The sequence below is a fragment of the Anguilla rostrata genome, chromosome 5 (assembly GCF_018555375.3).
Source record: "Anguilla rostrata isolate EN2019 chromosome 5, ASM1855537v3, whole genome shotgun sequence".
Lineage (NCBI taxonomy): Eukaryota > Metazoa > Chordata > Actinopteri > Anguilliformes > Anguillidae > Anguilla > Anguilla rostrata.
This window is the reverse complement of record NC_057937.1, coordinates 61,578,166-61,680,360: the sequence shown is the minus strand read 5'-3', so window position 1 is coordinate 61,680,360 and position 102,195 is coordinate 61,578,166. Positions and strand designations below refer to the sequence as shown.

The 102,195-nt window shown below is 46.6% G+C and overlaps 4 protein-coding genes across 12 annotated transcripts in view; 3 read left to right on the top strand and 1 right to left on the bottom strand.

Moving 5' to 3' along the window:
* The window catches only part of LOC135255860 (protein AF-9-like), a 53,347-nt gene extending 40,704 nt beyond the window's left edge, over positions 1–12,643 (bottom strand). Inside the window, exons 1-3 of one of the 2 annotated variants that reach the window (XM_064337593.1) lie at positions 11,970–12,643; positions 1,312–1,503; positions 524–704 (exon numbers count right to left, since the gene is read on the bottom strand). In XM_064337593.1, the coding sequence (XP_064193663.1) occupies positions 524–704; positions 1,312–1,323 (193 nt within the window). In that variant the 5' untranslated portion in view covers positions 1,324–1,503; positions 11,970–12,643. Of the gene's footprint in view, positions 1–523; positions 705–1,311; positions 1,504–1,901; positions 1,968–11,969 lie in introns of those variants that run through there. The other variant, XM_064337592.1, reaches the window with a different exon arrangement.
* Positions 12,644–23,026: 10,383 nt separating this feature from the next.
* Positions 23,027–81,356, top strand: LOC135255859 (sodium/potassium/calcium exchanger 2-like). 8 transcript variants are annotated; one of them, XM_064337584.1, is made up of 13 exons: positions 23,027–23,513; positions 26,356–27,741; positions 31,477–31,530; positions 52,410–52,445; positions 53,942–54,050; positions 58,590–58,613; positions 65,407–65,457; positions 69,651–69,746; positions 70,941–71,017; positions 77,340–77,474; positions 79,476–79,565; positions 80,240–80,406; positions 81,053–81,356. In XM_064337584.1, exons 2-13 carry the CDS (start codon positions 26,809–26,811, stop codon positions 81,300–81,302), a joined length of 2,022 nt encoding a protein of 673 aa, XP_064193654.1. In that variant the 5' UTR covers positions 23,027–23,513; positions 26,356–26,808; the 3' UTR covers positions 81,303–81,356. The 8 variants fall into 8 exon arrangements, with proteins under 8 accessions (XP_064193654.1, XP_064193653.1, XP_064193655.1 ...); XM_064337583.1 differs by having other exon boundaries at positions 26,353–27,741; XM_064337585.1 differs by having other exon boundaries at positions 23,028–23,513; positions 26,353–27,741; positions 58,599–58,613.
* Positions 81,357–91,411: 10,055 nt separating this feature from the next.
* Positions 91,412–94,348, top strand: ostc (oligosaccharyltransferase complex subunit). Its single transcript, XM_064337582.1, has 4 exons — positions 91,412–91,652; positions 92,121–92,214; positions 92,773–92,970; positions 93,966–94,348. The coding sequence occupies exons 1-4, from the start codon at positions 91,514–91,516 to the stop codon at positions 93,982–93,984; spliced, it is 450 nt and encodes a 149-aa protein (XP_064193652.1). The 5' UTR covers positions 91,412–91,513; the 3' UTR covers positions 93,985–94,348.
* Positions 94,349–96,956: 2,608 nt separating this feature from the next.
* LOC135255857 (cilia- and flagella- associated protein 210-like) lies at positions 96,957–100,540 on the top strand. The gene has a single exon (XM_064337581.1). It carries the CDS (start codon positions 98,349–98,351, stop codon positions 99,702–99,704), a length of 1,356 nt encoding a protein of 451 aa, XP_064193651.1. The 5' UTR covers positions 96,957–98,348; the 3' UTR covers positions 99,705–100,540.
* Positions 100,541–102,195: the final 1,655 nt, after the last annotated feature.

Sequence of the window (102,195 nt, the reverse complement as noted above, 5' to 3'; positions counted from 1 at the left end):
ACAACTGATCCCTCGAGCACAGCACGCGCACAAATGTATTGGTTGCCCTATTCAGCTGAAAGCAGACAATCCACACAGTTCAATAATCAATAGACGCGACAATACAAGTAAGCATCGGGGTCCACTGTTACTAGCCTACCTATCCGTGAATACACAACGCTTTGGCACTGAATTCATGCCTGTAAACGAACGGATCAGTTCTTGAAAAGTTGTCGGCTGTCCACGAAAAAAACGCACAATACGGACTAGCAACTGATAGCAGTCTATTGTTTTATTTTATGGGAAAAATGGGAAGTACTTAGTAATAATCAGAATTCCTTTCTATTCATCAACGCTATCGAGAATCGTAAAAAGTGCCACTATTTTGCAAATCCAAGGGGTTGGCTAATCTAGGAAGCGTTCAAATCTGCTCGCACAAAATTACAGCCCAGCAATAGTTCAGCGATAAACAATTTACAAGACAACCAACCAGCCAGCCACAAATGACAACAACAACAAAAAAAACTTAAAATGTGTTTCTTACCTCTTTTTGGTCTTGGGAAGCTCTCGTGCAGATGAAAAACAACTTTCTCCACAAAGTGCTGGATGTTGCTGTGTTCCGGACCCCTGACGAACACCATCCAATCGTGCGTAAAACCTTCCACTGTCGGTTTCTTTCTGACCTGGGCACGGTGACCAAGCTCTAGTTTCACCTGAACCGCGCCCTATTATATCAAAAAAATGAAATGAATAAAATAAAATTACATTTCGGCTAACTACGGCCAACGTTATTATTATTAAGCGTGCGAATTTGTGTTAATATATTTACATTTGCACTGGTCTAATACATGCGCGTTACTCCAGGTTATCGCAAGGCAAATTAACCAATTAGTGGTAATCTTTTTTAATTGTCCGTTGATTAAAAGTCCGTTGATTATGTCTATCGCCGTCAAGTACGCGATGATACGTAGCCCTGATCACCGATGTTGTCATGGTTATTATAACGGAGCATTCAGCTGTCATTTCTAACGAATAAGAATGTCCATTTCTGAAACTACGAACACGGCATGTGCTTTTATTTGGCGACTGTGATATTTCAAACCGACGGTCCATCTTTAATAGTTCTGAGGACCGCAGACAACGTTTTTGCACGGCATGGGAAACTCAGAACTACACGTACCTGTCGGACCGAGCTGCCGAACAAGTTGAACTGTATTTGCATGGAGAAATACGGCTAGAATTCGCCGCGCGGACGGGCAGCGTTATCACATCCGTAAAGCGTAAAAAAACTAAGACGCAATAACGTCAGCTCTAACAGCAGTGTCTACTCACCGAGCTGGTCATTCTTGGGGCCGTGCGTTAAAGCAGTTTCATGGAAAATGTGGCGTAAAAGGGGACGATTGAAGAGCGCACGGCGTCGATGGCGGACATTGTCTCCTAATTGCACTCGGCGAGAGTTTCAGAGTGAGGAAAGACGTACGACGCATGCGCTGTTTCGGCGCACCGGGCGGATAGTAGCAGGGGCTGCACAGAGGAAAAAAGGTGAACAAATGAGCCGGAGCGCAATTATACCGGCGGGGCGGGCAACGTCCTGCGACATCCAGACCCACCAAGGAGGCTTTAAACTTCTCCTACTAATCAAGACACCACAACTTCACATTTTACGAGACAACATGGAATCGTGGAAAGATGCGAAAACGGAATAACACGTGACAGGATTAGAAAATCACTGCAAAATGTGGCTTCTTTGATCTCTGAACAGGAATTGTTAAACAATACATCACTTTTTATACGCACAGTATTCTGCCTTAAACTCCCAGATTTTACGAAGAACTCAAGTGACATAACAGTAGGAGAAAACGGTACTACATCTATTTTTTCTTGACAGACAAAATGTCACAAACTAAAATTAAGACGAGTACCTGTCTTTCAGCAAACACCATAGCAAGGTTCCTTCCACCAACGTAACCCCCTATGTTTGAAGTAACGCTTTTAAAAAAAGCGTTACTTCAAATTTGCTCGTATAGTTCATAGGTCACAACACACAGCCTCGTTTCAAATTCTACTCAACAATGCAAAGTCCAAAAAGAACGTAATAATGGTGACAAATGGCTTATTTTGCTAATCTGCTCATATCAGTTAAGGTTTGGTGGACTGATAATGGCCTGGGCTTGATTTAATTTCACATTAGGAGAGTACTGAGAAGAGAGGAGTGAGGTGGATGAATGTTCAAGGGAACCCTTAAGAAAATGGAATATACTGTAAATATATCTGGACATCTTGGAAAATATAATTATGCATATATTTCACAGCACTGACATATATTTGCTATAACTTAAAGTGCAAAAATAATGTGCATTGCATATGCGCCTGTGTACTGTGAGGGTTTGCAATGTTTTTTTTAAAAATTCAAAGCGAGGTGGGTGGGGTGGGGGGGTTGTCATGACAATGTAAAAGGTCAAAAGGCACCTGTCTCCCCCAGCTACAGCCATCCGTCAATTATGTCCCGTCACCCCCCCCCCCCCGAAAAATCAAACATGACCGTCCTGTCAGGGCCGGGTGCTCAATCAGATCAAAGGTGTGCTCTTTAAGCGACTGAAGGACTTCGGTTTTCCCCCAGAAGCACAGGTGAGCAGTCTGGCTCTAAGCTCGCTCCGCCTCGCACCTCGGGCACCGAGCGAGCCGTGGCTCCGCCCACCCTGCCTTTCAAGAGCCGACCTTTGACCCCTGGCTTCCCCAGCATCAATTCCACTCATTTCTAGAGCCTCGGGATCGATCTCCCTCAGGTGGACTCTAGGACCTGCCACGGTAAAAATGTCAAAAAATAAATAAATAAAAGTGCAGCTCATCAAGGGGAGTGATCAGAGGAATAATAATAATACATTTATTTTATATAGCGCTTTTCACAGAGTCAAAGACGCTTTACAACACGGAATACAAGCATAATTATAAACAAAAAAAAGACTAAGATACAATAAATGCAAGGTTGGCTTGCATTTTACATTCTGCTTACCCATTATACTGCACTGCTGCCCTTTAAAATAATTCAGCATGAATAGACCTCCTGCTCAATATAGTTTATAGTATAGTCCACAGCTTGTTTGAGGCACTCTCCCCATCCATTTCCACTGCAGTGGCTTGGGCCACGCTCAGCTGACTCTTCTCAACACTGCCCCCCAGTGGTGGAATGAGCTCCCCACTACAGATCAGGACATCGGAGTCACCTTCAGCCCTGAGAGAGTAATTTTTGCTCTAGAGCATGACTGTGGACCCCATTGGACCCAACTGATAACAAACCTTGTTGGAGTTGATTTAAAACACTGAGGGTTTTATCTGATCACTGATCATGTCAGATAACGGTCATCTTGGATTTATTGCTCATCCATGTGTGAACACCTGATTGTGGACACATTAGAATATTCCAGTGTGCTAAGACCCCTTTAATTTTACTGTGTTTCTATTAGTTTTTATATTAAATTGTCTGACCCCTACGTTTCGTGTAGTAACAGCTCTGAATATGCAGACAAAGAATCTAATCTCGTGTAAGTTCTGCATTGTTCTTGCAACCCCCTAATTTTCCCCGACACCCCTGCCCCACAGCGACCACCAGTGTGCGTGTACTCAACCAGGAGGTGTTCGTATGTTACCCGTCATATGAAACGTTACCCTGTCGCGTCTGAGCGCGGACGGGTGATTCAGAGGAGGCGAGTCCCGCGTCAGACTGCCTCTCTGAGAGGTGAAGTAAAAGCCCTCGGTCACGCGCGGCTGATGAGGCGGGCGGGGAGTGTTTTGGTGATGATGAGATTGTTTGTGCCGTCAGCCCTGCAGGCTGTAACACAGAGGCACTGCTCAGTGCCCCCCCCCCACACCCCGTCCCCCCCCCGTCCCCGTCCCTGTCCCCCCAGACCCGCGGCATTCCCATGGTGCACCTGTGTGTGTGTGTGTGCAGGAAGCAGTGCCCGTTTCCTCCTCACCTGTGGGCCGTACCTGAGGCGGGAGTACAGGTGTGGCGGGTCCAGGGGAATATGGGAAACAGGCGCTTGCATCATCAGAGCTCGTTTCTGGATCATTCTAAAGAGAGAAGCGGAGTGAACTCACTGCACCGTGTCTGTGTGTCAGTGCTGATAAACTGGGTGCACACACACACCCATACGCACACACACATACAGCTGAACAGATGGACAGACAGGCAGACAGACACATGCACACAAACGCATGCACGCACACACGTGCGCACACACACACACACACACACACACACACACACAAATAGACATCCACACACAATCTGAACAAGCAAGTGCAGTGAGCTCCAATTGGGGTTTGGCAGCAAAAAGCCGCTTTTTTCTGATGAAGGTTTGACACTGAAAGGCACCTGCTCTTTGTCCGGTGATTATTTTAATTACGCATTAGCCCCAATGAGCCACCGTGCTAAACTAGCGTACCTGACCGTGTCCTGTTTAATTGGGTCTTTCACAGGGCCGAGATAATGTGCTGAATTGTGATTTTCATAGATTGGGTTGTCCACCTACGCTATAAACGGATGCATCTGGCAAGGTCCAAACAAAAATAAACAAATCACTAAAAAAAAACCCTAATTCATAAACAAGGTGTTGGGCGTTCTCGAGCATTTAATTCCATTTGGTGATCGTAATACAGACATTCCGTCCCGAACGGATAATTGGGAGGTAGCGTCCGTGCCAAGGTCACGATCAAGGTGCGTTTAAAAACCGACGGTTCAGACTTTGCGGTACCTGCTCGACCTTCCGGCAGCTTCTCTAGAATGCGTCAGGGCGATCGCCGGGTTTTATGCGCGCGTTCGTTTATTTTTCACGAGCGCGGTTCTGAACTCGCCGCCCGCGACTTCCTGTCTCTCGTAACGCAGGGAGCGTAAACGGCTCCGCAGTCCCAGCATGCATCTGTTCTACCGCAGTGTGATAAAACTCCGACATGCCCACATTCGCCACCGCGGTTCAAACTCCCAAACCAAGGCTGGCCACGGTCAATACGAGCATTGCAGTCACCAAAGTGATTTTGGAGGTGGAATCCTTGGGCTGGTCAGGGCTCTACATTAACATTTTTTTTTCCACAAAGCTGAAAGAAAGCTGAAAGATTTAGGAGCATGCTAACACATCCCAATTAGTAGATGTGCTCCTAAATTATTTTTCCAGTTAGCACACATCAAACCTCAGGAGCCAGTGTTCCCAAAATGGGAGCCCTGTAGAGCCCTGCAGGTACAGGCAGCCATAGTGGAGAAGACTCACCTGACAAGGGGAAAAATCAAACCAAGCCCAGGTGGGGGCTTGGGAAGAGGTTGTGTGGTTTCACCGGGGGGCCAATTACTGATCACCCACTGGTGTTTGTGCACTTAAGGTGTAAAACCATTAACCTTGCATCATACAGTCACTTGTCTGTGGCAACGAATGCAACGACCATGTAACAGTATACACACACTTTCACAGTATTATACAGTGCTGGGTTTTGATTAGGAGTTCAGTTTAGTTGTCAGATGCCCAAACTGGGAGTTTTGATAACCATTAGAGTGAAGAATCAGGATAGGTCAAAGGTTAAGAAAAATGGCAGAATCCTTCAGTTCCACAAACTACAAACCCATGATTCATATTAATTAGTTTGCAGTTTGTGCTGAGATCTAGAGAACAGTAAATATACATTACTAACACAGGGTAAAATACTAATAGTCTAGTTTCTATTTGTCCGTGAGATGACTGCAGAGGTAGCTGAGGATTGTTGCAGTTTCCCTGGGTACTGATAGGTGAACTCCATTACCCATCAGCCCTTGTGCTGAGGGTAGTCATGTACGCTGCTTTTCCTTTCTGTCATACCCCTAATTAAGCAGGAATGATTGAGCCGTGCAGTTAATTTTAATGAAATATTTCCCACATTACAAGCCTGCTTGTCATCTGTTATAAATTCTAAAATTAACAGTCATTATCTTGGTGCTTATTAATTAATGAATGAAATTAAACGCTCAGCATATTTTTTCTTGATATCAGCCTCCGTAATGAATTTAGAGCAGTTGTCACAACTATGTTCAAGTAGGCTAATTGTTCAAATGATTGTTCCCTGGGCCCCATTGGAAAAACAAAGCCTCTTAATAAATAAAGTCTCACTGAATGCATTACCTTTTTTATCTTAGGGGCTAAAGTAAATGAAAATAGACTACAGATAAATAAAACTTCAGCAGATACCTGTTAATGTAAACCAATATTCAGACCAGTATTCAGTTAACTGTTAACAGATCGCTCAAACTGACATCATGAAAAACTCAGCTAAGAGCTGCATGCCCCCCCCCTCCACCCCACCCCACCCCAACAGCAGAGTCCAGATTGTGAGGAATTGTGGGATACATTCTGCTATGTGACCCTATGCAGAGTGAGGCAGTGAGCCTGGGGAGGGACAGAGAGAGAGCTCAGAGCAAGCTGCCCACTGGGACATATTCCCCCACCTTATGGACCATTAGCTGCGCAAATGGCGATGGTTGCTAAGCAACCAAGAGAGACGCAAACAAAAAGTGGGGAAAAAAAAAAACATTCTATGCAAATGGGGCTTCGTAGCAGCTCGTGTGTCCGACTGTGCTGTTCTCGGGCTCCCCGAGAACCTAGCGGGGGCTGGTCGTTTACGGACCCTGCTGGGCAGTTTCCCCGATAAAGCACCGCCACCACGCGGATCATGGACAATGCCCACAGCGCCCCCTAGTGGGCGGGGAGACAAACCCGGACTGGCTGGTTGCCTGCTGAGCCAATAAAGGGGTGACAGCCCTGAGAGCTACTCGTGAAAGGAACGGGGCGACCTGCGCCCTGTGGACGCGAAAAATAAACGTGTCATTCAGGCGAACGTCTGGAGCCGGGCTGGGAGAAAAGGAGAGGGGAAACGGTGTGCTTTTCCTCAGAGTGAGCTCATTCTGTTTACACAATGACCCGCGATTGGTCTTTTTTTGCCTGTTAAATGGAGAACAGGCTCTTGATTGGTTGTTTCCTTTTCACGGGAGGTCCAGGAGTTTGCCCTTTGTAATTGAGCAGACGGGTCTGTGTTTTGATTGGATTAGGTCCAGAACTTTTGTTACATTCAGATCACTGCTGATTGGTTGCTCTCACCCACTGCTCTCTCTCTCTTTTTGGCTTTTGTTGAATTTGTTAAGCTAATTAAGCTTGTGGGACTCGCCTCTTTAGTGCCAATCCAAGGGCGCTGTTCACCAAGGTTAATTCACGGGACGGTTTTTTTTACCGCTCCCCTAAGAGCGCGACCTCTGCCTTTCAGACGCACTCCGGCCCGCCGGACCAGCCAGGAGAGACCCGCGGGCACAGCGGCACGCCTGTTCCCCAAAGCTACGCCCCCATCGCGTTTCACCGACCCTCGCGGCTCAACCCGCCCCGGCGGGGGCAAAGCAGCTCAGCGCCGAAACGCTCGGAGGATCGGTCACGTCACGGCTGGGGGGGCGGGGCCGTGGAGACGCGGCGGCTTTGACAATCAGACCTTTGTGTCCTGTCAGGAGAGCCCCTGCTATTCTATCCCCTCCATTACAGCCCATTTACAGACTCACCTAGCAGACTCCCTTATCCAGGGTGACTTAAACACGGGTTCCATTTGAGTATATTACCATTTACACGGATAAAGAACTGCTGAAGCAATTCAAGGTTAAGTGCTTTGCCCCACCTGGGAATCAAACCTGCAAGCCTCACAAGTCACAAGCCCAGATCTTCTAACCGTTACGCAACGTTACGCAGCCCAGCATTGCATCATGGGAACTGAACCCGCGAGGCTGAAACGTGGAACAATCACAAGCCGTGAGCCGGAAGGTCTCCCAGGAGAAGCTGAGGCTCATCTCATGGTCTGATGGTCCATGATGAGGACGGTCCGCACCTCGTCATGGTGAAGGTGTGGGGATGTCGGGTATCACAAGTAGAGGTGCAAGGCGGTTACACTGCAGAAACAGTCTGAGAGCGAACAGTGGAGGAAAAGGCAGTTAAAAGGTCGGTAGCAGCTCAAAAGCCGCTGGGGGACTGATCTCGTCAGGGGACTGATCCAGTGTGACAGACGGTGCAAGCTCAAGCACATCCCGACAGCAGTATTTATGTGAGGGGTTTAGCCTTCTCTATCACTTAAAGTGGATCTTTTCTTTCCCCATGGCCATTGCCCCCAGATACTGCCAACATCTTCATCCTCATCCAATCAAAACTCAGGCGAACGTCTGACTTAGTCTGGGTCCTGCCAAAATTCGGGATTCACAAGGTCTGCTCCTGTTTTGCAGTTTTGTTGTGCATCATCAGCAAGGATACGGGGAGGCAGTGGGACTTGATGTCCATTCCAAATAAACAGGCTATGGCTTTGCTTCCTTTAGGGATGCTCAGTACAAATCAACTGCTGTTGACAATGAGCTGACTGAACAGACTAACCAACCAACTAACTAACAAAGTAACTAACTAAGGGGATTGTGCTTCAAAAGGGTTTGTGCTTTTCTTGACGCTGCCATTTCAGTGTTGCCGAGTCCAGGCCCAAAGGGTGTGAAGTATTTATGCTGGGTTTATGATCTGATTCAAGTCTGATTTTAATTATATTTGATTTTCAAAATGAATCTGTATTTTTTTTTTTCACAGTTAATTTTCCACAAATCCCATGTTCAAATAAAATAAACATTGTATTGCGGTTTAGTCTCATGGGGTTTCAAAAACCAACCAGCACGTTATGAAATACTGACAACTTTCCATGTGTGCTAAAAAAACATGGGCTTCGCTTGGCTTCACAACCGCAGTATATTAAGTTTGGTGTCACTGGTGGGAGTGCAGCAAATTTCCAAATTGAGGTTCCTTTTCCATAAATATGCCAGTGAGCCAGTGACTATTTTTACAAACACTTTCTTCCATTGCGGGTATTGGACAGTGACATTTCTCTTATTGAACTGTCTGGGAGAGGAGCCAAACGCACGGCCGTGGAGTAGGGAGTTTCCTGGCCAGCGTACGAGGAAATTCAAACGTAACCGAAGGATAGAACAGCTCCCCCCACCTCCCCCCTCCTCCCCCCTCCTCCCCTACTGTCCAGGCTCCCCCTCCTCCCTCATAGTCCAGGCTCCTCGGCCAAAATGGGGAAACTGCGAGCAGAAATCAAAGTCGCCTCTAATGTAGCTCTAGGGAGACATAGCTCAGGAGGCAAGACCGACTGTCTAGCAGTCGGAGGGTTGCCGGTTCAAACCCCGCCCTGGGCGTGTCGAAGTGTCCTTGAGGAAGACACCTAACCCCTAACTGCTCTGGCGAATGAGAGGCATCAATTGTAAAGCGCTTTGGATGAAAGTGCTATATAAATGCAGTCCATTTACCATTTACCATTTACCAATGTGTCCGATTTCTGAGGCTGACGGGACTCCACCCTCCACCCTCCCGCAGCAATGCTGTGAGGGACTGGCCCAGGACGTGGCTAGCCGAGGGATCCCCGAACTCCAGTTCTGGAGGACCGCATGGCCCGCTGGCTTTCGGTGCCCTTCAGCACTTACTTTAAAGTGCTTAATTTAAGTCATCGATTCAATAAAGAGTCCGCACATCTACTTTCCAAGGCTCTAAACTTGGCTGCTGATCGAAAGAAAACCACAAAAGACACTTCAGACCTCCAGGACTAGAGTTTATAACCCCCTGGTCTAGATCAGGTGTGTCCGATCTCATTCAGAAAGGGCTGGTGTGGGTGCAGGTCTTTGTTTCGTCCCAGCAATAAGAGACCCACTTCAAGTAAATAACTAATTAACAGCCGAGAGTCAACCTAGTCCACCAGTTTGGCCACCAGCTTACTCTATCAGCTTAACCAGCTACAACCAGCTTTGACTGCCCACAAACCAGCTTTGACCAGCCACAGACCAGCTTTAACCAGCTTTGACTGCACACAAACCTGCTTTGACCAGGCACAGACCAGCGTTGATCAGGCACAGACCAGCTTTGACCAGCTGAGACCAGCTCTGACCAGCTTTGACTGCACACAAACCAGCTTTGACCAGGCACAGACCAGCCTCGATCAGGCACAGACCAGCTTTGACCAGCTTTTACCAGCTATGACCAGGCACAGACCATCTCAGAATCAGAATCCCAGCTGGTCTTAGCTCTAATTTTCAGCAGGGCAGGGCAGGCTGAGCCCGAGTCAGTCTGTTTCAGCTACGCTACGCGCAATACAGCAGCAATGACCTCTACAGCGATGACACCCCTGACACCAGTCCTTCCTGGCACACGACAGCCCTCAGCAACCCTACACGAGTCTTTAATGTTTAACGAGTCACATGACCCACGAACGAACGACACAGTCCCGCGGCCTCGAATAAATCTGATCAAATGTTTTTTTTCTCTAACGAGCGTTTTCCATTTCAGCCGACGGAAAGGAAAGCCGCGTCACGATACCCGCCCAGCGGGAGCTCTGCGGCTCCGGAACCTTCCGCCTCGCGTCCGCCCGCCGGCTCCATTTCTGCCCAAAATGAACAGCGAGGTGCGGCCATTTTAGAATGCTTTCACCACTTCCCACCCCACCCCCCACCCCCCAGCGGCAAGCGGCTCTCAGGTTCTGTAGAGTAAAAATGTACAAATTATTATTCTGGAGTGTAAAACAAAGACAGAAAAAACAGGGGGGTTTTTAATCATTGCATTACAGGCAGACGCTCTTGTCCAGAGTGACTTTCACAACTTTTTTACGCAGCCCAATTAGCCCGGCCTAATTAATGCGGGCGTGCAGGAGGGAGCAAACACGCTACCAAACACGCTACCAAATTCATGGAAACTTTTGGTCATTTTCTATTTTTAAGCTTCAACACATGTAAATTCAAACAAGAAAAAAAAAAAAATAACACAGCATTTCACTGCAAATGATCAATTACACGGGAGTAGACCAATTTCACAGGAAAAAGCTGATTTCGTGGTCCGTGACACAATCTTCACGGTCGTAAATTTGGTAGGGTCTTACTCACAACCTTCCAATCAACAGCGTGCATGAACCAATCACTGAGCGTCTGTAAATTTCCCTGATCTGAACATACACAGAAATTAGGGAAAACAACAGTCCCTCCCCAAAGCACTAAAATATGATAGCTCAGATACATAGTCCATAGAGCGCTAACACTACCTTAAGTTTCACCTAATTATGACTGTCTCACTCTGCCACCTAGTGGAGAACAGGTGCATATACCCACATAAAGGAGGTGTTGAACCTGGATTATAATATAACTGCAGTTGTTGGCCTACTGCTGCTTTAGTTACTTGAACTATATTTATATATTTTTTGCTTTCAAACACAAACCCCCATATTCCCTCAAACCAACCACTGTCCGGTCCAGCCTCTTATCAGAAATGTCAGTAAACATCTTTAAAATCCTTCATCACACACAAAAAAAAAAAACTGAAACTGAAAACATGCAGCAAACTGAATTAACATATATATTTTTTTAAACCCAGAAACCGAACTGTTCCTAGACAAAGCTCACATCAGCTCCTTGCTACATCAACAGGCGACAAACGCCCGACGCATTTGAGCCATTCCAGAGTAGGCCTAATTGTTAAACCAAGAAAACATTAAGAGTCAAAGTCAGACAGAAAAAACTAAAGAAAGCAGAGAAATGCTGAGAATAAAGATGAATAAATGTTCCTGCTTTTTATTTACTCATTTTATTTAGGCAATATTTTGCAATGAAATAGACATTATTTGTATGAAATCAAATAGGCTATAGCTTACATGAGATAATCTTTGACATGCTTTCTAAGTTCAGTACTGCAAATACAATGCGCAATAGTTTATAAACATTATAAATAGTTTGTAATGGTAGGCCTATAGAAAACGAATTGCTTATGTTGATATCAATTTAAGATATTTGTTTTCTACACCTTTACAATCGCAGGAAGCAAGCAATGCAACCTCAGTGCATCAGCCCGCGGCAGGAAGAGCTATTAGCTAGCTAGCCGTATTATTGACATTTATTTTTCAAATAACACAGGCATCGCTTATGAGCTTACCCCCGGAGTCGGCACAGTTGCAATCCTCGTGTTGAACTGAATCTCCAACGTTTCATCTCTTTCCATTATTCATGAATCAGTTACAAAATCCCGCTCGAATGCCAGCTGGACCAGTTGTCGAACGCCGCTTGCTTGCTAAATGCATTTAGCAACGCTGAGTTCACGTGGGTTGTCGTGAATGCCGCCCAAACCATGTTAGGGTCTTGTTGCAATAAACTAAGCACAGCCGCCATTGCACACGTCTGATCCATTTTCACTCACACACCCGGTAACCTGAATCTTCAGAAATAGACCAGCCACAACAATAAACTCAGTCAGACTCCACCAACTAGGCTAGGCCATGCTCCGTTGCTCCGGCGTTGTTGTAATCAATTGCTTTCGAGATCTGTTACTTGATGTGGCTGGTGTTTGGTGGCCATGACCGTGAGCTTAACTTGAAGTCGGGACAGACTGGGAATGAGACGGAAGTTCGTGTTTGTTTGGTTCTCCTCGTCGACGTTGCTTGTGCGAATGCATGGCCGACCATATCCCGACTTTCTTTGAGTTACAGAGCTCAATGCTACGAGCTCGCACCAGTGAAGTACAACCACTTTTCAAGCAGTAAGAAACAGGCCTCAGGCCTACTTGGACCTTTTCGGTACTGTGTGTAGGCTACTGTTCTTGGGGAAAAATCCGCGAATCGAATCCAACAGTCCATTGGTCGAATCATAGTGCGTTTTAACGTGACGTAATTGCGTAGACACGGTCTGACGTAGTGTGCTTTCAGTTCTTACCAGTTTACGAGTTATTTTTTACAGTCTCTGTTTACGAGTCAGTCTCAGAAAAAATACTGCAGTGGAGGTGAATTTGTACTTTAGGGAACAAATTTCCAGATGTACCCTGAAAGTACAATAAATGTTGATACTATTCAGTAGGCTACTTTCTACAAATAAAAAGGTACAAATTTATGTATGTTTTTTTGAGAAGGTTTCAGTCTTAAAAACTGGGTATAAATGTTTCTGTCTCTGTCTTGAGAAAATCAAACACATTATGTGTAAAATTTCCATATATTTTGAAGTGTTTCAGTATCACAATAATACAGTTAACTCAATATAATTGCAGCATATTGCATTTCGTTTAAGAGTGGAGTACTGCATTGTTGTGTTTGCCCGTGCAACCCTATCATCATCCTCTTTTCAATAAACCACACTTCAGTGGAATATGCCTGGACCTTGAGACCATTGGCAAGACATTCATTTTTTTTTTTTAAATGCTTGTTCCTGAAAACAGCTCCCCGTCCTTTAGTCAGTAACGATGTCTAAAAATAAGCACATGAAAGGAATTCCATATGAAAAGATCCGCACACCCACACATCTCTCAAATCCTACTACTGTGTTATAATGCCAGAGATAATCCAGGGATTTCTTTCCTTTTCCCGATTTCTGATGGCATCATCATCATCATCGTCATCATGTACCACCAGTGATCTCCAGTCCTCCTTCAGGATCTGTGTATACCCCCCCACCACCCCACCCCCCTGCCTCCCCTCCAGTTCTCTTTCCTCCCCACTCCAGGCCTGTGTCCCCGCCCCCTCCCCAGGCCTGTGCCCCCCCTCTCCCCCAGGCCTGTGCCCCCTCTCCGCTCCAGCCTGTGCTCCCCCCTCCCCAGGCCTGTGCCTGTGTTCCACCCCCTCTTCAGGCCTGTGCCTGTCTCCCCCTAATCCCCTCTCCAGGCCTGTGATCCCCCCCTCCCCTCTCCAGGTCTGTACCCCCCCTCTTCCCCTGGCCTGTGCCCAAGCCCATGCCCGTGCCCGACCACGCCGGGGACATGGTACCTGCTGCTGAAAGGAAGCAAAAGATGGCGAGGTAGTGGCACAACCGTGCACTGAACACCAGTTATGCCAAAATCTTGCCTCCTCTTCTCTTCCTATTGGGGGGGTGATGGCCGCCTCCTCTCTGGTGAATCCCAAGGCCTGTCAGGGCTCTGGACTTGCGGGGGGGATGGGGTCAGCTATTGCAGACTAATAGCCAGGCAGGGGTGATTGAAGATAGCGTTTGAGAATTGGGGGGGTGTTGAATTAAATCATTTTTTTCTCTTCAGCCCCCCACCCCCTCTAAGCAACTGCCCTTGCAGCCTATGCCTAGAACCGGCCATGCCAAAGTCCTTGAGTACCTGAGCGGCCTATAAAAGGTAAGAAACGGGGACAACAGGAGTAGGATCACGTAAGCTGGTCACTGGCTGGGAGTCTCTGGCTGGAATTCTATTCAACTTTCGTCCTTAACTGTAACTGTAACTTTAACGATTAAAAGCAAAAAAGCTATCTTTCTCTTCACAAACACTGCGTGCCAAGTTCAGCCAATCAAAACCAGGCTAACTTGCCTAGCTGACTTTGTTAAGAAAAAGTGTAACGTTTGTGTTTACTTGTAAATCAAAGTTAGGGACAATGTGATCGAATGCAGACCTGTATATGTCAGTCTCTGTTGGTGGCGCACGTTGAGTGGTTCCGTGTGCGTCCCTCCGAGGTCCATTTCAAATAGCGAACCGTGCACAGCAAAATTCTCTGCGTTAAATCAACTGTAACAAATTGTGTATGGATCCAATAGAGACCATGTGTGCCCTGCGAGGGTTCAAAGCGCTCCATCGCATTATCCTGAGGTGATTTTGTACTGTTTTGTTTTCTGTAAAAGGCTGCTCTCAAAAAGCAAAACAAAAAAAAACGTAACTCTATTTTATTATGCACTCTCAACAAAATGACTGTCTTGTATTGCTTCAAAGATTGCATCGTTATACAGTTCATTGTGTGCCCTAGAGGAACATCTTAAAATATTATCAATTAAAAAGATAATGCAGGTTATTATTTACACTCGAGTGGAAAAACACACACACTAAACAAGATGGTAGGAAAAATAATGAAAATTTTACTGCTCAATCTCAAAATGCAAAACAAACCCACGACTTGAAGTAAATCAATTTTATCCATTTAGGTAGTCATATAATCATGCTAAGTAGAGAAAAAAACTACACTTCTACAACCCAGTAAAACGAAAGCAACCAAAATGTTTTCAGTAGTGAAATGCTTCGCGGCGATATTATGATGCTCAGTTTAGTTGTGTACATATGTAGCCAAATTTCATTAATTTATCCAATGCGGCATCTACACAAAACACAAAGAAGAACATATTTTTTAAAGATGAAAAAACAGCTACATCATTGATGGTAGTCTAATAATCACACTTTGCCAATTCACATTTATTTTTTAAAGCGATAATATGGGCCAGATTAAGTTTTGACCAATCCCAATATATAGCCTAGGCTACTTCAGATATGGTATACTGCAGTTAAACCACTTGGACGACAGCAATAATAATTTTAAATCACTTTTTGATTGGCCTAATGAGACAAATAACTTCTAAATGTCGCACATACCTGAAGCAAAAACATCCCATGAGATTGAATTAATGAAACTACCGTTTTAACCGGTTCTTGCAGTCCAGTAGGCTATCAATACTAAACCAGGTAGATAGGCCTACTTCATGGCACTACGGTAATAAACGATTGCCTGTCATAATTATCCACGCTGTTTGAGAAGTTTCCAAATAGATAACGCGCCGAATGAAAACAATTTCAGTGCACAAACGTAGTGCATTCGGTGAAATACTGCTATGAAACTGTCGTTTTGTTATGGTTGTACAAGCTATTACCGACATTCTGTAGTCTACATACGGAATGTAGGTAATATAGCCTAGCCTAAAATGCAATTCCAGGTAATGTGTGACAATTTCTCACAAAGCAAACTCTTATTTAAAAAACACACACCCATACGTACCAATGTAAATGACAGCACCATGCTTCATATCGTTTATAACGATTTAAATGCGTCAATCCATCAAACGTCTGTAGCCTAGGTAATCTCATTGGGAAATTTTGCGGCGCGTAGTCAGAACTAAATGTTCTGCCCAAGGTGAATTCTCCCTATATATAATCCCTCGTGTTCGTTTTCGGGAACTTTTGTGCTAGTTGTGAAGTTCCCAAGAAACGCTTCGGGGAATCTTGTGGGTGGTAAAGGTGTGGCCCGGCGTCACTGATGGTCGGACAGTGTTACGCCGCTGGTGTTGAACAGGTAAAGTTTGCGAGTCGACGCGTACGCCAGCTGCTACAGGCCTCTCTGCAGTTCGGGGATATATAGGCCTATTGAATTGGACTTCTTGGAAATTCTTGTCTTGAGGCTGCATGAGGCTGTAAGGACAAAAGAAATTCTACAGAAAGGGGTGTTGTTGATGCGGTCACCATTCTGTCATCTCCTGGAGAACGTGCTAATTATTGAGGGTGTGACGCTTAATTTATTCTCCAGACATCCGATAAATAGAGGATATTTCACACTGAAAATGTGCCATCTCCTGGATTTTTAGCATTGCTTTGTATTGGCTTTCCCGGCAGTCGTCAGTATGTAATTATATCCTCGGTTGGCTGGAAAAGCATTCTCTCGTTTTTCTGATGAGATTATGCCGATTAATTCCAAATGTCTCACCGCCATCTTCAGAATATCTTGTATTGTGATGCTACATAAGGCGATTCCTTGAAGACTACCTTGTCTTTAGTAAGTACTATTGTTTATTTAGATAACATACTGCAGCTCTAGGGCTGAATCATAATTTTAGGATAGTTTACTGTAAAGTGTGTATCCTGTTATTCTATTAATCATGTTATTATAATTGTATCCACACTGATATCTCTTATCCCCTAAGACCTCTGTTTGTATTGCACATCTGTTCTGGGACACCGTAAATTTGCAGCTGATTCCAAAAATGTAAATACGCAGCAAAGACCCAACGTTCTTCTATGGATCTCTTGTGAGTTCCGCCATTTATGTCAAATAAAATGGATGGAACTGCAAACAAACTGCCAACCAAAAGGGAAATCTTGTTACTGTTATTTGCCAGAGCCCCGCATTCTGGTTATTATTTTTAGAAGAAACAACTATTATTATTATTATTATTATTATTACAATTGTTGTTGTTGTTACATATTGATAGGCTACTACCAGTGGGGGAGAATATCAATAAATACTGCCCTGCTCAAAATATAATGGCAGCCCTATTATCTCAGGTCACTGCTGTACCAGTCTACACCCTGCAGGGGGAGCACACGAGCTGAAACTCATGTACTCACCTGCAAACCAGTGACTCATTCACATTGCATAATATTCATGTCAGGTTACACTGAAACCCAACAACATGCGTGTCAGGTTAGGTACACTCCTGCCATTGCCCTTGACCAAGGCGCTGGCCTCAGAACTGGAGTTGGTCCCCGGGCACTGCACTGCAGAGGACAAATTACCCCATAGGGTTCAATAATGTATATCTCAGTGGTTACCAGTCGTGTTCCTGGAGATTTACCATCCTGTAGGTTTTCATTTTAATGTTAAATTTAGCACACCTGACTCTAATAATTAGCAGCTCAATGCAGATCTCCAGCTGTTGAATGAGGTGTGCTTTGTTAGGGTTGGAGTGAAAACCTACGGGACAATAGAACTCCAGGAACAGGGTTGGTTACCACTAGTATCTTATCTTACATTACTATTACATTATCCTAAGTGACTTGACTTAGACTTTTTAAAGGGAAGAATAGTAATTAAATTCCACCAATAGAGGGCACTCTCTCATCTGTATTGTGTATGTGTCTGAATGCTACATACAGAAAACGTGTACATATCCAAAGAAACAACATATTTGTAGCATATCAATCAATATTAATTGGACAAATGTTCAATAAATTTTACACACACAAAAATAACTGAATAATGTGTCATTTGGATCATAATTATAATGGTGATTGTAGTGATTAGTGGTGAATAGACCAGCTACAGCCCATTAATGTGTGATTGCCTAGCATGCCTGATGTCATCGAGTTTCTACAATGACATCCTCCTTGAATTGTATTCATAAGATAAGATATACTTTAATGAACCCTGTGGGGTAATTCGTCCTCTGTATTTAACCCATCCCAGTTACTTAGGGGCAGTGGGCAGCCACAGTGCAGCGCCCGGGGACCAGCTCCAGTCCTGAGGCCAGTGCCTTGGTCAAGGCCAATGGCAGGAGTGTACCTAACCTGACATGCATGCCTTTTTGGCGTGGGAGAAGACCGGAGCACCCGGAGGAAACCCATGTGAGCGCAGAGGGAACATGCACACCCCACACAGGCAGGATCCAGCCGGGAATGGAACCCAGGACCTCCTCCTTTGCGAGGACACATTGTTAAGGCACGCCCCAAGACATGCCTCAAACATCTTAAACGGGCGCTGGAACGATCCGGGGCCGGTTTTCGGGGCAGTAAAAATGTGCAGGCACGTCACCCAACATGCACCTGATTACAGAAACACCCCCCCGATCTGCTGAGATTATAACCTGCTGCTTCAACTAAGCAAATCCCACTGTGATTACAGTGGGATTAGAGCTCATCTTCTTCCTGCAACCTCGTTGGCAGGTAAAACCTTTTTTTCTCTCCTGCTCACTTCCTTCAGTCAAAATGGTGTTCTCCACCTCACATTGCATTTATTTATTTATTTTTTTAATTTTTATTTTTTTAATCGGACCTTCGCGAGGATCCAGGTCTTTCTTGCCTGCAGGAGCCACCTGTGATTCATTCATCTGACGATTTACCCAGACCAGTACCCCGGCCAATGAACAGCCACAGAGGGCCCTGGCCAATCAACAGCCACCGAGGCTGATAATGAGTCGTCACTTGGCTTCACTCCTGTTCTGAGCCCTGTATCATGAAGCAGAACCTCTGAGTTAGCTGGATAGCTGCGCTGATTTAAAAAAAGCCCAATATGAATAAAACTGAGTTGAACTGAGTTACGGAAGAAGACAGAGGAATAATCTGGTCTAAATAATAAAGTAACACTGGCCCATTTTAATTTATCGCAGACCTCACAAGCTTGTAAATATCTGCTTCGTAAAAGCGCCAATTACTGGGAAGCATTTTTAGTGCTTTAGAGGTTTAACTTTTGTTTTTTATTATTATCGGTCTTACATTTATAGCTCGTGCCAGTTGGCAGGAGGTGGGACACACAGGAATATCCTCGAGTTCAGACTCTGGAGGGTATAAAGAGAAGAGAAGCGAGGTTTTGGGTGGTGAATGTATTTCATCTTAATTCATTGGGGAATGTGGTATCTGATGCACCGAAGCTTGCAAAGAATTTACTGAATTTCATTGCCAATTTCATAAAGGCAATTTCCCTTGTACCCTTGAGAAACTCCAAACATGTGGTTTTAATGGACGGATATTTGTTGACTGACCGTTTATGACTTCACAAGTGCAGTTCCCATCCTTTTGGGATTCTGCAGGCTTATTTTGATTGTGCTGATGGCTTGGCCAGGTGTAATAAGTGATGGAGTTTATTTCCATAAGCTGGGTATTGCTAAAAAACAAAAAAAAAAACAATGAACAGGAAAGATTTTTTGTGCACCCTAGTAACCCAGTAATTTAGTCCAATTTGGAAACATTTTTCATTTGAAAGGGAAATGACTAGCTGAAGGCTCTAAAAAGAATGACTCTGTTTGCCTTGTCTGACTCCATGAACTCACCCCGCCCTCTTCCAAAATTTCCCACCCTGCTACCTGCTCTCAAGATTAATCAGCCACAGTACTTAACCCCTTTAAGGTGTAAGTATGTGATTGGACCGTTCTTAACTGAAGATTCTAATGCTGATGTCATAATCACTGCTGGTAACTGAAAGCAGTGGAGTTCTAGAACACTACAACACTGACTTAGAACTTTGAAAAAAACATAAAAAAAAAAAAAAAAACCTTCACTCTTCAAAGGGTTAACAGAAAGAAGGCCCGACGCAAATTAGAACTCCTACATCCCGTTAGAAGGTCAGGCAGGCAGAATCTCTTGATTGCCCAATCGACACGGTGCACTTACAGTCAATCTGTCATTCGTTTCCATCCATTTAGGGTCCACTTACGGTCTACTTACGGTTCAACTGTATGTCTATTTACTGGAGCCCCTGTTCCATTTGCTCATAATGCTGGTTAATGTGTAACATTTAGGGGTCCTTCCAAGCGAACCCACCTCCACATATTCAGCCATGGACGTGCTTCTGAAAACCTGGCCGCACACACTGTACTGCAGCACGCACAAACACGCTAGACAGCTTTGGTAATTGCAGGGGTTGATCTGTTTCAGCAAAAAAAAGGGTGGAATTAAATTTAACTGCGGAAAACGGCTGGCATTTTAGAGAAAATGAAACGTGAAGCAGAATATGAAGATCAGGGCACTTCTGTGGGTGGAAGGCATGTCTTGGTCATCAGGGAAATAAAGCCTAAAGTTTTGCATTAAACCCTTTAAGGTGTAAGATCACAAGTATGTGATTAGAATGTTCTTAACTGAACATTCTAATGCTGATGACCCCAGCTGGCCTATGAAGCGATTCCATTTTTTTTTTTTTTTTTGGGGGGTGCATTGGTTCTTTAGAAAGCAGGTACTCTATGCTCTACTGAACCTAATGTCTGTTGATCTCACTGGTCAAAATTCAAGCCCCTCCCCCTCTTCTGATGAAGCCCCACCCCTTGCCCTAGCAAATCCATTCAACAATACAGCACAGCAACAAAGCAGGGATTTATGTGTTACTCTACAGTTCTGTGTGGGTTAGGATCACTTTTTTTGGGGGGGGGTGGGGGGTGGGGAGGGGGGGGTATCCCGTGACAGGCTGAGGCCTTTGTGCAGGAGACGGCCCCATTGTGGAAATCTGCTGATGTGACAAAGCACATCCACAGAGTCTCTTAGCCTGAACGTGGCACTTAACCCATTACGGTGTGAGATCACAAAATATGTGATCAGAGCGTTCTTAACTGAACATTCCGATGCTGATGTCACAATCACTGCTGGTGATTGAAAGCAGTGGAGTTCTAGAACACTGATTTGAGAAATCCAGAAGAAAAAAAACAACATTCCAAAAAACCTACACTTCAAAGGGTTAATGCAGTTTACCTTCCAACTCACTTTAGATGTGACCCAATCAGAAAGCCATCAGACATCGCCATTAGAGAGGCATCAGTCATGGAGGGTGTGTGTTAACCACCTGACTCAGATACTCCCCATAGATTTGAACTTTACATCAAACATATCGATCTTTGCCTTGTGCTGACAATGTCATACTGCAGACTCTAATCTCCAATCTGACCTGATCTCACCTAATTCTGATCTCGCCTTCCAGTCCGTGTCCAAAGGAGAGTAAAATTAACACCAAACTGCAGGCTTTGTGAAATAGCTATGGTTGAGAATTATGAGATAGCATTTATGTGTAATATTGAACCATATATACAACTTGCATTGTATGCTACTATGTGTGTGTGTGTGTGTGTGGGGTGTGTGATGGGGGGTGGGGGGGACACTGCAATGCTGTTCTATTCTCTTGCTGCCAGCAACGTGTTTTTGAGTGAAGATTGATTTTGAGGTGAACCATATTAGGCTACATTGATTTCAGTGATGTGCAGAACTCTTGTGTTTTGATGAACACATAGCAGAGTCTTGAAATACAAAAACTTGGCACTGTGAGCACTTTATTTCTGCATATTGCAGGAGAAAAAAAAAATAGACTCATTCATTTTACAGTCAAATCCAATGTGTTACACTGACTGTGTGACTTACATAGAGGAATCAAAGCTTCCAGCCTTTCAGAAGAGTCCAACTCATTCTGTCCTTATCAATCAATCTGCTCAATCTTTTACTCACTGTGGTGTCACGTTCCTCCTCCTGCCCTTTCGGCTTCTAAATGAGTTTGCGGGGAAAAATGAAAAAAGAGCGAACACAATATTGTGACAGTGTAACAGCGGCATCTGAACTCAGATTATTTTTTTAACGGTAGACGAACACGTCTGCGCTTTCAAATCTCAACGGCTGAGCTGCTGACTCTCCACATGTCCTCTGGCCCTGGATTGATTTGTTATATTAAACTGGATAACACAAAGAGACCGCATCGTTCGAGGAATATAAGCTATATATATATATATTATTTTTTTTTGCAACAGAATGAACTGCGACGGGCGATTCTGTTGTAATTAATTAGTTTCTTTGTACCTTCTTCGCGGCCCGCATTTGTACCTGCGTGATGAAATCCACTCCAAAAGATGGCACCGCCAGCCAAAACAAAAACGAGCTGCAGTGATTTCCCGCAGACCTGCGAGCAATGGGAAACGTAACCCTCTTGATCGCTTCTTATTCAGGGTAAAGGACAACCCACGCTGGCGTCAGTTTGAAAGGAGGCCTTTGTTGAGGCGTTGCTTGTTTCCTCGTTATTTCCCGCTCAGGGGACCTTCGGATGGGGAGGGAGCAGCCAGTGGAGATACTGACGAGCCCGGGCCTGTCCACCGCGCCGTGTTCCCGATTCCCGCTGGGATGGGAGAGCGGCATTAGTCACAAAGTCAACCTGTCATGCCCCTCCGGAACATCGCTCTCACTTGGCAAAAACTGTTCTGCCAGTTCCTCCAGGTGGCATTGTGACGTCACACATGATAACGGACGTTTGGGCTTAATTATTCAACCCTTCAAAGACTAGATATATATATATATAAATAATGTTTTTCCAAATTCAGTGTTCTAGAACTCAATTGCTTTCAGTTGCCGGTAGTGATTTTTACGTCAGCATTAGAACGTTCAGTTAAGAACATCACACATTTGTGTTTTTACACCTAAAGGTTTAAAATCCACGTAGGCCTACAGTAGCCTACTCCAGGGCTGTCAGCTGCCCAGTCAAAACGGCCTTGTTAAGTGGGTTTGTAAAAATTGCATATATAATTGGATATATATTTTATCAAATGTTATGCGAGAGATGCACGCCTTGATTCATAATTTACGTTATATTTCACATCATCGCTTGATGTTTAATTTATGTATTAACGCACACATACACAGCTTTACCCAACGTTTACATTATAAATATTGAAATGAAACAAACACGGCAGGATCACTTTACGGAATATTCAAGCTATGTCGAAAACTTATTAGCCTATGCCTTGTTCGCTGATGATGCTCACATATCAGGTGTCAGTCTCCAAGATTATTATTTTGATAGCTTGCAATGTCCACCGGATTATTCTTGAGCCACCGCACCTGTCGATCACACCTAACTGTGCAGCCTGCTGTAACCACGGCAACTCCCTTCTATAGATCAACGGTTCACCCAGAATTTGGCTTTCTCTGTGTCTCCGCTGAAACAGTGTAGGGCGTGAACAACAGAGGGATTGAATTTGTAGGTTTGGTCGGTAGTGTGAATATAACGCTCACGCTTCGCGTACGGGACAGACAGACCTACATTTGATACGGATATTGATGCTAGCCTACTTGGGTTTGTGACTGGCTGGATTTTGCCCTCAGCGATAGAGGTAGGGATGAAGGGAGATTGGAAGTCGTTTGCTCACAGTCACTTCGAGCTCCTCCCAGCGTGGCAGGCGCCGTTCAGCAGCATCACATTTGTTCAATGAAAGCGAGAGGGCACGAGAGAAAACAACGGTTTCCACTCTAACCAACTGCCATATCAACGCCACTTTTGCCTTCGCCAAGGTAGGCAATCGCGCCTTTTTTCCGTATGAGTGCTCGTCAATGCTCTAATGTTTTTTTGTTTGTTTTGTTTTTGTTTTTTTCCATGACGGTACATTTAGCGAACAATTTTCCATACAGGTGACTGAATATTTTACTTATAAAACACACCCTTTCGCGAGCGATAATGCAATTTAACAGCATGTTTCTGTGGCAAATCTGCCACATTTAACGCCATGATTGACAACGTTTACACTGCACGTAAATATTCACATATGTAAGTCAAGTTTATGTATTCTTGACGCTCTCCCCAATCTTGATTTTACTTGGTAAAACCAATGGTGAGCAGGCTATATCAGTTTACAAATGTTATTTTAGACACAGCAGACAGAAAAAAATAATTGTTATAAACATATGGCGGTGTTGAAACGTAGCCTAATCAACAACTATAGACAAAGATGATAACAAATCATATATCGAATATCGTTGGCTAATAATGACAATAGCCGATATATATATATTCATAAGATACAAAATGATTGTTCGTTGCGTTTTAAAATGAATGTTACTGAAAACGCCATTATAGGTTAGAACAGGTAAGCATAAATGCTTTTTCAAAAAGCATTATATTAGTGATTTACACAGTAATTTAAAATATAACAATATTATTGCGACCAGAGACTACATAGGCTACATTTTGCTCCCAGAATGGAAAAATGAATGTATTAAATGTCAAGAGTTTGTGGACATTGGTTATTATTGTTTTTACATTTTAGTTTAGCCAACTTGGTCAGATCTAAAGTATTTATGCGAGTGGTGTTTATGCGTTCAGTGCATGGGTAACTTTCTGTGCTTTATTCGTAAATACCCAAGAATGTAGCCTACACATCGCGCACGCTTGTTATAGATCGCATTAGTAATCGCGTTTTTCCACGACGCGTCTGGTAAACCATAATGCATTCTCCGCACGTTACATTTCGATAAAATATGTTTTATGTAAACGCCCTCGTAGCCATCAATATTTTTTCTCTTGTATCCTTGTATCGCAATACATACAACCTCTCCTTAGATTCATTGTTTTTTTTTCCGTCACACGTTGCTGTTTTCAGGTGAAATAGAGACTAACATTAACAGGTGTTCTTTTAAGAGAACAGACACACGGAAGCCGAATTATGCTAGACGAAGTTACTTTGTCAATTTGAGACTGGGGTGGCAAATCATTTTTGCGCCTATAATTCACATTAGGCACGTCAAACAAAGCGTCGGATGTGACCGGTGGGCTATACCGTTTGAATAGGACTGCAAGCATTTGCAATTTGCATAGACTATATGCGTATCTTTAAATCTGAGTTTATTTTTTTAAATGATTGAAGCACGCGCGCGCGCGCGCGCACACACACACAGTATATAATATAGTTTGGGATTTTAAGAAATTACAGCATTCTTTTCGGTAACTTGGTCCATTCCACGAAAGGATACTAGAAGCAGACTAAATATTTCATTTTGCATACTGTGCCCGCGTTTGCGGGTAAGTGTGAACATACAATTAGGTCAGGGGATATTCCGTTGCAGTCGTGGAAACAAGAGGGCGGTTATAGACTAGAGAAGCTAAATATGATGGCCGATTTGCGTTAGGTGGCACTTTCGTTTTATGCTGACGCATGTACGTGTCCTAAGGCAAAAAGAAAAACGCCTTAGGGCTTGAAAACATTAAATGCCTTCAGTCTTTGCAAAGGTCATCACCCTTTGGGAGGTGCGCTCCTGGTGCTAGTGTAGCCACATTGGGCAAATAGCAATGTGAAGCAACGCCGACCTTGTGTTGACACGACGTCTAATGGTATAGCCTACTAGGTTTTTTGTTTTTTTTGTTTTTTTTACACCAGAATTGGGTGTCTCTTAATCTAAACCACCAGATATCCCACGCTACGTCACATTTGTCACCTTTTCACGGCAGTTTTCTTACACGGTGAATTTTCTTAACGCCGTTTTGATAAAACTCAGGCTGTTTGGAAACCAATAGCCCTCATTAGAGTATTTGGTAAGCCCAGACACGGTATGGTAACGTGATGAAATACTATCGGGTAAAGAGAAAAGCCTTACTAGATATTTATTGCCAAAGTCATATTTAATAGTTCAAGAATCCTTAAGGGTGATAATAAAAATATTTCCCCAAAAGATCCTGGCCATAAACCTACTAAAATACAGGCCACTTGTTAGTGTGCATTTTCATCTTACACTCAGAAATCAGCGTCTGAGCTCTAACGAGCAGCTGTTAGCATTGTTCCCTAATGAATGCGCACTATATTTATGCATCTGGGCTTATGCAGTGGGCTACCTCTGAAAACTACACTGTAAAATGTCCAGTGTTAATTCAACTCTTAACAGTGTTAAATCAACCCTTAACAGATTATATTTGGTCCCACATTACAGAGTGGGACCAGATGTTATCTTTTAAGAGTTGAAATAACACTGTTAGAGTTGAATTAACACTGGACATTTATTTTACCGTGTACTGAAGACTCTCTTCTGGCAAAGAGTTGAGTCTCATGTTTCAACTGAGTGGGCCACCATGTTATTACACGTGGAACATTTTCACCATTTTGACTGGTAATGTGCTCCATCACCACAATATTGCTCAGTCTGTCACAAGGACTGCTTTGAAGAGAGCAGTCTGCAAGGGCCCAGAACAGGTGAATGGCCTCGCCAAATTAAGTGCAGGAAAGGACCAGATGTTATGAATGTTAAATGAGTTTGTAATTCTAAAGACGTTGATATTGATTGCGGGTGACTGTGGACTGACCAGTGCCTTGGTCAGGGCTCTTTGTCCGGTTATGCGATGTGGCCTGCTTCCCCTTCTCCTCAGCAGGGGGTAGTATGAGGAAGCCATTTCCTGCACCTGGCCCCTGAACACACCCAGGATCCTCTGACATTTTAAAATGGACAGCAGCAGCACCATGCCTCCTCGCCTGTGGTAAATTCAGAGTCCTTCTCTCTCTCTCTCTCTTTCTCTTTCTCTCTCCCTCTCTCTCTCTCTCACTCTCTCTCTCTCCACTTCTGCCTCTTTCTCTCTGTCTGTATCTCTCGGTCTCTCTCTTTCTATCTGTCCCTGCCTCTCTCCCCATCTCTCTCCCTCTCCATCTCCATCTCCCTGTCACTCTCTCTCTCTTTCTGTCTGTCTTTCTCTCTCCCTCTCTCTCTCTCTCTCTCTCTGTCTGTCTGTCTCTCTCTCTCTGTCTCTCTGTCTGTCCCTGTCCCTCTCTCTCTCTCCCCCCCCCCCCCCCCTGGCGGTTGAAGAGGACAGCCGGCCCGGTGCACACTCATGGGTCTGAAGCTCCGCGCGGCGGACGCGGCGGCCGTCGGCTCCGTGCCGGAAGAGGGCCGCGGCGGCGGGCGGCCTCGGAAGCGGCCCGTCCGCAGGAAGCTGAGGCCGGCGCGGGTGCTGTGCTTCCTCCTCGTCCTCCTCGCCGCCAGCGCCGTTGTCTCCCTCGGCGCCCTGACGTGGGTCGCCGGGGGGGACCCTCCGCCCGGGGACGGGCGCGAGCCGGGACCCGCCCCCGGCCGGTCGCTCCTCTCGGCCGATCGGGACGAGTCGAGCGGCGGCTCCACCGGCGGCCCGCCGACGGCGCTGAGGTGGTCGAGCGGCAGCGGCGGCGGCGGCGGCAACGGCAGCTTCGAGATGCAGGGGGACTACCCGAGCGACCTGTTCAGCCTGGAGGAGCGGCGGAGGGGCGCGGTGGCCCTCCACATGTTCGGCATGCTCTACATGTTCATCGCCCTGGCCATCGTGTGCGACGAGTTCTTCGTCCCCGCGCTCACCGTCATCACCGAGAAGCTGGAGCTGATGGACGACGTGGCGGGCGCCACCTTCATGGCGGCCGGCGGCTCCGCCCCGGAGCTCTTCACCTCCGTCATCGGCGTCTTCATCTCCCACAGCAACGTGGGCATCGGCACCATCGTGGGCTCCGCCGTCTTCAACATCCTCTTCGTCATCGGCATGTGCGCCATCTTCTCCCGCGAGATCCTCAACCTCACCTGGTGGCCGCTCTTCCGAGACGTGTCGTTCTACATCGTGGGCCTGATCCTCCTCATCGTCTTCTTCCTGGACAACAAGATCACGTGCTGGGAGAGCATGGGCCTGCTGCTGTGCTACTCCAGCTACGTCACCTTCATGAAGTTCAACACCAGCATGGAGAGCTTCATTAAGACCCTCCTGAACCGCAACCAGGTGGACGAGGTGGAGGCCATGCCCAAGGTGAGCCCTCCCGGTCTTTTTTATTCGCCCTCTTTTGTTTTTTTTGTGTTTAACCCTCTTCAAGTCTGGCATCGTTGCTCTGACACACTTGCCACCGTGCCCTAAATGAGCATGACTGTCAAAGAAGGTCAACTGAAGATTTTGTGTATCAGGCAGATAACCAAAAATTATTATTATTATTGGGTTGCCTTGTCCTGATTGGCCGAAACATGTCACATGGTCCGGAACCCTTGAATTGGCAGCACAGTTGTCCTTAATGCTGGCTGAGGTAAGGCGCAGCCTGGCTGTGCCCTAAGCCTCAGGATTCTGCTTAGCACACAATGGAAGGCTTCTGCCATGGCCAATCCTGATAGCTGGCACTGGGGGAAGGGATAACAGATTCAGAGCCTATTTTAGACGGCCAGACACGACCTCTTAGCAGCACACACCGCCCTCAGTAGACGAGAGGAAACCAAATACATTAAGGAGTTTTCTGATTCAGTTTTGTTTGGTCCAGGTACTTTAGCAGTGCATCTTCATTTCTAGTAACAAAATCATTCCTTGATTATTAAAGTAACTGGACTGATTGAATGCGCAGACTGTGATTAGCCATTTAGCGACGTTTCCTGTGAACGGTGATGTTAGGCTGAAAACGTTAATGGAAATTAAAGCCAACTACTGGCTTGTAGCTGATTCGCTGGTATGGATAAAAAGCGGAATTTAAGAAAACAATATTTTAAATCACTATCCCCTCCTATTGCCCCTTATATTTCACTACCTGTGCTCTTGTGGCCGGACGGGATGAGCAGAGGGCCCAGTGTTTTTTGGGCAGTTGGGTTTTTTTCCGATTTGTTCCTCCCTGATATCTGAGTCTGGGGAGGAAGTCTCAGGGGGCTCCCCGCTGGCTCGGCGCTGTCTCGCGGTCGGCTGGTCTCGGTCTCGGTCTCCCCGCGGACGAGACGCCCGGCCGACGATGAGGCAGTCCAGCGTGCGCATGGCACCTCTTTCAAACGGCTGCCATGCTTTCACGACGGTGTCTGATTCACAAACGGTGTCTGTTTCCGACTCGTCGACCGAATCACGAAAACACGCGTTGGTCAGCGAGACGGAAACAGAGACACCGTTTCTCAGCGCGGGACCACCTGAGACCTGGACTCAGTCACACCGCAGTGCAGTCTTAAGTGAAGGACTTGAGCACGTTTTTTTTTTTTATCTTAAGCACATCTTTGTGACTTCAGGACTGGCTGAAACCTCTTAATTATCAGTAACAGTGTTAGTAATTTGCAAGGTTAGTACAATAAGTGAAAGATGTGAACCGTATTTTTGTAGACTGGCTTGTGAGTTTGGTGTTAAGTAAAATAGATGCTATTAATAGTACTCAATATAATTATTGTTATTAGTAAGATCTTAATATGACTCATTTTTTTTTAGCGAGTCTTTCTTTTATGTGCAGTTTTGATTCTTGTAAGGCTTATGTGTTGGGTGCTGAGGGTATGTTGGTTGAAAGGCTTGAATTGCTATCCTTGCTACATTAAACCCAGGTTAGATATAAACTGTGAGAATAGTTGAGAACAGCCTGGTGAGTTTAAATTTTTTTTATTTTTTTTTTAAACACGAGCATTTTACAGAGTAAAGCCGACACAACCCTCATCAAAACGACGGTTTACACATCAAATGGCTGTTTCAACAACAAATGAGTTGAGGGTTTGTTCGTTAGATCCCTCTCATAATTAAACTCCGGACTCTCGTAATTAAATTCCGTAATTGACGAGCCCAATCTCTCTGAGGCCGCAGCCGGCAGTAACAGCTGCTGTGAAGCCGCGTAAATTTCCGCGGAATAAAATTACGCGCGAACAAAGCGTTCCGAAAGCGTCTTGCTCGCGGATCACTTTTTGATCTGAAGTGGTCTTAAAGCCACAGCTGCACAAGGCCGCGTGGAAAACACAAGTCGATGTGACGTGTATTGCTCGGTTTACTGTATGTACCTGTGTTGAAACCCTTGGGTAATGTTCCATTACCGCGCTGTCCAATTCACACAATATTAAATTAATTTAATTTTTTTTGGTTTTTTTTTGTTTTGCTTTAACCTTTTTATTTTATTTTACATTTGTTTAAAGAAAATTGCAGCAATGATGTCTGTGTAAAAGATACGATGCAGAATATTTGCAGCTAATTGTCCCAATATCCACCATATTTATTTATTTTCCAATGAGCTTTAATCCCTTATTGGCTGCGAATGGTTTTACAATATTTTGAAAGTCGGTCAACACATCGTCAAAATTTACATAGGAGAATTAACAAAACATAGATGTGTATACATTTCATATGGGGGTATTACAACGTGGAACATTTGACATGAACAAACTTAGTTGCCAGACAACAGTTAGAAAGCTTATACAGTGCAGGTTTTATAGTTTCTTAAATATTATTAATTTATTATGCATTGTGAAGTCTAACCTCCCATAATTCCCTGGGTGCCCACTAATGTGTTGATGCCAACAAATGCCTGGGATTTATTATGAATGTTATGAAATGTATATTGGCAGCAATTGCAATTAAATATAAAACCTCCCATAGTCAGACATTTTATAATCACATTTTAAATGTGGGCTTAAACTTCATTCTCACAAATTAACCTCCTTTTTCTCAGAAGTATGCTTGCTGTATTTACTGTGAACATATTAGTGGGGAAGTCGCAGAAAACTCAGGGAAACGTCGCAAAGGCGTTCATGGTGAAAACCCGGCTTCATTTGGTTGAAAAGTGAAAGTTTTCTTGCCGACTGGGACATAGCCAGGCTATGGTTGTCATAACCTGAGCTATACTGGGGTTAACCCTGTCCGTTTACATCAAAATGTCTGTCAGCCTAGATTTCGGCCCTTACTTGACGTCTAGATTCTGCCTTTCTGCTCACTGGGTTTATACTATATAAAATAATAAACCGCTAAATACTCTTAAAATATAATTTAAAAGAAACAAATAAATATGCTTTGAAGATCAGTATTACCCCCCTAATCGTCATGCGCGAAATCCTTGTCTATCAAAGTTCACTGCTGTATGAAGGGGGCAATTGATCCGTCTTTAAAACACAAGCTGAAATGGCCCTGTGATGCGGTAGTATTTATTTAAAGAATGTGAAATCTGGTTTTTCGTTTTAAAAGAGGCGAATGAGAGAAAAGACACGTCCGATAAAAACACGCCTGAGCTCCAGAATGAGCCGTTTATTTCCGAGTCTCGGAAGCTCTCGTGTTCTTTAGTGGGTTTTTACTTTTTTTTTTTTTAAAAGAGGGAAATACTTGTGTCGGTTCAAGTTAAGATAAATTGAACAGATCCATGTTCTGCTATGAGCAAGGGAATCCCAGGATTTTGGGTAGACGAGGCGATGCCATATTTATTAATACTGTATGGGCCTCCCTCGTGGAAAATCAGGGAAGCACAAATTTCCAGAAAAATGAACTGCATTAAAAACTTCTTTTTCAAAATGTTTATATTTTTCCAAGAAAAATGTAGTAGCTAATTGCATTTTAGTTAAATAATTACTATACACCAGACACAATTACTGTTTTTGAATCTGCATTTTATGTACCCAGCAAACCCAAAACAATCTCATAATGTTGCTAACACTGGCAAAACATTCCAGTAACATTTCGAGAACATTTCGAGTTCTCCGGACACTCGTTTGTGAACAGAATTGGTGTCTTTCTTTTTTTTTTCTTCTCAAAAATTGTCCAACCAATTGTGTTCTTTCTCCTGTACAGTTGGAGTCTTCTGCATTGCTAACCAATGCAAGCTACACCCCCCCCGGAGAGCAGGTGAACTAGCTTGGTGTTCAATGTGCTCATCAGACCATAGCTTTCTGTCACTTTCTTTTATGGACAAACCTCAGGGGCGTGTACTGCACTGGCTTTACCTTGTTTATTGTTTACCTTTTAATGCGGCCTACGGGGGAAAATGGCCGCCCTCATGATCTAGTCAATTAAGAGGAGATCAAACGAGAGTAAATTGAATGTGAGTTTGGAGATATCCCAGCAGGCAGTGCTTTAAAGACTGAACGGACAACCGGTTGTAGCATTATTTATAACAAGCGAATATTGAAACCTAATAAATTTCCAAAAATGGAATCCAGGTATAAACCGAAGCATGGATGCTAAAGTGGATAAGGTGAAGTATATCATTGTCGGCTATCGACAAACACAAAACAAAAATGTTTGATAGATATGTGAAATATGATTCTGAAACGTTCCGTCAGTTTTCCTATAGTGTATCAGCTAGCATAACCCATAAAATGAAGTTGGGCAGGCCAATTACATATAGTTTCAATATGAAAAAGTGGGCTTATTATGTCTTTTGCAGCTCATATCTGTAATGGTTTACAGCTTTTAAACAGTTAAGCAGTTTAAAAAAAAACTTTTAGCATTTTGTTGTTTTGAAGCATTACAAGGTCGTCACAGATATCTGCAGATATTTTCTAATATGCAAATAAACTGACTTGAGAAATGCCAGCCAGATTCACTGGTCAGGATGCCGGTCACGAATAACCCTTGGGGTGTACATTTCTTTTTTTTTGCTTTTTCAACATTTTTTACGTTGTTCATCTGTTTGTGGGTGTGAAAAAGAGAATGATAGCTGGAACGTTTAAAAACACAGTCGATAAACACAGGGTGAGAGTTTTTTTTTTCTTTTTTTTTTGGTCGATTCACAGTTAGAGATTCTCCCAAGGCTTTCGCTTGATAGCGCTGTGTGACAGCATGCTCTGCGGGAGCACTGACAATCGATTCACTTCGCCGTCTTGCTTTCAAAGCCTTGAATTTATGTTCTTCTCTTTTTTTTTTGGTCTGCCTGCCATTTCAGAACTCTGCTTTTTGTTGTTGTTGTTGTTCTTGTTGTTTTTTTTTTTCTTGCTTTGATAGCAACTTCTGCTGAATTTCAAAAAAAAAAAAAAAAAAAATGCGACAGCCATTTACGTATAACGCAGAATTCCATTGTTGGCCACCATTCGGGTGGGTTTAGACAACGTCTGTGCGGCAGATCACACAATAAAGCGTGCTGTCTACAGGTGTGCTCCACAGGCCTTTTTACTGCCAATATTCCAGGGCCTAGAACAACCTAAGATGTCCTCCACATCTCATAGAAAAAGGCTAATTCCTCTCCTCTGTTCTGTCTCGCCAAATTTAAGCTAGGCTCACTTCTGCATTGTTACACAACAATTGGATTTTTCATTAAAATTCCCCACAAGTAAGAAACTGAAACATTTGTTTAGATAAATTACACAAAAATAAGGAAAAGACTGACTGCAGTTTGGCTGAATGGAGACCTTAGTCCAGTGGATCATAGAGCTGAAAGATAATTATACTATTACAGGTGAATGGCAGTCTAGGGGAAACGCACAAGAGGCATTTCACGTATACAGCACGTTTTAGTAATCGAACCTTGGGCCTGGTATAAATTAACCAACATACCCAATGTTTTAATGTGTACAGAGTTTACACACACTAACGCTATTATTGTTTGTGGAAATGTTGTTTTGCTTTCACTGAGAAAACACCAATGCCTGTTATTATCTATAGCTGAGAGTTTGTTTTTGTTTTGTGATTATAGGGGCAGTGAAAGCTTTGATTAAATCTAGACATGTTAAAAAGTACTCGTGACAAAATATCTAATGGGACCAGGCTTTTCTTTTGTAGTTTACTTGTAAAAAAAGATAATCCTGTCCCCAAGTTGACAGGATCTGGTGGTTCAAATCTGGTGGTTTTATCTTCTTATAAAGCATAAAGAGGCGAGAGCAAGTACAACCCCCTGTGTGGCAGTGGATGCGCCATACCGTAGAAACAGAAGCTAACTGCTACCAGCTGGAACCCCATGCAATTTGAATCATGGAGGACCGAAAGTACCATAGATGCATAGACGGTTATCTAGTGCGCCAACACGATCTATGGTTCTGCTATGCACTGTCAAGCTTTTATCAGACAAGTGTCGGAAGGGAGCTATTGCTTCGCTTTGAAGCCGTCTGTCTGGAGATACTTCTAGCATTTCCTGTGACATAACAGGGCTCAGGTGAATCACTGAAAAAGCCCCAAATCTCATTATTGGACCCATACCAAGACATACTGTATGTCACCGATTTCAGATTTAAGACCAATATAAGATCCAGTAACCTCACGCAGTGGCTAAGCTGTTAACAAAGGCTATTTAGCAGGTGCAGCGTTCTCTGTGTGACACATTGTATTTATGGAAGAGGAGGTGTGCTGGCAGCATTGCATATCAGCGCAGTTGTCATTTGACCTCCGGCAGAGTGAGAGCGCTTGATTATTCTGAGGCCGTAATCCCGCTTAATACCCTATTAACTACTCATGAGCTCCAGTGTCAATGATGTAATATGGAGTCTTACGTGTGACACTCCTCTCGCATGAACTCGCACCGCTGACACTTATCTGATGGGGGAGAGAGAGAGAGAGAGGGAGGGAGAGAGGGGGAGGGAGGGAGAGAGGGAGGGAGAGAGAGAGAGGGGAAGAGAGAGAGGGGCGCAGAGAGAGGGAGAGAGAGACAGAGAGAGGAAGAGAGAGAGGGGCGCAGAGAGAGGGAGAAAGAGAGAGGGAGGAAGAGAGAGGGGGGAAGAGATAGGGAGAGAGAGAGAGAGCGAGAGAGATAGATGCCCTCCTTCTCAGACTTGTGTGTGTGTGTGTGTGTTTGTATGGCTGTTTGTGGGGTGTTGTGTATCCGTTTGTGTGTTTATGTCTGTATGTGTGTTGTGCCTGTGTGTTTGTGTCTGTGTGTCTGTATGTGTGTGTGTTCGTGCATGTGTGTGCGTGCGTGCGTGTGTGTACATGCATGTGTGTGTATGCGTGTGTGTGTGAATTTGCATGTGTGCGCACGCATGTGTGTGTGTGTGTGTGCGTGCGTGTGTGTTGGTAAGTACTTCTTGTTGCATTTGCATGTATTTGTACGGCAGACATGGGGTGTGGTGGGTGTGGCGTGAGAGTGTGTGTGGAGGGTGAAAGTAGCATTAGATGGTAGACTGAATGTATGCCTGAGAGACAATGAAACTGTTAACTTTAAAATAATGTGCAGACAGTGAGAGATGGTGAGAGATGGTGAGAGATGGTGTTGCCTACTGAGATCCTGTCAACAGTGTCAACTGATTAGCAGAGGCATCCTGTTTGAATACCTTCATTCAGCACGAACTGTGTGCCCAAGGAGGTGTTTTTTAATCCGCAAGCTTTTTTCTCCCATGGAGAGTATGTTCGTGTCGATCAGATATTTTCAGTTGAACTGCCCCATACCGTAGCGGAGATAAAGAATTAAGTGGATTCATGTGTTCATTTCTGGACCCACGGATGTGTTATGTTAGCTTCAGCCCAAACAACACGCCTCATTATTTTGTGGACCTGTGCAGGTTCACTCCAACCCAATCAATAGCAAACGAAATAGTGAGCAATTAATGAGCAGCCAATCAGATGTCAGCTGGTGACCTATGGGGGGGCAGAATCAGAGGTCACTCCCGGAATGGGAAATCACAGTCCTAAATGCGGTTATCTCTTCCCATTAATCTGCTTAGAGATCTCTAGCTCAGAGGATTACAAGAGCCAAACGAGCCTGCCACTTGCCCTTGCACTGCTGCTGCTGCAACAAAAAAAAACAAAAAAAAAAAACTAATTAAGGGAGAGATTGCCTTTCTTTCATTTCTTTACCTGGTGGTCATGGCTCTTTACAGGTGTGGTTTTACACAGCTTGCTTGTATGATAATAAGGCAGAAGGACTGGAATCGTTGCTCGTATTTGGTGCTGATAAATTATCTGCTCTGGGGAGAAAACACATCTTGATTATTCATGGATTTATTTGTACTGAAATGTGTTTACCCAGGTGGATCACAAAGCTGAAAATAAGAGGCAAGAATAACTATCTTTTTGAAAACGTGTTGTTTTCTTGTGAAAACTCATTCTCAGAAACAACAAGTTGCAGCACATCAGCAAAACCGGACGTACATAAGCTGGCCACACAGGTAGTTTGGGCCAGTAAGAAATCTGATGCACAAGTTAAACCACACTACTTATCACTTTGAAAAGCAGTTTTAAAAAAACGTTTTTTAAAAGTTCTAAATCAGTGTTCTAGAACTCTAGAACTGTTTTCCAGTAGTGATTCTTACATGAGAAACAGAATGTTCAGTTAAGAACATTCTAGAATGTTAGACTGTTCAGTTTAGAACATTCTAGAATGTTAGAATGGTCAGTTAAGGACATTCTAGAATATTAGATGGTTCTGTTCAGAACATTCTAGAATGTTAGAATGTTCTGTTAAGAACCTTCTAATCACATATTTGTGATCTCATGCTTTAAAGCCTTAACGTCATTCATAGCATCTGTGGTGCATTCAGTGCTAAGCTGGTTGTATCAGCAGCAGTGCTGGGGTATTTTGGGGTATTTTTATTTCCCCTGGGGGGCTTGTTGTTTACCTCACTGTTTGGGGGGATAAGGGAGGTAAATGTGGAATGAATGCACTGTAATGGGAAGCCGGCTCCAACCTCCATGGCTCCAGCGATGCGACCGCGGTCGAAGCGATCGTCCGTAATGGGTCTAGTGCGGTTGACCGCATGCAGCCTGGGTTTTAGCGACCGTGTGGTTTTCCCTGGAGGCAGACTGTGTGGAAGAGAGAGACAAAACAAATGTAGAAAATTCAGAAGAAATCCAGGCCTGACCCCCCCCCCCACAAAGCACACAAGTGAGATAAAACTCCCCGATGGGAAGAAATCTCAGGAGGAACCCGGCTACAGAGGGGGAGCCCGACCTCCACTGGCCGGCCTGATGCGAAGTAGCGGTAGAATGGATGGTAACTGAATCGTAATAGAGGATCTATCACAGCAAATAAGAACCCCAACATGGGACAAGTTCCACACACTGGCTGAGTACGAGATGCGCAGAGAACTGTGAAGGGTCTGCCGCTGCGGACGGGCAGTGCGTGAGGCTTCGAGGGTGTGGGGGAGAGGGGGGGTGTAGCTTGTGTTTTTTTTGGGGGGGGTGTGCTTCAGGCTTGTTTCTCTGTGTTTTGGGGCCTTTTCTAAGAGGGCCTCTCCAGACCTCAGAAGCTTCCCGGTCCTTCAACCTCTTTTTGAGAGTCTTCCTCTGCCCTTCGGCCTGTTGTTGAGAGTCTTCCTCGGTCCTTCAGCCTGTTTTTGAGAGTCTTCCTCAGCCCTTCACCCTGTTTTTGAGAGTCTTCCTCGGCCCTTCACCCTGTTTTTGAGAGTCTTCCTCGGCCCTTCGGCCTGTTTGTTGAGAGTCTTCCTCTGCCCTTCGCCCTGTTTCTGAGAGTCTTCCTCTGCCCTTCGGCCGCCGGGCACATCCCTCAGGCTGACAGCGGCCGCCCCTCAGCTCTGCGTGTGCCCTGGTTCTGAGGAGGCTCATTACTCAGCTCAGGGCATTAGCATCATAAATTGCGCTGTTATTCCTCACGACACTGATGAATTAAAATGGCCCCCGTGTGCATTCAGGGCTGTGCTCTGCTCTGAGCTAGCACGGCGAGGCTCTGTAATGTCTGCAGTTCATCTGTCTGGTGTGCTGCTCGTAGTGTACTCTCATTTTAATGCCATTCTCCGTAAACATTGGGTTTGTGTGTGTGTGTGAGTATGTGTGTGCGTGTGTGTGTGTGTGAGAGAGTATGTGTGTGGGTGGGTGTGAAAGAGTGCGTGTGTGTGAGAGAGAGTGAGTTTGTGTGTGTGAGAGAGAGAGAGAGAGAGAGTAAGTGTGAGTATGTGTGTGAGAGAGAGTGAGTTTATGTGTGTATGCGTGTGTGTGTGTGTGAGAGAGAGTGTGTGTGTGAGAGAGAGGTTTTGTCTGGGGGCTGTTATTGAATGTGTAGTCATACATTCCCAATTGGTGGGCAGGAGTCAATGGTAATAAAAAACATATTAAAGATAAACTGTAAAGTCAAAATTAATATTACAAAGTATATAAAGTCCACATAAGGACATGCGACTGAACATTCAGTGCTGTGTCCTTCGAGCCCTACCTGCCTACTCAGTTAATGGAAGGAAAGGTTGGATGGTTTTTCCCCCCCCAAACGCAGTGTTTATATGAGAAGTGAATCATGCTCTGTTTACAACTACTGCCGTTTCAGTGCGTCACATGGGTAGGTCTACATTTTGTTTCCAGACACGGTTTCCTCTGCCAGGAAAAGGATTTATAATCAAATAATTTTAGCGTTGCTGATCAAAGCGAAGCAGGAGAGCAGACAGAATTCATTACCGTCTTCCTCCCCGGGGGGTCGTGAGTTTCAGTCACCTGCGAGTCCACAGAACCCCCGCCCACCTCCCCCCGAGCCTCCCACCTCCCCTCCAGAGATTCTGTGTCTGTCAGAAATAGTCTGAGCTAATGCTTTGTCTACATAATGGAGGAGTCGCTGTTATTCTCTGTGGGTTTGAACATATTTTGCACACTTATTTTCAAAAGTTGAAAGCGGTTGGAAGCTTTGACGCACCGCAGTATATGTCATCATCCGTTCGCTGTTCGCTATCCAGTTAGAAAGGGTTCAGGAGGCCCATGCCATTTACAACACGGGTAAACAAATTTGCAGACTATAGCAATGGCATCAAGCTTGTGTTATTTTACCATCCCTGTTTGTTGACTTCCCGATCTTGATTTCCTGTCAATCCTCAATATAAAATTTGGGAAGCCCTCAAATTGTTTTCAAGAGCAGACGCGTTCGCTGCGTTTTTTTAAACGGATGGAAAACGGACAGTGATAAACGCGTACGCGATTCGCACCTGCCGCCTTTCACCTGTGCGGTCCGAGTTCGTCCGCTGAGACGAACCGGCGAGCGGTGGACAGCCAGGAGCGGCCCCGCGCACGTTATCCATCACGCTCATCGTGTCTCAGCTGACAGAAAGACCTCGGGCAGCCGCTGTCCGTTCGGCTGCATGCCACTCCTTCGATGTTTATGCTCGGGCGTGTTTGAAACAGTGCACATCAGCTGTAATAAAATCACAGCCTCCGTGAGAGAGAGAAAAAATCAGGCTCCCAATAGATCTGCGGAAGCTTTACTTACTTGTTCATTAAACTGTGCTTTGCTCAGGTCAAAGCAGGACACAGCTCAGCTAAAAAATAATTTTTACTGAAGAAACATTACACTGGAGAAATGATAAATTATGTGCTGAACTACAGAGTAGAATGTCCAGTATTAATTTCTCTCTGTGAGAGAGAGAGAGAGACCAGTAGGGAACAAATGTACCACATATGGAGTTAAATTTACTGAGTGGACTGGACACTTTTCAGTGCGTCTGCTCTTAAAAAGGGGAATGCTCCGGAAGGTTCCGGAATGTTCCGGAATGTTGGCCATGCCACGCTCCAATGCTCTGCCGTTCAAAGAGTGACCTGGCGGCGTTCGTGCTTTCAGTCGCACTGCTTTGGAAATGCTGAAGACAAAGCACAAGGCGCATCAGCGCTTGTAAAAGTGTTTTCTTTGAAGCTGGTGTTTTGGGACAGTGTTCCGGATCAGGCATTCAGTCTCCCTCATTCCGCATCAGCGCTTGTACACGGGTCTCGCTTTGAAGCTGGTGTTTTTGGGAGAGTGTTCCGGGACACGCGTTGAGTCTCCCTCGAGCAGACTGCGCATTGTTATTCCGGGACAGAGGCCTGCTGCTCTCGCTTTTTTTGTATCCAGCTATTCTTCTCTCAGTCCATTTGGCTGTTTTAAATTCCTGACCTCCAAATTGGGCCGTCTGGTCTGGGGCCACAGCCTAATTATCGCCGGCCCCTCTGAGGTAATGGCGGTGTCTGCAGAAGCCTGAGCGCAGGACCGGGCTGCCGCTGGAGCCGGGGGCTCGGGGAGGAAACCGCGCTGCTCTCTTTAACGAGGGGCTCCTGAGCGAGCTCGTTAGGGGAGGAGTAAAATCATCACCGTGAGCAACCGCGGGATTATACGGCAACGGAGAAGCACAGCTGAACAGGACGTGGATGACAAAATAAGTTTATTTAGAGAAAACACGAATGCGTACACTCATACGTACATACACACGCACGCACGGACACATACACACACAGACACAGGCACACACGCAGACACTCACTCTCTCACACACATACACACACAGACACATGCACGCACGGACACATACACACACAGACACACGCACACACGCAGACACTCACTCTCTCACACACACACACACACATACACTCAATCATAGTTACTGCTTTTTTATTTCAGGACCACGGACAGCTACTACTAGCCTGACTGAAATGCTTTTGCTTTGAATTTTGCAAACATATTTATCAGCTGTATTATTTCAGCCCAGCTGTATTTTTAACTGCTGGGATGGAATGCAGGTTTGTCCAGCAGACTGATCTACGTCAGTGCAAGGTGTGAATTTATCTGAACCTATGGGCCACAAGCAAGGTGGGCATATGCTTGCGTGCCTGTGTGTGTGTGTGTATGTGTGTGTGTGTGTATGCGTGTGTGTGTGTGAAGTTGTGAAGTTGCCTGGAGATAAATGTGAAATGGCGGCTGGGGGCCTGTGACTCAGCTGTCCCGGTTTCATTCCCAGCCTCCTGGGAATTTGCTTCGGAAAAATATCGGGCAGTTTAAATGTATTTTGTTTTTTCTTTTTTCTTTTTTTAAGTTGTAGACTGTGTAATTGCCTCTCAGTAAGAGCTTCTGCTAAAATGTAGGACTGATGGAACGAAGCCGTTTTAGCAGTTAGCCATTTGTGTGGGCGTGTGAGGAATGGAATGCTCCCTAGGTGGTGTAGGTATTGGGTATGGGGGATTAATTGGGGGGTTGTTCAGGTTGAGGTGATTAGAGAAGTCCCTAAGACTTTGGAGGCCCTAGGCAAAAAATAATTTGGGGGCTCCTCCAAAACAGTGGCTCTTTTTTGATTACTTTGCTTGGACACCAATGTGAAAGGAAGGCGAGCAGGGGGGGCCCTGGGGTGGATGACGGGGCCCTGGGGTGGATGACGGGGCCCTGGGGTAGATAGCGGGGCCCTGGGGTAGATGACGGGGCCCTGGGGTAGATGACGGGGCCCTAGGGTAGATGACGGGGCCCTGCATGAGAAGGCGGGGCCCTGGGGGAGTAGGCAGGGGCCCTGGGGTAGATGGCGGGGCCCTGCATGAGAAGGCGGGCCCTGGGGGAGTAGGCGGGCCCTGGGGTAGATGGCGGGCCCTGCATGAGAAGGCGGGGCCCTGGGGGAGTAGGCGGGGCCCTGGGGTAGATGGCGGGGCCCTGCATGAGAAGGCGGGGCCCTGGGGGAGTAGGCGGGGCCCTGGGGTAGATGGCGGGGCCCTGCATGAGAAGGCGGGGCCCTGGGGGAGTTGGCGGGGCCCTGGGGTAGATGGCGGGGCCCTGGGGGAGTAGGCGGGGCCCTGGGGGAGTAGGCAGGGGCCCTGGGGAGAGCGGGGCCCTGGGGTAGATGACGGGGCCCTGGGGTAGATGACGGGGCTCCTGGGTAGAGACGGGCCCTGGGGAGTAGGCAGGGGCCCTGGGGAGAGGCGGGCCCTGGGGGAGTAGGCAGGGTAGGTGAATGGTGAGGAAATTGGAAGAACAATGGATCAGAGCTATTTTAAACAACACTTCCATCTCTGTGAAACATGACTTTCTTTAAAAAAATAATTTAAAAAAAAAGGATCAAGGATGTTTTGAGCTTCTCAGTACCGTGGCATTTTGGGTAGGGCTTGAGCTGTCCTGACTGACCTCCTGCTGCTCAGAGAGAGACCCACATGACCAAGCTATTTACATCGCCGCTGTGGTGTCTGAAACGCAGACCCCCGCCCGCCCCCCGCCCCCCCACTACAGAGCCGCGCGGCGGCGGCAATCAAGCCGGGTTCTTGGAATTGCTAATTAGGGGAAGATTTGCATGATGCAGCCGATGCGGGCACTTAACACCTCTGCCAAGGCCTCTCCTGCCCGTCGATAGAGAGGAGCCAGCTGAGTCTCTGCCACTCTGCTTTCAGGTGCTTTCAGAGTGCCTCTGGATATCAGAGAGCAAGAGCCAAGCGTTTCTCATGTCTTTTTCTTCTTCTTCTTCTTCTTCTTATTATTAGACAAACAGACAGACAGACAGACAGAGAGACAGACAGACAGACAGAGAGACAGGCAGGCAGGCAGGCAGGCAGGCAGACAGACAGACAGACAGATAGATAGATAGACAGATAGATAGATAGATAATGTTCAGTATTAATTCAACTGATAGACATTGTATTTCTGTTGGACTTGTGTAAACTCTGTTAGATGTTAATTGGCTTAATTGAGAAGCCATGCGTGTTAAGTACAATGGCAGTGATCCTTCTAATCTAAAAACAATGATTTCATCCAAAAGAAAAAGTAAAAAAATCAACAAAAAAAAGGCAGTATTAAGAAAATGATATGCACCAATGTCAAACCACCTTTTTTTTTTGTCTCGCTGCAATAAAAAGCCTTTTGTTGCCATGGCGCCGCAATGCCTTTGTGATGTCATCAGAAATCCATTTTTGTTTCCTGGTTACTATGGAAAAGTGAGCATGCCTTCCTCTTCAGTATCACATAATAAACTGTGGCAGGGAAGAAGCACCAGAGCTACAGCATTGCTTCTGTGCTGCTGTTGTTTGCTCTTACACGTTATCTGAGTTTGAATCCCTAACGCTGCAGCGGCTGACATCACGCTGCAAGTGCACTGGGATCAAACCCTTTGTTTGACTGGCAAATTAAAAAGGGAGGAACAGCCGTCCTCGCCCCCAAGGGGTGTAAACGCGCGCTCCTGTTCTCTGCGTCCTCTGTTTCAAACGAGCGAGGCTGAGGGAAAAGTTTTTTTTGTTTTTTTTTTCCACCGAGCCGAAGAATTCGCGGCTCCTCCTCTCTCATTTCCCCGTGATTGCAGCCGAAAGCTCCCGCCGTCCTGACAAATCCCATCGCTTCCAAGATCAGTCGGGCGACGGAAAGAAGAGAACATCCGCTTTGTCTGAAAGGCGCGTCGGATATCGCATTCAGTCTGAGAGAGCCCAGCTCTGAAGGGAAAAAAATAACCATCGCTTGGATTCAGTAGAGAGAGCGATTCAGAATGTTATCATTATTAATGAAGCTGTTTTTTTTTTTTTTTTTAATTCTTTTCTGTACATTTTTGAAGCTGGGCATCTTCCTTTCATCAGTAAACAAGAGGTCTTGTGAGAAGCTGGCTTGGTCTTTCCGAGTTAGAAGGCCTTAAGTTTGAGTTTCCGCGATGCAGCAATCAGCCTCAAAAATAAAATGTACAATGCAGACATTGAAGTGCACAGCACTGTTCATTACCCTGACATACTCATTTTTTTAAAAAAACACACACAAGCAGCATAGTAAAATTAGTACATTAGATGTGGACAGGATGTCAGTACATCAGGATGATATGTTCTGGCAGCCCCTGATAACTTGGCCTGGTCTCCTCTCTTTTCCAAACTCTTTTGTGTTTCCAATTCTGTGGCTCTGGATAAGAGCGTCTGCTAAATGCTTAAATAAATGCAAATTATAATTTTAGTGCAGGCGTGCAAATACGACTGGGCATTCGAGATTGAGAGAGATAGAAAAACATTTGGGGTATGAAAAGATATTAAAAGGAAGAAAGGATTGAGGGTGGAGAGGTGGATGTGGATATATATACAGTGCCGTGGAAAAGTATTTTCCCCATTCCTGATTTCCTGTCTTACTGCATATTTGTCACAGAGAAATAACTGCAACCAAATGCTTCCTGTAATCTGATATCAGTCTTTCACATCGCTGGGGAGGAATTTTAGCCCACTCTTCTTTGCAGAACTGCTTTAATCCAGACACTGTATGTAGCGATGTGTTCTGGACTTCCCTCAGTAATCCTGAGTTCCTAGAGCGCCGGAACAGGAGGATCCCGAAGATTCCGGAACTTCCTCCTCAGGATGTTCTTCAGCATAAGTCAGGGGGATTAAGGGGTGAGACCTGAACTTGGCCTGGACTGTGTGTGTGCCATTCCAGGTCACAGCAGGGCCCACAAGGCCTGTTCAAGAGGTGCATTGTGGGACAAACATTAGCATTTATTCTTTGTAAGCTTTTGCGAGGTCATCTAAACTGAAAATTGAAAGCTGAGTTATTCTCAGTAATCTTCAGCTGAAATCAATTTAGCTGAAAATCAAAAACAGATGGAAATGATGTAAATACTTTCATCACTGACTGTTTACGGTAAAGAAAGCAAACCAAAAAAAAAGTATAATTTATGTTTGCACTTATATTTAAGAATTGACTGGCATTTAACGAAGAGCGACTTATATTAAAACGTGCATCGGGGTTTAGGGAAATGAGCAGAGCTTATACTAGGCGTCTCAGCTGTCTGTCAGGCTCACTGTAACATACAGGCGTGCCGTATAAATTCAGCTTTGAGGGCAGATGGTTGTGTGTGGCATGGCTGGGCACAGGTGAGGGTGAGATCAGAGCGAGCCTGGCGCTGCTTGTTGTCCTGGTTCCCCGTGCCAGCGCCTGGCGTTTGGGAGGTTTTTTTTTTTTCGTACAGGATGCTCGGTGTTTGTCCCGAGGTTGTGTAACCCGGCGGGGGGGGGGGGGGGGGGGCGAGTGTCCCGTCGGCTGCCCTAATTAGAGCCGGCGCTCGTTAGAGGAAGGGACAGCTAATTAGCGAACGGGTGGCTTAAGGTCTCCGCGTGCTCTGAGCCCTCATTATTCCTCTGGGCAAAAACCGAGGAGAGGAGAGAGGGAGAGAGGGGAGGAGAGAGAGGAAAGAAGAGAGAGAGAGGGAGAAGAGAGGAGAGGGGGGGTGAGGAAAGAAGAGAGAGAGGAGAAGAGAGGAGAGAGAGAGAGGGAGGGGGAGGAGGAAAGAAGAGAGAGAGAGAGAAGAGAGAGAGAGGGGGAGTGAGGAAAGAAGAGAGAGAGGAGAAGAGAGGAGAGAGAGAGGGGAGTGAGGAAAGAAGAGAGAGAGGAGAAGAGAGGAGGGGGGGTGAGGAAAGAAGAGAGAGAGGAGAAGAGAGGAGAGAGAGAGAGAGGGGGGAGTGAGGAAAGAAGAGAGAGAGGAGAAGAGAGGAGAGAGAGAGCAAATAAAGTGAGAGGGGGAGGGACACAGGCAGAAAAATATCTTGGAGAAGGACAGATAGAGAGAGAGCAGAGGGAGGGGGTGAAAGAAAAGAGGGAGATACATAAAGAGGGATACAGAGAGAGAGAGGTGGAGGGAAAGAGCCAGGGTTGTGATTGTAGGTAGGGATGCAGGAGGAGATTCCCGCAGAGTAATTCCCTGATTCCGATTTCGCTTTGCGTGAGAATGGATGTCTCGCAGGGAATTCCAGTTCTGTCCTTACTGCAGAAATACACTGTATGACCAAAAGAGTCTGGACACCCCTGGCCTGGGGCTGTTTTTCATGGTTTGGGCTAGGCCCCTTAGTTACAGTGAAGGCAGATCTTAATGCTACAGTATACAATCACATTCTAGACTATTCTGTGCTTCCCCAGCAGTTTGGGTAAGGCCCTTTTCTGTTTCAGCATGACAATGCCCCCGGGCTCACAGCAAGGCCTATATTGAAATGGTTTTGTTGAGAACGGTGTGGAATATCTTGACTGGCCTGCACAGTCAACTGGAAGCCAGGCCTAATCGCCCAGTCAGTGCCCAAACCTCTCTAATGCTCTTCTGGCTGAATGGAAGCAAATCCCTGCAGCAATGCTCCAATATCTAGTATAAAGCCTTCCCAGAAGAGTGGAGGTTGTTATAGCAGCAAAGGGTGGACCAACTCCATAATAATTCCCATAATTTTGGATGAAACGCTGGAGTTAAAGATGTAAAGATGTTTGCGCTCCATAAAAAGGGGAAACCCAGCAGATTTTTCAAAGTTTTTTCAGTTTAACCTGCAGTTCTGTTCATGAATGAAGGCTCATTTAATCACATTACATGTACGAAAACTGCAATCCGTGGAGTAAGAGTCCATTCAAGGACAGGAAAATACCTTAAAAACACCGGTAAAAGGAATCCATTCACTATTTCTGGACAAAAAAAAAGCTTTTGCTAAACGAAAGGAAAACGAATTAAGTAGTTTTGAACAGCAATAGAATTATAACACAGTATTAAATGTTCTGTTTGATTTCTGTTTTGAAATTACACATTCAGTCCTTTGTTTCACAGGCTTACCACGGCACCCAGTGATCTCATTTCATTTAATTTCATTTGTTAGGATCTCTATTAGCTTCAGCAGAAGCAGCAGTTATTCTTCCTGGGATCCACACAGGACACTACATTACCTACACAGGACATTATCAGGCTAAACATCAAGACGACAATAGCATCAAACAAACAAAGCACCTCACCACACAATCCAACTGCCACATTCCTTAAAACCAGCGAAACGTTCTCCGCAGAGAGAGAGAGAGAAAATCAAAGACATTCACTGCCCGTATATTTATGGCTAAACCACTATTACATCTGTTACCAACAAGTGGTTGCATCATCTATATTTCCCCATATTACCATACTATGTATGACTGTAATACCCATACTGAGTCATAAAACATACGATATGATACAACAGCAAAATAATAGTATATCATATTATATATAATTATAGCATGTTATAGTACATTATTAATTTAATGGGGGGTGAGGGGGAGTTGGGGGTTCTCACTGTTGGAGTGGCTGGCGCAGGTGGAAGTTGGGGCGTCTCTGTCGGAATGATCACCTGTCTCCATCTGAATGATCACCTGTCTCCATCTGAATGATCACCTGTATTCATCCGAGCGATCACCAGCCCCCAGAAAAGCCTCTTCAGCTGTGTGTGACATCAGCAGCTGGGGAAAAAAAGCCCTAACCTGAAAAAGACCCTGTCTGGCAAGAAAAAGAAGCGACAAAAATGACATTTTGTTTGAAGTAACTAACTTTGATGATTATGATGAAGATGATTATTGTGAGCAGCAAATTAATATCGCGCTGTAGTTTGTGGCCTGAGGCTGGAAGTGGGAGATGATTAGAGCAGACTCCTGATTGGCTGGTTGACAAGCCAATGACAGCCTTGTGTGAGCAATCCTCCCCGGTATAACTGTGGATCTGGGAATAGCTCTTAGTATTACACACAGCAGGGTGACGCATAATAAGTTCTCAATTGTGATGCACAATCTGGCTAATTCCGACTTTCTCTTTATTTATTCTGCCATCTCTGTTTCCACCATCAGCGATGAGGCTCCATTTTTATCAACCGCAAAGATCACACGAAGACTCCACACAGGAAAATGTTCCAGTTTAAATAATCTCTTAGTTAATTCGCTCGGATTGTTAATCTTACTCTGCTAGAGCTAAATTGAAACTGAATATTTTACTGTGTAGCGCTTGCTAACCCCCATCCCCCCTGCCCCCTCCCAGCCGCATATTCCCCAAAACCAACATAATGCTGTCACAACAAAGGTGTATGGAATTCCATGACAAAGACTCAGGTATTAAATATCATAATAACTTCCAACAGCTGATGTTCTGTGAGCTGCATTGTGTTCTCTAAACTAGGGCTGTGTCCAAATCAGCCTCTGTCTTCAAAATACATACTGTCGACTAAGCATACTGTGTACTGTGTAGTGCATATTTTTTAGTATGCGATGGCCCATGATGTGAAAAGTATCCTCCATAGTATTGTCCACGCCTACTGTCGGCCTTGCGGCCATGCTCACGTTGCTCACGTTGTTTTTGTTGAATGAGAACATCAGCGAAGCTGTGTCTCCTTTTTAAAATGAGACCAAAATGGTTGTTTACTTTTTTTGAAAAGTGTGCTCCGAGAAGCCCCAGAAATAAGTATATCATCCTGGGACTTTAAGTACACTACATTTAGAGATAATGTTGCCTGCTTAACCACTTTCCCATCCAGTGTACTCAACAAGTATACTGAACAGTGAGCGATTCGTGTGCCGATTCGGACACGGGATCCTGGGATCCTCGTTGGGTCGCCTCCATTTTAAGCTCTCCTCCCGGGGCGGTGAAGTCAGCTCAGACCGGGCCTGGCTGTGAAATAGCCAGCTTTCTGAGGGCCCTAACGAGAGCGGAGTGTGTCATTAACTCCCGTGCACCGGCTAACGATGGCACCTCCACAGCCGCTATAACCAGGGACCGCGCTGACATTTAAAAATCTGAGCCCGAGGTTTAAGGAGCACGGGAAGTGTGAACCGGTGAGACACCGAGCAAGAAGACGATGGGTAATGACCACTGGAAATGGACTCAGAGATTAGTTCTTAGTCCTCTCCTCCGTCCTCTCATTGGGTTTGCCTGACCTTTGCCCCCCTTTTTAAGGTTGTGCGTGCTAGCCTTTGCTTCAGCGTGAGAATAAAGCTTTTTCATTTTTGAATAATACATTTTCATTTGTATTTCTGAACTGAATAATTGCAGGAATAATTACCGAGGCGTGAGCACCACAAGCCAGTGAAAACGCAGTGTCATTCTGCATTAGAAACAGACGTAACGCTCCAAAGCAAAGGAGGATATTCTTTAATATCAACACAGTGATTTTTGGCCACATTGGGTCCCTGTAGGCTCACTCTATTTGTTGGTTACATTGTAGATGTGAGTGCTTGGCCCTGTAATCACTGCTTGCGGCTAAACACACACACACACACACACACACACACACACACACACATTTGTATGCTCTGAGCGTTTCAGAGAGTTCTGGGCACTGACGCTGCATCTCTGGATTGCATTTCGAGAGCGTGACTTTGGGACAGAGCGTTAACAGGTCCCAGAGTGGGCTGCAGTTTTTAATGCGCAACACGGGCCAGCCTTCCTGTGTCCTTCCAGCTGATGCGTTTCCCTGCTGCTTCCTGACGGCACAAACACTCCATATCTGTCTTTCTTCTGCTGCACTGCCTTTCCTCAGATGTGTCAAAAAGGAGAGAGCGAGAGCGAGAAAGAGAAAGAAAGAAAGAAAGAGAGGGAGAGAGAACAGAGAACCGGTGCCTGTGTGAGTCATAGTTTCATTATCGCCGAACAGAACTGTTATTATTACCCATTTTTCTTGGCAGATCCCCCCCTACAGTCCCGGGTGACTTGCAAAGCTGTCATTGTGAGATACATTAAGAAAATATTTTTTAAAAACCCCCACGAGAACAAGGGGGGGATGGGGGGGGTGTGTGAGCGGAGAAGTGCAAACAACGACGCGGAGATGGAGCGTCAAACGCAGAACAGAGAGCCGTGACTTTGGCGGGCGCTGTTTCTAGCGTGTGCGCGCGTAGCGCCCGAAAATGTGCCGGGAGATCGGCGTCGCCTCATTCCATAGCCTGCGGCGTCAAACGATAATCCCGAAGAGACGCGCTCACTTCCTGTAGGGACCTGCGGAAACCCACAAGGGTATTCAGGTCCAGGCTTGATGCAGGGCTGGATGCTCCCTTATCCGTAGGTAATGATGAACTACCCGTTCTACTACAGTAGTTATGTGTTCTTATGTTCTAGATGGGCTGAATGGCCTGTTCTCCTCATTATGTATTCTTATGTTCTTATGTTCTAGATGGGCTGAATGGCCTGTTCTCCTCATTATGTATTCTTATGTTCTTATGTTCTAGATGGGCTGAATGGCCTGTTCTCCTCATTATGTATTCTTATGTTCTCATGTTCTAGATGGGCTGAATGGCCTGTTCTCCTCATTATGTGTTCTTATGTTCTCATGTTCTAGATGGGCTGAATGTCCTGTTCTCCTCACTATGTATTCTTATGTTCTTTTGTTGTTGATTGGCTGAATGGACTGTTCTCATTATTTATTCATAGTTTTTTGGATTCTAGATTCGGGCTGAATGGCCTGTCCTCCTCATTAAGGTTTCCTTTGATTTACCCATCATGCTCAGCAGCAGTCTATTAAAGCAGTAGCACTGCACACTGCCCTCAGGTCCGGCAGTGATTAATTAGGTATTCGGTGTGTTTGTGTTAAATGAGTCTAACAGTGAAAGGGTACATTTCACACAGGTGGAGCTCATTCTAACCCTGACAGAGTCCATTTCACACAGGTGGAGCTCATTCTAACCCTGACAGAGTCCATTTTACACAGATAGAGTCCGTTTTACACTCATAGAGTCCATTTTACACTGCAAATGCATTTTACACTGACAGAGCACATTTTGCACTGATTATGTTTTATTTTTAAATCTCATGTGAACTCTGTCAGTGCTGGAACAGCACTGAGAATTTTGCCGTGAATTATACAGGAGCAGAGGACGGCGGGGACGGCGGTCCTATCAGATGCACGCTAGGGCGAGACGGGATGGTGCCCCTGGGCACATCGAAGCTTGGAAACATTGATGAAGTGCGTTTTTGATGTGGTTCAGCTTTCGACTTTTTCTTTTTTTTTCCTGCGCTTCCATTTCCCAGCCTATGGGGATGGCTGCGGATGTTATTTTTGATGTGTAAATGAGTCAGAAAGGATCTGCGTTAGCGACGTTTGTCCCGACTTGACACCGCTGCCACTGTCTGAGCAGCAGCAAGAACGGGATGCTGGCTTTGTTTGTTGTAGACTCTTGGATTGGCTCAGCTGGACTGGCCCCCCCAACCCCCCATCCTAATCCCCATTGTCCTGCCAAAACTTTCAGGATGTGATGAGATACCTGCTCTTTAGGAGAGAGAGTCTGGACTCCCCCACCAATGTGGTTCGGCCCCTCTTTCGTCGCCACCTCCACCCTCCCAACTTGCGTCACCACCTGCCGCTCTCCACCACCGCCACCCGGCCCCGCCCATCACCCGAGCCACCACTTTAGGATCGTCACTTAGCTGCTACTCATTTGCTCCACGGTAACATTGACTGAGTGACCATGCTGGTCACCAGTCTACACCCAGAGCTGACCAGAGGAGGATGGGTTCCCCCCCTTGAGCCTGGCTCCTTCCGAGGTTTCTTTCCCATCTGCCACAGGGAGTTTTTCCTTGCCGCTGTTGCCTTAGGCTTGCTCCTGTGGGGGTTTATGCCAGTGCTGTCTGTGAAGCGTATTGTGACAATTGTCTGTGAAATGCACTATATGAATAAGTTCTGATTCTTTTTTTTTTTTGATTGATTGATTGATTGATTGATTGATTGATTGAGAGGACTCGCCTGCCTGAAGGTGGTAAATTCAGAGTGGTTTCAGGCGCCATTTTGTTACGTACCTGTGTTTTTCGGAGAGATGATTGGTCCTCTTCACCGGGGGCAGCGGGAGGAGTTCCGCTCCGATCAACTCAATGAACGACAGATCCGCAGAACCTCAACCGCCACCAGCACTTAGCGCCCACCTGATCGATAGATGGATTGAACAGCTGTTTTTAGAGCGGACTGTACCACTGGGAGGGGACAATGGATGTGGCGGGGGAGGGGGGGGGGGGGGTGGGGGGGTGGGGGGGGGGGTTGTGAGCTCGTAAGTGGACTGCTCTGTGGTTGTGACCATGGCGACCTGCGTTTCCATGACGAAGGATGTTAACACCAAGTAATGTGGGAGTAGCACAAGGATAGAACAGAGAGAGACCATGAGAATGTTCTCATTTTGAAAACATACCCCCCCCCACCGATACCTGGCCAGCGTTGTTCATAACCCCCAGGCGATGGCGTTTATTACACGTTATTACCGCTGCTCTTCCGCGGAGCGTCTTACGCTGTGGACACTAGTGCGCAGAATCAGGCTTAAGAGCCGCGGAACACCCCGAAGCTGGGAGGTCAATACTGAGCAACAGCACATGTGAAAGCCCAGAATCGGCTGTGAGCTAGTCAAGCCTGTTAGGGGCTAAATCTGCTGCCAGACTGATGCCAGTCAACCTGATGGGCAGACAGACAGACAGGCAGACAGGCAGACAGACAGGCAGGCAGGCAGGCAGGCAGTCAGACAGGCAGACAGGCAGGCAGGCAGGCAGGCAGGCAGGCAGACAGAGCAGGCAGCAGGCAGGCAGACGGGCAGGCAGGCAGACAGACAGACTCACAGTCTGATTCGCACACTCCCGCACACATCTCTCCTTCCCCTTTAGAGGAATCTTCTGGCAAACGTGCCTAAGTCTGGTTTCAGAATGTATCACCCAATCAGTCTCCTCTCCCCTCCATTGTCCCTTTGTGTTACGGTGAAGGGAACATGATCCTCAAGCTCATTTCACTCGTTTTCATTTAACTTAAACTCTTTCTGTTCAGTACGAGGATTGCATCGGAGATGTTTCATTTAAAGTATCATGCTGCTTAAATGAAAACAAGCACATTTTAAATGAAAAGGACAATACTGCTTGCTAAGATATCACAGTGGTGTGCAATCATGTTAATATTAACCTTGGATTAACGTGCTGAATATGGATCATAGGATGAAGTACCTTGCGTTGCCCTGCATGGCTGTGCACAGACATAGGTCTAGCAGTGGCTAATGCTGCCTTCTGCACGAATCCTCTGAAGAAGTGCAGGACTTAGCTCAGGAGATTCAGAATTGCGGTCAAATTGTTGTGTGATCGTGACCACGGGAATTCTTGCGGTGGTTCTTCCCTTTGCTGATTGTGCGGTCGTAATCTCTAACCTTACTGCAAAGCTCCTTTAGACACATCTCTACAATGGACCCGCTCCCCTGGTATTAATAGCGTTCTCCTGCTCCTTCCGCTCGAGTGGTCTTTGATGTTTTTTCTTCATTCCGTCTCTCGTACAGTGGTTCTGTGACATCACAATCAGCGTGACAGTCCCTTCTTCTGTGGTGTAAGCTGTCTGGTCTCCCAGGTCTACAGCACGCTTTACACGTCCGTGTCTTTTTCCTTCTTTCTTTTCTTTCCCTCCCTCTCCCCCCCCCCCCCGTGAAGAGTCCGGGCCAAGGGGACGATGGGACCAAGCTGTCGGTAGGTCTTGTTGCATCTGGCTGTAGGTACTGTGTGTGTCCGCTGTACACAAGTGCTGTCGTGTGCTCCCTCTCCTTACCGACACCTAACCCCCTCTAATACCGCCCCCCCCCCCAGTAACCACACACACGCACGCTTGCACACTCCTACACACACGCAGACATGCACACTCCTACACACATGCATGCACGCACACACTCCTACGCACGCACATGCACACACATGCATACAATCACTCATAAACAAATGCACACACACACGCTCATTCACACATACTCATACTCACATGCATGCACATATACGCATACAGACAGACAGACAGACACACACACACACGCACCAGCAATACTCTGCATTTTATGTCCTCCACTGGCCATTGAAACACCTGTGTGTGTGTCCACGACAAACTGTTCCCTACTCCAGTACTGAAGATAAGAGGATGGCTTGTCATACCTACCAGGGCTCTTATTGAAAAAGTGACACAGCGTTGGAGTGCTGATCTCGGATCAGTTTTGCCTTGTAGCACATAATTGATAAGATTAGGATATTGTAAGAGCAAACCTGATCCTAGATCAACACTTCCTCTCTGAGACAATATGAGTATATAAAGGGTCCAGAACTCTCACTAGGAACAGAAGCCTGACAGTTGGGAGCTGGTGTGACCTCATTTCCTGCTGGCCACAAGCCGGTGAAGCCACACTGCTCACGGCTGACATTTAAACAGTGACGGAATACCAGCCGTCTGATTGGACAATACTGCGGGTTGTATCCGTAGGTTTCTGTAGGTCAGTTGTCATAGCAACCTTCCAAGCAAAGCAGCAGTGACATCACAGAAGAACCTGTTCAAATCACCTTTAAGATCACGGAATAACTTCTCCAAGTGCAACTGTGCCATCACAGAAGAACCTATCCAGTTCAACAGTGACATCACTGTCAAGATGTGCCAAGCTGCACTGACCTTAGGCCAGCCTCCATAGTGCAACACAACCAAAAGTGGTTACAGAACCATGACTATCCTTCTCATACCATCTAAATAAAATCCGTATTTCACATATTGCCTTAAATGATTGAAGCTGTTGTTTTTCTTTTTTAATTTAAAATTAAATAATACTTTTAATATCTTGCCTTCATCTGGAAGTTACATTTAAAATGAATTATAAACGTATGTTTGGATCTCTTCTTTATGAAAAATAGGTTAACTTAGAAATGTAGGTTGGTTTTGTTCAGATCTAAAAATTAGTCAGAATTTTTTTAAACTTTACTATTTTTAATTTTGGCTTAGAAAAAGAACTGAAGCAAACCTGGTGCTCCTAAGGAAAGGAAACAGGAAAGAGATGGCCTGTCTGTTAATGGAATGTATTCCCTGAAATAAGACACTAGTGAGAAACGTCAGCATATTGCTGGTACAGAACAGTCACCATGGCGACCCGCCCACATCGATCCCTGGACTCCGTTGGGAAGGCGGGGCTAATTCTATGCTCCTCCTCTTCCTGCAGGCCAGGCCCCGCCTCCAGAGAGGGGGTAGCTCTGCCTCCCTTCACAACACCCTGATGAGGAACAGCATATTCCAGCTGATGATCCACACCCTGGACCCACTGAGTGAAGGTAAGGAAAAGAATGCCCGCTCTCTCTCTCTCTCTCTTTCAAACCTCACTCTTTCACCCACTAACACTTTAAGTGTGAGGTCACAATATGTGATCAGAATGTTCTTATCTGAACATTCTAATGTTGACGTAAAAATCACTGCTGGTAACTGAAAGCAATGGAGTTCCAGAACACTGACTTGTAATTTTGAAAAACAAAACCAAAAAACAAAGATTAGAAACAAACCTCTCTCTTCGAAGGGTAAGAAATACAAAATGCGTGTAAATTAAAATTTCTGATGATGAAACTCAGGGCCGGGCCCTGGGGACCAGCAGTGCTGCTGCTCTTCACTCCTGCTCTCTAATAAGGGCCTGATTTAGACCTGGGACACCAGGGGAGCAGACTCTCTGGCCAATCAGGGGCATTAATCCTTAATCAATTAGTTACCCGTCAGGTAGAGAGGACAACCAGCAGGATTACTGGTCCCCTGGGTCATATTTGACTGTCCCTGCGGCAGGCTCTCTCACGTTCCTTGGTGCATGCACGTGTTCTGGGGGATGCACTGCTATAATGTCTTTTTTGGATGTTATTTGTGAAAGTGCTTTCTTGGCCACTGTGTCCAGACGTCTCCAGATGTGCCCAAGTCTGCACCTTCTCAGAGGGTGACACAAAAACTGTTAAAAACTTACACAAGAAAAAACTTTTTTTTTTTGGCAGGCTTGACTTTTAGATGTCTTTCATGATGGCTAATGGCCACTGGTGATGAATTGTAAATCGATTTCATTGCTATCTCTTTTATCAGTGGGGTGATAAACACTGATAACGGTAAACAAAGGCTGTGCCAAAATGGCTCCCCGCTTACTGTATAGTGTAGCATTTTGGCCGTCAGCCATCTTGGTTGAGTGTTCCAATTCTAAAATCACATTTGTCATTCATTTTAGGGCACTGTAAATTTCCCGAATGCACCATAATACATCTAGTAAGCAACTGTAGAATTGAACCATGATGTTTTGTGAACCACATCCACCATGTCTGCCGGCCAAACAAACTGCCAGTTTCCATGGAATACACACACAAACACGCACACACACGTATGCACACATGAATGCACACACACACACACTCACACACACACACACACACACACACACACACATATGCACACATGAATGCACGAATACCCACACATACACACATACATGTTACGCGCACACTTCAGGAATGTCAGTGTAAGTGTAAAGGCAAGTTTACATGTTTGCTGCTCAGGAAACATTTCCACAGTAACTAACTGCACAATTTACTCTGGGTGCAAAAGCAAAGCAGCACAGCGTGATGCTGAAGCTCAGAATTCAGAAACAAATGTCACCGCGACACTTTTACTCAGACGAATGAAAAAACAACACACGTTTATATACCATATTACCATACCCCTCACTAGGGAAAAAAGTAATCAGATGAATCTATATTATTTCATGCAACAAAGATTCATTTTTTCCCTCGGTTATTCGACGCAAGAAGGCGTAGCCAGCTCGTCGACAGTGTAGAGTTGGACTAATAAACTCTCCTTCGGCGAAAACAGACAAATGCGCAGAAAAAGGCTCCCTGTTGTACCAGCAATCACTGATAGTGTTCCTAGGCTCTCAAGGCCGGGTCATTCCGCTGCAAGACGACAGCCGGCTCGCCCGCCCGCTCGCCCGCCCGCCCGCTCGCTGCCTGTGGTCTAAATTGCGAACGGTCAGAAAACACCCCGTGAAAAAGAGCCCTGACGACCCGCTGCTAACGGCCGCGCTTCACGCTTCTTATTACACGCGCTGCTTGTGGTGCGCAAAGCTCGCTTTAATCTGCGCGAGCGCGTTTCTGTTCACAGTGGGGTTTGCGTTAAAAAAAAAAAATTATTAATTATTTTTACAGACGCTCCGGAGGCTGGGGCTGCGTCTCGTTCTGTAATTTTTAAGCCCCCGCGAAAGGAGAGTCGAGTTCTATAATAATTCAGTTTGACGTAAGAATTAAGTTGGAATTTAAAAGTGAGTTTTTAAAATCGCGTTTGACCGTAAGAATCAAGTTGGATTATAAAGGAAATGATTCATCCCTATCGGCGTAACAAAGATCCGTTTGAATAAATGCAGTGACACAGGAATGAAGCCCCATGGAAAATCACATCCTCGTCAGGATCACAAGTATTTTTCAGCGCTGGAAATTATGTTGATCTGATTTTACTGTCAGTAAGATTCGTATTTTCGTGTAACACACTGCTGACAAGGTGCTTATTAGAAATTCTTGTTGCCACATTAGCATTATTGGAATAAATATCTGTCTTGGTAGCACATGCAGGGTGTGATGCTGTTAAGTATGACTTTCCTAACCGAAGAGACGTGCCCACCCACCATTTTAGCTCCTGCAAAGTTCTCGAATGCGTATTTAATCAAGCTGGGAACGGTTTAAAGTGCTAAAATGTTAAACTGCATTTGCATTCTGTCGGCATGGAGTGAGAATCAGTCTGCGATGTGGGTGATATTTGCCCGTCTCCGGCATGCAAATAAACAAAATGATTAAGCGGCATCAAAGGAAATGAGATCAGAACTAACCCAGCACAGCGACACAGCACACTCAGAGTTATTCATTCATGCTCCTTCACCAAAGTCAAAACTTTTTGCTCTACACTCCTTAGCCAAACTCAAGACTTTTGGGAGGGGGGGTGCTCTACACTCCTTAGCCAAACTCTAAACTTTAGCGGGGTTTGGGGGGGGTTTCGGGTGCTCTACGCTCCTTAGCCAAACTCTGTTCCCACCACTTACCTGAGAAGTGATTGACAGGTCCACACCTCTACTGCAGCAGTCCTGCCTCTGGCCTCCAGAGGGCGTGGGCGAGAGGGAGCTTAAATCAAGATGGCAACCTTCTCCTCAGAGGTTACTGAAACACTGACGAGCTCCAAGCTGTAAGCTACACTTAGGGGGAATGGGGGAATTTTTTTCCAAAAAAAACAAGAGCTCAGGGCCCCCATCTCAAAATTATTGAGTTATTACATAGTATTTTTTCCAAAACAAATGGTCTGTTTTCTTGGACTGTGAAGCATAGTGCATTGGGATTGGACACACACACACATACACTCACACATATACACATACCCACACTCTCTTTCTCTCACACACAGACACACAAACACAAGCACACAACACTCACAGACACAAGCACACACACATACACACACAGACACAAACACATACACACACACACACACACATACACACTCACACACACACACACACACACACACACTGACACACAGACACACGGCTGTTCCAGACAATGCCTCTCTTGGACAAAAACAAAGTTGCGAATTTTTTTTTTTTAAAAGCCGAAACTGCGGTCCCACCTCTCCGGGCTCAGCTGGCCCGGTGGTCACGGCCGAGGAGGACGTTTAACGGACCCCAGCGTCCCGCCGGCGAGCGGGTAGCGGGACGTAACGAGCCTGAGACGAGAGGCGCGAGTGCAGGTGGTTTTATTTCGAGTGCACTCGGGCCCCGCGGTGAATTCTGCTCGGGCGTAAAATGGAGCCGCCCGTTCCAGAGAGAGAGGGGCCTCGCGGTTCATCGCTGCCAAATTCATCTCTGATAGAGGCCAGCTGTGGAGGCGTGGGGGGGTAGGGGGGGGCTCTTACGCGCTGAGAGTACATCAGTGCGTAATCCCGCTATTAAAGTGATTCATTTTCCCTCAGAACGGCGGGGTCCTGACGCTGAAACCGCTCTTTTAGCGGACGAGAACCCTTTCCGTGTGGGCGTCAGACCGTGGAGCCGAAAGGCCACTCTTGCCCACTGTAAAAAGGTTTCACCTCAAAATCTAACGGCTCTTAATGTGAGGACGTGCTCGTCTCTCGGTATAAATGGCTCCTTTGGGCTCTAACTCGAGTTGCGTGTTTTTAGAAGTTTTCAGCGTTAGGCACGCTGAGTCATCTTAGGCTTCGTCAGGTATCTGGCAAACAAGACGGCTGACGTTTTTTTTTTTTTTTTTTACTTATAATTAAATGAATTTGTTTCTAAGTGAGACATTGTGTGGGATTGTGTTTATATATCACGCCTTTGAAATCCCAGCTCTCAAGATAGCGGAGGCTTCAGTGAGCCTTTGTGTTTTTACTGTATTTTACAGTAAACAGCAGCTTGGGAAACGTTTTTGTTAGACACCATTGATACCGAACTGCAAAATTCAACATGAAATTCCATTCAGACCCTGTAAAATCAAGGGACCGTGTAAGAAGACCTCTAACAGGCAATGCAAACGGTCACAATCTGCAGCTTACGTCACTGTCACCAATTCCATTCCTTACTGAAGAATCATTGGAGTTCATTCCAATATATCAGGTCTCTCTGACATGCTTGGCCAGTGTTACTTACCGACATGCCAGTCACACACAGTTCATGTCTTCATGGCTACCTCGGTGAGCATTACAGGGATGGTGTTGAGGAGAGCAGTCTGTGTCTGATGAGTACACCTGTTTAATCTCCTCTGTTTTTTTTCTTTCTTCCCTTTTATCATTACATCATTCTTTTCATTCCTTCTTTTGAGTTTCCTCAGAATTTGCGGATTCCGGTGAGTTGAAGCCGCCCGGTGTGTGCGTGCGCATTTATCCATGCTCACAGCCTCGAAAAAAAAGCAAAATAAGAAAAAGCCGCCCATTATCATCGCAGCTTGAAAACATGCGGAAGCGTCACCTCTCTGGGTCACATCCGGCTGCCATTCCCAGATTCCCAGCTGCCATTCCCAGATTCCAAGCTGCCATTCTCAGATTCCCAGCTGCCATTCCCAGATTCCAGGCTGCCATTCTCAGATTTCAGGCTGCCATTCCCAGATTCCCAGCTGCCATTCCCAGATTCCCAGCTACCATTCCCAGATTCCAGGCTGCCATTCTCAGATTCCCAGCTGCCATTCTCAGATTCCCAGCTGCCATTCCCAGATTCCAGGCTGCCATGTTTCCGAGTCAGCCACCGGGAATAGCGCTCACGCTTCCACTGCACCATCTGAGCTCCGAGGCGTCATTGTGTCGTGCTTCCCGCTCAGACCACCGCTGCGCTGAGACCGACGGCCACTGCGTTATTCTCCCGCTGTGGTTCCAACACCGCCGCGCGCTACTCTCACAAAGATTCTCCCGCCAGCCTCCCAAAGCCCCGCCCGTAGACTCCACCCTCCCACAGACTTCACCCCCCAGCCCCGCCCACAGACCCCACCTTCCCACAGCCACGCCCAGACTCCAACCTCCCACAGACTCCACCCACAGACTCCACTCCTCCTCAGCCCTGCCCATAGACTCCACCCTCTCAAAGCCACGCCCACAGACTCCACCCTCCCACAGCCACGCCAGACTCCACCCCCCACAGCCCCGCCTACAGACTCCACCATCCCACAGACTCCACCCCCCCTCAGCCCTGCCCACAGACTCCACCCCCCCTCAGCCCCGCCCACAGACTCCACCCCACCTCAGCCCCGCCCACAGACTCCACCCCCCCTCAGCCCCGCCCATCTCTCAGCCTCTTCCAATCCCGATATGAATCACTTGCATCTGTGTTTCTCCAGCGCTGCTGTTTCTACATGTGTGTATGAGTTTGTGTTGCCTATTTATGAGTTTGTGTGTGTGTGTGTGTGTGGGGGGGGGGGGGGCTCGGGTGGGGCTCAGTGGGTGTGGCTTTGTTGTGGAGAGGAGACAGTGGATGGGGAAGTGGGAGTGTGATTCAGGCTCAGTAGGTCACAGATTTCTGAGGGAGGGGGGTACTAATGCTGTACTAATGAGTCTCAGGCCCCTAGCTTGATGGTCCACACTTGATAAAAAGGACTGTTTGATGTGCAATAATAGGACAATTAAAAACCCAGATTTGTGGTGATATCTATGCTAGGGGGGCTATGGCAATGTTATAGCTGTTTGGAATGTAACTGTTGCATCCTTCTGGTGTGAAAATGATGCTTCATTGACGCTGCATAATTATGTTTTTTGAAAAAAAAAAATCACTAGCAATTATTCCAGGTAATATTCACTATTCTGATTGCTGCACTGTGAGTTTGGACCGTTAAAAACAGAGCCGCCAGCCTCTGTGTGTATGCAGCCTCTCCCCGCTAACTCCAGCCGCCCCTGGTACCGCTAACTCCAGCTGCCCCTGGTACCGCTAACTCCGGCTGCCCCTGGTACCGCTAACTCCGGCTGCCCCTGGTACCTCTAACTCCAGCTGATTTAGAGAGCTCAGCGCAGGCTGATTTAGAGAGCTCAGCGCGGGCTGATTTAGAGAGCTCGGGCTGATTTAGAGAGCTCGGGCTGATTTAGAGAGCTCAGTGTGGGCTGATTTAGAGAGTTCAGGCTGATTTAGAGAGCTCAGCGTGGGCTGATTTAGAGAGCTCAGTGTGGGCTGATTTAGAGAGCTCAGCGCAGGCTGATTTAGAGAGCTCGGGCTGATTTAGAGAGCTCAGTGCCGGCTGATTTAGAGAGCTCGGGCTGATTTAGAGAGCTCAGCACAGGCTGATTTAGAGAGCTCAGCGGGGCTGATTTAGAGAGCTCAGCGCAGGCTGATTTAGAGAGCTCGGCTCAGGCTGATTTAGAGAGCCGGGCTGATTTAGAGAGCTCAGCGCGGGCTGATTTAGAGAGCTCAGCGCGGGCTGATTTAGAGAGCTCAGCGCGGGCTGATTTAGAGAGCTCAGCGCGGGCTGATTTAGAGAGCTCAGCGCAGGCTGATTTAGAGAGCTCAGCGCGGGCTGATTTAGAGAGCTCAGCGCGGGCTGATTTAGAGAGCTCAGCTCAGGCTGATTTAGAGAGCTCAGTGTGGGCTGATTTAGAGAGCTCAGCGTGGGCTGATTTAGAGAGCTCAGCGTGGGCTGATTTAGAGAGCTCGCCTCAGGCTGATTTAGAGAGCTCAGCGTGGGCTGATTTAGAGAGCTCAGGCTGATTTAGAGAGCTCAGCGCAGGCTGATTTAGAGAGCTCAGGCTGATTTAGAGAGCTCAGCGCAGGCTGATTTAGAGAGCTCAGGCTGATTTAGAGAGCTCAGCGCAGGCTGATTTAGAGAGCTCAGGCTGATTTAGAGAGCTAGCGCGGCTGATTTAGAGAGCTCAGCCGGCTGATTTAGAGAGCTCAGCGGGCTGATTTAGAGAGTGCGGGCTGATTTAGAGAGCTCAGCGCAGGCTGATTTAGAGAGCGCGGCTGGCAGGCTGATTAGAAGCTCAGCGCAGGCTGATTTAGAAGCTCAGCGCGGCTGTTTAGAGGAGCTCAGGCGGGCTGATTTAGAGAAGGCTCAGCGCGGGCTGATTTAGAGAGCCTCAGTGCCGGCTGGATTTGAGAGCTCGGGCTGATTTGAGAAGCTCAGCACAGCTGATTTAGAGAGCTCAGCGTGGGCTGCTTTAGAGAGCTCAGCGCAGGCTGATTTAGGAGCTCACGCGGGTCGATTTAGAGAGCTCAGTGCAGGCTGATTTAGAGAGCTCAGCGCGGCTGATTTAGAAGCTCAGTGTGGGCTGATTTAGAGAGCGCAGGCTGATTTAGAGAGCTCAGGCAGGTGATTTAGACGAGCCAGGCTGATTGGGGAAAGCTCAGTGTGGGCTGATTTAGAGAGCTCAGCGGGTGATTTAGAAGCTCAGCGTGGGCTGATTTAGAAGAGCTCAGCGCGGCCTATTTAGAGAGCTCAGCGCGGCTGATTTAGAGAGCTCCAGCGCGGGTGATTAGAGAGCTCAGCGCAGCTGATTTAGAGAGCTCAGCGCGGCTGATTTAGAGAGCTCAGCGGATTATTTAGAGAGCTCAGCCGGCTGATTAGAGAGCTCAGCGTGGGCTGATTTAGAGAGCTCAGCGCAGGCTGATTTAGAGAGCTCAGCGCGGGCTGATTTAGAGAGCTCAGCGCGGGCTGATTTAGAGAGCTCAGCGCCGGCTGATTTAGAGAGCTCGGCTCAGGCTGATTTAGAGAGCTCAGGCTGAATTAGGGAGCTCAGCGCAGGCTGATTTAGAGAGCTCAGGCTGATTTAGAGAGCTCAGGTGGGCTGATTTAGAGAGCGCGGGCTGATTTAGAGAGCTCAGCGCAGGCTGATTTAGAGAGCTCAGGCTGAATTAGGGAGCTCAGCGCAGGCTGATTTAGAGAGCTCGGCTCAGGCTGATTTAGAGAGCTCAGCGCAGGCTGATTTAGAGAGCTCAGGCTGATTTAGAGAGCTCAGCGCAGGCTGATTTAGAGAGCTCAGGCTGATTTAGAGAGCTCAGCGCGGGCTGATTTAGAGAGCGCGGCGGCTCGGCGCGGGCGATGACAGCCTGTCCGCTGTGAGATTAATTGGAAACGGCAGGACTGGAGCTCAGGCCGCGGAGTCCGAGGGGCGGACGCTGCTCGTTCGTGCAGGAAAAGGAGGAAAGAGGAAAATTAAAATAAAATAAATACAGACCCCCCCCCCACCAAAGCCCCCGCACACCGCGGATTTCGCCACAGGACAGCGGGGTGAGAACAAGAGACCGACTTCAAGCTCGAGAAATCCGCTTGGGGTGTCGAGACGCAGATGTCTGTCTCTACATGGGACCGCTCCACGGGGTCCAGCCATGTCGGCACACCCTTCCCCTCTCCCCTCCCCCCTCCTCCTCCACTATCCCCTTCACCTCAGACCCAGACCTCGTCAGGTCATGTCATGAACTGTCCTCGTGACCATGACCTTTGACCTTTGGGTCCAGGCTGTCAGTCTTCAAAAGTGACACAGACAGGGGATAATTTTACTGAACCAGACCAATCAGCATTTCCCCCAAAGAGAGAAATGGACATTTCAATTAAGGATGGGGGAAAAAAATACAAATAAATATCTCACCCAAATATAAATCCCCTTAAAGCACATTTAAAATGGCAGAGGTGTAGGTTGCGGTGAAAAACGCATATTATGTATGAAATTATGTTATTTTGTATTTCATGCACACAAATACAGATTTCCTATCTGTGTGTTGGAGATACTGTGTTCTCCTGACTGCGAGAAGATGTTTTAACCGTGTGTCTTTATCGTGATCCCTCTTAGACTCTTTACAGCATGTGGCTGCTGCAGTGGAGCTTATTATATAGGCTTGGAGTTCAAGTGCACTCTTGCTAAAATATATATATATATTCTACTCAGCTAATGATTATTTAACAACACTAAGTCCAGGCTGGTGGGGGGAGAAAGCTTTCGTGTTCCACCATGTCGTTTCTGGAGGGGGTGTTTTACCAGAGCACAGGTACTCCCTGACCCCCCCCGATGAGGGCATCAGAGCGGAGTTATCCAGTTAGTGACACCCCGCCCCCCCGTGTTTTCAGCGAGGGAGGTGTGCACGTGCACGCTAAGCGGATTGTGACGCCTCAGATAGATCCACTCCTCGGCCTGCCTCAGAAGCGAGGCTTCCCCTCGGCCCCATTTGACCGATTAGTTCAGCCGCAGGGTATTTTGTTGTTTAATGTTTTGTTGGTTTGTTTGTTTGTTTGTTTCTCTCTCCTCTGCGTTGGGTAGGCTGTCCTTGTGACTGTGCAGTGCAGTCAGCGATGACGTTTTTCTCCCTGTTGGTAGATCTCAAAACAAGCCAACAATAATTTTAATAAAATGTATTATTGAGATATCGCAAAACTGAAGAATATGAGGACTTTTTTTCTTTTATTTTAATATATCCTTTATCTATTCAGGGAAGTCCTCCTGAGTCTCTTTTACAAGAGCCCTGATTACAGTGCAAAGAAAAACACAAATATGCAAAACAACAATGAAAAATGTGTATAGATACACAGAATAGTTCACAGAAGAGAAAAAAATCAACGTTGAAAAAAAAATATCCCTCTGACTAGGCCTGTCTGTAGGCCTTGGAAATGGCCCATCAGTTTAAGAATGTGCCACTTTAAGATATTTCAATAATTACACTGCTGTGCAAATGTATTTGGTTGCAGAAATTGGCCGATGTGTCATACTGAGGATCGGTACAAGTGTACTCAAAGGACCAATGATTGAAATGAATAGGAAATGCTGTCACGAGGGTTACTAGTTATAGGTCTGATGTGTATGCAGGGGTCTAATTCTCTACCACCTTTTTGCAGTAAAAAGAAGACATTATGAGGCGTAAGCGATGCTTCTAATGGGTTTCAATTTATATAGTGGCTTTCGTCGCACAGTGACCTGGGGAAACCGAATCACCCCCGTGTGTCAAACCCGTCATTTTGCAGAAGAGCACTCACCGCACGTCGGCTGAGGTGGAGCAGAAAAGATTAATTTTTTCCCCCAGAATCCTTTGTGCGTTGGCTTTGCGGTGCTCAGTGCGAACCTCCGCTGTCTTTCCCACCTGGATTCGGTCCTCTTCCCGTCCGTCAGTCCAAACGGTGTTGTTGTTGTTGCACACGCGAGGGGAACCAGTGTGCGGTCCATACGGTCTGTGCTGGCTGTCTGGACCGGCGCAGAAATGTCACGCAGTCCCACGTCATCTGTTATAAATAATGACAGAAAAGAAGAGCTGTATTCGCATGTCGTGAGAAACGTCAGCTCAGTAGCCGGTTAGCCACAGGTCATGCTGACACGCTGAGCGTAGAGCTGAAGCTTTGTTGTTTTTTTTTTTTGGGCGAGGGGGGGTGGGGGTTGGGTTGCCTCCATTTTGATTTCAGTCACGCACGGAATCCTGGCTCGTGCATTGTGACGTCTGACGTGACTCACGCGACAGACAGCTGAGGCGGTATGGGCGGGGTGTGGGTGGGGTGGGGGAGGGTGGGAGTATTTCCAGATGAAAAATGCTGTTGCTAAAAATATCTGTGCGTCGCTCTGAGTCCCAGATTTAATTGTGCAATGATGGCCGCTTCGGCTTTTGTTAGAAAAGAAATTCATCTCAGCCAGCATAGCCGCACACAGGTGTGCTGCTGCTTACAGGAGGGATCCTCCCCCCCCTCCAGTGTCACACCAGCAGGAAACTGTGCTTTTCCTGCACAGCAGGTGTCCTGTAAAAAAGAACTGCATGATAAACCAAACACGGGCCTCATGTCATTTACCTTGATCATAATTCAGAGCTGAGGTGTTATCACTGCAGGCCAGGTGCCCTTGGCTTGTATTGTCAAACAGAGGAAGTTGGGAAAGGAAAACATGACTTGTTTGCTGTATGTTTTTGAATACATTCTTTTCCATTTTTACACTTGGACTTTGAAAGCATGTGTGTGTGTGTGTGAGAGAGAGAGACGGAGAGAGAGAGAGACAGAGAGAGAGAGAGAGACGGAGAGAGAGAGACAGAGAGAGAGAGAGAGGGAGGGAGAGACGGAGAGAAAAATGTACGAATGCTCTTTTCCCTGTACTTTTTGCCGTGTTGAGATTTGCGTTTGTAAGCTGCTCTTCCTCTTCCCCTCCTTCCTCCTCCTCGTTTCCTCTCCTCTCACTCCTACCCCCCCTGCTGTGGTGCTGTAGAGCTCGGGACGTACGGAAAGCTAAAATATTATCAGACAATGACCGAGGAAGGTAAGAACCCCGCTCTTCTGTTCACTTCAGTACTTCATCTCTTCATCTCCCCCTTTCCCATTTCCCATTCCCAGTTCCTGTTCACAATTCCCATTCCCAGTTCCCATTCCCAGTTCCTGTTCACAATTCCCATTCACAATTCCCATTTTCAGCTCCCATTACCATTCTGATCATCTTGCTTTCCTCCTGGTTTTTTTTTTTTTTTGGTCCATTTTATTATTATTTTTTTAAGTCTTTGGTTCTGATCCAGTGTCTGGTCTCTGTGAGATAAAACCGGCGCTGCTCACTGGCTGCCAGGCGCTCATCTGTCCCAAGATTCTGGAACGTTCTGTATCGCCAGCTGGCAAGGCCGTCGCCATTGGCCGCTTACGTGGCTGCAGCGGTCCAATTACAATCTTGTGTTTTTATTTTACATTCGAGGGCTCATATGCTCTGAGTGAGCCCATCATTAGCCTTGCTTTATCACTCTCAATATCCCTAATTGCTCATTTGCATGCCTTCACTGCGCAGACACACACACACACACGCACACACATACTGAGAGAGACTGAGGAGCAGAGGCGCGTGGCAAAAGGTCAGACGAACACCGGAACCAGTACCAGAACCAGAACCCAGCTGGGTACGGTCCTCACTTTGGGAAGTGATCCTGCCATAAAGTGCCACACACCACGGATGTTCAGAAACTACAACCGGAGCGATCCCAGCTAAATGCTGCAGCTATGGATTAATAAACTGGCATGTTGGTATTGTCAGCTGGAAGCCCATAATATGCTGTGTAAATCCAGGGGATCTGAAAATAGCTAAAACAAGGCTGGCTGCTCACTGTACTTATTTGAACAGATTGACAGAATTAAGGAGTTCTTTGTAATACTTATAGGTAATTTTCACAAGGTCTTGTGGGAATTGTAGTTTTTTTTTTTTTTTTTTTTTACAGCCGCTTTTACAGACGGCCAATACAGACCGCCCACACGGTCGCGAGGGCAGTCTGTACGGAGAGTGGGTGGGGTCACGCGCCCCCCCCCCCAAGCCTGTGTAACGAGCAGCTTCAGCCAAGCCAACCTGCCTTGTGCTTGGAGAGCGGAAATCCAATATTGCCGAGGATGCTATCCGGAATTTTCCAAACCCTCACTCTCATTCCTGGGGGTGGGGGGGGGGGCGGGGGTGGGGGGTGCGGCTCCTTACGCCTCTCTCCCGGTGGCCTTGGCTGCGTGCAGACGCGAGAGCCTTACGTCAGGCGGGTTTTTTGGCGAAAAGACGGAATGACTCATCGTCGCGCGAAGCTGGTGCGACCGACGGAAAGAATAAGCGGAGGAGAGAAAGAGAGAGAGGGAAAGAGAGAGAGCGAGAGAGAAAAAAAACCCATTTTATTTTCATACGGCGCTTTTTTTTTTACTGACACTTTAACGGGGAGGAAAAAACTGCAAATAGGAGGGAAAAACTCAGGCAAGACTGAACACGAGCCCACAAAAAAAACACACACAGCGAGCGAGATAAGAAACAAAAAATTACCCAGCAGGGATGAAAAAAATATTTCTAAAAATCTCCATGTGGGAAGAACTTAGCTTTTGGGGGGCAGGGGGAGCCCATCCTGCACTGGCCGGCACAGTTAGCGACCAGCTAAACGGTGATGGGGAGGCAATGGGGAACCTTATCAGAGCAGATAGACAGCGCCGACTGTAACATGGCTGACCCATTTTGTGTTTTGCTCGGCTAGATCCCCCATTGCAGTTCTGTTACCGTTCAGTCTGTCCTAACTGTTACACCAGGCTGGCCAGCAGAGGATGGGCTCCCCCTCTCTCTATCGCCGAGTTCCTCCTGAGATTCCATCATGTTGGGGATTTTGTTTGTTTTTTTTTTTTACCTCAATTGCTTGCCTTTTGGGGGGTTCAGGTGTGGATTTTTGTTCCAATTTTCTTTTTTTTTAACTTCCACAGTAAAGCGTCTTCGAGACTGTGTCTCTATAAAAAGGACTATGCAAATAAAGCTGAATTGAATTGCACTGAATAGACAGGCTGGCTGGGCAGATGCAGCCCGAGGTGCTAGGCTAGCCGCTGAAGCAGGCGGGCCGAGCAGAGGAGTGCACATTAACGCACACATCAGCGGGAAGATGAGGAGCCCAGAGTGGAAATGACCACGTCAGGCCAGGCTTCCTTCGGTTCTGAGCCGCAAATGAAAATGTACATGATCATCTACCCCGTTTCTTAATGAGCTCTGATTTTTACATGTTACAAGCCCAGTTCCTTACCCACTACACTACACTGCTGCCAAACACAGTTGAAGGCTTCTGCTATGAACAAAGTGTACTATGACACCCATCAAACCGCAGAAGTTACATGGGCTGGTCCAGTCATGAATTGACCTATCAAATCGGATTTTACTGCAGGGGTGTAATCCAAAACTGACCAATCAAAATGCTTGATACTTGAAGGGTGTTCCCATAGCCAGTGCTACTGTTCGCAGCAGTGGCACAGAGCTCGTAGAGCTGAATCAAAACCAGGGCCAGGTTGAATGCACACGTGTGCTTTTGCAAATGCGCACACACACACACACACGCACACACACTGCCGCGTCACTGAGTGCGTGTGCAGGACGCTGAGACGAGCCGCACGCCGCAGGCTGGGGAGGAAGTTCAGGTGCCGTGCGGGGAGCCGTAAAAAAGCTCGCTGGGATCAAACAGCACCTGTCTCCCCGGGCACAGTGTGCGGCACAGCGTGCGGATAAAGCCGCCGTCATCCCTGTGCAGAAACCGATAGCCAGACAGCAGCAGCTAAATCCCCCGTGGGCTTCAAAGGCCAGTCACTCATGCCAAACTGCAGGCTGTTTTTCAAGTAATGAGTTTTTTTTGTTGTTTTTTTTTTGGTATGACTTTCTGTGCCCATCTCAATTTTATAAAGACTTGCCAAACTTGTAATAGCTTTATGTTAAATTGTGCTGTAAAAGATATGTTTAAGATTCTCTGGTTTCTCCTACAGACACAAGACAATGAGTTTGGAAGCCCTGTGGATGAAAGGCTTATTATAACCAATCGTATTTATGTATTTTAGATCATGTGGTCAAGTGGAACATTGTTAGTAACGTACAGTAGTTGTGGTCAAAATGCACACACAGGAGCTCAATTTATCCGATTCTTTCTCCCCTCAGCCTGCTTCACTTTGATCAAATTCTCTTCTTTATCTTTTTTTTTTGTATATTTTCCTTATTTGCCAGAAAATGTTACATAACATCCATGTTATGTGTGATTCATTCGTTTGGCTATGTGTGAAGCTCATATTTTGTGTCCACCTCATAACAAAGCCATTTCTCACTTCTACCACCAACCTGCAGTAACAGGGAGAGGTTACTGTGCAGAATTTCTGTCGAATAGACTAAACGTTCTGTGTACGTGCTCTGAGAGCAATCTGTGCTGTTGTAGCTCCAGGACGTCAAGGTAAAATCATATTTCATCGATGTTGTCTTAATATAATGAGGGGCATAGTAATCAATCACGTTTTCCTTCCACATTTAGTTTATATTACAGCATAATGGCTCGGAAATATTAGTACTAACATCATTACATTTTATTAATGCATGAAATACTTTCTCTTTATGAGGTTTCCCTACATTATAAATTAAATCACTCTTTATATGAAGTGAATTTTGTATGAGGCTGACAGAGAATTTATAAAGCCTTAATTAAAATGATACAGTACATTTACAAATTATTCCTTCACAAATTCAGTACTTCATGAAGAATGTGCACACAAAGTTGCTACTCAGAAATAAAGGTCCAAACACAAGGTCAAATTAAAACCAATCATCAGCCTCGACCAAAGTTCTTGCACAAATGCTTATGAATGAGTAATAAATATGTTATAATGCTCTGCTGTGTATGCTTCAGGACGACCTTAAGATGAATAAACTTAGTAAAGTATAGTAATAATATCATGATATCTGGAGAGTAGTATTGATTTGTTCTGCTACTTCTGTCACATGTAATTTTTGTTTCTGTGTTAAAAAACAACTGTGAGCTGTTCTCTGCACAGCACTGCCTCTCTTACACAGTCTCTGGGCAAAACGGGGCCAACCTGAGCCCTGTTTTTTTTAATATGGTTACCCACAAAATTTAGGGAGCCCGGCAAAAAAATAAACTGTTACTGTGAGAACACAGGCTCAGAGAACTGTGATCCTGACTGATCCCGTGTCTTGCGTTTCAGGAAAGTTTCGGGAAAAGGCGTCCATTCTCCACAAGATGGCCAAGAACAGGTGCCCAGAAGATGGGGACAAGTCTAACGGGGTCCCGGGTCACACCGGTGAGATTTACCCACACTTTTGTTATCATAAACTCATGCTTGTGCGCATACACGCGGCACGACCAATCACCTGCAGGTAACATGACCGCACACACAAGCACAGACTCAAGGGAAATTCAAGGGATTTGGGGATTTGCTGTTTCCAGAATAGACATGTTGAGTTTGGCATCTCTCCTCTCATCGCACCGCCATTCTGGCTCCTTGGCCGCTGAACATTTTTTAATCTGTTGTTCGCATCCATATTAATAACTTTAGTTTGCGGGCTAGTTAGCGGCCTTTTTTAGCGATGCTGTTTCGCCGCTCGTTTAATTTGAGCCTTTTTGCGGTTCACTGCTGTGTGGCGAACACGGAGGCTTTGTTTATCTCCGCCTTCTATTCCCCGTACGATTTACCGCCACGACAGTGGGTCTGCTTTCGGCACACGCTGATTTCCATGGAAATAAGCCTTTAATTCTCTGATTACGCGACTGTCCGCGCCTTTTAACACCGAGGGGAAAAAAAGGATGAACCTTGGGAGTCCGTTGAGATGAATTAGGAGCGCATGAGGAGGAGACGCGCTGCCACGCCCAGGAGCATCGCTCTGGCTGGGGGCTGTGTGCCAGTGACACTCAGCTCAGCTGAACAGACCCAGTGCTCCGGTCCATGGGACTTTCATTAGCCAATGGGAGCAGTCTGTGACCGAGGTCTCACATCAGACCCCTCCCCCCACCCTTCCCATCAATTCAGCCAGAATGTAGATTACCATTAAGAAGCTATCTGCATCCTCCCCTTCGCCTCCTCCTCTCCCTTCCACTTCCTCCTCTCCTCTCCCACCACCTCCTGTCCCCTCCACCTCCTCTTCTCTCCTCCACCTTCTTCTCCCCTGTCTCCTCCTTTCCCCTTCACCTTCTCTCTCTCCCCTGTCTCCTCCTCTCCCCTCCACCTCCTCCTCTGCCCTCCATCTCCTCCTCTCCCTCCACCTCTCCCCTCTGCCTCTGCCCCTTCTGCTGTCTCTCTCACACCTGTGACATGTGACAACATCACAGCCTATCGTTTAACCGCATGGCCCTGGACGTGGTCTGTGCAGACAGTGAGTGCAGGTTAGGGTTGCACTGGCGTTATTCTGGTGTTGGGGCACAGCACATGGTATGCCATGAACTGACAGAAGCGTGTCCTTGTACCTCTCCCCGCTTCTCCCCCCCCCCCTCCTCACAGACATGAACCTTCCCAACAGCTCCAGCGTGGAGCTGGAGGTGACCCCCCCTATGAACGGCACAGCGGGACAGGACACGGTAAGGAGCTTTTATTTTTATTTATTTATTTTTTTTAAGTGGCTGTCTATATTGGGGCTGGCCAACCCTGTTCCAGGAGATCTACCGTCCCGTAGGTTTTTATTTCAACCCTAGCCTGGTCCTGGGGTTCACAAACTGTGGGATCTGTATCCTAAATCGCTGCACGGGAGTGATGTCACTGTAAGGAGAAATGACCTCCCAGTTAACCCCAAGTGACTCTTTTATGTTTCCTGCTGACCCCCCAAAACAACGAGAAGGTGTTTTGTTCTGTGTTCGGACCGGCGGTAAATTTGTCACACCTTCCACAGAGACTTTAAAAAAAAAGTAAAATAATTTCATTGGATATTAATGAGGTCATTTACAATCCATCAATCTCAATGGCGCTCACCGGCCTCTCTGAGAGAACAAGTATGTGTTGAGCACTTTTGGGCACCCGTCCCAGGGGTGCTTCCTGACCTGCCCCATGGCCGCTCGATCTCCAGGGGTCTGATGTGTACCCCCGCATGATCAAACACTCAATTAACCGTGCCGGGGGGGTGCAGCGCCTTATTTTGGGGGGGGATTTTTAAAATGTCACTCGCTGTGGTTGAGTGCCTCTCCTATTAAACGCTGTGTTCTTCTGGTGTGACAGATGGAACACAGTGTTAACAGTGAATACGTAATGAGGAAGGCAGCCAATCAGTGCATTCAATGCTGGTGTTCTCTTTGGAAGGTCACTCTGGATGAGTAATGAAATGTAATTTAATGTAAAGTAACCGAGGCTCATCATTTACCTACAGAATATTATTCAGTGCTGTTTTAAACCTGCACTTGATCAACCCAAGGGTGTTCGCCTCCACTGCATGGTCTGGAAAACAAAAAAAAGTATAGAAATTGTACTTCTGTATATCCATGTGGAATTTACCTTCCACATATTTCTGCATATTTTACATTGCTGACAGAGCTCTCTTGGAAAATTTTTTTAAAGTTTCCTTTTTTTGTTAATCCCATTTAATGATTAAAACAAAAAGAAAAATTAACTGATTTAAAATCCTGGCCGCTTTGAAGCAGGGCCTGGAGCCAACTGCCCAATGAGGGGGCCTGTGGAGAGAGTCCAATGAGGAGCCCCCCCCCCCCCCCCCCAAAAAAAAAAAAAAACTGAGAAAAACAAAAACTGCCCTCTCTTTTACCACCCTGCCCCTCACACACTGGCACACAAGCCATGAGGGTGGCAGATGGGCCGTCCCGAGTTAAGTGCCCTCTCAAAGTCAGACTGGGGGGGGGGTGTCGGGGGTAGGGGGGTGGGAGTGGGGGGGGGCCTGCAGAGTTTATGGTTTGAAGGGCATGGGTTGGCCAAGGTGCCAGCAGGGAGTCTGGTGTTTGCGGGCCAAATGGGCCGGTACAGCTGTGGGGAGAGCACACAGCTCACTGAGCTACGCGACCTACGCCAAGGCTGGCGTTAGCACGTTAGCGGGAAGCCTGGAGTATCTCTGCTAACAGTCTGAGCACACAGCTCACTGAGCTATGCGACCTATGCCAAGACGAGCGTTAGCACGTTAGCGGGAAGCCTGGAGTATCTCTGCTAACAGTCTGAGCGCACAGCTCACTGAACTACGCAACCTACACCAAGAGTAGCATTAGCACGTTAGCAGGAAGTCTGTAGTATCTTTGCTAAGTCTGCCGCTAAGGTGAGGGGGAGGGGGGAGGGGGAAGGGAGGAAAGGTAACTTAAAGGCTTTAGTTCCCACCAAAACTGCAGCCCCGGAATGGTAACGAGCTGTTAATTATCCCCAATTAGGCACTTTACGTCTCTGTCGAGTTCCGTGACTTCCCCTCTAAGGCCAAATTATGTCACAATTAGCAAAGCTGTGCACGCCATGAAGAATAAATGTCTCATGTTCACATCCAAAGACTTCTGGATGAGCCTAAATTGCTTTTGTGTTCTGTAAGGTGCTAAAGTACAAGTGATTCATTAGGAAAGAAATTACGTTATTTACATTTTTCAGACAATCAAGATGAGTCACGCTGCATTATGTTAATTAACGTGAGGACAGATACGGGAGCACGTAGAAAGCTTTTTGAAACAACTGTAATTACTCAAGACATTTTCTCTAAAAAAAACATCACACCCAGCGGGCTCCCAGTACAGAGCTTTAAAACCACGGGGTTATGCAAGGCCAAGCATCAAACTTTTCTGTTCACTTAAGTGCTCCAGTTGGGAGACTAAAAATGAGGCTGTGATCCAGGCACTGGTGTCAATGAGAAAACTAAATCAAGAGCTTTGCCCCAGGACCAAGTTTGAGAACCTCTGAGTTCAGAAAAAAAGGATGTTTTTCTGAAAGCTACATTAATAATTCTTTTTTTAAAGAGGGATATTCAGTATTTCATATTTTTGTTTTCCAGTGATTAGTGCAGTGAGCACATTCCTTGGTACTATTTAGACGCACAGCCGGCTCAAGTATTTTGGTGGCCTTAAATACAGGAAGTAACCAGGGGCAACCGATCACGGACTGGGAAGGGGACGGGGTGTTTGGCAGAAGCAGTGGCGGACCGAAAATGCTATTCCCTCAACACAATAAATAAAAACAAACAAAAAACATTTTAAGACCTCAGATGTGGCCTCGTTCGTGGTCGTGACCCTAAACGACCGCGCAGACAGTCTGTTTGAGTCGGCAGCCTGTTGAGACACGTCAGAACCGCGACCGTGCCCAGGCCTGAGTCTGCACTGTGTTAGCACACGTCCCACTGCTGACAGGGCGGTGCATTCTGGGGAGGGATCTGCTTTGTGCACACACAGGAGCGATACGCCTTGTTTCTGCATCGTTTCATCTGTAATACGTGGGAAATGATTAAAAGTGTTAAGTGTTAAAGAGAAACCGGATCCCCTGAGAAAAAATAGTACACAGATGTGGTTTGTAAAATAGTTTCCCTGTGACCCCTATGTGACTTAGATACCCCCGAGCGTTGTCTTTCTGTGTTATTAACTCTTTAAGATGTGCGATCACAAATATGTGATTAGAATGTTCTTAACCGAACATTCCAATGCTGATGTCACAGTCGCTGCTGGCGACTGAAGGCAGTGGAGTTCTAGAACACTGACCCGCTCCTCCATCAGGCTAAAGCAGAACAGGGGTAACGGTATGGCTAATTCTAGTACCGTTGTCTGAGTTGGTGGCCTTTTGAGGGGGGGGGGGGGGCAGGTCCTGGCTGCTCTTGAGTGGAAACCAAAACCTTTCACTGAGTTCATTGGTCACCAGGGCTGGTGCTGACTGCTGCTGTGGCGTACTCCAGAAGCTGCGTCACATTAATTGTTGAGTTCTCAAAGGACTCTGCTGCTCTGGAAACTTCCATTGGGAGGTTTCTAGCCTTTCTTTTTTTTTTTAAGCGGGAGTTAAGCAGGAGCTGGACAGTCTTCTGTGGTGGAGGAAGGGGGGGGGGGTGCTGATGTCACATGCCAGTGCTTTCATTACCCCAACCCTGCTCTTAAAAAAATTAAATAATGAAATCCTAACAGTGGTACAGCTTAGGCACTCAGCTGGAGAGAGTGTTGGAGAGCAGTTCAGTGCCATGCCTGTGAAGCTGAGGGGTGAATTTTTTGTTCGGATACAGCACCAAACTTCTTCTTTTTCTTAACTTCTTTTCAGTTCGATTCAGTTCAAACAGTGGAGTGCAAACCAGAATCCAATTTATGAGTGCGAATTGGAATTACTTCTCCAAACGCTCTCCACAGCAATGACATTTGAGCAGCTGTTTTTAAAAAAAAAAGGTTTTTTCAAAATTCTACATCAGAGTTCTAGAACTCCGCTGCTTTCAGTTGCCGGCGGTGACTGTGACATCAGCATTAGAATGTTCCGTTAGTGTTCCAATCACGTATTTGTGCTCTCACTCCTTGAAGGTTCACAAGTGCCTGGCGAGTTCTCCGCACATTTTTAACAGTGAACTGCGCGGCGTGTGCCGCAGCCCGCTCCCCAGGCTGGACCCGTTCAGAGCCCCTCCAATTAGAGGTCCCGAGGAGCGTAGGCAGCTTCCTGTGACATCACAGAACGCCGAGCCTGTTTTCCCTCCGCTTCCTCCCCTCGCTGGGCTTGCTCCTGTCCTTTCCCGCGTGGGCCCGCCGTCTCCCGCTGTGCGCTCGGCGCTAGGAGACGAGACGCTCTGATTGGTGGTTCCTGCTATAATTGGCTTGTAACACCTGTGGTGACACAGTGGAGGCAGGTATACGGGACCGCTATCAGCATTCGACAGCAGTTCACTAATGAAGGCGGCACGTCACGGGCTTTTTATTCTCATCTTAATTAAATACGCAGACTGCGGGTCCTTTCTGCATGTAATTATGTACGAAATATAAATATTGAATTTAGATTTTTTTTTTTTGTCATTTACTATGCTCTGTAGCGACATTGGATTTCTAGGGTGACGTATAAAGGCTGAAGTTGATGTGTAATGTTTCTTTGTTTTTTTTGAGAAATGGAACTGGTTTTGATTGACACGAGGTCTCCTCTGGTTCGATGCCCTGACTCCGCCCGTGCAGAAAGGTTAAGTGAGAGAGGGAGAGGTGAGTCCCCCCTGTGCTCTGGGGAACGGCCGGGGCTAGCGCGCGCTCATTAGCGTCTCCCGCGAGTGTCGGAGCCGGGGAAAGGCCATGTCCGTCACGCCTGGGAGTCTCCGTGGGTCCGTCCGTCAGCCCGTCCTTCAGGAGTTAACCTTTCCTTACCGCCGGGGTGAGGACGGCTGACATTTCTCCCACGGGAACTCTTTAACGACCTTCTGCGGCTTTAAACTGGGGGGGGTGGAGTGGGGGGGGGGGGGGCGTCTGCGGACCTGCAAAGATGCGGTGGTGGAGATGCGGGTGTCGCCCCAGCAGCGGTCCAGAGGAGCGAGGTTCTGGCGGTTGCCTGGATACCAGCGTCCCTCGACGACGCGGTTACCGGCGTCCTCTTTTCCCCTTTCTCTCCTGGGGGGGGGGGGAGGGGGGGGGGGGAGGCGGAGGCCTGGCTTTACCTCAGCCTTTCTCTCGGCTGCTGGCTAAGCTTACCTCTCGGCTCAGAGCGGAGATGGAGAGGTCTGCCAGAAGGGGGCGCCGGTCCGATCTGAGAGGAGAGGAGAGGTCGGGGAGAGAGAGAGCGTCCGCTGACACACGGGTCAGCCCTTACCTGTCCGTGTCCTGACCGAATCCGTTATGAGCTGAGAGGGCAAAACTGATCCTAGATCAGCACTCCTACTCCGAGACGTGCTATTAATGCAGGGCTAAATGACTCCGGTATATTGACTGCCAGACACGCAGCCCAGTCTATTTTCCAGCGCACGGCTAGTCGGGTGAAACGCGGGACTATTTATGGACTGGTGTCAGGTGTTCTACCCCCCCCCCCGTTGCTGTGGCAACCGATGCCATCCAATTTGAGGGTGGAGGAATCTCAGTCTGGCTCTTTAATTGTGTTCCCGCACCCTGGTAAGGTACGCAAATGCATTGCTCCCGCGTTCGTACCTAAGCGTGCTCGCCGTGTCCCGCGGACAGAGGTGCACTCTGGGATTGCATGAACCACATGAGGCCACAGATTCTCCATTTGCTGAGCTGACATTCAGCCATAGATTATATCGACCCACCAGACGCTCAGCTTGTGTGGTCTGCATTGAAAGTTCTGCCACCAGACGCTCAGCTTGTATGGACTACATTGGAAAGTTCTGCCACCAGACGCTCAGCTTGTCTAGACTGCAAGTTCTGTCTCCCCATCTTTAAAGCCAAAGCATTCCTATCTGATGCATCTTCATTAAGGGGCCATGACCAAATACATTACTATGGGCAATGGAAGCTCTGCATTGCAGTATACCAGCAGAAACCCTCCGATATTTCACGGCCAGAAGCAGCGAGGACGTAACGAAGGCGAGAGCAGAGTGTCAGGCGGTTCTGTGTAGTGTGTGAGTCAGCTGACCTTAGCATGTTTTGTGACAGAGCTAATCGTGTTCATGACAAAGCGCGTCCAGACAACATCTAAAGCCGTCACACAGCACGCTGGCTGTCTCCCGATTCTCCGCTGACATCCATACCTCTGCCTTTCCTTTCAGAGCGAAGATGACACGATATGCGTTTCCAGTCTTCCCATCCTTTTTTTTCTCCGGGTTGATTTTGCCTCCATTAAGCAGATCTCATTTGATTTTCAGAATGATGACAGGATGACAAATTTTTTGGGTTGGGATTGGTGTGAGGGGAAAACTCACATTTAAAATGTGCTGTCAAGACACGCCAGGAAATGACTGTGTGTGTTTGGGTCTGTGCCTGTGTGTGTGCGTGCGTGTGTGTGTGTGTCTGGATCTGTGTGTATGTGTGTGTGTGTGTACGTCTACAGAGTGAGGAGGACGAGGATGAAGACCAGCCCCTCAGCTTGGCCTGGCCAGAGACGCCTCGTAAACGCATCACCTACCTTCTGATCCTGCCCATTGTGTTCCCCCTGTGGCTCACCCTGCCGGACGTCCGGAAAGAAGTGAGCGCACCGATCTTTCACAGACTTACGTTTTCACAGACTGGCCTTTTCACAGACACTATTCTATCACAGACTCCCACATTCACAGACCCCCTCTTTCACAGACTGAACCTTTCACAGACTGCCTCCTTCACAGAATATCCTTTCACAGACACACCCTTTCACAGACTGGTCTTTTCACAGTTTCTATCTTTCACAGAATGTATTTTTCACAGACGGGCCTTTTCACAGACTCCTTCTTTCACAGACTGCCCTTTTCACAGACTGCCCTGTTCACAGACTCCTTCTTTCACAGACTGTCCTTTTCACAGACGGGCCTTTTCACAGACTCCTTCTTTCACAGAATGTCCTTTTCCCAGACGGGTCTTTCACAGACTGGCCTTTCACAGAATGACCTTCTTACAGACTGGCCTTTTCACAGATTCACTCTTTCACAGACTGGCCTTTTCACAGACTTGTCTTTCACAGACTTCCCTTTTCACAGACTGGGCCTTTCACAGACTCCCTCTTTCACAAACTGCTGCTTTCACAGACTGATTAACATTAATCATTTGTGGCAGGCCCTCACTGCTATGGTGCAGTAATTCAGTATTGTTCCACCATGTGGATGTCTCCAGCAGGTCCTATTGTCTGAATGGAAGTGACATTTCACTTATTAAACAAAGCTGGCCGAACCAGAAATTAATATTTGTTCAACAGGGAGCGTGAGATTGCAGAGTCTGTTAAGCCAATGAATAATTCTCCATACAAATGTCAACAGGAATCCTTCTATTTGCTAGCTGGCACTGCATAATTATAAACTTTAAGTCATAATTCATGAAACAGAGCACAGGTCTATGCAGTAGGTCTCCAAATCACCAACTGAACACGGATCCAGGGCTCATAATTAATTTGTCTCGGGTCATTAAATTTGCTTTATATTACCTTTACATTTGTTTAGCAATTAGCTTTTCCACAGTGAGTTACAATGCAAAGGAGCAAACATGCCTCCATGTTAATTATAGGTGCGATGCTGATATAGACCAAGCTAACAGTTCTGTTTAGCAATGTTGAGTGTGCATAACTACAGACAGTGCTAATGTAGCCAGGAACCAGGACACACTTGCCGTACATACATAAAATAACATTAGTGATAGTACTACTAGTAGCATAGTAATTAACAGTATTTAGGGAGTAATGTCATGAATAGACAGGGTTAGCAACAGTCCTTGATCAAGAGACAGTGTATCTGTGAAATAGCTGAAGCGCTAATGTCGGTGGGTGTCAGATGCGCAGTAGAGTTCACAGAAGCAGTTGAACTAGAAAGCGCTTTCGTGGGCATTTACCCATAATGCCGTGCACTCGAGAGAAGTGGGGATTTGTATTGAACGTTCGCGTTTGACGAGCACAACGCAGAGACAGCTGCAGGTTCTCGTGGCAGCTGTGTGCTACGCCACTTAGCCTGAATCGCTTTAAAAATATTCAGCAGTATAAATGGCTTGCGTGTAAAAAAAAACAAAAAAAAAACGTAAGCTGTTTAAGACACTCTGGAGAAGAACATCTGTTAGGTGCCTGAAATGTAAATATAAATGTGAGGCGCTCTTCTTAGTGGAGGGATACGTTTTAAAAGCCTTCATTTAATTGGCAAAATCTTGTTGGAAAAGTTTCAAATCAAGGGACGTCCATAAGAAAGGTTGTTTTTACAGAGTGGGTAGTAATTTCCCTGCTCTTGATAGTCCATGAACATGAGGGTACTGTGTTTTTGACTTTTCTGACATGGATTTGTAAGCTTATAGAGGGTCTTTCGATGTACACACCAGCTCTAAGAAGATAATTCCCTCCTGTCTGGAACACAGACTGAAATGGCCAATCAGAACTCACTAACAAACCCATCGCGCTGGTTATTTTTTGTGTAAAGGCTACTGTTAATGTTAGCTTTTTTTTTTTTTTTTTAACCTTGCAGTTTCAGTAAGAGTCCTTGGGGTGGTGGGGGGCGGGATTCTTCTGCTATTGTTTTTCCAGAAATCCAGAAGGTTCTTCCCCGTCACTTTCCTCGGCGCCATCTCCTGGATCGCGGCGTTTTCTTACCTCATGGTGTGGTGGGCGCATCAGGTAACCGTCCTTCCGAAACCCCCGGAGGTTAGAGAGGTTTCCCACAATGCCGAGGGCCGTGTAGAAGCCTCTGGATGTTTGAGAGGTTTCCCACAATGCCGAGGGTCGTGTAGAAGCCTCTGGATGTTTGAGAGGTTTCCCACAATGCCGAGGGTCGTGTAGAAACGTTGAATGCTTTAAGGAGAGAACGGGCATTCGGTTCAGGGGCAAGGATCTGCTGTATTAATGTGGCTGTCCCTGGTGTTCTGTCAAAGAGAAGTCCCTTCGGAATGTGTAGCATTGCATAAGCATGAGAGAGCAAGGGCCTCTGGTCACCCACAGAGATTTCGATTAGCACCACATCGACTGCGGTCCTGTCCAATGCACGTGTCCGTGAAAATCATCTTAGTTTAAGACCAGAGCCTTTGGCCCTCTGATTGTGACTGTATAACTGCCTGTCGGTTGTTAAATGCCACGCTGCATCACTTAACCAATCATGCCTGGCCCGGGCATAAAGCGTCCAATGAACTTGAGCCAAACGAAACGAAATAACCAAACAAAATCAGCCAGGTGAAAGGAAAGGAAAGGTTGCACCGTGCTTCGGTGCATTGTTTTTTGTGTTTTTTTTTAAACTCTGTTTTCTAGAAATAAATTAAAAGAAACTCTTTTAACCCCCCACCCCTACCCCTCGACAGGTAGGAGAAACCATTGGGATTTCGGAAGAGATCATGGGACTGACCATATTAGCAGCCGGGACCTCCATCCCAGACCTGATCACCAGCGTCATCGTGGCCCGGAAGGGGCTGGGGGACATGGCCGTGTCCAGTTCTGTGGGGTCCAACATCTTTGACATCACAGTAGGGTACGTGTGACACCCCCACCCTGTCCCCCCAAAAGGAATGGAGTAAACCAGCGGAGGATGGGCTCCCCCTCAAGGGCCGAGCTCCTCTCGAGATCTCTTCCCATCGGGGAGTTCTTTCTCGCCACTGTTTGAGGGTTTTTCTCCCCACTGGGAGTTTTTTTAACCTCATGTGCTTGCTGTTTGGGGGTTCAGGCCTGGTTTTTGCTCTGTTTTTTTCTTTCACTGTAAAGTATCTTTGTGATGGTTCTCTATAAAAAAAGCACTACACTATACAATACTATTGAATTGAATATACTGCCAGTGCATTGTAAATGAGAAACAATAATGATATTTTGTATCGGTTCATTTAAAAAAAAAAAGTATTTTGAAACATATGAACGCAGGAATAATTTTTATGTTTGTCCATGGTTTAATGGTCCAATTGTTAAGAGAACTACGTTCAGTAAAATATTAGCGTATCACAGGAGGATCATCATAATGTTCCTGTATTTGTCTCATGGGTCTGTCTAAACTGTATGTGAAAAACAGGGCCTAACAAACCAACATTTGCATACAAAATATTTATGTGTTCTCTCTCTGCATTTTCCAGAACTTTCGGTAAACGTGATCTCACCGAATCCTATTTCTGTCCCCGTTCCCCTCTCAGCTTGCCGTTTCCGTGGTTACTCTACTCCCTCACGCACGAGCTGAAGCCGGTGACGGTGAGCAGCAACGGCCTGTTCTGCGCCATCGTGCTGCTCTTCCTCATGCTCATCTTCGTCATCATCTCCATCGCCTCCTGCAAGTGGCGGATGAGCAAGCTGCTGGGGCTGATCATGTTCCTGCTCTACTTCATCTTCCTGGTCATCTCCGTGATGCTGGAGGACAAGGTCCTGGTGTGTCCCGTCTCCATCTGAGGCATCCGCCCCTCCTCCGCGGTCCGGACACCCTCGCGCGGGACGGGGAGACGGGGTGGGGTGGGGCGGGGTGAAGGGAGGGGTGGAGGGAGAGAGGAAGGGGGCAGGAGGCTTGGCTTTTAGGGGAGAAGAGAATCAGGAGGTCAGGCCTGGTTTGGTTTGGACCCCAAGGCGCCGAGACGGATGTCAGGACTTTGGGGTCTGATGGGGAATCAGGGCTTTTTGATTGGGGGGGGGGGTTGGATTTGGGGGGCTGACAGTGAATCAGGGCCTTTTTGATGGGGGGGGGGGGGGGGTTGGATTTGGGGGCTGACAGTGAATCAGGGCCTTTTTGATGGGGGAGGGGGGGGGATTTTGGGGGCTGACGGCAAATCAGGGCCTTTTTGATGGGGGGGTTGGATTTGGGGGGCTGACAGTGAATCAGGGCCTTTTTGATGGGGGGGGGTGCGGATTTGGGGGGCTGATGGTGAATCAGGGCCTTTTTGATGGTGGGGGGGATTTAGGGGTCTGATGGGGAATCAGGGCTTTTTTGATGGGGGGGGGATTTAGGGGGCTGATGGGGAATCAGGGCCTTTTTGATGGATGGCCACATTAAGCTTGGCCTATTGTTTGTTTTTTTGGCTGTTGTTTTTATTTTATTTTTTCACCTGGCTGACTGATGGGCTGTGTGGTATTAGCACTTGTACAGACTGAGCTCAAGGGCTCTGGCCCCTCCCCCCATCTGGGAGCCTTGAGGTCGTGCGAGGAGAGAGAGAGAGAGAGACAGTCTAAAGCTGCCCTTCGAGACCTCAGGTGCACTCTGTAAGGATCTGACGCCTGGATCCAGCTGAATGAGCTTTCAGGGACAAGCCCCGGCGTAGCTTTCCAAGACAACCGGCATCGTGATGATTTCACCACACGGCCTTTACCCCCCCTGCGCGAACCGGACCTGCCCGCACCAATGTGCACCCGAGCAGGAGGATTCTGGGTAGGAACGATGTCGGTTCCGCACAGACTCATCGCCGTGGCGGGAGGAAGAGCAGGACTTTTAGCACTTTTGACGCGCGGCCCTGGACGCTCGGCTGTAAGCGGATTACTTAGCGCTTAGCTGGCCGTCAGTTTGGAACGACCGGCGGGCGACTCTGGCAAGATGGAACCTGGAAACTTGACCCTTCTGTCGGGGCGACGCTAGACGGTGGATAAACAGATTATCAAAGCTGCTCTGGGGATCACCAAGGAATTATGGGTATGGTAGGGTGACGCCTAACGTAACGGGTGATGCCTTCGTTTACTCTGCGCTTGATGACGGTCCGAAGCTAGCTTCCCTCGCTGCTTACTGGAAGCAGCTAGGTGTTCTTTCATTTTCCGCTGCTTCCATGACGGTGGCTAAGATTAGTCGTAGCCGTGATAGTTTTATTGCTGTCCATCTCACCTCTCCTGATAGACTGCTCACACATTCAGGCTGTACAGAGCGTTCAGTGTTCTCTATATTTAAGCGGGGGATGTAAACAATGATAGAGATGAGCCTGTATAAACAGAGAGATAGCGCTAGGATTTTGTTACCACGGGTACAACAAAATATGTGTAGCTTCCATTTGTATTATGCTGTGTTTCAGAGGCAACAAGCACATGCAGAATCACACGTTCCTGATAAATATTTCAGCGCGTCAGAGCAGCGAAACAACGCCTGCCATTTGAAAGAATGTTACTGATCAAATCAATCGCTGTCATTATCAAGCTATTTTTGTATACATTTCAGGGTCAGTAATAATAATAATAATAATAGTAATAAGGGGATGTGTTGTATGTCCCTTTTGTCTGTGACTATGAATGGACGGGTTACAGGCAAACACATCAACATTTCTCAGCCTAGCTATGCCTCTCATTTTCCCATTACAAATAGACTCCTGGGTATGTCAGGTACACATGTAGAAAACCCCATTTATATTGATGTGTGTGTCTGTTTTCAAATGAAAGATGCTATTGTTGTCCATATGTGCATATACAAACACCTGCACATGTTGATGTCAGAATAAATAAGCATATACTTGATAAAAGAAGCATACTGATAACTAGGAATAGTATTTTCATGGCTGTTGTGCATTGCTGGTTTTGCAATATGTCTTCTATATATTTTATATTGGGGTGCAAATAGGATTCCCCCCCCCCCACTGGGTGCAAATGTCTTTCCCATAATCCTCAATCCCCACCTTAGCCACCAGGAATGTAGATTCCAGAGCACCATTAGCAACAGTAGGACCTGTACGGTCATTGGCTAACAGTCCACCAATCAGTGCTGTCGTCTGGGCACTCTGTACTCTTGTCACTCTGAATATGTGCACGTTGAGCCATTCTTTTAGGGTACAGTATGGCCATCTAGGGTTCAACCTTCTCTGGGGGGGATAAGAAAAACAGACAACAGAGTTAGCAATTAGCATCTTCTGCCCGCTCCAATCAGAAGCTGTACCCCAAAAGGATGTGAGTATACATGTAAGTGCACCTGTGTCCCAGAACCTTTGTGCACACAGAAACTGTAAATTACTCTTATAAGTATATAACTTTCTATGTGTATTACAGTTGAGAAACAAAATGGATGTGTTGGGCTTGGTTATTCCCAAGAAAAGCAGGGCGTGAACACCGTGCTTAATTTGCGTTTATTTAAATGACTTATTTTGCTTTTGTAAATAGAAATATATAAATGAGATATTTAAAAATTGGAAATGTAAAGAAATGAAACCTGTTGAATGTAACCAACACTAACATCCTCCTTTCTCCATGTTTCTGCTCTTGCTTTGATTATTTATTTTTTGTTTTTAACAGAAGGAAAAAAGGCATCTAGAAAGCTGTATTATGAACACAAAACAGTCCCTCACACTGCTACCTGCCTTGGATGGAAAATATAAGAGAAACCTTTAATATTCTATATTAATATTCTATATATACGTACGCACTTTAATACTGAAGGCCTGAACTGAATTCAGTGGAAATTATAATACCTCATAATCGTTCCAGCAACGGAGACACATCCTCTAAGCTTTATTTATTTATTTATTTATTTATTTTATTTATTTAGTGCATTTTACGTTTCCTTGCTGCCAGAAATCAGTGTACTGCCCTTACGGTTGGTAAACCGTTACTACGTCAGTGCAGTATGTTATCACACTGGTTCTAAAGTTTGGAAAACCGTTAATACCCCTCTTCAGCACATCACATTATCATGCTGGCACTGAGGCATGTTATGCCCCTTATGCCCCTTTTAAATTTTTTGTTAGAAGACTGACGCTTTTTCAGTCTTGTTTGTATTGTGCAATGGGGAAGGGGTGGAGGGTGGGTTGTCAAGTTGTCATGGCGATGTGTGCAGGGTGGGGCAGTCACATGGGCCGCCTCTGCAACCTCCCCCTTCCTTTGTGGTACTTTCGAACCTTTGTGCCACCCTAGTCGCGGACCAGGGGTGGGGGGAGGGGTAGGTAGCGATCGCGAACTGGGGGTTAGGTGCAGTTTACGATTGCGACCGCGCAGGTAAGTGGGTGGGGTGGGGGAGCGTGGGGGTTTAGGGAAGGTAGCGATGGCGTATTGGGGTTGGGTGTAGTTTGCGATTGCAGACCGGGGGGGGGGGGTGGGATGTCGCCATACTATCATGACGCCACACGGCGTTCTACCCCCCCCCCCATATGATGGCGCCAAGGCAGCCACCTATACCGCCAGTCCTGTCCGCCGCCCCAGTGTCAGGGGCGCCCCGCCAGGCGAACGCGGCCCGTGATCACGCACACGCGTGTGCACTTTAAATCATACGCTCGTTTTTTTTTATCAGGGAGCCGCAAATGGGTCTGAATTCCGGTGTGTGATTATGAGGCGACGGCCTCGTGTGCAGGAGGGGGGGGGGTGGACGGGGGTGGGGGTGAGGAGACTGAGAGAGGAGCGCTGCTCTTATCGCCGCTTATTTACGCTTAAACACGGGCAGGCGAGCTCGTCCGCTGAGCCGCGGTATAGCAGAGGATCCATTGTGAAAACCATTTTAAACTACAACTTATTCTAAAGAGGCAAAAATAAGTATATTGGTGGACTTTGTTACTACATTTATTATTCTTGCTCTGTTACAGTTTCCTCTCTTTCTTTCTTTCTCTCTCTCTCTCTCTCTCTCTCTGTGTTCACGTAAGATTTATTTTCAACCGTACGAATATACACACTCAACTGAACAATATAATCTCTTGTATACTTGAATCTAAATAAATGGTATTTCTTTATGTAAAAAAAAAAACGAAGTATGTAACACAATATGGAAATAAAGTTATTAAGATGTTATGCAAATTTGTTGGTTTCAATTGTACAAAAAAAGTTCGCAGTGGGAACATTTGCCAAGAAGCTGAAAAGGTAAGTCCAAGAAAACCATGCCAGCTTTAAAAAGAGGGTCTCACCTGTCAATCACGCCATTGCTCCTCCTCATTTTTCTCTGTTGTCCTCAAAACAGGGAGGGATTTGAGGCCACGCCCACTCTACTTTCTGCACCAATCGCAGACCATCCTCAGTTGCCCCACTTTCTTGTCAATAAAGCGCATCACAAAGTCCTGACATGAGCTATTGATTTATATAAATAAACTTTTGATTCTGCTGGCTTTCTGAATCTGTACAACTGTTCATCCAGACCTCTGATATTGTGTATTTAGCTAGTATTTAGCTCTGATGGAGATGGAGTACATTAGATCACTCTTGGACTGACATAGTCAAATAAATGCTGACAATTTGCCTATGCATTTACATTACTGGCATTTACCAAGCACTCTTGTCCAGAGTGACTTACACAGCTTGGGCATTTCTTACATAGTTATACATGGATATATACTGACGCTGCAGGTTAACAGCAGTGCCTTGATACAAAATGCCTGATAACGCACTAATATAGAGATCAGTCTGGATGAGAGACTGTGCTAATAGAGAGGTTATAAATGTATGTAATGCGCAAGCTAACTTCCTTCAGATGTGTCAGATCGATGAATAAGGCACAGTCTGACTTGTCAAAAAAAACCAAAACAAAACAAAACTAACAAACAAACAAAAAAACCCCAACAAAAATACATCCAATGTCGCATTGCTCTTGGGACAGACATTTACGACAGGGTGAATTTGTCACATGACCAGTGACCCCCCCACCCCTCCCTGACCCCCCGACCCCCCCGACCCCCCAGGTAAAGGACAGAACCGGAGCGCTAACAGCGCTAGCGGGCGGAAGCCCTCGTCTCCTGGGGGGCCGAGGCGGCCGGCGGTCCCCGGGGCGAGAAGCAGAGGCTCCTCGCGGCGGTGCCGGCCCGTGTGGCGCAGGCGGAGGTGTGACGCGCGCCAGCAGGGTTAAAAATAAAAGCCCTCAGCACTGTTCTCACGCCACGCTCTCCCCCCACAGGACTCTTATTTTGACAGTCTGAACTCCCGGTGCGGTGGTTATAGAATAGAGCATGTTATTGCTGTATATACAACGGCTGCGGTGTTCATTTCAGATCTATACGCAGTGTGGCAGGTGTGTGAGAGCAGGAGCTGGGCCTACATTCTAATCTTATATGCAATTAGCACCCCCCCCCACCATCCCCCTTAATTTCTTTAAAAACACAAATGTGGGGGGTTTTTTATAAATCATGTGAAGAATTATTCAGTGCAACGCTGTCTTTTAAAAATAATTTTGCCACAAGTTTTGGAGGGTCTAAACAGCCCCACGTCTCTCAAATGTCCCCCCACAATGCATTGCTCTTCAGTGCCTTCTGCTAGGAGGAGTGCTACAGGCCCAGATTACAGCACTTGGTATACATTCGTAAATAAAGCATGTGCCATCTGGTACAGATTCTGGGAGTGTTGTGTCAGGTTGATTGAGTGGCATAATACACTCTGACACAGTATATGCATACAAACTGATATAGTGTAAGTGTTTGTGAATGTGCTTAATTAAGGCATAATGTAAGGCTTATGAAGACTCTGCAATATGACACTTCATGGAAAGTCTACACTATATTTATACTTTCTTCAGCTACTTTTTAAATCCAATATATTACATTTTTTCCTTGTTTTTTTTTTTCCAAAAATGCCCAATTACGTGCCTTTTCAACGCACAGCATTGATGCGAAGGCAATGTTAGACGTGTGTGATTAACAGAAATGGGTCAGTACAAACACGCAGGCATCCGCTTCACTGAAATAACATTGAAGTAAGTATATAGGGAAGGAACGCTGCATGCGATCCAATTCATTCCCTTCACGATGAAACGCCGCGTGCTGATTGGGCAGCCGAATCACCCGCTGCTCCTTGTTATCCCAGTGTGGAGCGCGGTTGTCACCAGCAGGTTTGTTTTTGTGCGGTCAGACCTGACACAGGTACGTGCAGCTGCTAACAATATGGGGGGGGGGGCTTAAAGGATGGATCATTTTGCTCACGGGGGGGCTGGGGGGGTTAAAGGATGGATTGTTTTGCTCCTAGGGAGTGGGAGGTGGAGGTTAAAGGATGGATCTTTTGCTCTGGGGTGGGAGGTGGAGGTTAAATGATGGATCATTTTGCTCATGGGGTGGGAGGTGGAGGTTAAATGATGGATCATTTTGCTCACAGGAGGGGGGGGGGGGTGGAGGGGGGGTTAATGGATGGATCATTCTGCTCAGAGAAGCGTCTATTTTGGATCAGCGTCGCATGCCTCTGATGTGACGTCAGACACAGAGAGTCTTCTATTTTAAGCTTTCCATTCTCCTGCAAAAAGTTTGCAGGCAGAACTCGTGATATGCCGGTGCACCCTGGAGACTGGGGCACCAGAATCATTCGAGAAGTGGGCGGGCCAAACGCAGAGAGACGCAAATGTTTTTCTGGTTTTTTTATTTATTTATTTTTTTGCAAAAATAAATAATACCTGGAACTGTCAGGACTCCTGACAAATTGTCACGGCAGGTGGGGAGAACGAGAGGAACTATCGACTGTGGGCGATCAAGAAGGCACAATTTGTCAGTGGAAAAAAAAAATGTGTTTGTTGAACATCTGTTGAAAGTGGGGGGTTTGAAGTGTTCAGTCACGAGGAGAGAGCATGAGTCCGGGGGGGGGGGGGGGGGGGGGGGAGACACCCCAGGAGTCAGAAGAGCTCTCTCCCCCCCCCCCCCCCCCCACCCCACGCCCACCCCCTATTTGTGCTCTAAAGCTAATTGGCTCCATTAAGGCCCTAGCTCCCTCCTCTTAATTGCCACCTCATTGTGTCAATATTGTGATCCAGGGCGTCACGTTGTGGCATACCGCTCTGGCGTTCGCCAGACGCTCGGCTTCAAAGCGCTCAGAAGAGAAGCGACGGCCATCTGGGAGAGCAGCTTGGGAGCTGCCAGCACCCCCCCCCACCTCCACCCCCACCCCATCTCCCACCCCCCAGCAAGGACAGCCACTAAAGGAAGAGCTTGCTGACTGGCCGCCAAAAACCAAAACGTGTCCCTTCAGGCCGGCTCGCTCGGTCTAAGAGCAGTAAATCTGAGCTCACAGCGCACGTGAGTCCGCTAACACTGTGATGTCATCCCCTACAGTGGGGCCCAGCGCGTGATTGGTCACCGTGCATGCGTCCCCGCTCACTCAGAGCTAATCGTCTCGGTATTAACCCCACTAAACGTGAACGTGATTAGATGGTTCTTAACCGAGCGTTCTAACGCTGATGTCACAGTCACTGCTGGCAACTGAAAGCAGCGGAGTTCTAGAACACTGACTCGGAATTTTGAGAGCACACATCCCAAAAAACAAAAACATACTCTTCAATGGGTTAAGACTTGCTGTACAGCATGGCCGTGAGTCACACCGCAGAAAACTCTCTCCGATCTCATCCCTTCTCCGTGGAGACGAGGAGACGCGAGGCACTTCTGCACAGATCGGCAGAACAGCCACTGCCTGGCGCACTTCTCCACGACTGCCACCTAGAGACCACTTCCCACACTTTATATTATAGATTCAGGGTCCCCTTGAATGCGCACTCCTGCGGCCGAGGACTCTCGCTTCAATAAAATGGGCCGACATCGGACAGCTTTGTCCAAGAGCACGCACAGCAAGCCTGCGAGGCGATGGCCATTTAATGCACCGGTGAGCTGGAGGTACTTTAGAAACAGCCGCAGACCAGTAAGGTGCTCTAGTTGTGAATGCATCTCTGCTTGCGTCCACATCACAACATCTTATTGATTGTAAAAGCCTTGTGTGCGCTTTAATGATTCAGCTCCGCATTGAGTTCACACACATGCAAGCACACACACTCATATGCACACTCTCACCTACACACACACACATGCACATACACACACTCATATGCACACACGCACACACACACACAAATCACTGCAGTTTTCTTGCTCAGTTCATGAACATGGGAGCAGACACTGTGCATAATAGGTTTCATTAAGTATTATTCTGGTCAAAGTTGCCCTGATTTGTACATGTAAAGTCATGTTTAAACAGACAGTTACCTGCTGTGCACTAAAGGTGAGCAGAGCTCCTGTCAAGTTCACGTCACACAGCTCTAACATGCATATGCACTACTGTTGTTACAGTGATTTGCCAAAGTTGCGTTTTTATTCTGGATGTTTTTAACCATGTTAGATCAAAACTGGCCTGCCAAAAAATATGTAGAACTTTCTTAGACATTGATTGCTGATTTTGAACATAAGTGATTTTGAACATAAGTTCCATGAGAGAATCATTTGTGCATTCATGTTTTTTTCCTGATTGGAGTACTGAAATGCTCTTTATAGCCTACTGTACGAGCTTAAATTGCCACAATCCATCCCGCCATTGTTTAGAGTAGAATGCCGTCGCTTGACCAGGACAAAGAGGATACCGCCGATTGCTCTGATCTCGGTTTACTTGCGCTGCCGCGCACTTTCTTTCAGAATCTTTTTTTTTTTTAAGACGTGCCCGGCTGCATTGCACGAGACCCCCGAGAGCAGGTGCAGTTGCTGCTGACGCCCTGCTGACCGGGACAGATTTTCAGGTTGTCAGATAAGCCTCTTCTTTCACGTGAAGACAAAGGGCAAATCAGAGGCGGCTCCGATGAGGTGGCGCGTGAACAATGGGCAGATAACCATCTTTGTCAGGTTGATGTGAAGCTGGTTTTGGTGTAGGAAAACTGGGGAAAGGTTTGTTGCACTTTTTATTCTCAGACTCTGCAGGCCCCCAGTCTGTGGAATGTGCCGTTAGAAAATATCAGGGCCGTGGCTCGCATTATTTTTGTAGCACGTGGGATTTAAAATAAAATAGGCTAAAACAATGCATCGCGAGGTTATTGCTGAGGGTCGGCTTTGGTTTGAGGGTACTTACATCCATCGGATGATAAGCGTAGGAATTACAGCTGTTTTATACATAGTCTCTCCGGTAATTTTATATTACCAGTAATAATTTATAAATATATTGTACATATTTATAAATATATAGGCCTAGTGTAAGCCTATAGCAAATATAGTAGGCTATTTAAAATATGAAAAATAACGTGTTGTATTTTGTTTTACTATCAGTATCCATCCTGAACATTACTTGCAGCAATATTCCTTGATATAAGCTGTCACACTCCATGGCACAGCTGAATTAGTCGCTAAAATTGCAACTGAATTTTAACTATTTTCACTGCCCTGTAGAATTTATAATATTACCTAAAAATCACGATCTTTTAATGACGATATTGGAATACCATCACTGAGAATATTGTATATAAATCATAATGTAAACAATGCATTGAAGATTATTATCGGAGATTAGTAGAACTTCATACAGTCAGACATCATCGGCTACAAACCACCTACTGGTTAACTTTAGATTACTACCCATATCGAAGATTGGAACTGCACGAAACAGCAGCACCGTTAAGAGCCGTAATGGCGACAGTTCGAAGATTGAAACAGCGGGAAACAGCGACACCATTAAGAACCATAATGGCGGCGTATTCGTGACACGTCATATATGACGGGTTATAGCTGTTACATAAAGCAGTATTTAACATATATAAACCAAAAGATATAAAGAATATATTGAAAACAAAATAAGCGATATATTTACATATGAACTTTAATCGGCACACAAGTTTAACTCTCAAATTATTATAATTTTATATTTTTTGTTTTTTGTTAGTTGTTGCGCCAACCAGTACCTTTGTATTTCCTGGACACGTCGACGTTCTATAGGAAGTGCTTTGAGGAGAGCGAGAAAGGAAATTTCTTTTGCACTGTACAGCACGCTAAATATTTGGCTGCATTTAAAAAATGGAAACTCTTTACGGGCTTCCATTTGCTGTGCTAGAATGTCCAAACATAAAACTCAAGAAGCCGTCCTGGCTCCACATGCCGTCGGCAATGACGGTTTATGCTCTGGTTATAGTGTCGTACTTTCTCATCACTGGAGGTAAGGTAGCCTGTTAGCTTGCTCTCTGCTAGTTAATTCCTTGTCACTTTGTGCACGTTTTAAGTTTCTTCCATAAATTGTACGTCAGTTGCCTCTGAGAATGAAGGAGAAGAAACCTTTACCCAACCTAGTTGCAGGGTCTAACCTTATTTTGTTGCATATTACTGTTAGCTAGTTAAGATTGTCAAAGAAATTCGTATTGCGGAGTTGTCAAGATGAGGATATGAGTAACGTCATACTTCCTAGCTTGTTAGCTAGATAAGTATGTTACAAGCCTTCATTCCAAATTGACATTTGGCAAGTTACACCGAAAAACATGTTTTTATTTTGCTTACTGGAGTGCGATAGCCGTTCTTATGTGCTCTACGGAGATCCTGCAGAATGCAGTCACCTGTACTGTGTAGCTGTTACTGTAATAGTGTCTTTAGTGTGTATTTGGGTCATTTTTACTGTACGTGTTTCTTGCAGGGATCATCTATGACGTCATTGTCGAACCGCCCAGTGTCGGATCAATGACCGATGAACATGGTCACCAAAGGCCTGTAGCCTTTTTGGCGTATAGGTAAGCACGAGCCATAGCCAGGTGATCTTGCACCGCCATTCATTGTTCAGAGATGAAATCATTTGACTTTGGTCTCCCAAAGTCAGAATGAATCATTTAAAATAGTTGACAGCATTTAGCACTAGGAAATTAAGCCAGCCAGTGAATTAATGTAACTTTTTAGATTAGTGTCAGTGTTTCATTTGTGTTTGACCCACAGGGACACACTTGCACGCATGCCGGATGTAAATAGGATGGTCAGGTGTTTGTTTGATGACGACAGCACCGGTCTTTACCTGTCAGAGTAGCACCACTGTCACCTCACCCCTCAGTCTGCTGCACGAATTGCAGAGTAAAGACTGAACTTGCGTGCGTTTGTGCTCTACCCTAACCTGTGCTTTCATTTCATCTGCAAAGCTCTCTCATTTTGGGAACGTGCACGCACTACGAAAGTTCAATCTGAGAAACGTGGGCATGACAAATTCACCCAATGCAATGGCGTCTCATAAGCCACAAACAGTATATTGAAAGTTGTTGAAAAAAAAGTAAATATATTAAACAGACGTGACCTTCCCTCAGGGTGAATGGGCAGTACATCATGGAGGGTCTGGCCTCCAGCTTCCTGTTCACGATGGGTGGGCTGGGCTTCATAATCCTGGACCGCTCCAACGCGCCCAACATCCCCAAGCTGAACCGCTTCCTGCTCCTCTTCATCGGCTTCGTCAGCGTGCTGCTCAGCTTCTTCATGGCCCGCGTCTTCATGAGGATGAAGCTGCCGTAAGTCCCCCCCCCCGTGGAGTGCACCGTTAGTGCACCATTCAAACAGTGCGGGGGCCGTAAGACCCGTATTATTGCAGACCAGCTGGAGCAGCTGCCCCTGGGCCTGGAGATCTACTGTCCTGTAGGCCAGGGCTGCCCAACCCTCTTCCTGGAGATCTACTGTCCTGTAGGCCAGGGCTCCCCAACCCTGCTCCTGGAGATCTACTGTCCTGTAGCCCAGGGCTGCCCAGCCCTGGACCTGGAGATCTACTGTCCTGTAGGCCAGGGCTCCCCAACCCTGCTCCTGGAGATCTACTGTCCTGTAGCCCAGGGCTGCCCAGCCCTGGACCTGGAGATCTACTGTCCTGTAGGCCAGGGCTGCCCAGCCCTGGGCCTGGAGATCTACTGTCCTGTAGATTCTCACTCCAGCCGTAACAAAGCACACCTCATTCAACAGCTATAGCAGGGCTACCCAGCCGTAGGCCTGGAGATCTACCATCCTCTAGGCCAGGGCTGCCCAACCCTCTTTTGTCTAGATTTGTTAAAAGAAATATAAAAAGCAAAATGAATAATAAAAGTGGGAAATCCAAAAATGGACAAAGGTTAGAATCCCAGGGAAAAAATGCATTTCATAAATCCCTAAACACGTGTATCACAGATACTTGGGTTATGATTTTCGCAGAACTTTTTATTTGGCTAATACAACTACAAATCCTGAACAATTGTTGCAACACAACATGAGTAAGCCAGTTGTAGCACATTAACAGTTGAAGTGGTTTTAGTAAACAAGTTTCATTGAACAAGTAGTGAGTAGAGTAAAAAATGTATAGAAATATGTGTGTCTGTTTATACTTACGCACGTCAGAGGAGGGGCGTGTCCTGATGAAGGCTCAGACCAAGTCTTCCACATGCGCTAAAATCAGATAAAAAGCCTTTTCACAGGAGCGTTGAATTTTTTGTTTCAATGCATTGCTGTACCTGTATAATCCTGATGACTCTTTTTCTGTCTGCAGGGGCTACCTGATGGGATAAAGATGAGCGTGTGGACAGCGACATCAGAGAAGGGGGGGGGGGGGGGGGGCAAGAGAGAGAGGGGGGGAGACCACAGTGGGCTCTGCTGCTTCCTGTACTGGCCTGAAATGGAGACCAAGGTGCCATTACTGCAGCAAAGCCCAGCTAGAAACATTTCAGCACCGACCCAGCACTTGCAGACAACTTCAGGATGTTCACGTTATGTGTGAAATGAATCGTGCTGTCTTTGTTCAGATTGTCATTGGGGAACCACCATTCCAGATGTTGTGTGTATTCCAGATCAAAGCTATTGAATGGGTTTCGCTTTTTGTTCTGTTGATTTAAAGGTTACTCACCACCCCACCCCACCCATCCAAAAGAAAAAGCACATTGGTTTGTAAACCAAGTGCGATCTTTGATGTGGCCTTACATGCTATGACCCAAGTTATGTATGATGTTCATTTTTTTTCTTTTTTTTTTTTTTCCTAAAAGGTCAGAAATAAATGTTTGTACTTTCCAGAATCTGTCTGCTGTTTGTGTCCCGCTGTGTGCTGTTAAAAAGTGGGAATCTCTGACCAGCTCAAAGTCAGACCTTCAGATTTGAGTTCCAGCCATCGGTTCAGACTGGGACCTGTGTGGGCTCATGTCCCTGCAGAGTGTTTTCCCCTTTCGCCCATTCCTGCATTCGCCCGAAATCGGGAATATCTTTCATGTGCGACTTGCTTTCTGTTATAAAAGGTTGAGTATGGGGCTGTGGGATGGCTCGCTGGGTTAGGGGACCCCACGGCCTGTGGACTGCGTGTCACCGCCACATGTAAATGATCTTCCTCCGGCTCTGCTCCGTGCAAGCTTGGCTGTAGTCTGTGGTGTGAGAAACTGCAGCTGGAGATTAAACATGCCAAATTAAGTTAAGTTTTTTTTTATGCAGTTGAAGACACACATCAGTATCATCAGAATGGGTGAACTACATTTCAGAAAGGCAGAATGCATTGTAAATAAAATGCAATGTAAAGTAGCATTTGAAAAAGTAACCGCACGTATTCGTTCTAAAGTTGTGTGTGGATACATGTGTCCACAAGGTGGTGCACTTGAGCTACGTTATTTAACGTGGGGGGAAAATATCACCAATGGAACGAACGTAAATATTACAGGGCAGAACGACAGAGTACTGGCTAGCATGTGGCATTTGCAGGAAGCTATTTCGGTCGCTCAAAGCATGCAGATAAACTTGCTTCTAGTTATTTCCCACGCTCTGCTGTCTGAGACACCGACGGGAGTTTGATGTATTCAAGCACAAGTAAAAAATAAACTGCTTCGTTAGACACCTGAGTTCGCAATCTAGCATGCACTCGTATCGTTTAAGACATACTTGTAGGCAGTAATCGTCCCGTTGCAGAAATTGGCAGGATGTTGTTTTTTTGTTAAAAATGGGAAATCATTTGTGTCACTGTTTTTACATGTTTTTCTCACGTGTCTCAGAGTGGGATGCCATCTATTGACAAGGACGTGATGGGTCATCGGGTAAATGATTTGTAAAGTGGGCCTCAACGAAGTGAACGAGTCGAACAAGCAGCGTTGTTTGAACTGCATGTGAAATAAAGGGTAAATGAGGTGAGAAAAATGCTAATCATCCCTGAGCCAGATGTTCGGACAGCACTTAAGAGTCAGCCGCGCTTTGCGCGTGAGTGCCGTCCCCGCGCTAATGGTCCCCCTGTCTGTTCGCGAAAATGCGACAGATTATGCCCGTGCCGATCGTTAAGGTTCACAGACGAGCCAACCAACAACATCATCGCTATTTCGCCACAGAACTTTCGTATTGGAATCGATTCCAGACGTTGCGCGACCTGTCGGGGCTATTGGACACGAGCACGGCGCGTGAAAATGAACTTTATTTTTTTTAAATGAAATAAGTAAACTGAACTGAATTGACATTTTGAAAAATGCGTGGATGAGAGAGGTAATGAGGAGAGGGGCTACAAGACACCAACATATCTAAAAACGCCACTAAAGACCAAACCCCTGGAACAAAATAAATAAATAAATAGCCTAAAAACTGTATAGCTATAGTTTAGGTATAGATAGTATACCTAAAGCTTACTTGCAGCATAATTCTATGAACTTTAATCATACTTCAAGTACTCCGGAGTATTAAATAGTATACTTCAGCATACTATTTTTCTCATGGGGAACATTGAAAGAGCTCTTTGATGCTTACTAACCAAATAACGCAGGCTAATTTAAATTAGACTCGCGGTATACCTGTGCTAGTACTCCACCCAAAATTAGGCTAAACCAACAAATCCTTGTCCTGTTGTTACATTAGAATCCCTGCAGACCAGAACTGGGCCAGCTCCTTTGGTTTTGTTCTCTGTTTGTGCTCTGAATACATTTGGGGAATGGGGCATCAACAGCGTTCCCCCCTATCACAGAGAGGCAGTCCTCACCTGCCCCCTTCGCTGGGTAGCTGGAGGACTTGCGTTCTGGCCCGTCACGATGACTGGCATCGGTAGCTGTTTGTTTTCATCAGAAACTGACCCCCCCGTACTGACTACAGTGCGAGCGCTGCCTGGCCAATCGTGTTGCGGGAACAGCGTGGGAGTGGTGTGGCCGCCAGTGACCTTGCGTCTGCCCACCCCCCCCCCCCGCCCCCCCAGAATACGGAGATGTCCGGTAATGTCACTAAAAGGGGACACCAATGGACTGGGGGGGGGGGCATGTGCACACAAACACACGCACACTTAAACATCTCTGTGTGCAGGAGAGAGATGTGTGACTGCATGTGTGCAGTGGATTGTTATTGTATGTGTGTGTGTGTGTGCGTGCGCTGCCCCCAGTCACATTCGTTTCCCCTCTTAGTGGCATTACAGGACATCTCTATATTCTGGGGGGGGGGGGGGCAAACGCAAGGTCGCTTGCTGCCACACCACTCCCACACTGTTCCCGCAACACGATTGGTCAGCGCTCACACTAGTCAGCACAGGAGGTCACCAACACATAGTTTCTCTAGTCATACACATACACACACACACACACGCAGTTTCTCTTCCCTTCCAACAGTCACTTGTCATTTCTGTTTTCTGCTCTGGTTGCCATGGCTAAGACTGTACCAGTCTCTCTGACACACAGTAACCCCTCTCCCCCCGGGGTGAGTCAGCCAGCATTACCACGGTAACGCTACTGTCACTAGCCCCTCAGTAAGTTATGAGCTATTTAATCACAAGGAAAATTATTACCAGTTGCAAATTGAACCAAATTCTAATCCAAATTATTACATTTTTGTCCACCAATGAACTGAAATGAACATTAACGAATTACAAAGATTTTTTAAAAACAGATTTTTTTGTTAATAACCGTTGGCATTTCAACAATAATGCACAGGCTTACATATTTGTAACGAATACTGGCTTTACAGTAGTGCTCAGTAATTGGGGAGGATGCACTGCGGATCGCTTGCGCTATTGAGCACCAATCAGGAACAGGAACGGTTTGCTTCTATTTTTATGAAATTTCGTCATTAAAAGTATGTCGACGTTAGGCAAAAATCCATGTGGACTCGTCCTGGAAGATGATGAATAAATTCGATAGTTTATTTTATGAGATACTCGACCGTGTCACGATCCTCGTGCTATCTTTCAGTACGTGCTGTCGAACACTTCCAGGTGTTAGTGCCCAGTCCACCGAAGGACGTTAAAGAATCTCTGGTTAATGTGTAACACAGAACGTTCTAATGTATACGTTGTAAACGCTGGTTGAATGCGCAGACTTGATTCAGAATATTAAATACATAAAAAGATGTTCCATAAAGGCTATAGATACAGCTTAGCTGTACACTTAAAAATGATTTAATCTACGGTATCTCGTTACCTCTACATAATGCAATTCGTGCCTTAGAAATAAATAACAGGTTCTAGAAATAGTATCAGTGTTGCTCAAACAACATCCTTAATGTGATTTACTGAATTTATTATTTTGATAACGACAGTATTAACATTCAAGTATCGTCTTGCCGTAACTTGCTCAGCTCGTTGAATTCAATATATTATTCGGCAACAGGTTAGACAATGTTTAGTAACAAATATAGAAAATAATCTCCAATATATATCAGAAAAATATATGAATGCCGTTGATGAATATAGTGTAGAATACAATTCCCTCCTGGGGAACTGATGCCGTTAAACAGAAAATTCATCCACAGCTCACTATTTAGCCAAGTGCAGTTCGCTTGATTTCCTGACGTCACTGTAGAACACTCAAAGCGGTGCAACTGTTGTCAACAAATTCTATTGGCCGATGCATGCGTGACGCAACAGTAGGTATTCCACGCATTTTCTTATAAATCTCTACCGGCAAGATACCAAGGGTATGAGGCCTGAACCAGGTCCAAGATGGAAGCGACTTCTCCTTTGCTTTCCTTAAACGGGAGAAATGGCCCCAAAGAGCTCGGAGAATACAGGAAGCTGGCAATCGAAAATGCCACCCGGCAGCAGTTCTACCAGAGCGACCGGGTGAAGCAGTTCCACAGGGAGCTCCTGCTGATGGAGACCCTGAACGACCGGAGGCTGCAGATGGAGCGGAACCGGAGGATCGACGACAACACCAACGAGGAGACGCGCAGGTTCATGGCGGAGATCAGGCGGGGGGAGATGGAGGCGCTGGAGCAGGACCGGCAGCGGGCCCGGCAGCGCGAGGCGAACAAGCGGGCGTACGCGGAGGACCTGCGGCGGCAGATGCGGGAGATGGCGAAGGGCCGGCAGCAGTCGTCGCTGGCCAAGCAGCGGGAGAGGCGGGAGCGCGAGGCGCTGCGCGAGCAGCACGAGCAGGAGCAGCGCCAGCTGCGGCAGCGGCAGCGGGCGGAGCAGCTGCGCGTGCGCGGCACCTACGCGGCGCAGGTGGCGACGAGCCGCGGCGAGCGTGACAAGCAGAACCGGCGGGAGGCGCTGGCCGAGGAATGGCGGCAGCGGTGCGTGCGCGAGAAGGACGAGTGGGACCGGGCCAACGAGGAGAAGATGGCCGCCAGGCTGCGGCGGCGGCAGCGGCGGAGCCAGGCGGCGTCGGACATGCTGGCGGCGCAGGAGGGCGACCGCGCCCGCCAGTACGAGGAGGCCGAGGCCCGCGCCACCGCCAAGGCGCTGGCCAGCCGGGAGGCGCGGGCCAGCCAGGAGCGCGGCCGCAAGCAGCGCACGGGCCTGGACATGGCGGCCGCCATCGGCGCCCAGCGGGAGTACAAGCGGCGGGAGCGGCAGCTGCGGGAGGACGAGGAGAAGCGGAGCGGCCTGGACGAGCTGGGCTTCCACCGGGCGGCGGACCGGGCCCACTGGGCGGGGGAGCGGCGGGCGGCGCGGGCGCAGCGAGACGCCCGCGCGGACATGGACGCCGCGCTCCGCCAGCAGATGGCGCAGAAGCGCCAGCAGGAGGCGCTGCGGCGGCGGGCGGAGATGGACCTGGACGCGCGCAACCAGGAGCTGCTGGCGCACGAGGACGCGCAGTTCCGCCGCTACGCCGACGGCATCATCCGCGTGGCGGAGGCCAGCAAGCGCAACACCGCGCCCGTCCGCAGGGCCGCCAACGCGGGCGCCGGGCAAGGCGTGGGGCCCATCTACGGCGGCCTGCGGGCCAAGTACCTGGTGCCCGGCTCCAGCTACATACCGGACTACGTCAACAGCACGGCGAAGGACATCAGCAGGCTGTACGGCGCCGCCACGGACGAGTCGAGCCACGGGAAACTCGACTTCATATGGTGAAGACTGGAGACACATTTTTGGACCAGGGCTAAAGGGGCTATGTAGTTGCAGGAAGCTGATTGGCTCTCTTGAGCTCAACGGAAAGGAGATTTGCGTCTGGAATTTTAAGGCAGGGAAATGGCTCTCTAGAGCTTAACGTATGCAGGCTGAAGTGCTGATAAATGCTCTTTTCCATATGATTGAAAAATAAAGAAATGATATATATAAATAATAGGGGCCAGGAGTGGCCAGCATTCCTCCTCCAGTACTTTGGAAAAAGTTCCAAAACTTTTCTTTTTTGACATTTTTGACATTTCTGCAAAATTATTAGTTTTCATGACGGAAAACACGTGCAAACTGTTATACTGAGACGATGATGACAATACCATTCTACAGAAAGAGAGGTTCTCTGGAGGGCCATAGGGTCTGGTTTTCATTGTGATGCAGCTCGGGAGTATATTATATCAGTGAAAGCAGGTTATCAGTCGCTGATTTGTGAGGTGGAAACAAAAAACCAGCAAACACCGCAGATCTCCAGGAGTAGGGTTGAGAACCCCCTGGGTTAAGGTCTGAAATTCGGGTCAAAATGTCTCCCAGGTCACGTGGTCGGGAGAAACTTATAGCCCTAAAAAGGTGACCAAGAACACAATACTGACCAGGTTAGGACATCTGGGTACATGTCCAAAGTGTATAACATTAACAACCAAAGCCTGCAATAGCATTGCTCAGAGAGAAGGCCCAGACACTTCCTGATCATGGTGTTGGTGGCTCATGCCAATGTTGCTGCCAGGGATTCTGGGCCCCTTTAAAATATATTGGTGATATTTACAATGTTCTGGCTTTTTTCCATTTTGGGGCCCATTGCTACTTTACCTGAGATGATTCATAAAATACAGTTTGTAAATTGATAATGTGTGTACAATTTACAGTGACCCAGCATTGGTTAACTGCAGTAATAATGATGAAGTCAATCAATGATTACTTCAGCCTGGCAACAAAGGGTGCTGGAGCTGAATAGGGAAGCAGGTGCTCTATTTATGATGGTCCAAGCTTGTGGCTCAAGGGTAGCTATTACAATAAAGAAGCATAATTTCAAGCAAAATGACAATAACATAGTTACAACGTTTTCATTAACAGACCATTTTTAAAATTTATTTTTTTAAAAGCTGCAGAATTTAAATGCCACCTCAAATGGATGTCACACGAATCTGGGTTTTCAAATACACAACGTACAATTCATTCTGCCTTATCGTGCAGATTTTTAATTGTGTGATTCTTTCTCACTTCTGAGACTGAAGGCATGGCCTTCGCTGGCAGTGGCCCTTACCGGCGTAGAGGAAAGCGATCAAAGAAACGAATCATACCAGAAGATTAGTGTTGTTGATGGTGATTTGCGCCATGGCCGAGAATACCGACAAGGCTGCACAACTATTCAGTTGTACCTTTCAGTTCTTTTCTGTTAACCACAATCATTATCTACATCTTAAATCGTAATGATGGAAATGGTCAAATAGCTTTTCCATGATTGCAGCTTAGGGCCTAAACACCACAGACCAGATAGTGTGTATATTTCAAACACGGCATATATTCAAATTTAAATATTAACATTAAAAGAACACAGTTACAATTCCCAAGTGACACATTAACATGAATGTGAAGACAGCGGTGGGTAGCCAGCAGGTCAAAGGATGCGGAGATCTTATCGTTTGTTTAGCCTGGTCACGCGCAAACCTAGCATCGTCTGACTGAAACCATCCCAGACCCAGTCCAAACTCGCGAAGCGTCTGGGACAGGTCAGACGAGAACAACCGACAACGGGGGAGCGGAGTAAAAAAAAAAAATCTACAACAAATGTGCCAAGAGTGTGCACAAATCTCAAGCCCGCACTGGGAGGTAGATAATAGGCTGTATGAAAAATGTGGATGAAGTAACGGTGACGTCACCCAACGACTTCCCACGGGCAAGCGAAAAGCGTTTTGAAATGCAGTTTTTGTGCCGTCTTTTTGTACAAACTGGGACCGACTGCGCAGTAGGCAGTAGCTAAAATGGTGGACCCTTAAATGGCGGTCCGGCTCGTCCACTGAGCGCGGCACTGATGTCAAATGTCCCTGATCGGTCCACAGGATTTTCAGATATTGTCCAAATGATACAATTACAACAAATAGGCACACCTTTTTGCAACTGCATATTTTTGTGGGGAAAATTGACTTTGTATTTTGGTACATTGGCACAACTGATTTGCATTGAAACAGGTGGCTGAATGACCTATACTGGAGCCAACCGCACTGCCATTAGAGAGCAATGTCTTCCAACAAGACGGGGAAGTGAGCTTCAGAAACAACGCCCGGCCTTGGCCACTTGGGGTAGATGCGCTCCAAGCTCCCAGCAGCGTACCACGCAGCGATCGGCACCGCAGAAAGACTGGGACGTGAGAACGCGGGGTCGCGGGTCGAGCTACGTGACTGCTCGGTATTTCCCGGTACAGACGGGACACTGTTCAGCGGCGTGCCAC

Excerpts from the sequence above, each read along its gene's own strand:
- LOC135255859 (XM_064337584.1), top strand. The coding sequence starts at position 26,809 with ATGGGTCTGAAGCTCCGCGCGGCGGACGCGGCGGCCGTCGGCTCCGTG. Across the intron at positions 31,531-52,409 it reads ACACCCCCCCCGGAGAGCAG|AGTCCGGGCCAAGGGGACGA; the intron begins GTGAACTAGCTT and ends CCCCCCGTGAAG. Across the intron at positions 71,018-77,339 it reads GCACAGCGGGACAGGACACG|AGTGAGGAGGACGAGGATGA; the intron begins GTAAGGAGCTTT and ends GTACGTCTACAG.
- ostc (XM_064337582.1), top strand. The coding sequence starts at position 91,514 with ATGGAAACTCTTTACGGGCTTCCATTTGCTGTGCTAGAATGTCCAAAC. Across the intron at positions 91,653-92,120 it reads GTACTTTCTCATCACTGGAG|GGATCATCTATGACGTCATT; the intron begins GTAAGGTAGCCT and ends TGTTTCTTGCAG. Across the intron at positions 92,215-92,772 it reads GTAGCCTTTTTGGCGTATAG|GGTGAATGGGCAGTACATCA; the intron begins GTAAGCACGAGC and ends ACCTTCCCTCAG.
- LOC135255857 (XM_064337581.1), top strand. The coding sequence starts at position 98,349 with ATGGAAGCGACTTCTCCTTTGCTTTCCTTAAACGGGAGAAATGGCCCC.